This window comes from Sminthopsis crassicaudata, chromosome 4, assembly GCF_048593235.1.
Source record: "Sminthopsis crassicaudata isolate SCR6 chromosome 4, ASM4859323v1, whole genome shotgun sequence".
In the NCBI taxonomy this organism is placed as follows: Eukaryota; Metazoa; Chordata; class Mammalia; order Dasyuromorphia; family Dasyuridae; genus Sminthopsis; species Sminthopsis crassicaudata.
In genome coordinates, this window is record NC_133620.1 from 201391600 (window position 1) to 201535778 (window position 144179).

Consider the following 144179-nt stretch of genomic DNA (forward strand, 5'->3'; position numbering starts at 1 on the left):
TGGTCAAATGAGCAGTAAGAAATTATCATGTATTAAATAAATGTAAAAGATACCTAAATTTGTATGATCAAGAACAATTCAAATTAGCACAATAGGCCTTTGCCAACTAAAGGCTTGAAGAGTCACCTGAATAGAGAGAATAGAATGAAAGGCCATATTTATATATTTTATATCTTCAGAAGATCAGTAGTTGAAGTAAGATAAATCCATAGAAAAGGGCAGTAGACACTTAATTCCAATATTCTTTTGAAAGGAATCATTTAATTACTTTTGTCAAATGCTAGGATCATAATTTCTTCATTTTTTCAGACATTTCAGGGATTCAGATTCTCACAGGATAGAAATTCTCAATACTGAGTATGACTTATGAGTATGATCATGCTTGTGCATTGCTCTGACTAAAAATTTCCTCCATGTTCCCTCATCCTCAACCATAGTATATTAGCTTATACTATGATGACAAATGTACAGTCTGTCTTGAGACTAATACTTGAATCTTTCACATTTTTTTCTAAAATTAACTCCTACTGGGCTCAATGAGTTGGGGGCACGGTACCAACTCCCTTCTTTGTTAAAAGCCCTCTCTACTCAACTGACATATATCAGACTAGGTGCAGTCCTGTGGAAACCTGACTTCTAACAAGATTAGGTTCATTACATCTCCCTTAGTCTGGCCTGTAGAAACATTACATAAAGGTTTTTATTCACATCTAGCATCTCCCCAAAGGAGGAATAAAAAGATACTCAGTGTACAATATGAACCAGGTATGGCACAAACATTTATTTCTTACCTACAAATTCTACAAGACACAAACTCCATGCATTGACAACATTTAGGCAATCTTTAATTTATAACTATTGTCACAATATGCCAGGAAATTGTCATAAGCATTGGGAAATGATGCAATTTGAGGGACCATTCAAAATTTTTCCTAGACTCTGAACTGTTTTTTTTTTTTTTTTTTTTTTCACAGCAAATATCTTATTGTAAACCAGGCCAGGAACCGGGTTCATTTTCCTGCCAGCGATAATCTTTGGGATTCCCAACAATTCCCAAAAATTGTTGGGAATTCTTTCTCCATGTGCCAGGTCTCTAGCCAAATTATCCAGCAACTCCAAGCCTCCCAAATTCACAAAGTTGCCTCCAAGCCTAGAGGATCCATCTTAGGAACCGATACTTATTAATCTAAAATCAGGAGATAGCAAACAAAGAAAAATAAAGGAACATGAAAACCAAGGAACAATATAGAGTGAGGTTTGAAGACATTCTAGAACTACATAATAAAACCTGGAGAGTGGAAAGAAGAAAATAATGGACAGATTTCCTCCTTAAAAAAAAAAATCCATCTAATTACCCACTATTTAGTGGTCAGTAGAGATATCACCTCTTCTCACGGCACCAAACCATTTCAGTTCTGAATCATACACAAATAACTGGTTGTTTGATCTTAGTATTTTAGAATCATTACCTCCATATTGTAGTGAGGCATCAGAGAGAAGGAAAAAAAAAGTTTATGTTATTCACAAAAAAATAGACTTTTTGTTAAGAAAAGTGACACATCTGTGGAACTTTCAAACTTTTACTTTTAAAGAACCAGAGACATTTGAATCAAAAGGTTTCCCTATGAATTTAGAGCATGACCAATTCTAGGCCTAAAGAAATTAGCTGATTTTAATGGGAAACTGGAGACAAAAGGGTAACTGCTTAATAAGGGAGTATAAATGGCCTTCATTCTTAAAGGGGTATTATATACCTGGAAAAGGTAATAGATATTTTATTATGTAACTAGAATCTGGTTTTCCCAGGTTTAAGGGAACTTATGATAGAGGGTTACATTTTTAACCCTAGGGTCAATGCCTTCTTTTTTTTTTTTTAGAAGTGATGGCAAATACCATATATAGCTAATTATCCAGGGCCATAATCAGTCGTCTTGATCTAGATCTTGCCATTGGATCCAGATGGTTCTCCAAGGGGAAAGTGATGCAAGTGACCTTTCACAGTCCAGTCTCACGTAAATATAATTCACTTGCATGTTATGGCATCACCTCCCTAATGTCACGGTCCTCTTTGAGAATGAAGGACAAACAACAGCAACCACCTAAATGTTCTATCTTAAATCTTTCTAAAATGCATTACACATTGTTTTCAAAGTCACTCTGCTTTTCTCTATTTCCTTCTAAGTTATATTTTGTTTTTGTTTTGTGATTGTTATTCTTTCTATGCTTTTTCTGGTTGATTTGTATATTTATAATATTCAAAATGACTTATTCATTCAAAGTTATTTTTAAAACAATATTGGTATTACTATGTACAATGTTCTCTTGGTTCAGGTCATTTCACTCTTTACTATTTCATGCAAGTCTTTCCATGTTTTTCTAAGAACAATCAGTTCCTCATTTCTTACATTACAATAGTATTCCATCATAATCATTTACCAATTGTTCTCAAATTGATATTCCTTCAATTTCCTGTTTTTTGCCACCAGAAAGAGAGCAAATATAGATGCTTGAGAACATGTAAGCTCTTTTCCTTTTTTTTTCCTGATGACACTGAATACCATAATAGTAGTATCGATGGGTCAAAGGGTATATACTGTTTTATAACACTTTGGACATAATTCCAGATTACTCTCCAAAACAGTTGGATCAGTTCACAATTCCACTATTAATGAATTAGTGTCTTGATTTTTCCACATTCTCTTCAACATTTTTTGCTCTCTTTTTTCTAGCAATTATTTTAGCCAATCTGATAGGTGTATAAGATGATAACTCAAAATTGTTTTAATTTTCATTTCTATAATCAACAGTGATTTAGAGCATTTTTTCACATGTCTATATATAATTTTGATTTTTTTCAAAAGCTGCCTGTTCATATTCTTTGAGCATTTATCAACTGGTGAAATGATGTATACTCTTACAAATTTGACAAAGTTGTTTTTACATTTGATATATGAGACCTTTATCTGAGAAACTCTTTTCTTACTGCAAAATTATATTTTATAATATTCATATTCATCTACTCCTCAATTTTTAGACATTTCCGTAGTTTCCAATTCTTCAATTTGTATTACTCAATGTCACATCTTTAAGTAACTACAAATAATATTATCTCTGATAATGTTCCAGTTCAAGTTCATTTTATTTGTTAAATTCTCAAATTTATTTGGGAGTTTTTATTTATAAGATGGGGATTTGACATCTATTATAAAGATGTGGAGCTTGTGATATATAATTATTTTCCCTTAATTGTACCTTTCTTGACTCTTGTTATGTGGTACATGTTTGCAATTTGAAGGGATATATTACATACTTTTTATTATTTATTTGCAAACTTTGCACCAATCATTAACTCTAGACTGTATGAGGAATGACTTGTATAATATTTGGTAGTAATAACCAATTTTGAGGATAGGGGAGACATGGGCATGCTTTTGGCTATCAGAGAAAGAGAAGACAAGAAGAAAATGAAGAGAAATGACAGTAGGAATGATAGGCAAGACAATCTGTTGGAAAAAATACAATGAAATTGAATTGGGTTACTTATGAATATGAGTTGACATTGTTAAGGGGAAAAGCCATCTCAGTTTGTGACACAGAGATGAAGGGGGAGGAGAATAGTAGAAGAAGGCATCTGAGTGATGTGTGATGAGGAGAGTAGAAGAGGTAGCTCTTGATGAATTTAACTCCACCCCTATTAATATAAGGCTAAGTACCTAGCGGGGAGCATAAGAAAGGAGAAGCATGGGAAAATTTGAAGAGGGATGAAAAAGTTCAGAGGAATGGTTGTGATAGATAGGAGAGTGAGCAAATTGAGGGAGTAGAAAAGATTGATTTTTAGCAATTAAGGCTTTGTAACATAAGTTTTTATTGTACATTCATGGCTTTGTGATTTTCTCCAATTTCATTCAGCAGTATATATGTAAGGGTGAAGGAAGCAGATGATATGAGTAATCCAAAGTTTGAATTTTGCAGAGAAAGTAGAGGAATGATAGGAGAGCAAGGGGCTCAAGAAAAGAGCACAGTATAGAGTTGAACTGGTTCAATGAAGAGTTTAAGATGGGGAAAGGAGCAAAATATAGCTAGTGCTAGCATTATGGATAGAAAAGAGTTGGAAGTCATAGTTCTGGAAAAACAGACAAAAAACCAAACAGATTTTGGTTTATAAAACAGAGAGAAGAATTAACAATAGTTTGTGGTCAATTCATGAATCTGGAAGTGGTACATTTGTGGGTGATGATAAAATGAAGGATGTGATCAAGTTTGTATATAGCTGAGATAGGATATAAAAGTAGGGTATGGCAAGTAACTTAGGAATTGAAAAATACATTTAAATTATGTATAAAGAATTTTAAATTTTTTGAAGGAGTCTTTGTAGGATATAGTTTAGATCATTAAGAGATGGTTGTATAGAGAGAGGTTGGAGGTTTTTTTAGGGATTTAAATAGCTCACATGTAGAAACAAGTGCTTAGAGCTGAAAGATTAGTGTTACTTTCCTTCTCCCAAGAAAGGACATCAGACTAGAGGCTTAATGGAATGATCTTTTCCCTGGAAAGAGAATCATGCTGCTCAGTGCAATAGTGTTTCTCCTCATTCAGCAGGTGAACAGGCGTAATAGAATGGTGGAGATCACTTTGTGCTGTGCCAATTGTACACGAGTTGTGCAAGATCCTTTAGCTCTGGAAAAGATTTAAAATCATAGATATCTCCTCAAAGGACAGGTCTACTGAATGTTAGAGAATCTGTCTTAGCGAAAGACTGGTTACACTAGGCAATGGTACTTATTTATTTATTTTGGTCTGTGGAGAGAGTGTCCACACCAATGACACTGAATATCATTGTAATACTGAATAGCTTCTATATGCAAAGATCTATTTCTATAGCTCTTTAAGTTTTGCAAATCACTTTGTATAAAACTATATAAAATTATTTTATCTGGTTCTCAAAATAACCTGTGTGGTAGGTGGTATAATCATCTCTATTTTTGTAGATGAGAAATTTGTTCCCCTTATGATCTTGGGAATGTCACTTAACTGTTGTAATGCTATTTTAGTCATCTGCAAAATGGAGAAGTTTGACTGGTTTGTCTATGTCATATCCCGTGTTAAATCTTTGACTCCTTAAAGCTCAGAGAGACTAGGTGATATTACCTAGATCACACAATTTGTGTTTGTTGCAGGATTCATATAGAGAAATCAGTGCTCTCTCCAAAATATGCCACTGAACTATTTATCTGTATTGGAGTCATTGCTATAGAGATAGATTCTCAATAAAGTTAGCAGAAAACCTGCCTCTTTGATAATAAATTAATTAGTATCCTCACAGTTACTACAGTTTCTAGATCAATAAAATTTGTTGCACTTATGGGTGCAACATACTGTTCCTATAGGAACAGTAATTTTTCATATTTTGAGGGATATTTTATAATAAAACAACATTTAACTAAAGAAGAACTATCATGTTAGTCTGAGTTCAGCTGGTAAAGAGGAGAACTATAGTGTAAAATCCTCGAATTCTGATATTATTTTAAAAGTCCCATATCCAGAGCTCTTCCTTAATGCCCAGCTTACTTCAGTATTTGATACAAAAAATTGACCTTTTGTAGAATAACTACAAGATGTATGCTAAATTAATACTTCAGATATGACCCAGAAGCAGACCTTCTTAATGAGAGACTCCTAATTATGTTCAAAATACATTTCACTGACTTGTGATCTGACAAAAAACTATGTGTAGGCAGAAGTGGGCAAGTGGATGAATGAGGAGGCAAAAGATATTCTAGAAAGAATTGCTACAAAGTTGACACTTTTTGGCAGGATCAGGTACCTGTGTCCAAGAAGAGTAAACTTGGGCAAGATTTTATGTGTGTGTGTGTGTGTGTGTGTGTGTGTGTGTGTGTGTGTGTGTGTGTGTGTATTCTCTCCACCCACCACTGGAGTGCTTTTACTTAAAATATGGGAATGAAAAAACAAACACCCAAACAACCAAAGAGTAGCTTCATCTTGATTATAGATAACTATACTCTTTGAAAAAGTTTATGAGATTCTTATTTTGGAAAAGGATGACCAGTAATGGATTGCTAATAGCCTCTTCCCTTCCTGCTCTCCCAGATTCATCTACCCAAATAATAGTTGCAGATCTCTCAAATGAAATTCTGTCAGAAGTTTCTCTGGTATATTCTTTTCTGATGAGAGGAAAACTTGCTATTTAAGGTTCTTCTACTTTCATAAAGTAATTTCAGGCTTTAAAAGAACTCTGAATTTGATTTGTATATTATATATACATTTATATACATTAATATAATTCAACATTTACATAAGATGCATATATATATATATATATTTAAGCATACTTTACATATATATGATATAAGCACAAATTATATATGTACATGTGGTACAAATAAAACATATACATATATACATACTTATATAATTAGCCAATTATAATAGTTTCAAAATTATAATTAATTTCATAATCAAGTAGTTCCTGGTACATAGTAGATATTTAATAAATGCTTCTGAATTGAGCAGAGAAAGAGGAGACATTAGAATCATTGGAAGTATAGTGTTTGACGCTAGAAAGGGAATTTAACTCTTTACTTTTTTTGTCAATCAGAAGAGGTTAAACTAAATAATTACAAATTATTCTTCTGATTGATTGATGAAAAAAGTATAAGGTCACATAGGTAGTTCATGTCAGAGGAGCATTTGAATCCAGGTCTTCTGACCCTAAATCCTGTGTTCTTTCATTGTATCATATTGCATGATGCCATTCAAATTGCAAAATTAAAAGAAAGTTACCACATTGCATTATTAAACTCAATAGAGGTCTTGGTTCAGAGAAAAACATGCAGAACATAGGAGCCAATGTGATAAGAAATTTTACTGGTGTTACATTCAGTCTACTGGCACTCCAGATTAACATAGCTTTATCTACTTTAAAATAGAGATGATACTTTTTCTCCCAAAAGTATATTCTCCATTTTAAATGGGACTGTGAAATAACAAAAGAGGGCAGTGGAGACCCTTCTACCTTCCCAAGAGGCTTCTCATTAGTTGTAATTATTATAGTATGGATATTTGGCTTGCAAAGATAACATTCTTCATCTTGAAATAGAATTTGCTTTTATGAGTATAAGGCTACTCAAATCAAGATAGAGCATCGTGTGTTGAAACCTATTGCTTCTCGGTACAGACTATTTTATATTGAAGATAAGAGGCTGCAATCTACTTTATGCTCTTCAGAGTTAGGAATCTTGAGCTTTGGCAGCTTGCCAAGGCAGCCCTTATAGATGGAGACAAATTATGGGCAAAAATTATGGGTGCTCTTGACCTCCACTGTGAATAGTGGAATGAGTGAGAATTATTAAACAGTGGCATATTTTTTCATATTAAAAAAAAAACCTTTATAGGAACTTCAAGTCTTCACTATAGATTGTGGTTAAAAAAAATTCTAAAATAATTTAGTCAGATATCTCAACTACATGAATTAGACAAATTTCTTCTACAATGACATAAACTCATTATGATGGAATAGCTTTAAAATACATCTAGATTATTTTAAATATGAAATGGTATTTGTATGTGTGTGTGTGTGTGTGTGTCTATGTGTGTGTGTGTCCGTGTGCATCCTACTTGATACTATATACTGAGGCTTAAATAGTTTGCCTGCTTTGAGGCACTTATATGTTCTCAAATATCTAAAACCTAAATAACTAAACTTAATTTATTCCAATTTTATGGATTCATATAGATATGAATAAAGTGGGTTTCTTTTGCTGATTTTTTTCAAGTGATGTGTTTTTTGTGCATGGAATAAAGATCATTTTCTTAAAGCACAGGTATGGAATTGGCTTGGGAAGACAGAAAGAGCATGGATTAAATCTTAATCAAGTATGTTGGAACAGAGAAGACAGAACAATCAGTGGTGTTAAAATAATACTAGTTTCCAAGAATCAAGAGACCAAGAAAATGAATATATTATTTTACTATATATGGTTATATCATGTTTACATATCTATATGTATATACATATATACATTAATAGATACAAATATATAGTCATAAATATATCCGTATGAAAACAGAAACAAAGTCAGAGACAGAGAAAAGGAAACAGTGAACATTGAAGATATATCCAACTAGGTTGTGAAGGTTTATCTAAATAAGAGATAAGGATCACTATAACTAAACTAAAATTTGATTGTAAAATATTAGAAGCAATGAAGAAAAACAGCTGTTATTTCACTGGTGGTAGACTTATAGGTTATTCTAACATTCCAGAAAATTGTATGTGATTGTCCTCTTTGAAACCACTAAATTATTATTTGATCCAAAGGCTTCAAAGATAGAGAGAAAGGTCCCTTAGGTACAAAAATGTTTATGGCAGCACTTTTTTGTCTGTTCAGCAAGAAGTAAAACAAAGTTTGTACATAGGAATAAGAGAATGATTGTACAATTGTAGTAATTGATTGAACATGCATGATGGAAAATTATGGCATTATATAAAAAAAAGAGTATGAAGATTTCAGGAAAATTTGAGATAACTTGTATGGGTTGAACCAGAATGAAATAAATATAGCTCAGAGGACAATTTTTGTCCACACTCAAATAAGGGAAACAATGTGGAAATGAATTAGAAATATTCTTAATGAAACCACCAGTCTTGATTTTAGATGATTGATGATAAAGTATACCTCTTTCTTTTTAAGAGAGGAATTATACTGTAGATGTGAAAACAAAGCATGCATTTTCAGAAATGATAGACACAGTGACATGATAAATACACAGAAAGAGTGACAGGGATTAAAGTAATTGCAAATCATTAATAAGTTATTAGTTTTAAAAATAATCAATAGATTAAATGGTCACATGGACCAAGAATGAAAACCAGAAATTCATGTCAAGGCCTGTGAATTAAAATTCTGTATGGTTTCAGAAGCAGCAGTTCAATTATCAAGGAAGATATATATGGTCAATAGGAAAGTATAGACAAAAATAGAAGATAGACATGGTGCTTCTTGGCAGTTTGCATCATGCTAAGGCTCACCCGAGGCAGCAGTATTTAATGATCCTAGCAGGCTAAACATCTGTCTCCTCCCTCTTCTTCCTTACCCATTCAATTGAAGGTAATACAGCTTTGAACGTAGACAATGTTGTCTCTTATGTAGAAAATGAAGTGCTAAGTTGATGCCATTACCTGGACCCGTAAGACAATTCAGGAAGAAAAAAAAATGAGTTTACCTAAGTCATGATTATTTTTCCATATTATTTTTCCATATTACCTAGCCTCTCTTAGAATTGCAGAGTTAGAAGAAACATCTGATTGAATTTCTTATAAAAAAATCCTTCTATAATTTACCTGATAAGTATGGTATTCCTCTATTCCTCTTTCATGGAAGGCTATCACTGAAGGAGAGAGGGAAGGAAAGGACCTAATCATCTCCACAAGCAGCTAGCTAGGAAGAACCATATATAATCAATTGAGTTTTTTTGGATGTAATTTAGATATTAGAAAGCCTCTAAATGCTGTCTGAATTGATCAGATTCATCAGATGGAAAATTAAAAATAAGTAAGAGCACAAAGTATATGCAAACAATCAAGTGATAAATCAGTTAATATTGACTGAGAAACTACTATGTGCCAGACACTTTGCTAAGTGCTAAGCACTAAGGAGACAAATGGAAGCAAAACACCTTATTTTCGAATAGGTTACAGTCTAATGGGGGAGATAACATGGGAATATTAAAAAAAAAAACAAACAAAAAAATAAGCAACACATAGGATATATATGAGATGGTTAACAGAAGGACAACTAATTTTAAGAGGGTTTGGGAAACATTTTCTGTAAAATATGGAATTTCAGTTGGGATATAAAGGAAGCCAGAAAATTCAATGGGTGAAATTAAGGAAAAGAGGGTATATGTCAAGATTGGGTGATATTTTCTCAAAAAGGGTGGTGGAATGCTGTATTCATGGAATAGTCTGGACATCAGTGTCACTAAATTGAAATTTATGTGTTAAGAAATAAGATATAAGAAGACTGGAAAGGTAGGAGGAAGCTAAGTTATGAAAAAAAATTTGAGTGCCAGAGAATTTTGTATTTGATATTGGAGGTCAAAGGAAGCTACTGAATTGTTTGAGTAGGGGAATGACAAGATTAAACTTGTGCTTTAAGAAAATCACTCTTTGATGGATGAATAGAAGATGGATTGGAGTGAAGAGAGTCTTGAAGCAGACAGATCCACCACCACCAGCATATTGCAAGCATCTATATAGAAGAAAATAAGAGACAGCACTGGAGTGGTATCAAAGTCAGAGAAGAGAAGGCAAATGTGAGAGAGAAAGATACAGAAGCAGACAGAGACAGACAGACACACACACAAAGAAAGAAATAGAGAGAATGTTACGGAAGTGAAATTGACAGGCCTTGATAACAGATTAAATATAGAAGAGATGAGTGTTAATGAGTCCAGTCTGAAGGAATAAGATGATTTTGCTCTCTAAAGTAATAGGGAAGGTAGGAAGGAGGGAATTAGAAGGATAAGATAATGTGTTTTCTTTTGAATATTTATTTTAATATGTCTACTGGACAGACTGAAGATTAGCAGAAAGATTAGGAAATTTATATATGAGAATCATCAGTATGGATATGATAATTAAATCCATAGGAGCTGATGAGATCATCAAGTGAAGCAATGTGAAAGGAGAAGAGAAGCAGATCTAGGACAGAGCTTGGTGGGATACCTATAATTAGAACGTATGACTTGGAAGAGGATCTATCAAAGAAGAATGAGAACTAGCTGATAGGTAAGAAGAGAACCAGAAGAGAGTGGTGTGCTGAAAATTTCAAAGAAAAGAGAGTATCAGGGAGGAGAGAATGATAACAGTGTCAAAAGCTGCAGAAAAGTCAAGGAGAATGAGAAGTGAAAAAAGATAATTGCATTTGACTACTAAGAGATCATTATTGGAAAAAACAGTTTTTGTGGAATAATAAAGTTGGAGGCTTGATTACTAAGGATTATTAAAAGAGTGAGAGGAGAGAAAGCAGAAGGACCTATTGCAGACAGCCTTTTTGAGGAGTTTAATTACAAAGGTCAGAAGAAATATTTTTAATGAGGATAGAAGGATTAATTGAGAGATTTTTGAGGATAGGGAAAAGATGGGCCCGTTTTTAGACCATAGAGAACACTTCAGTGGACAGGCAAAGGTTGAAAATAAGTGATAGAATAGGAATAACTCAGATTGCAATGTGTTAGAGGAGACTGAATTGAATGGGATCACTTGAACAGGAAGAGCAGTTAGCATTGATAAGGAATAAGGCCACTTCATGATATGAAATGCAGTAAAGAGAAGATAGCAACAGAAGGCATCTATGTGAAAGGAGATGAGCAAGAAGGGACAAGGGCAAGTTCTTGGTAATGATCTCAGGGGGAGGGGGGATCATAGTATATTTGAGGAGAAATGCAAAGAAGCACTGTGAAGAGTGAAGTAATGAATTGATAAGGGGAGCATAAAGAGATAGCTTCACAGCAGTGAAAATACAGTTGAGATTGTGTAACAAGAATCTGTAGTAGATCCCATACTATAGGTTGCATGATCTTTTCCATCTTCATTTAATTACGTGTGTGTAGGGGTGAAGGTGGTCAATGGTAGAATGCAAAGGCTTGACAAGGCATAATGAAGTGTATGACAATGGAGCTAAAATTCTTTTTTTTTTTTTATTTAGAATTTTTTTCCCACAGTATATATGCATGAGTAATTTTTCTATAATATTATCCCTTATATTCATTTTTCCAAATTATCCCCCCCTCTCTCCACTCCCTCCCCCCAATGACAGGCAATCCCATACATTTTACATGTGTTACAATATAGCCTAGATACAATATATGTGTGTAAATACCATTTTCTTGTTGCACATTAAGTATTAGATTCCGAAGGTATAAGTAACCTGGGTAGATAGACAGTAGTGCTAACAATTTACATTCACTTCCCAGTGTTCCTTCTCTGGGTGTAGTTATTTCTGTCCATCATTGATCAACTGGAAGTGAGTTGGATCTTCTTTATGTTGAAGATATCCACTTCTATCAGAATACATCTTCATACAGCATTGAAGTGTACAGCGATCTTCTGGTTCTGTTCATTTCACTCAGCATCAGTTGATGTAAGTCTCTCCAAGCCTCTCTGTATTCCTCCTGCTGGTCATTTCTTACAGAGCAATAATATTCCATAATATTCATATACCATCATTTACCCAACCATTCTCCAATTGATGGATATCAATTCATCTTCCAGTTTCTAGCTACAACAAAAAAGAGCTGCCACAAATATTTTGGCATATACAGGTCTCTTTCCGCTCTTTAGTATTTCTTTGGGATATAAGCCCAATAACAGCAATGCTGGATCAAAGGGTATGCACAGTTTGATAACTTTTTGGGCATAGTTCCAAATTGCTCTCCAGAATGGCTGGATTATTTCACAGCTCCACCAACAATGTATCAGTGTCCCAGTTTTCCCACATCCTCTCCAACATTCATCATTATTTGTTCCTGTCATCTTAGCCAATCTGACAGGTGTGTAATGGTATCTCAGAGTTGTCTTAATTTGCATTTCTCTGATCAGTAGTGATTTGGAACACTCTTTCATATGAGTGGAAATAGTTTCAATTTCATCATCTGAGAACTGTCTTTTCATATCCTTTGACCATTTATCAATTGGAGAATGGTTTGATTTCTTATAAATTAGGGTCAATTCTCTATATATTTTGGAAATGAGACCTTTGTCAGAACCTTTAACTTTAAAAATATTTCCCAATTTGTTACTTCCCTTCTAATCTTGTTTACATTAGTATTGTTTGTACAGAAACTTTTTAGTTTGATGTAATCAAAATCTTCTATTTTGTGATCAATAATGATCTCTAGTTCTCCTCTGGTCATAAATTCCTTCCTCCTCCACAGGTCTGAGAGGTAGACTATTTTCTGTTTCTCTAATCTATTTATTATCTCATTCTTTATGCCTAAATCATGGACCCATTTTGATCTTATCTTGGTATATGGTGTTAAGTGTGGATCCATATCTAATTTCTGCCATACTAATTTCCAGTTTTCCCAACAGTTTTTTCCAAATAATGAATTTTTATCCCTAATGTTGGTATCTTTGGGTTTGTCAAAGATTAGATTGCTATAGATGTACCCTTTTTTGTCCTTTGTATCTAATCTGTTCCACTGATCTACAGGTCTATTTCTTAGCCAATACCTAATGGTTTTGGTGACTGCTGCTATATAATATAGCTTTAGATCAGGTACACTTAGACCACTTTCCTCTGACTTTTTTTTTTCATTAATTCCCTTGCAATTCAATGGAGCTAAAATTTAAAGAGGAAGAGAGGGTAGAGTTGAATTGTTTCATCAATGAGTCTAGATGGGGAATAGAAGAGTTGCTAGTATATAGGAGATAGCTTGGGATAAAGTTGAGGAGTTGGATGAGGAATAGGGTTTTGTAAGGCAAGAGAGAGTAGAAAAGTCAATATGTTATAGTAAGATTAAGGGACTTCAGAATTTTTGAGCACAAAGGTGGTATATTTGTAGGTTATGACAAGATCAGGGTTTGACCATCTTTGTGCATGACTGAAGTAGGGTAGAGGAGTAGATCATTGAAAAGAGAGTATATTGTGAAACTGAGTGGCAAAAAAGTTTGAGGGATACTCATTATGCATTTTGAAGTCTCCAAGAATGAGAGCAAGTGGGCACAAGAGAAAAAAAAAAGTAAACCATGTATTCAAATCATTGAAGAAGGAAGAGGAGTGGCCTGAAGATCTATATACAACAAATATAAGGATTTTGATTGTGTGGCAGATATGAATAGCATGAACTTCAAAGGCAGAGAGATGACTGAGTGATAACTCTTAAGGGAGAGCCTGCAAGTGACAATGAGATCCAAGGAACATTTCTAGAGACTCAAAGTTCAAATTGTGGAGAATCAGGAAAGATTTCAAGTAGGTGCTGACACCTGATATACATTATTAAAAAATACCCAGGAAAATCCAATGTCTGACAATGTGTACAATATTCTGTCCTTGGAGTATGTGACTTTTATGCCATATGGTAAGTTCTGCTCTTTATCCTTTAAAGTTTTGCCTTCTGACTGGGTATCATGAGGGTGAGCCAATGTGATTACAGCTAAAGTCCTTATATGTTCAAAAGGGATCTGGGGTATAAGCTCTTTACAATGCTACTTTCTATCTTTGGTGTCCTTCTAATGCATCTAACTCTCACTTGTAGCTGCAAGGAACTGCAATATGCAGCTTCAGCAGACAGGTTAAACTAGGTTGAGGGTAACAAAGTGATCGCAAATCCTACAATGAGCTACGGAAGTGTCTTCCTCAAGCATGTGAAGATTTGCCCTGATAAAATGGGCAGATAAGAACAATTTGTTTCAATGGCCATGAAGGCAGATGAAAAAGGTACTGTGGAGTGCTTATAGCTTAGTTAGACATCAGAGACACCAAAGGCCTCCATTGCATCTTGAATCATCATCAGTCATCTTGACTCTGTTCTGCCACTGGACAGTGATGATAGTGGAAAAGAAAGTGAAGCTAATGTCTTTGTGAAACTCTGCCTTACTTAAATCCAATTTATGCATGAATCAAAAGATATCACCATATCATTTTTCCCTTCCTACCTATTTCAAAGTTTTGTGGCAAGGGATGAATGACAAAGCAATAGGCACACATACACCAGGAGCTATAGTCATAAACCTACATACAGGAATTCTAAGTCATAGGGCCACCTTCTCACTGGAAGTAGCAGTGTGATTCAGCAGCCCCCTGAGTGTCTGAGCAGCTTTGTAAGGATCATACTGCTCACCTTCAGGTATAGGAAAAAGGCTAGAAAAAAATGATTTAAAAATTGCCTGCTAATCGAATCCTAGCCTGATTACTATGACAGGCAGGGATCCCACTCTAGGGTTGAAATACTTAGAACATGTTCAAAGACTTCTTCTGCAAAGTTCATTCTGCTCACCATCTGTACATGGAATATGTGCACACTTATAGAAAACAAAAAATCCAGTAGACTTGAAAGATGTTCAGCTCTTGTTGCAAGAGAACTCAACAGGTATATCCAATAGCAACCCTGAGTAAAACAAGATTAGCAAATGAAGTCTAGCTTACTAGACTGGATACATGTTTTTCTGGAGTGGTGCAATGTAAGGCATGCAGTGACATGAAGGCAGTGTAGATTTTGCAATTAAAGCTAAGTCAAAGAAAAATTTTATGAAGACCTGGAGACCCTTATCATCAATGTACCATAAAAGGTCAAGCTAATAATTCTGAGTGACTTTAATGCTAAAGTTCATACTACCAGATATGGCAGGGCATCCTTGGGAGTAACGGAATTGGAAACATCATCAGAATGATCACTTACTACTGAAGACTTCTGCATCTCATGATCTTATCTTGAGTTTTCTGTTTACCTAAGTGCAATAAAACTTCATGGATACAGTCTCACAGCAAACATTGGAATTTAATGGCTTTTTATAGGCCAAAAACCTATGGTGCACCTCAACTACTCAATTTGGATAGAATCACATTGATTAGTGATAAGGACATGATCCTAGAGAATATAGGCTGAAAACTTACATAGCATTCTCAACAAATCATCATTAATTAATGTTGAAGCCACTGACTGTTTACTTCAGATTGAATTAATCCCTCCCTAGTTGAAGCTCCAGCTAAAAAAATAAATTTTGAATGGCTTTATGGGCAAAACAGAATAAAATTAGCTCAAAAGAAATATAAGCTGCACAAAATTAGAGAATCCACCCCGCATGTTCATATGAATTATTTGTGCCTGATTTGTGGCAGAATATTCCAAACTTATATTGGTCTGATCAGTCTTTGTGCAACTCTGGACACACTTGGACACACTAGCCCAATTCTAACTAGTGATATAATATAGTGATATAATTCTGGCCCTCTTTGAGAATGAAGGACAACAACTATGTACAAATATATTTAGTAGCAAAAACTGGAAACTAAGAGTAATGTCCATCAATTATGAAATGTCTGACTTCATTTGGTGTAAGTGAAATGGAAAAGTATTGCTCAATAAGGGACAAAACAAACAGACAAACAAAATACCTTAGGAAAACATGCATGAATGGATGAGCTGATGTAGAGTGAGCAGAACTAGAAAAAAATTTGTACTATAACAACAAAATTGTAAAAATGAACTTTGAGACTTAAAATCTTTGATCAACACAATGACCAACTATAATTCTAGACAGATCACACCTCCTCTAAAAGGTGATAGATTAGTTATGTGGAATAATATGCATATATTTGGATAAAGTAAATATGAGAATCTTTTTTTTTTTTTTTTGCTTGACAATACACATGCATTTGTTTTGAGCTTGTTGTTATGTTTTATTTTCTGGTGGGGGAGGGGAGGTAAACTTTCAGTGGGGTAATGACAAAGAGAGGATGGAGGCCCATAGGAAAGCCCTTGATCCAAGCCATCTTCAGCAAAGAGAGGTGTCTTTATTTTAAACCTGAACCACTTAATAAACTTTGTCTCAAGCTTTAAATCTAACTTCACACTATGATAAGAGAGTAGAACACAATTTAAGTGTAATGGTTAATATTGAACTTAATACCCTAGCCTATTATCTGTCCATCAATCTAATTGTCATCTACATATCTTACTTTATGTAATATATAATACTGTGTTCATCTATCTATATATAATATATGTGTAGATACATTTATAAGTAATATATAAGCTTTCTTATAGTTCTAAAGATTATTACTATCCCTTTTTAAGAGAGATTTTAAAAATATTAAGAGAGGTACTTTTTTTTTCTTCTTCAGGGCAACAGATACTTTATTTCATAGTAATTTGTTTATATAAAAGACTGTAGTTGCAAGAGACTAAAATCGGTGCAGAATTTCTATGGTCTAAAGGACTAAAGTATTCATGATTTTGAGCACATAAAAAAGAGACTAACAATGTACTGGCTAGAAGGAATAATCAGCAGGAGGGACTGACCACATCTAAAGCCTTATTATAATCCTGTTTGTAAGTTGTACAACAATGCAATGGTGAATAATTATAAAGATTTTCATGCAATTTTATACAATTTGCATTATGTACCATTTTCTTCATAAAGTGAAGAGATGTCTTAATATCCTATTCACAATTGATTTTAAATAAATAACAAAATAACTGGTAATAGATCTGTGTTTGTAGGTTTCTATAGTTACCTGACACAATTGAAAAAAACCTTTGAAGAAGTAAAGCAATTTCTTTGTATTCCTCTTACTTGATTTGATTTTGCTAGTTAAGTAATTCTATATTATTTGAGTAAAATATTGACTGGATTTTGTCAAAGGGTGTTTTTGTTACAGTTTGTCCTTATAAATGCAGCCTCCTCTAGTGAGGAGGACATTATATAGTTGATATCAAAGAAATATTATTAAACTCTATGTGTGTTTGATATGTCCACAATAGGCAGGTAACATAGAGCATCTCAAATGTGAAAATGGAATGCTTGATATAGAGATTTATTTAAAAATTCAGGGTCTCTGAGGAAGAGGTACCCCAATGTTAAGTTATTTCTTGAGACAGAGGGAGAAGAAAAGAGAAAAGAGAAGAGAAAAAGAAGAAAGTGAAATTCTTGGGAATAGGTGGTTTAGAGGTAAATTCTATTCACTTTACAATTGATTAAAAATACTCAGGGTTACAAGGTCATCAAATTGTAATAATGAATGGAGTTAATAAATTATTTACTAAACTAAGCTTACTTATTTTTCCTTCTTCCCTTTTTTTTCTGACATGGAAATTTGAAAGTCAGTCCATCTGTCTCTGGTCAGATTAGATATGAAAGGGTTAACTAATTCCATTGGGTTCAAGTTCCTTTCTGCCTTCCCCAACATATGATCAATATTCTCTCCCTTGTTAGTATTTTAGTTCCCTATTTTGATTTGAATTTTGGATTATTTATCTCTGACAACTTGAAATATAGCAATGCCCAACAAATATTTCACTTATAGGATATACATAATCAGATGTATATGATCAGATGCATATGATAAAAATGAAAAAGTTGAGCAATGAGGATATGGAGAAATCTCCTCTGATTTGTGTTGTAATTCTGTTCAGGAACCCACTTACCCATTCCTTAAGGCAGAAGTTGTAATAATAATAAGGCAGATTATATTGAGTCCAGAGTGGAATTGCATGACAATACATTGGCTAAAGTTTTACTACCTAGAGGCTCAAGATGAGTCAATGTCAAGGTGACTGTGAGAGGGCAAAAGACATGAAGCCAATAATTAAAAAGAGGGAAGACCTCAGTTTCCTTATCTGTAAAATGAAAGGCCTTCTCAATTCTAGATCTGTTATAGTCAATAAACATTTAAATGCCTATAGTATCAGGGATATAAAAAAGACAAATGTTATTAGAGACAAAATTAAGAAAATTGAGAGAGAAGATAAATAGGAAAAGAAATTCTATAGAAATTCTGTTGACATAGAAGAGAGATTATCTGACCAAGAAATTCTTCTGAATATATGGGCATTTCAAATAATTTTCTGAAAATCTTCAAGATAAGTATTTCTTTATTCCAATCACGTTTTAATAGTTTGTTAAGTTCATATTTCCAAAATATTCAACTGTAGATCCATAACTTAAACACCACTTGGGTTGGAGAGAGAAGCAAATTATGAAATAGAATGAATAAGAATTAACTTTTGTAAACACAGATTAGTAGCATCTTGGTACAGCAAATTATCAATCAAAACAAAAATGGGTACTGAGTCACTGACCTTGTGTTATGGGCCAGAACTTGAAACAAGGTGCTAAGTCAGTGGCATTGTTAAAGACAATAGTTATCTAAATTAGCATGGTGCTTAACAGTTCTCTAGTTTAGTACTTGTACTTAGTACTTACTATAGTTCTATAAGATTCACATCTTTGATAAGAGAGCATATATAAGCTAGGAGCTTCAGCCAGAATTCAGTCAGGGAGATTCAGAAGCCAGAGAAGGCAGGCAGGAGCTCACACTCTCAGGAAGCAAGGCCGGATTGAAAAGCTGCCCAGCCCCAGGAAGGAAATAGTTAAGGATCTGAACTATAAGAAAGCTAATGGGCCACAGGAAAGGAGACAAGACTTGGAAAGAGACAATAAATGATTTGGACCTTAATCCTTGGCTGCACTTGTGGTGATTACTGAACTGAAACTAAGGCTGCTTCCAGAGACTCCAGGAAAATGGCAATAAGAGAAGATTAAATTTTAGAGAGAACATTACAACCTTGCACCTACATTATTGCTAGTGACAATTAGGGGGTTCTGTGTATTCACAAGTCTATCTTTTTGTTAATCAAAATTGAATTAGAGGTGAATAGTCCACATATATTTTCTACTTCGGTGTTGGTGACGGGTATCAACATATGGTTTTTCATTTTTTCAAATACCTTAGCACTCTCAGGGTACTCTTGTAAGTGTTGTCCAAGAAGGTATGAGCTTTGTTTAGGATGTTTAAATAGTTTGCTGCACATCATCAGTCACAGTCACTTTGTTATAGTGAAGGTCACTCATCTGCTATGTGATCTTGAGAATTTTTTGGTGCAGATTCATTTCAGCCAGTGGTGATCAGGTTGGGTCCAGTCTTGCTGCAGAAACTTTTTAAATATAGAATATCAGCCACTGCAAAGACCTGAAAACTGAGTGGATGCCCTTAACTTGGAGAATGGCTGAATAAGTTACAATATATGAATGTAATGGAATATTACCCTATGATAAGATGGTTTCAGAAAGATTCTAGTGAGACTTACATGAACTGATGCTAAGTAAATCAATAGTTGCTGTACATAGTAACAGGATTATGCAAAGATCAATTGTGATGGATGTGGTTCTTTTCAACAATAATATGATTCAGGCTAATTCCAATAGCCTTTAAAGAGAGCCATGTGTATCCAAAAAGAGGATTATGGGGAATGAATATGGTTCACATCTAGTATTTTCAGGTTGTTTTTGTTGTTGTTTACTTGATTTTTGTTTTCTTTCTCAATTTTTTCCCTTTTTGATCTGATTTTTCTTATGTAGCATGGTAATTGTGATAATTTATATAGAAGAATTGCTCATGTTCAGCATATATTGGATTGCTTGCTGTCTAGGGGAAGACTTGGGGAGAAGGAAGGGAGAAAAAAAATTGAAACACAAGGTTTTGCAAGAGTGAAACTATCTTTGTATATATTTTGAGAATAAAAAGCTATTATTAAAAAAAAAGAGAAAGAAAAAGAATATCACTCACTGGCATTGTTGAAACAGCATAAGCCTTGAAAGTATCATCTAGGATTTCATCTTTGTTCTTTTGGAAAGACCCCCCCCCCCACAAAACCCCCTGCCTGTGAATAAAACATCTTCAGCATTAAGATTGTGTTTCCATCTGTAATCTCTACTGTGTTAAGCTAGAGGGGTTTTTAATGCTCCTTTTATCATTTATCAGCTCACCACTCCAGAACAGGAAGGCTGTCTTTTTGCACACCATGACCATATCAGGTAGGCTTTTGTCTGTCAGCAACTCTACCACTTACAGTCTCAGTTTATCCTTGACCACCCTTACATAAAGTTGATGCTTCAGCTTGGCTGGGGAGAAAAATCTTCTAGTTGCCCTTATGGCTCTAGAGCACGTGCTAGTAAAGGAACTCAGGAAATCCCTGAACAACTATGTGATTGATGCAGAGAAAGGTGGAGAGGTAACCAGAATGGCCATGACCTCCAGCAGTGACCAGAGAGACTAGAAATGCAGGCAATGAGTAAGGTTGACCCCGTGGGCAAACTGGCTAATATAATGTTGTACTTTTTGATGTGAAGCAAAAAAGTTTGTGGATTTTTTTATCTATGTTCATCTAAGACAGAATGAAGTTGAGAAAGTTGTTTCTAGCAAAGCTGTTATTTTATGAAGAATTATTAAAAAGTGTATTTTAGAAAATGAGTATGAAAAGTGCCACTGACACTGTGTTAAGTATTAGGGAAAAAAGTCCAAACAAAATAAAACAACAACAAACAAAACAAAAAACCAACCCTTGACTGCAAAGATTTCACATCTAATTGTAAAAATTACCTGTAAAAAGCACTACTAGGAAATATATGCAGTATAAATGGAAGAAGAGAAAGAACTGTCTATTAAGACAGTTCTTGAAAGAAGCTAAAGTTTTCCTGTCATATCTGGAGAAAGAGTGAAACTGAACTGAAAAACAAGATAGAAATATCTTCTTTCTTTAACAAATTTGTAACAGTTTTCAGAGAAAAAAAAAGATTTTTGCAAATTGTCTTCGAACTAAATAGTTAGAAACTATGTTTTCATATGTGAAGTTTTACCTCCCATTAGAGATTTTTTAATGTCTATCTATTATTATTCTTACAGATAAAATATTGCAAATAATAACCTAAATTTTAATTTTGTTATTTATGTAATTTTAATTAAATTTTATTAAATTTGTTTTGCATATGTGTAAGAATTTTTACATTTAATCCTAGGAGATGAAGGAATTTCACATACAGGTAGTATATGAATGAGTACAAATGAGTAAAAAAGTTTTTTTTTCAATTTATTAATTAATTATATATGACAAAATATTGGGAGTCTATGCTTAGTTTGATTAAGTGAAGAAATATTGAAATTTTATTAAAATTATAAGAAAATATACAAAGCCACTCCTGGAGTATTCAAGAATTTGGGATAACAACATTAAATATGGGAATGAATCAAGACTGAGAATTAACCTACAAGTAATTTTGGTAACCTATATAACTTTGTCACTTTATTTTTATTACCTCGCTGTATTTCTTTGTGTCTTTCTGTCTGTCTTTGTTTTTTTCAGACCTCTTCCCTCCCCATATACATGCATAAAAGTCTGCAGGTTTTACATATAAAATTATCAATGAAATTATGTGTGTATCAATAAGTTTAAATGTATTATATAATGTATAAACCTTTTAAAATGTGCTACTGACACTGGGTTAAGTATTAGGGAAAACAGCCCAAACAAAATAAAACAAAAACAAAACAAAACAAAAAACCAACCCTCAAGATCAAAGATTTCACATTTTGATTGTGAAGACTATCTGTAAAAAGTCATACTAGGAAATATATGGAGTATAAATGGAAGATGATTGAAGCAAGGAGGTATTGAGGATAGAGGAAGTGATAATTACTGGCAGTGATCTCCTGTAGAAGATGAATTTAAGCTGACTCTTGAAGGCATTAGAGGTATGAGACTCAGCCTGAAAGAAAGAGTATCATTGGTAAGGAGCAAGAAGAGTGATTAGTTGTGATAATATAGAGTAGGTCAAAGAGATTAAATTGTAAGCAGTCTAGGAACTTTTGAAGGGCTTTGAATTTCAAAGATTTTTATATTTTATTCTTGAGGTAAGAGGGAGCAAATGGAGTTTATTGAACAAAACTGCCCTTTAAGAAAATTATTTCAATAGCTGATTAGAAGATAGGGAAAAGAGATATTGGAATTAGGAAGATCTGTAAGAAATCTACTTTAATAGTCATGAATGAGGGATGAGGGGCCTGCATCAGTGTTGTAGTTATATAAATAGAAAGAATTAGACATATGTAAGAGAAGTTGTGAAATTAGAACCAACAAGATATGGGAAAAATGGTTTATGTTGAATGAGCATAAATTAAGAGTTAAATATACAGTTGTTCAAAGCATGGATAACTGAAAGTATAGAAAATCTGAAGAAAGGAGGATAAGAGATGGTGTTGGGGAAAGAAAATGGGTTCTGTTTTTAACATGTTTCAGATGTATACAAAAACATCATATACATATAAGTTTAAACAACAATATATACATACATATATGAATATGTATTTGCACATACACATACACACACACATATATAGTTATTTATAAATCCCTTTCTGGATCACAACCTTGTTGTGGTGGAGGAGTTTGCAGAGACCAATGAAACTGTGAGCTATGCTATTCAGTGTACCCAAGATGGATAAGTCATAGAAGATATAGTCCACGGAGTCTCAATGAGTCAGATCTAGCTGGATGACTGAGCAACAAAAACATATATTAAAAATATATATTTATATACATGAGTAGATGTATGAATAAATATGCATATTTATACTGTACATGTGTAAAGTATAAATATGTATGTATAGACACATGAATATTATTCATAGAACCTGTTATAGTTAAATTATTTAAGCAAATTAGTCCTATGAATAGCTTCACTGGCAAAAGAAATGACAGAGATGTGTATGTTCTAAATATTTTTTATCTAATATTGATGTTATTCTTAAATGTTACTTTGTAATCAAACAGCAACATTAATTACAAAATAGCCACTGGATGGACTAAAGTAGTTAAAAATACATTTTAAAGGCTCTGTGTCAGGCTGCTTTTAAATGCAAGCAGAACTAATAGTAAATGACAATTTTTCCCATCCAACTGACATTTGCAGTTACAGTTATTGTAAAGGTCCTCTTTTTGCCCCTTAATTACAGGCACAAGATGAGTCCCACACAAAGAGAGCCTTCCTTTGGAAAATGGAGTCATTAATGTGCAATTTTGTAGTTAATATTCTATCATCTCCAAGTAGATTTGTCCAGGTCTCTTTTCCCAAGGCTTTTTGGTTTAGGTATCCATAGCAACCCTGACTTATACTTCAAGAAAAGAGCTCAACTAAGCATCCCTTAGTGACTATCTTGTTGACTTAACAGGCTACAAATCTACCCAACTGAGGACTGGTTCCCTAAAAACAAAATAAACAAACCAAAACAAACAATCTTTTCAGTCAAGGGACACTAGAATATATAAACTCCTATCATAATAGGTAGAACTGAGAATTAAGCCCTCATCTTTTAAAGCAATAGCTATTACAGGTTAGTCATATAAGATAATAGAATTCGAGGAGGGGGACACTTACATGATCAAATTCCCTTAAGTATTAAGGAAAAATCAAATGATTGAAAACTGTTTTTAGTTATATGAAATATACAAATACATATTAAAAGATTTCTATGAAGAAAAAACAAAACAGACTCAAGAGAACATAATAACAATGTAAATGAAAAGATCACAAAAAAGAAATTATACTGAGTAATGGAATAGTCAATATATTCATGGAAATATAGCTTCTACCTTAAAACAGAAAGATGAGGGAAGACCAGGAAGATATTTTTAAAATAAGAAATGGTTTCTCCATCAGATGTTTTAGCTTAATTTGATTGGTTTTTTTTTCCATAATAGAGGAAGGAAGGAAATAACTATTACTGAACATTTCTATATGCCAAGTGATATGCAAAATGCTTTAAAAACATTATCTTATTTAACCCTCATAAAAATTTTTGTCTATAGGTGCCTATTTTACAGTTGAAGAACTTTAGGCCAGGAAAGGTTTAGTGACTTAACTTGGGTCATAGAGCTAATAAATGTTTGAGGTTAGATACGATCTGAGGCCTCCCTGATACTGGGACCATAGTTCTATCCACTCTACTACCTACCTGGAGAATTTCAAAGAGATAGGGAAAAGTGTCAGTGGTGAAATATAATGAAAATAAAGACATTAACAACATATTAAAAAAATACCTCTCTCCATATGTAAAAATTGTTTTTTAAAGTTTGATTAAAAAAAAAACAAACAAACAGGCACTACTTCTAAAAAAAGCTTGAAATTCTATTGAAGTTAGTCTTTGAAATTATCTTTTATGCATAATGCAATAAATGGCACACAGGAGATACTCACTTAATGTTTGTTAATGAACAGTATAAGAAGAATCAATATGATCCTCCCAGGAGCTTAATCTTCATTGTTAGACTGAAAGGGTTAGAAGGGTTTATTTAAATGTCAATAATTTACATGCTTATCTATGCTAAGTAAAGATATGATGCCTCTCAGACTTAGTCATAATTAATATTTACCTACTAGTACATATAACCTAAGACATTCACTATCAAAGCAAATAGAACAAACTTTCTTTTCTTACATTTTCTGTAACAATCTGAAAAAGGTCAGTATCTGTTACCATTACTCATTGCTACATGACATTCTCAATAGAGAAAGAGAAAACTGTGACAATGGCCATATGTTACAGTTGCTTTTATGGTAAATATTTTTTGCCATAGTATTATAGCAGGACTTAGAAACATTTAAGTTTATTTATGTTGCTTATTTTTGATATGTGCAATTGGATATTGAGCATTAGTTTTTTCCTTGTTAAAGCAATCTTAAGATCAAAATATCAGAGATCTAGAGCCAAAAGGACCAACTAAGACAATATCTCATTTTATAGATGAGAAAAATGAGGTTGAAAGGTCAAGTATCATGCTTAATATAACATATTTAGATTCATTATGCCATTTTGAGAGAGAAACAAAATAAAAGGGAGGCAGAGAGAGAAGATAAAAGACACTCAGAAAGAGACAGAAAGGCAGAGCAAGACAGACTCATAATTACACAGATACACACAGAAGGAAAGAAAGAAACAGAGAGGCAGAGACAGAGAGGCAGAAAGAGAGAGAGTGACAGAGAGACACACAGAGAGACAGACAGAGATAGACAGAAATAGATAGACCTCCAGAGAAAGAGGGGAGAAGGGTAAGCATCTCTTTTTGTAATCTAACACATTATTTTGGACACCATGGAAACTCAGTAGATGCGTTCAATTGCTCTGCATATCAAGTTTATGCCAATCCATCATTGTGCCATACAAATGATCTGTCAATGAAACATAAGATTTGGAAAATTTTTAAAAACAGGAAAGGTTTTGAATATGGTTCCAGTGTTAGACTATTTCTTCTCTCCAAGAACAAGTATAAATATGGGAAGTTTCATAGTTAGATGATTCATAAAATGGTGGATTTCCCCCCCTGTATTACTTGCTTTCAATTCTGTAGTGACAGTTACAGGTTAGTGGGAGAAAGGATAGAGGATATTATGAATCATACAATTCTTAAACTACCTATAAATATCATATTTTTATAAGCTTAATGTGGAACCTTTGTCCATTATGTTGGCTTTGTGCCTTTAAATATTGTCAATGATTTGGATTAAGGTATGGTCATGAAATATGCAGGCAACTCAAAAACTGAGATGGATAGATAATACTTTGTATAGCAGTCATAAAGAAAACTATATTGAAAAACTAACATCGGGCTATAGAAATCAACAGAAATAAATCTAAAATATATATATATTTAAAACATTTTCCCCTTTTACTTTTGTAAACATTAGTTGTTAGTCAAAGAGTTTTTTTTTTTTAAACATCTACTATTTATCCTATTTATCAGGCACTGAATCCCCTTCTGAGTGATGAATATTGTTATAACTATTTGTTATGATGAATAAGTTTAGAAGAATTAGCTGGCTAAACTTGGAAAATCTTAACAGGGGCATTTAAGGAAGTCTTTTATTTTTTAACTAAGGAGTTGTCATCTTAAGCATTGCCATAACAACTAATGGACTATTCTTCCCTTGGCTTTTTTTCTCCCTTTAGGTCTGGAGGTATAAAGAAAAGCAAAAAAAAAATGTACCTAATATTAAGAGGTTCAGGATTAAATGTAAATAATAATGTACACATTATGACCTATACAGAATAAATTGATCCAGAAAGAAGGTTATTAAGATTTAGGAAATATTTGCAGAAAATGGATTTAAACTCATACTTGAAAGTAGTCAGGGAAGCTGGAGAGATAGCCAGTAAAAGGACACAGAATTGGGTGGGATATTTTTAGAGAGAAACAACAAAGAGGCCATCTACCACTGGAAGAAAGTGTTTATGGAGGGGAACAAATGTAGGAAATTTTGTATAGTAGTATAGTAATGTTTGATTAAGAGCTAAACAAATGATTTTATTATTTGATCCTGAATGTAATATTTTTATTCTGTTTATTTCTCTTGTTCTATCTCTGTGAAAATTTTTTACATAAGGGGTTTATATTGAATATTCTTTAGTGTCATTATTTAAAACAACATTTGATTTAGCTTGTTTCTGTCATTTCCTAAATATGCTTGTATATATATATATGTATATAGACATAGATGTATATATATATATATATATATACATGTATATAGACATAGATATATAATATCCTTCTCTGTAAAAATCATTTTTATAACAATGAATTTTTAAAAGACTTTTTTTCAGGGACACTGAATATTAGTCAACACTTCAACCACATTGAAAATTACACACTATTCCACATCTGTTTTAGTATTTTGCAGTCATAGTCTCTTACCTCTGCAGTGAAGAAAAGGGGTACATTTTTATATATTTTCTTTGAGCCCAATCTCAGTCACAATTTTACAACATCCAGTTTCACTTGTAATATTGTTGTTCTTTCCAATTACATGACCATGGTCTTAGTGCATATTATTTTTCTTGATTTTAACTATATATAAAAGAACTAGCAAATTATTTATAAATTTGGAATTAATAATTAATTAATACCTGAAATACAGAAATTATTATTTAAATTTAGAAAGAAAAACAAAGGCCTTTAAAACGTTTATGAGACAAATTTGCTCTTAGTACTTGAACCAGGCAAGAACGAAACAAGAAGGGGAACTAAGCACTAATATCATGAATGAATATCAATTTAAAAATTGCAAATAAAACTCTGGGAAAAGCCTATGACAATATTACTATTAGCAAATTGGGTTTCTGAGGGATATATGAGGATGTTTCAGAATGAGTGCCGTACCTCCTTTATTTTACCTTTTCCATTAGATCATGTTTAGCTGGTCTTCTAGTAAAATATAATAAAGTTTAGTTTGAGTTTGTTTCTAGATGTAAATGATGAGAATTATGGATTCTCCCCACTTTGGAGCATGCACAAATATCCTCTATTTCTTATTGACTATACTGACTCAGATTTTACCCTGTCATCACTAAAATTGGTTGGTGAGCCAGAACACTGAATATATACTAAAGGGGAAGGGGAAATCTCTACCCATATAGGCTCTTGTCAGCTCCAAAGTGTGAGAACTATCCATGGGTATTCTGATGTGTTCAGTTGGAAAAAGAAGCTTGTCACCTGGTGACAAGCTGTGAATTCATGGCTTTCCTTGTACCTATGCAAAATATAGGGCTTCCTTCTGCTTATATCTTCTTTCCTTTGGTATATTATGTGAAATCTCAAAAGGCAGCTAGTATTTCCTCTTTCTTTGACATTTTAACAGTAGGATTGTGGCTACTACAGTACTTGCTATAGCAACAACAGAAGAAATACTTTGAAATGGAAAGATTTGCTCACAGAGAAAGTACTGGAAATATAAGAGTCACTTGGTGTTAATCAGATTGTCCTCAAGAAAGGCGAAACATAAAATGGTCAACTAGCAGCCCTTAAATATGGTATATATAAATAGGAATAGAAATACTTGTGAATAACATATTGAGTTATAATATTGATAACTATTCACATCTTAATTTTTCAAATGTAGACAGGCAAGGTGTTGTGCTTACTAGGGAGCAGGGTAGAAAAAGGAGCTAGATTTCATGTGGGAAACTGTAAAATGCTTTTGACGATTTCAAACACAAGCCATTTAAAAAATACAAATATTCTCTTAGTAATTATGTGTGGATAAAAATAGTAGAATATAACAATCTCTGAGTGAGTGAGACTCAAAGGAAAATGGAAAATTGGATGGTGAAAGTGAAGAAAAGATATATAATATATGTATCAGGAAATATATGACTAAAAAAGAAAGTGGGCTAGTTGTATAGCAAGAATTAAAGTTGTATGGTCTGAATATTGCTCTGGTACCTACCTACTTTTAAAAGACAAAGAATACTGTCTCTACCACTGGATATATACACTATGGAGATTTTGTTAGAGGATATGGAAAAGAATTGTCCAAAATGAAAAGTTGCAGATATAAGAAAATTAGCACCCTCTGTGGTAGGTATCACATTGAAAAGATCGTGGATCTATTGAAGTTTTAAAATATTAAGATTAAGATCAATATAGAACTTTATTCCCTAAACTCTATGAAGTAGATAGTTCAAATATTATAATTTTACTTTTATAAAAGAGGAAATGCAATGTCAATGAAGTTGTTACTTGATCAGGTAATATATCTAGTATACACCCTGCAACTAGGTCTTTTAATTAATTAATTAATACTCTTTCTACTATCCTATAAAATATCCATCCTCATTGATATTCCTTGTAGTTAATATTAAGAATATTCTAAGTGGTTTTCTACAACAATATTAAAAAATAATTTTCTATTAAAAGCATAAAATTATATTTAAGACAGAATTATGTGAAATATGGTACATTGGGAAAATCACTAGGGAGTCATAGATTTTTTTTTCAGGTATTTGATCTGGTGCTTACATCATTGTAGCTATCTTCTTTTTTGACATTATAATTTTAGTTTATTTTGGGAAAGACAGATTTAAATTGGCTTCTCTAAGTATCAGACTAGGACAAAAATAGCTTTAAAAAAGTAGTTAATATGCTTAACTTTAAAATTCATTTTTTCAAGATTATTTAAAACAACAAATGCAAACATCAAGATAAATATGTAAAAATAAATGTAAAGAAAGTCCTATTAAAAAACAATAACAACAACAACCAAAAAAAAAAAAAAAAAAAAAAACAACATTAACTCCACTCCATAAAAACCTTTGTTATATTGTCAGTTCCTAATGGTTCTCTTTATTTTTTTTTAAATTTAGATCTATTTATTTATATATTTAACATTTCCCCATTACATTCAAAACAATTTTTTTTTAACATTTACTTTTAAGATTTTTGAGTTCTGGGGCAGCTAGATGGTGCAGTGCATAGAGCACCAGCCTTGAATTCAGGAGGACCAGAGTTCAAATCTGGTCTCAGACACTTAACACTTCCTAGCTGTGTGATCCTGGGCAAGTCACTTAACCCCAGCCTCAGAAAAAAAAGAAAAAAAAAAAAGATTTTTGAGTTCTGAGTTCTCTCCTTTATCCCCAACTACAATTAAGAAACTACAGGTGAAGTTATGTAAAACATTTCCATAAAGTCAAGTTGTGAATGAAAACATAGATCTCCCATCCTAATGAAAATAAAAAACTCTCAAGAAAAATTAAGTTAAAAACAGAACATAGAGAAAAAAAATGCTTCAATCTGTATTCAGACATAATCAACTCCTTCTCTGGGTATGAATTGGATTTTTTTCACCCTAAGTCCTTCAAAGTAGTCATGGATGATTGTATTAATGAGAATAGCAAAGTCTTTTATAGCTGGTCATCCCAGAGCATGGCTATTCCTTTTTACACTACTAGATTTCACTTTGTTTGTGGAAGTTTATGCAGGCTTTTTTTTTTTCCTGAGAGGGTCCTGGTCATCATTTCTCAGAGAACAATAATATTCCATCATAAACATATACCACAGTTTTAACTCTTTCTAGGTTCTCTTTGGTGTCTCTGGGCTGAGTGGTCTGGAAGTCACCAATATTGCCCGGATTTGGGGGTCATGAGTAGGCTGGAGTTGGACTGGTGTGTCTTGCATTGGGACGGCATATTGGACTCCCATCCTGTTGTCACAAATCTTTTTTGCTAGGCTTCTAACTTGCCTTCTGTTGGCAAATGTTCTACTCCCATCTTTTTGGGAGTTCTGATGCTCTAAAATTTTAGCATCATTATTTAAAGGAATTTGGGGAGAGGCTGGGCAAGAACTTGCATCTTGGCTCCATCAATCAATATAACTATCAGTGACTTTGGATAAATATCTGGGCCTACCTCAATTTCCTAATATTTAAAAGGCCAGACTTCCCCTCTCACTGAAGAAATTTTATGAAATCATATCATAGCATTTAAGTAGGGAAAAAATTAAGAGTGAAAATATGTACAATAAATCCCTCATTTCTTAGCTGAGAATATGAGGATCACTGAGGTTAAGGAATATGTTCAAGTTTACAAAGTTAGTTGTGATTAAATATTTCATAAATTTAAAATTTCAAATTTTTAGCATTTAAGAAATTTTAGAAACATTTTCCATAAGGTAAAAATCACAGTGTGTCTTCCTTTAGATTTCAATGTAGTCTAAATCCTCTGTTACTATTTTTAAAGGGTATAAATGAGGCATTTGCTTTAGGTAATATTATTTAGAATGAAATATTCTAAATTACCTTCTAGTCATGATTATAAAAACCATGCTAAGTAATAAAACAGGATTTTTAATTACTTTGCTTTTACCATCTGCCCAGTAATGCTGAGCATAATCTTCCTTCTACATGTAAGATTTAAGAACCCTGACTGAAATTTAAGTTAAGCCACTTTAGGTATTTTAACTTCATCAAATCCAGAAAGCTTCAGGCTCCATGCATGATGAGGAAGCTGCCAATGAGAACTGAAAGGAAAAGGCAAGTTGGAGATTTGAATAATTAAAAACAAAATCAAACCAAAAAACCTTATTCTAAGGTGCCATGATTTCTATTGTTTCCACTAAGACAAAACATTTGTAGCTTGTGATTGCATCCATGCAAAGAAGCGCATATTATGATTATGATTTGTTCTATTTATTGATGAAGTTGCCTAAGCTTAGAAGATTGGTTATGAAACTCAGGGCTACATTTTGTGATGTTGAGTTTTAATTGTTTACTTATGATCTCTGAGTCTAAAAATAATTGTGTATTCTTGGTAGTAAATTAATCCTGTCTTTCTGGAATACTTTAAGTGACATCACTAGTATGATCACTGAAAAAACTTGAAATCATCTTTTGATTCACTTATTTCTATCACAAACATTTAATAATCCTTCTTAGATGGGTATTCAAATATATTTGTATGTCATTTTTTCACTGGGGAGAAAGAAACAAAATAGTCCTGAAAAGAGAACATTTAATTCTTTGAGATGTCAAAATATTTCAAACACAGTAGAGAGCAGGGCATCTAATTAGATTAACTACATAAACATTAACTGGTACTAATAATATTTTAGTAACTTCATACCAATAGCACAATGGAAATAATGTGTCTAGAAATTAAATAGGTCCAGTTTTATAGATCACATAGGGAAAATGTGATGATTAATTAATCAATTTAAGTCAATTAAAATATATTTAGTGCCTACTTGGGTCAAGTATTATGCTAGTTGCCAGAGATAAAATACTAAAGTTGATAGATCAGAGGGAGATCAGTAGACGTATATTATTAAATGTATGCCATGTGTAAGTACTGAAATACAAAAAGAGACAAAAGGATTTTATAATCTAAAGAGGGAGACAATGTGCCCAGAAAAATATACATAAAGCAATATTGCACACGCACACACACACACATAAACCCATACCCATGCACACATACACACATACATGCACACACACACATACATACATATATTTGATCTTGTAGACAGTAGGAAGCCATTCCATTAGTATTAATTGAGTAAGAGGATGAAATGATCAGACAGAAAATAGCTAGCTTTTACATAGTACTTTAAAGTTTCCAAATTGCTCTACATATTTCATCCTCACAATAATGATGTTATTATTATCTCCATTTTTCAGATAAGAAAAACTGAGCTGAGAAAGTTTAAGTGGTTTTCCTAGTTAATAGATATCTATGGTAAGGCTAAAACTCATAGCTATCTGAATTCAAGTGCATCACTCTATTTACTATGTTGACCAACTAAAATAATTGTATCTTATTCCCCAAAAGTGTTTAAATTGTACTTGGAAAATGAACTCTCTATGTAGATTAGTAAATACAAGGTAAATTTAAATAGTAAGAGAACATTAATAACTGAGGGGAATAAGGGAGAACTTGCTTGAGAGAACATGACACCTGAGTTGAATCTTTTACAATGATAGTACTGGGAGGCAAATATGTAAAAATGGTGCAAACTTTTAGGTATGGGAAGCTGCTTGTACAAATACAAAGAGATGAGAAATGAAATACCAAGCCGAGAAACAGCTAGAAGTCTAGGCTAACTGTTTTGTAGTGTGTATAAAGGATACTAATAGAGTGTAAATAGAAAAAGGTAAATCGTATTCTAAAGGTGGCATGCCTTAAAACCTAGGCTTAGATATTTGTAGTTTATCCTAGAGACAATAAGGAGCCATTGACAATCTTTGAGAAATATGGCATATTGGAAAGATTACTACACTTTAAGAATTTATCTTTTTTCCTGTAGAGGATTTTATATATGAACTTACATATTTAGCAGTCATGATATGTAGTTCATTTATCTTTTACATTGCTCTGAGGCTTGTGAGTAGGAAACGTGGTCAAGTAAAATAATTCTACACTTGCTGTCAGGAGGGCTCTGTTTAAGTCTCCAGATCTGGCACTGTATGTAATTCACATGACCTTGAATAAGGCATTTAATCTTTTTGAAATTCATTTTCCTTTTGTGTAAATTAGTGATAATAACTGCTCTGCCCATATGACAAGGTTGTATTGAAGGAAGTGTTTTGTAAATTATAGAGTTATACAGATATATGTACTTATATAATATTCACATATATGGCATATCTACAGCAGCTAGGTGTTGCAGACTTTTGATCCTTGTTGTTACAAGGCTCAGAATTTGTTACATCTTCTTAGTACCTTAGATGAATATGGATCCTTTTTTGGTTAGAAGTATTGCATGTGATTCTTTGGGACTGTTGCGTCTACATTTTTGGAGGCTGGGCTGACCTCATGATATAGTTTCATGTCAGCATAACAAAGTATGACCTACTTCCTGTATGTGTCACAAGCATTCAGGATTCAAATTATGATAACTCCACAACACACAATACCCAAAATAATGTCCGTGCAACATCCCAAAGATTGTAAATTCCTTGAGGATAGAGTGATAGATAAGTATAGGTATATACACACATATACCTATACATTTATGTATATGTATACATGCACATGTGTATACATATATGTATGTATTTAATTTTTACTTTGTATTCCTGTGACTTGGGCAGTACTTTATCCAAAATAGGTATTAAATAAATGTTGGCTAAATTGAGTTGATTTAAACAGTAATAATAATAGCTAGCATTTCATAGGCTTTAGGATCTGCAAAAAAGTTTTGCATTTGTTATATTATTTGAATTGAACTATATTTTTTAAAAATTTTGACCTTAAATTGTTAGGATTATAAGGTGAGAACTCAGGTTGTCTAAACAATTCTCTCGCTCAGAATTCACACCTTTGGTTCAGGCCTTTGAAAGGAGTTCACACCTTTGGACTTCTAGGGAGAGTTTACATGTTTAAAAGAGTTTGCACCTTTAAGAGGAACAAGTTCATTGGTTGAAGTATTTCCACAGGCCCCGTTGAGTTCTCACAGGCCCATTCTCTGGGAGGATAAAAGAGGCAGCATTGAATCTGGAGAGGAGTCTGGCTGGGAGATTGAGTTGAGATGGCGGTCTGGAAGGACAACTTAGTGATGACCAGAACTTTACATTAAATTACAATTATTTTCCTGGTGGCCTGCATTTGTTCTTTGTAAGCACTGAAAAATAAGTTGACCAAGTATCCCTTGAAATTATGTTTCTTATGTCCTTTGGATCCAGAACAAAATTAAATTTTCTTTTGTTTTCCCCTTCTGACAGAAGTTATCTGTGAATCATCCTTTCATTTTAAAGGACATTAATGTTAATGCCCCAGGCACCAACAAATTCCGGAAGTAGAGAAGGCACCTGGAAGGGGAAGCAAAAGCACACTGCTGCAGAAATTCTTTTGGATCTCAAAGAAGACCAAAGTACTTGAAAGTTTGGGACTATCCTACAGGATCAAAATGGTAGTTGGAAAGAAAATAAAGATTTTTTGAAAAATAAAATAGAAAAAAATCTTTACCACATTTATTTAAATGAGAATTTCGTTGTCTACAGTCTGAAGATATAAGGATTAAGGGAGATGCTGCCAAGTATTGCAAAGGAAAGATTTATTATCAGTAAATGTTTGATTTATATACCTATATATTTGAAATAACATAAAAAATTGTTGGGAGAAAAGGAGTTGTAAGTATAAAAAGTTTAAGAAGCTCTTTTAGACTGTTGTTTTCATCATTTCATCATTCTCATTTAAAGAAGATAGTCTTTTACCAAAAAAAAAAAAAAAAAAAAAAAAAAAGCTAGACTATAAGTATAATTTAGTTTCCACAATTTGTAGTAAATGGAGTCTAGAAAACTTGATTCTAATTGTAAAATTTATACTACTATCAATTTCAATGCTTTGCCCTCTGATTTCTGATCTTATCACTAACATAAAACTGCTCTATCCAAAAGTTTGAATTATCTTTTAATTACTAAACCACCAACAATTTTGCAATCCTTACTCTTCTTGACCTCCTCCCCACACTTGCCTTTGCTGACCACTTTCTCCTCTTCTCCCCTTATGTCCTCTGAAGTTTTATGAAACTTTTTTTTCTCTATTCTATATTCTTATGTGTCTTACTGTTCTTTTTCACTTTCCTTTGTTGGATCATCATTATTGCACAACAACTAACTGCAAAATTTCCTTAAAGATCTGTCTTAGATCATCCAATCTTTTTTTTTTTGTACTATTCTACTTGATGACTTCATCACTTCCCTTAGATTCAGTTATTATTTCAATGCAGATGACTCCCAAATCACAATATTCTGTGCTACTGTTTCTGCTGAGCTTCAATTCAATATCAAAAATCACCTATTAAACATTTCAAATTAGATGTCATGTAGACATATCAAATTTAATGTCTCCAAAACATAAGTTGTTATCTTTCTTTCAAACTCCTCTTCCAAAGTTGCTCATTATAGTCATGGATGAATTTCTTATAAAAGCAATAATTTGTTTAATTTTGTGATGGCAGTGGTCATGTGTATATATATATATATATATATATATATATATATATATATATATATATATATATATATATATATATATTTACTGATACTAGGTTGACAGAGATATCAGACTTTCTCCAAATGAAGCAGATTGAGCAACTTTCCCTACTTTTAGTCAATTTATTGAATAAATGGTAGATTTCCTGACATTTGTATATCTTTTCATTGATTTCATTGATCCCTTTAGTTTTGTTTTTAATTCTGTGTGTGTGTGTGTGTGTGTGTGTGTGTGTGTGTGTGTGTGTGTGTGTGTGTTTTAAGGAATACATACTGTTCCAAGGGACCATGCAAACATTATAGAAACTATTTTAATGACCTAGAGACTCAAATTGCAGTGACTGTTAATGTAGAGGGAAGTTAAGCATTTTAGGAATCATTCAAGCCTCTTGGTTTTCAGACATGGGAGAATGCAAGAAAATTACAGTTAATGTTATCTCTCAAATTATACAAGAAACAAGACTTCCTTAATTCAAGAAATAATAGTGGTTAGCTTATTTCCACTGTCTTCAAACTAACTCCTATTTGACACTAATTATCAATTAAACTCTATGTAGTCAGGCAGAATCTGGGGGCAATATTAGGGATGTTGCCTTAATTACTTGAATATTGCAGGATAAACCTAGCTTATCTTCCCTGCTTTTTGACTGAGATAGAGTGAACCTAAGGTGCTGAACAAGTCCTGCTTTACTTTTAATCAATGCAATCTAACATTCATTTATGTTTATACTCTATGCAAGATACTGTGCTAGATTCTGAAAACATAAAGCAAAAAAAATGGAAAATGAAGTAATTTTATGAAATAGTCTTATATGAAATACATCAAAATACATACTTCTATTTTCATTATGTAAAACAGCATATATATTTATGAATATAGTATTACTAATGATCCTATCATCCTTTTTGCTACTCAGCTTTATAGTCTCATTATCTTCATTAACTTCTTAACTGATCAGTTGCCAGATATAGTTATCTGTACAAAATTTCTAAGAGAGACACTTTTCTCCTTTCATGGAACAACCACTCCACCCTGGTTCATGATTTTATCACTACTTACCTGGATTATTAAAATAACCATCTGAATAGTTTTTTTTTTTTTTTCCATTCAAGTCTCTCATTACTTCTATCACTCTGCACCACATAGTTACCAAAGGCTATTTTCCTATGGCTTAGAGTTAAACATATCATGCTGTATAGCCTGTAGTCCCATTCTCTCTCCATAAAATCCAGTGACTCCCTATGACATCGATGATCAAAAACAAACTTCTCTGTGTGGCATTTAAAATTCTTCATAATTAGTTGGCTCCTATTAACTTCCTAGAACATACTGGAACTATGGTCTATCCATATTGGTTTACTTACTGTTCCCTATATGCAATGGTTCATATCTTTGGTCCTTGTTTTTCTTTTTGCTGTGCTCCATGCCAGCAACATTTTCTATCCTCACATGTGACTTCTGGAATCTACATTTTCCTTCAGGATTTAGTGTTATTTCTGAAAAGTTATCTTGTATTTGATTTGTATGAGAATATTCTTCTTGTTTATGATAGATAAATAGGTATATAGGTTGATCTATTTATATATCATTATCTACCTATTTATCCATTAATCAATTTTTCAGGATACATATTTGAATTTTTTTATTTTGATATTTGATTTGTACAAGATTATTTTACTTGATGTTTTATATGTATATATACATGCACACATTATAGAGTATGTATATATATATTCATCTTTAGACACAGACATACAGGTTTACATGCACATATATGAATGCCCACTTACATATGTATCAGTAAAACATTGCTATGCTTGATATGTAATTGATTTACATATATGTATGCCTGTGTGTTTACATATACACATGTGAATGTATGTGTGTCATCTTTCCTACCAGAATAAAAGTTCGCCAAAGGCAGGGAATATTTCCTTTTTTTTTTCTATCTCCAGAACTCAGTGCAGTTCCTGACACAGTAGACATTTAATAAATGTTTGATTGAGTAATTCCAATTCCATATACTTTGTAAGGGAGTTTCCCCAAAATAAAATGAAATGAATAAGTAGGAGAGGAAAGGGAAAGAAGGCAATAAGCAATGTATTTTAGAAATTGCACAGGATTTGAATCCAGAAAATTTAGGATTATTATCTATGTGACAAATCATTAATCTCTTCAAGTCTCAGTGTCCTCTACTTTAAAGTGAAGAAGTTGATCTTGATGCTTGATTATTGATTCCTGATCCCAAAATTTTGCAAGACTCAAGCTATTTAAACAAGGCTGTTTCTTATTTGTCAGTATTAAAAATGGAAGGAAAGTCAATTTATGATATTAGAATTTGGCAAAAAATGGATGAAAGCATATGGGTAGGAGTTCTTTTTCATTAATGATAACAAAGAACAAAAGGGGAAATAATTTTTTAATGTGCTGTTCAGTTTCTTATACTTGAGGAAAGCATTCTATTCTGTAGGGATTTACTCAAGCCGGCCAAACTTTATGAGACTCTAATGAGGATCTTATCTTGTCTAAACTAGACATGTGATTATGTTTTAATGGTAAGGGAGATAGAAAACTAGTTGTCTGTGACCAAATTATTTTACTATCTGACGGCTGTTTAGTGATGTGTTATGAGATGAATTGTGAGTCTCAGTTCCTAGGAGACATTGTATTGAGACCTCTGAGGCTTGAGACCTCTAATGACTATGAATGCATATTGGTGGATAATAATAGTAACATCCTCTTTTTTTCTGTCTAACATGATTGATTTTTTTTCTCATTAAACATATGGCTATGAAAGGGCCATGGAGCAAAATGAGTTTATATACTAAGTGAGTGAAACATTATCACTTTTAACAATTAGATCAAAGGAATGCTGCTTTAAAATTTATCTCTTTTGGATTATCATTTGAAAAAGTCAAAAAAGCAGTTTAAGTATAATTTTTGGATTTTCCTTTGCTTGAAGTGGCACATAGTAGGTATTTAATAAATGCTCATTGAAATTAATTGAATAGAGCAAATATTTCTCTGCTTACTTTCCATAGTTATCCAATTAGGACTGGGAAAATTGTTTGTAATGTAGTTCTCTTTGTTATTTTCACTAGCAAATAAGAGTAGGATCTTGATCACCCTAGAATTATTTATTTGTTTTGGGATTACATATTGATTTTATCCTTAATGCTTTCAATTTAGCCTTCTGATTGTCTCTCTTGGAATATCAATAAACTGTTTATAATCTTTGGGCATATGCCACTCTAGGTAGGAAGTGGCATGTAATATCTCACAAACTAAAAAACAAGTTTCTTGGGGGGAAGTGATATTTCATTTTTGTCTTTTTGTTTTTAGCACTAAGCACATATAGCTTAATATTTAATAAATGTTTGTTAATTGCTGATGGCTTAATGCATTATCAATTGGAATGATAAGAAACCTTGATAGTTATCAATCCATCCTCTTAATTTTGTAGGTAAGGAAACTCCTAGTTAGAGAGATTAGTGATGCCTAAAGTAGCTATTGGGGATGTAAATGGGTTTTCCCATACCATAGTTCTCTTTCCATAGTTTTGTGTTTTGATTCTTGCTCCAAGCCAGAAAAACATGAACATGAGTGAATTTTCCATCCCAAGTGTCAAATGTTTGGAATTTCTTTTTTCATGAGAGTGGTAAGTATTATAACTTATTTTTCTGTTGCTTGCAAAAGACTCCAAATCAATTAAAATGTCAAAATTGAAATATTTGTAGTAGTCAGTTGAAATGTCTTTTGGAGGCCGAAATTAAAACTGATGTCTGGACTGGTGCCAAGAATCATGAAATATGGTGTCTGTAGAATATGATATTTCCTACAACAGTGTTCTTAAAATTTGGTTATAATGGGTGATTCAAATGAGATTTTCAAAAGGTGACAGTCCAGTTGGCCTATGCATATTGTGAATGTGACTTTGCTTTATTTTTCTTAATTTTAGGTAGTAAGGTAGGCACAGAAATTTACTGACGTTATAATACCTTAATTTGCATATAATAAATATTTTTATTTTCTCATTTAAGTATTGTTATGTTAGCTTAATATATGTACCTAAGTTATTAGTGACACAGAAATAAGTTATTACAAGAATTTGAAATGAAATCTGGCTCTTTTAGTGGAAAATAGCATTCATGTTGGTTAACATGGTGAATAGGATTGTGCTAGAAAAGTAAAATATATTAGACTATTATCATTTTTAAAAATCCAAAAATAATAAAGACTTTTGACAATTCTTAAAGAACAAATCCAATTTAATTCTTTTAATAAGCATGATGAATTGAAAATTACATTACAGATCAATGTCATGTCTGACTTTTACTTTAAATCTATTTAATTTTATCACCTGATTTACATTAGTTTTGGAATGTTGATTTGTTTGTTTTTGTAGGAAAGAAAAGATAAAACTATAATATATTGAAAGAAATGGCATTAGGAGCTATTACGAATATTTCAAAATTATTCTTCAGATGACTGACCTCTCCCCCAGAAAGGTCCAAGAATATGAACTTTAGGATTAAAGTCATTGTTCTGAGTTTGCTAAAATGAAGATACACATTTTCTTCAGTCTCACAGACTGTAAGTTTCTTAAAGAAGGAAATTGTTTGTTATTCTTAATTTTGTCTTTTTTATCCCCATAGTGACTACTTCAATGGCTTGGTCAGAGTAAGGGTCAGAGTTGGAAGAAAATATTTAATGATTAGGCAGCAGGAGCTGTTATTTTCCATTATGTGACTAAATCCTATAAGCTAATTTGCTTGATCATTAGCAGATAGCCACCTTTCTTCCCCAAGTAATTGTATCGTAGTAATAGATTATTACTTTAAAATGCAAACCATGAACTAGAAAAAAATAATAACAAAATTCATCAGAAGAACAAAAGATCAAGAACATCAAGGGAATTAATTTAAAAAATTACAAAACCTGGTAGCTTAGAAGTACCAAACCTAAAACTATATTATAAAGAAGCAGTCAGCTAAACTATTTGGTACTGGCTAAGAAATAGACTTGTTGATCAGTGGAATAGATTAGATACACATGACTCAATACTCAAGGCCTATAGTAATCTAATATTTGATAATCCCCCAAACTCCAGCTTTTGAGGTAAGAATTCACTATTTGAGAAACATTTCTGGGAAAATTATAAAATACTATGTCAGAAACTCGGCATATTCCTACATCTCACACCCCATAACAAAATAAGGTCAAAATGGGTACATGATTTGGACATAAAGAATGATACCATAAAGAAATTAGGAGAGCAAGGGAGAATTTACCTATCAGATCTTTAGAGAAAGAAGAACTAGAGAACATTATGACAGACAAAATGGACAACTTTGATTAAATTAATTTAAAAAGGTTTTGCACAAACAAAACCAACAGAGACAAGATAAAAAGAGAAGTACTAGGAAGAAAGTTTTACAGCCAGTGTATCTGATAAAGGTCTCACTTCTAAAATATATAAAGACCTGTGTCAAAATGATAAGAAAACAAGTCATTCATCAATTGATAAATGGTCAAGGGATATGACCAGATAATTTTCAGACTATAAAATTAAAGTATCTATAGTCATATGAAAAATGCTCTATATCACTACTGATTAAAGAAAAGCAAATTAGAACAACTCTGAGGTATTACCTCACACCTCTCAGCTTGGCTAAGAAACAGGAAAAGATAATGATATATGTTGGAGGGGATGTGGGAAAAACTGTGACACTAGTGCATTGTTGGTGGAGTTGTGAAATGGTCCAACCATTCTGGAGAGCAACCTGGGGCTATGTCCAAAGGGCTATAAAACTGTGCATACACTTTGAACCAGAAATGCCACTACTGGGTCTGTATCCCAAGGAAATCATAAAGAAGGGAAAAGGATCCACATGTGCAAAACTTTTTGTAGCAGCTCTTTTTCCAACAACAAGGAACTGGAAAATGAGTAGATGCACATTTATTTGGGAATGGCTGAATAAGTTGTAGTACACGAAGATAATGGAATATTATTGTTCTATTAAAAAAAAACCAATAAGCTGATTTAGAAAGGTCTGGAAATTTTTACACAACTTGATGATGAGCAAAATAAGCAGAACCAGGAATACATTGTATACAATAACATCAAGAATGTATGATGATCAACTATGAAAGACTTGATTCTCCTAAGTGGTCCAGTGATCCAAGTAGATTTTGGACAGAAAATGGCATCTGTATACAGAAAAAGAACTATGGAGTTTGAATGTAAATGAACACATGCTATGTTCACTTATTTTTTTCTGTTTTTTTCCTCTCAAATGGTTTTCCCCTTTTGCTCTGATTTTTCTCTCCCAACATGATTTACAAAACAATGTGTATTAAAATAAATAAATTTTACAAAATAAAAAACATGACAAAATATTGAAAAGAGGAAAATAACGTCATGTTTTACATCAAATTGAAGTTTGTAGCATTTTTAATATCTTATCTTTTATGTCCTTATACAATTTTATTTGGTAATTACAACAGGTATTATTACCCCATTTTACAAATGAGGAAACTAAAGTTTAGATTATGATTGACTATGCCTACACAAATCTGTAAGTATGGAAATTGATCTCAGCTTTTTGCTTGAATCTAAAAGCACTATATTTTTCACTATACAATATTATTTTTCATACTATTTTTAAATCCATGGTATATGATTATGCGCAGGATATATTTGTGTTTTGTTGCACGTCTTTGGACTAGCATGACTTTGGAAACAGACAACAAGTATTGTGAGGAAATGAGTAATCTTAAGTTTTAAGATAAAAATAGATGGCTAGATTTGTTCTGGAATTTATCAAGTTAGACTTCTTTATACCATTAAGTAATAGTTATCTTTCCTACTTAACATGAAATCCTTAATAAAGTGGAACCACTGGACCATGAAATTAGAAGGGTGACTAGTGACTAGAAGAAGTGGAACCATGGTCTTATTTATATTGGAACTGATTGTGGGAAAGTTCTAAGTTTATGAACCTTACTAAAGGATATCTGTGTCCATTTTCCTTCTTATGCTTGAGCATAGAGGTGATGGGAGAAAGACTTATTTCAGGTAATATCCTGCTAAGAGCAAACCACATGCTGAACACTAGGAAGGAATCCATAAGCTTTCTGAGGCTGAAGTCATTGTTTCTTATAAAAGGCTTAACAAGCTCCTCAGATAATTGAAATTAGCAATGAGAGATGCTACAAATATATTTTTTCTGTCTTATAGTACTTTTTGTGGTGCCTATATGTGAATATATGTGTTAATGATTATTTGATATGTTTCCAAGTTATATGCTGTTTACCTTATTTTCACAATTGTGTTACTTGGGTCTCCAATGATCTAAATCTTTGTAGAACTGAAAGGAATATTGTGCTTTGTGTTGTCAATATACTGCTCATAAATTATCTCTCACACCAAGGAAGAACATCAACAGATCCTTTTTTGGGAGGTTAGAGATGAATGATATCTTAAGGGACTGACTTTCCCCAAATTCTATTTATTATCTCTTACAAGAAGATTGAACTAGGGAAAATATAGAGAAAATGCTTCAACAAGTGAAACATGTTCTATTTACATTTTAACTATACTAAAATTTGATAAAAATTGGGTTAACAAGCCCATTCATTTTATAACTGTGGCAATGGCAATTCAAATAAAATTGAATTTCAAAAGTAAAGTAATATAGATATTGGGCAAGTCTCAGTTTTTGAAAAGTGCAGTATTTTGATTGAGAAGGGAAAAATGTCCTGCAGAGTATTAGTGATGAGAAGGTGAAGACTTGCTGAAGATTATGGTTTCTCAGTGAATTCAGTATCTGTTTGAAAGAATAAAGTTGAAGACTTATGATATAAAAATAGAGTAACTTAATCTTAAAAGGCAGATGAATTGGTAGTTCTCAATACTTTAGCATGATAAAAATTAAAAGTTTGTAATGAAATTGCCTGAGCATATGATATGAGCAAATACTTTTTGCAAATGGAGACTCAAATCATCTCTCAAAGATACTTAAACTTTTTCTGTCATGTGTGTCTTTGACAGTCTCGTGAATTCAATGGATCCCTTTCTTCTTGGAATAATGTTTTAAAATACACAAAATAAAATATATAATAATCTTGATATTAAAATAAACAAATTCACAGACCTCATATTAAGAATCCTACTCTACTTAATAAAAACCAAATGGGAATGAATTTGTGTTTGTGTTAAATTATTTTAAAATGACATAGATAGTTATTGGATTCTAAAGATTTGATTAAATATAGTGTCAGGGAAGGACTACACATTAACTATCTCAGGACACATTACCTGTGCCACCTTGGAAAAGCCACTTTTTTTTAAATCTCTGCTTCCTTATATATTAAGGGAAGGGAACAATTTGAGACTTATTAAAATGTCTCTTTTTATTCTAATAACAAACCAAAACAATTTGCAAGTCTCTCAGGAATTTTTTTTCTTATTGATTTTATCCATATTTCCATACCTGTACTAACTAGCTCGTTTAGTAATTGTTTCAGTGCAGTCAGTACATTGCCTTATTAGAATTAAATTCCTTGAAGACAGAGATGATTTTCTGTAGTGGAGGGTGTTGAACCTGTAGTCAGGAAGACATGAATTCAAATCCAGTTTCAGATATATATTATGTGTGTATGATCGAGAGTAAATCATTTAACCTCTATCTTCCTCAGTTTTCTCTTCTGTAAAATGGAATTAATGATAAAAGTTATTCCCCATGGTTTCCATGGGGATAAAATTAGTCAATATTTTAAAATCACTTTGAAAATTCTAAATAATTATGCAAATTAAATAATATTAATTAATTATTATTCTTTATGCCCACAGTACTTGACACATACTGGATACATAATTAGTGCTTGCTGAATGTCATTGAATCACAGTTGAGGCAAGTGGGGCTCACGCAAAGTCTCTAAAAGAATTTTTTCCTCACACTCGATGCTAGATAAAGATCTGAAAAGAATTTAATGTATTTTCTTAATATTAGCTTTGTTGACTAAGAGTAATTTATTTCAGTTATTCAGTGAACTTACATGGTCATTTAGGTTGTGGAAGCCAGAATATTTATTATCTTCTTTATTTTTATTCAGGTTTTAGAAATCTAAAGATGCAGGAGAGATATTTTTTACTGTTTGACAACAAGATCATAAATTCTGTGGAAATATACATGGTTGATTTTTCTGTGTTGTTTAGTTCGAGAAAGTTGAAATTCATTGTATATGGGTGAAATTTTTACTCAGGTAAGGAAAGAAATCTTGGAGTTTGTATGGCTACCTAATTAGCTTTACCTTTCTCAATACTGCCAACTGTGGTTTGACAGGTGGAAACTTCTCACATCTCAGTCAAGAGGGCTGACCTTGAAAAATTGGAGATCTCAGGCTTATACTATCTGTTTCAAAACAAAGAAAGAAAAACAGCACTCCTTCAATATCCTAGAAGAGTAAGAGTCTATTAAAGTAGCCTAGCAGTGAATTGTTATGAACACCAGTCTTTAGGGAAACACAATTTAGATTTGTGAGTAGCTCCAGGCAGATGTGCTCCTTATACATGTTCCTCCTTGGTATGGCTGTTAAAAAATTAGATTTTTATTCATAACTTTTTATATCATTACATTATCTCCTATATACCTCACTTCCCTGAGATCTGTCCCATATAAAAAATGAAAAAGAAATTCAGTAAAGTCAATTAATGAACTGAAAAAAAAAATCTGATAATATATGACAACACCAAGAGTCACAGTCATCAATTGTGTGTTGATCTGAGCACAAATTTTCTCTATACTTGAACCTTCCTAATATGTTTCTATGAGTTTGTACATATTTTCCCTCACATCATTACATATATAAGAGGGATATCAGAGGTTATGTCATGTTATGCTAATTATTACTGATATCATCATTATCATTATTGCTTTTTCTTACACTTAGTGAATGATTCTGATTAGAAGTTAATGGAATTCATCTGACTTATTTGTTAGATGGAAGACACTGATAGACTCATAAATTAAATGGTAGAGTAGTTTGAATATATTTACAGCGCCCCCCCCCCCCCAATTTAGATTAATTCTGGAATCCTGACAAATTTAGTTTTAGCAGTGGTTATCTCTCTGGGAATTTTGTAATTACCATATTGGACTAGAGAGTTAATCCAAAGAGAGAAGAGAATGAAATTAGATATAACTGAATGAGATGTATGTATGGCATGATGTAGGATGCAAATTTTTATTTTTTTTCTCTGCATGGTTTGAGAAAATGAAATTTACACAATCATACAAATCCAGATACGTTATTGAATAAGTATGCAGTGAATCATTAGTACGAATATCTGAGAAAAAAGGATCTTTGAATACTTTCTGGGAGCATCAAAAGTTTATTTTTTAAAGTAATTTAATTGTTTTTTTTACAATTAACTAATGCATTTTATTTCATTCTCACTCCCATTGGGGAAAAATATTTTTCCCAAATGTGTAGTCAAGCAAAACAAGTTTCTACATGGTACATATTCAAAAATATATCTTAAGCTTAATCTTCAGTCCATCATTATTCTGACAGGAGGTGGGTAGCATGCTTTATCAATTGTCACTCAACCTTCAGAGAATGCATTATATATTTCTTCATATTGATCTTTTCTAGGAGATAGGAAGGGGCATTAGGAAAAAAACACAAAAATTCATAAAGTTGAGATAGTTTGAAACTATTGGGCCTAATATTTCACTAAGCATTTTGTTTTTGTCAATGGTCAGATTTGAGTGGCAAACTTCTTTAGCATCTCTCTTCTATCATATTCTTATAAAATAATCCCTATTCAAATGAGGAGCAAGCAAAAGCATAACTGGTGATCTCCCTGAAACATAGCTGCTTGAAATAAACAAGATAATAAAACTCCTCTATCTGGATGTCCCTTCAATGTATGTCTACATATTTCATTTCTAAAATTTATTCCTACTGGAGACCTTCCTTCATCCAAGTCTCTATTCTGGCTCTTAGCAAAGAGAAGTATTAAAGATTTTAAGCTCCTAAACTTGTTTTCTCTCTGGTAAAAATAAGCAAAACATTTGGCATGTTTACTGAACTGTTGATACAGCATGCCAGGAGGGAACAGGATGCATTTGTCAATGGTTGACTGAACTAAAATGCTTAAAAAATAATGACAAATAACATTCCCCATCGTGGCTTGAAATGAACATCAATTTAGAATGATCAGCAACAGGAAAGACAAAAACGTTTTGGTATAAAAGATTCAGAGAAAAAAGAAGAGACAATTCACCAACCACAACTCTTAAACTTTGATCTTAACTAAGCAGACCTCAATAAAATATTTTTCTCATATTTTCACTTAATATGCAATGGAAAAATCTTATTTTTCTTTTTACTCCAAATTCCCTATGGAGTGTATAATAATAATATTAGTAATACTTATAATTGTGTTGAATTTTAAATTTTATGAAGCACTTACAAATATTACCTAACTTTTTCATCACAACAACTTTAAATGGTAGGTGCTATTATTATCTTCATTTTACAGTGGATGAAATAGACTGATAAGTTCAACAACTTTAGCTTAGAGACAGAAAACTAAGAAAACTCTTCTACCTGGTTTGAATTCAGTTTTTATTGACTTTAGATTTAGCCCTGATAGGGTGTTGGGAAGCCTGGAAGAGAAATTTGGACATTTGAATTATTTTATTTAACATTCTGAGTAGCAATTTGGAGCATTATACTTGCCTTTTGATAGCATCTATTTTAAAGAGAGTTGAAAGAAATAATACTGTACTAGTTATGGTAGGATATTAATATCAGAAGTTCCTCCCTTTCTCATGAATAGATGATGCTTCAAAATGTACTTTTTTGTCAATTATTTGGAACCTTAAATATATTTCTTAATAGGAACAATGATATTAATGGTGGCCATCCTTTTTAAGCTCAGCCTAAGTAAGCTTGTTTTACCATGGAATATATAAGTGTATAAATATGGAAACAAGTGTATAAATATGGAAACACAATTAATTTGAGTTCTAGGTGGAAGTCATATCATAATAAAAAGTCATCATAACTATCTTCAATCTCCAAACTCTAGCTATCTATTAGACATTTTGAACTGGATGTAGATATTTGAAACCCAACATTTCCAAAACTGAACTCATATTCTTTCTTCCCAATTCCTCTCTAACATTAAATTCTTTATTACCATCAACAGAACAGCTATCTTGTAGTGTCAAGAAACTGCAAACTGAGTGGAAGTCATCAGTTGGAGAATGGCTGAATAATTTATGCTATATTAATGTTATGGAATATTATTGTTTTACAAGAAATGATCAGCAGCATGATTTTAGAGAGTCCTGGAGAGACTTACATGAACTGATACTAAGTGATAGGAGTAGAACCAGGAAAACATTGTACACAGAAACAATAAGATGATCAATTCTGATAAATATGGCTCTTTTCAACAGTGAGGTTATTCATGCCAGCTTCTGTGGTCTTGTAGTGAAGACAGCAGTCTTCACCCAAAGAGAGGACTATGGGGACTAAGTATGGATCACAACATAATATTTTCATTTTTTTGTTGTTTGCTTACTTTTTGTTTTTTTCTCATTTCTCCCCTTTTGGATCTGATTTTTGTGTATGCGTGCAGGATGATAATTGTGGAAATATGTATAGAAGAAATGCATGTGTTTAACAAATATTGGATTATCTGAGGAGTAAGGGAGAAAGGGAGGGAAAAATTTGAAACACAAGATTTTGCAAGTGTGAATGTTGAAAATTATCTATGTATATGTTTTAAAAATAAAAAGCTTTACTAAAATTAAAAAAAAAAGAAAAAAAAATGAAGGGAAAAAAAGAACATAACTATCTTGTCTTAAGCTTGCACTCTACATGTCCTTCTCTTCTGTTCACTCTGTCTCCTTTCCCCCATCCCAAATCTAATATGCCATCAAGAACTGTCAGTTTTACCTTTGTAACATTACTACAGTGTTTCCTGTTTTTCCCCCAATACTGCAACCATGTTGGGATAGAGACCCTTATCTCCTTACACCTGCATTTTTGAAATAGCTTGTTGTTAGTCTGTCTACTACAAGTCTCTAACCACACCAGACCATTTCCTACTCAGACACTAAAATAATTTTCCTAATTATAGTTCTGGCTATGCCATCCTTCCCAAATCAAAAAAAATACTGTTTTTTATTATATCTAAGATCAAATATGAAATCAAATATAAAATTGGTATTAAAATCCTTCATAACTGAGTCCTTTTCTTCATTTGCTTTTTCCACCTCAACTAATCCCAATCTCTATCACACACTTTCTATTTTTCTTAGACCCAAAAAGTTCCTTCTCCCTTCCCAATTGTTCTTTTTGATCCAATGGCACTGGCCTCCTTGCTGTGCCTTAATTAAGATACTTTATCTACTCCAGAAGGTTCAGTTAATAGAATGCTAGGCCTGATCTCAAGAAGATATAAATCCTAATCTGACCTCAGACACTTAGTTGTATTATTTTGGTTACTCTCTCTTTGCCTGGGAGACAGCTAAAGTAAATGGCATATCACTTCAGAACATTTGCCAAGAAAGAGTTGGAGATGATGGTATGATAACCTAATAAACAATGTGGAGATATCTGACTGTAAATAGAACATCTTTGATTGGTCCCATAACCAGAAAGCACTGCATCTTTAAACTAGTCAGAATGAGATTGTATCTACCTCATTCTTCTTAATATTTTCCTATTGCTTTCAAAGGGTGAAAACAGAAATTTACTCATGTTGTGGGTATTATAAAGTGAATGAGGAGAGGCAATAGTTTCTTCCTCTCTCTTTTAATTTGATTCAAGAAATGGGCCTCAAGAAAAGAGGTATTTGCCTCTGTTCTGTTTCATTTGCTTTCTCAATTTTTAGTTGTCAGTGATGATACTCATGGAACTTGGAAAAAATTCAAATTTGGTAATGGGAGCCAGGATTATAGACTAAATGTTGCCCTAAGAATCCAGAATGGCTATTTCTTAAGCCCAGGGAATGAATTTTGAAAAGAGACTGTGTTTTATAGGAATAGAGTTACACTGTAAATCTAATTCCCTTTCCTTTCTCTGGGACTGAAGTGCTATAGAGTTGGGGATTTAGTCCCACCTATTGTACTTGTCAATATACTGTTGAAATAAATATTCTTTTCTTTTCCAAAACCAATCTAACTTGTTAGTGGAACTGGCATGTAGAGGACCCATTCCATATAGTTGATGAAAACTATTGGAGGAGTTATAGCCATTAGCTATTCCCCAATTTCCCTTAATGCTGCTGGAGAACCCCACGGGAAAGATGAAATATAATATTCCTGACTTTCAGTTGGGAGGGATCAGGGTAGTCACTTGGTGTTTGCTATACTCTTCAAGGACTCTCAGAAGACCAGAGATATTAGTTTAACATGATCTTTCTGTTCATATTCCAACCAATGATATAACTAGTGAAAGATGACTTTTAATATTATTATAATAATTGTGATATGAATTGGGAATGGATAGAAAATGGAGAATCCCTTTATCTCTAGTCATTGCTATTTTTAATTTAATTCTAGCAGTTCAATGATCACTGAGCTGGTTTAATAGAATTTTGAAAGATAAGAGCAATTCCCAAATCTGTGAACATTTCCACACATTCTTTGGTGGACCAAATAATTAGACTGCTTCCCTAAGGTGTGACATTTCTTTAACCATCAAATGAGGTAAGAATCTGTAACCCTGCTCTTCATAGTTATTTTTGGGTTTATTTTAGAAAGGCTGAAAGCAATGATCAAATATTTTTTAAAAATCAGCAAGAATGTCATTTTTGACTTGCAAAAGTTACTGGAAAGATAATTTTAAATTCTCTTTGAACCTTAATCAAAATATACATGAGAAGAAGATCAGCATCAGCATGATTTTTACATCTAAAAGCTCAAGGTTCAAATTCTGGATCTTCCATTTTTTAAAGCTACATGGGGTTGAGCAAGTCACTCAATTTCCCTGGGTTCTGTATGGTCAGAAAGTTAGATTAGATCAATGTTTCCAAAATTCAAATTTAAATGAAGGTTACTAAACCATACACCTATTGATAAGGGGCTCATTTTAAGTTAGGAAACTAAATAATAACATTATCTATTTTTAAAAACTTAAACTATTTTGTTAAGAAACAAATTTGTTAAAACAAATTTGTTAAATTTGTTAAATATTCCCCAATTACATTTTAAACTTTTTTTAGAACATATTGGGGAGTTTGAGGGAGGGAGTGCTGCCTGTTTGACACTTATGGATTAGATTGTAGCGAGCTGTCGTCTCCAGAAGCTGCTGGATCGCTCTCTGGGAAGAGATCTGCTGTGTCTACTCAAATCTCTCAGACAGATTCTTCTTCCTGTAATGAACCGTTGTCTCCAGGCAGTTGCTGTTAACTCTTGTCCAAAGAAGTGACTTCCCTTCCTGCAGAGAGCCCCGTCAGGCCTGATGTAATGCAGAGAGTCTTCTTCTATCTCTGAGAGTCCTCTCTTTTATTCTCCCAGAGAATGGGCGTGGGATAATGCAAGGGCTTCTGGGAAGAACCACCCCAGCCAATGGGCTTGCTCCTTCTATCAAGTCAACCTGAGTTCTCACCTTGTAATTGTCCAGAAAACCTGAATTCTCACCTTGTCACTGTCCAGACAACCTCAGTTCTCACTTAGTAATCCTAACATCTCCCCCTTTCTTTTGATTTAGAACATAGGACAGTCATGACCTTGAAACATAAATCCATCAATATGGGAAGTATTACAGATAATTACATAAATTACATAAGCACATAGTAACATAGTAACATAACACATGCTAGAAGTATATAACATAATCATAATCAAATAATCATAAATTGAAAATTTATAAATGTCCATAAGTCCATTGTCCATTAGTCTCATCTTGTGTGAGGAAGTCCAATGATTCCTGCTGGTTTTTAAAGTTCTTTAACAGTCTTCTTATTATCCATGCTCTTTCAGTGTCAGATGTTTCTTAGATCTTCTCCTTTATTTTGAGGTTTTTCTCTTTTTCTGTCTCTCTCTGATGGACAAGGCGAATATGACTCGTTGGCACCCATCTGATTCCTTCTCCTGCTGAAGAAATACAATGCCTCTCTCCCAGGCAGTTAACCTATCTAATTACCTTCTATTTACCACTTTCTAAATCTCTTCTCATCATCTGGCAATTACATTGGAATTGTTTGCACTGGACACAGCCCTGTTGGTTTAAAAGGCCTGTATTCTCCCCAAGTGTAATCCATTTTTGCAATCTGATTGCCTTTTGGCTCACTTATCAGGTAATCCCTTTCTGCCATGTGATTGCTTTACTGCTGGTTGATTAAATCAGAGTCCGGGCCTTCTAAAGGTTCTTTGGATGTAACATCAGCTGCCATCATGCCCCAAGTCTTTTTTGCCTGGGGCCCTGGACCTGGACCCCTCATCCCATTTCCCTGAATTATTCTACACTCTGATGCCCAATGGAGTCCTCTGTTGCATTTTGGACATGGGGTTTTAGGTCTTCTCTCACCCTGTCTTCTCACTGTATCTCCATACCTACACTGAGCTCTTAGATGTCCAATTTTTCCACATTGAAAACATCGCCGAGTTTCTCTAGAAGGCCCTTGCCAGGAGGGACCCTGTCTTTCCACATTCATCATTGTCCGGGTGTAAAAAGCATTTGTTCCCACTGTAGCACAGCGTCTTATGATCTCCTCTAAAGGAGCATCTTTGTCTAATCCCCATATGATCCTTTTGCAAATCTCGTTGGCATTTTCCTTAGCCAGATGTCTGGTCATTATTTCTGTAGCTGAATTTTCTCCAATAGTTCTTTTGACAGCAGTTTGCAAACGTCCCACAAAATCTGCAAAAGGTTCATTGGGACCTTGCTGTATTTTAGTGAAAGCCTCTCCACGATCTTTCTGTCCAGGAAGGACACCCCAAGCTTTTATTGCAGCCTTAGCAATTTGTTCATATATTGTCATGGTATAATTAATCTGTTCCGAATTCTCTCCATACTGACCTTCACCAGCTAAGTGCTCAAAAGTGAATTGTGTGTTAACTCCTATTTCCAAATTGCATCTGACTTGAATTTTACATAATTCATGAAATTCCGCAAGCCATAATAAATTTTCTCCAGGTTCCAGACATGTCCTTGCTATGGATTTCCAATCATTCGGGGTTAGGACTTCATAAGACAAACCATCTAGTAACATTTTGACATAAGCTGATGTAGCCCCATAAAGGGTACAACCTTTTTTCAAATCCTTAATTTTATTCAAATCTAAAGGTGCATATCTTCTCATTTTATGACCTACAGAATCAATATTTTCAATCACAGGATATGCATGTATAAAATCACTTATATCCTGTCCTTCTCTCTTAGCTTTAACCAATGCTTTTTCTAATCTTGTCATAGGCTTAGGCTGCTTCACAGGCAATTCTGTTTGTGTTTCTGCCTCTTCCTCTCCTCCTTCTTGCTCCACCCATGAAGGGTTAATTGAGGGAGGAGATGGGAGGTGCTCCTGTTGCTGTTGCTCAGAATTGTACTTAACGTCATTGTTATCTGATTCATCCTTTTCACCTAGTTTAGTTGACACCTCCCCATTTTGCTCCTTCATCTCTTCCTTTAGAATAACATTTTTTAAAGCCATTTGGATTAAATTGTAGGTATGAATTGTATCTTTGGAAACTGAGTTTGGTCTGGAACCAAAGGGTAAAATGTCACAAAGGTAATTGTACTGTTCACCTAATTGCTCTCCTACTAATTTCCACTCATCTGGATCCAATTCTTCTTCCAGAGAAAAAGAAGGACATATGACCTTCACAGTTCTTAAAAGTTCAGTAATCTCCTCTAAAATTATAATCAAGCCTTGGCTTTTCATAACCTTGATGATGCTCTCTAAACATTTTCCTTGAACAGAAGGTGTTTGCCCCATTTCAGCTATAAGAGATTCCTGGTTTAGCCCTTAACAAGTTAAGTTCCTCATTTATCTATTAGCACGCTCACTTAATCTTTAACAAAGTTTCCTTGTTACTCACGGTTCTGGGTCAGAGAGACTGAGATCTAGATCAGAAGCTTTTCCACTGGAATCAGGACCGTGTCTGTCCCTGTTCGGGCGCCAAATTGCGATGGTCTGGTCTAGCTCCTCTTGTCAGGATAAGCAAATGTCCTTGCCCCACGTGTGGACGCCAATTGTAGCGAGCTGTTGTCTCTAGAAGCTGCTGGATCGCTCTCTGGGAAGAGATCTGCTGTGTCTACTCAAATCTCTCAGACAGATTCTTCTTCCTGTAATGAACCGTTGTCTCCAGGCAGTTGCTGTTAACTCTTGTCCAAAGAAGTGACTTCCCTTCCTGCAGAGAGCCCCGTCAGGCCTGATGTAATGCAGAGAGTCTTCTTCTATCTCTGAGAGTCCTCTCTTTTATTCTCCCAGAGAATGGGCGTGGGATAATGCAAGGGCTTCTGGGAAGAACCACCCCAGCCAATGGGCTTGCTCCTTCTATCAAGTCAACCTGAGTTCTCACCTTGTAATTGTCCAGAAAACCTGAATTCTCACCTTGTCACTGTCCAGACAACCTCAGTTCTCACTTAGTAATCCTAACATTAGATGACCTTCAAGGTGAGAAAACTTTATTGTATTGTTTACATTTATGTATTGCTTGCATAGTGGGGAAATTGGTTTAATTTTCTTTGTATTTAGAGTCTCTTAACTAAGATCCTAAACTATGCTGAGTAGAAATTGTCAGACCTGAAGACTGATGAAAGAAGTTTTTTTATAATTTCACATCACAAATAACCCATAATGACTTATCTTATCAATTAGTTTATTGTTTCCATATCCCTTTGATTTAATACTGCACATTATTATAAGGTCATGCTAATGAAGAATAGTGCCTAAATCAAGTATTAAATACTACTAAATAGAAATAGAAGTATTAAATAGAAACAGAAATTCAGAAATTAATTGTATATATATATATATATACCTTCTGTATTAGAATGCTTACATTTATTATTTAAATATATATATATATATTTAAATAATAAATGTAAGCATTCTAATACAGAAGGTAATACTTTCAGAAAAGATGGATTAATCAATTTATAGACGAGAATCAAACCCATATCATACCCTCAGGATCTCAAAAAAGGTAAGAGACATTGAAAGCAGTAATAACCTCAAATCATCTGAGTAAATTATGATTGAGTGGGAGCTAAATTAAATACAAACCTAAAAACTGATCTTAAGAATGCTTACACAGGGACAGCACATGGAATGTGCATAGATGACTGTAAGCTATTTTCTATATAGGTTTGGTATACAGGAACTTAGTTTTGCCTCCTTTTATTAGGAAGGGGTAAACCAACTAAAATGACATAATAACAGAAGGATGATTAAGATTCTTATAGAATTTCTTTATTAGAAAATGCTTAAATAACTAAATAATGATAATTTCTATAAGACAATGACGGTAGCCTTGCTTAATGGGTAAAATTATCTTTAAAGCCAGGAAGATCTAGGTCCAACTCTTGTTTCTGAACCCATGTTGGTGCTGTGTCTTGTCCGATTCTTTCAGAACTTCTTTAAGGTTAAAATAGCAGAACTTCTTTTTTATAGATAGTTTTATCATTGGAAATTTCCTAAACTCAGAATATGATTGGTCAGGATAAATTTCCTCTTTTCTCCAATACTTTCGAGTGCTGGGCCTGCAATCAGGGAGATTCCTCTTCCTGGAATCAAATCTAGCGTTCAAAACTTATTAGCTGGGTGATTCTGAGAAAGTCAATTAATCCTGCTGGCCTCAATTTCCTTATCTGAAAAATGATCTGGAGAAGTAAATGGAAAATCACTCCTATTTCCCAATAAAACCTCAAATGGGGTCACAAAAATGAGACATGATTGAAAAATTACAGAAGCTCAAAGCATTGTGAGGCTCAAGTGAGAGAAATTAATTATATGAAATGTTATACAAAAATTAAAGGGCTATATGCATGTCAGTTATTATTGTTGTTTTTGTTGCTACCTCTGTGCCATTTTAACAAATATCATCACAGAGAAGATTGTGTATATATGTATGTATATATGCAGGTGTCTGTCTTTTATCATCTATATTTCTTTGTAGACATTTTGTCATCACTTTTAGGAAGAAAAGAGAAAAAATCCATTAGGAAATGAAGAAACCCATGCAAGTTTGAATGTCAATTCATTGAGATTTATGTATCACAACAAGTATTCTTTGGCACTCTACCAGCTAGGAAGTTGGAAATAGAAGTTGGAAGCTCTTTTTATAATATATGCTTATTAAATCTTTACTTTAGGATCAGCGTCACATACATCAGTCTCAAAACACTTTGGAAGAGACCTTATAAAGGAAAAATAAAAAGCTTTTTCTAATGATTTTTAGCTGTATAGAAAGGAATGGAGAGAGAGCTCATAGAATGGTACATGGCTAGATAGCTAAAACATAGATTAATTAATTACAAAACATTTACTGAGTACAAGACACTAATATGGACTCTGGAAATACAAATATAATGACATAGACCATCCCAGCCTTCAAAGTTTTTATATTCCAATGGAATCAGATGACATAAAGATAAACTAGAAGGGAAAGGGAAATGTGTATAAGAACATAGGAAAGTTAACTTATCAGAACCCGGTATCTAAAAGACAAATAAACAAATAAATATAATAAATCAAGAGGTCAAATTTAAATAGAACTTCTTTTATATCAATTCATAGTTATTTTTATAGGTTAACATCATAGAAGTGTCAAGCAGAAAGTTTTATTGTCTAAGGGAAATTATTAATTGAACATATAGAAATTTGCCTACCTCTTGAATCTTCTCTGTGATGTTCATCCATGAGTCTTCATCATTTACTTCTTTCCCTTTCCCTTTCTTTATTATTATTATTATTTTTTTTTTTCCCTGAGGCTGGGGGTTAAGTGACTTGCCGAGGGTCACTAGGAAGTATTAAGTGTCTGAGACCAGATATGAACTGGGGTCCTCCTGAATTAAGGGCTGGTGCTCTATCCACTGCGCCACCTAGCTGCCACCCTTTCTTTATTAAGCAATCCAGGGTCACCTGAATTATTATCCCTTGTATGTTTGTCTGATTTTTCTAAAACTACTTCCCAGTTGCTGAATACTCATCAGTGTCTGATATTGTAGTCTATTATTAAGTAGAACTCCTGGTTAAACAGAACTCTGTATTGTTCCTAACACTCTTAATTAAGAAATTTGATAAAGATCATTTTACATCTTAGCTTTTTTATTCTTTCATCCTCTGATATAGATAGATAATATTCAGTCTAATTCTGGCTAATGGAATTCAATGCATATGATTGCTTTTATTCCCCTTGGAGGTGAACTGTACTACACTCCTGAAAAATGCCTGTCTCTCTGCAAATCTACTAACATCTCTTAATTCAATAATAAACCTTCTTATGAGAAGCTCTCAGTATGTTTTTTAGGAAAAGGATGGAATTTTAGTTAGGTGCATACTCTCGTATTGAGAATGTCTATTGTTGCTCTGAGAATTTTTTGAGCTCTGTCTCTGAATTTTATTCTTATATCATACATTAATTAAATGTTGCTTCATTCAATGTCAGCTAAATCAGTTGATTTTTAAAAACTACTCAATGCCACATTCTGAAATCAAAGAAGTGATAGATCCATGATTTAAAGAAAATTAGAAAATATTTCACTTTTGAATTAGTTCATTGTCTATTTATCTTTCCAGTGGCAAGGAGGAAAATCATTTACAAGAAAAGCAGGATTGCCTGACATACTATTTCAACAAACTCATTTTTATGACTTAGTTATGTCATTCCCCCAGAGAAAAAGATAATTAGAAATGAACCTTGATTTAAGTTTCTGTTACCTTATAAGATTTCAAGGCAGTTAATAAAATGTAGTTGCCCTGTCAGAAGCCCAGAAAAATGTCAAGTTGAGGTTAACAGCAGTACTCCAGACCCACTGAAATGCCAAATTATAAAAGTGGAAATTATGTACTCAAAATCTGGCTTTGGATCCTTATTTTTATGAGTGAATTTAAATACTTGAAAAGACTTGCAGATGAATTCATTCTTGATTTAATTTCCCCAGAGTAAGCTCATTGAGGGCAGAGACTGTGCATGTTTTATACTTCTTTGTATCCCTCACATAGTTCCTTGAACAAAGTAGAGCTACAAAACCCTTTGCTCATTGACTCATTGGCAATATTCTAAAAAGAATTACCACAATCTCTTAGAATTGAGGCATTTTCTTTCTATGAACTCAACATAGTTTATGATATTTTATTCTGGTGAATCAATAAAGGAAAAACTTTTAACTATTTTCATTTTGTAGTCAAGAAATGAATGAATGAAGTTTATTACTGGCCCAAGAACTGGGGCTAATGATTAAAAAAATAAGAATACTTTCTTTACAGGAGCTTATAGTTATTTGGAATCATTAAAACCTAAAAGACAATTTAGCTGGTGAATGGATGAAATGGCTTTAGAGTCTTTCAAGCACAACTACAGAAAGGTTGGTAAAAGCCAATTATCTTATTGGTAGATCAGGTAACAGTTTGCATTACTGTACATGTAATCTTTATAATCTAAGACAGGAAGACTATAGGGTGAAGGGACAGGATAGGAGCGATTTTTAGACGGAATTCTGCTTATATTAGATCTGGATTACTGGGGCTGATGAAGTCTAATGGCTCTTAGGAATCAATGGTGGACACGTGTTGATCCTCAATCTTTCTGGAAAGAATAGATTTAATAATACCATTCAAATAGACAAGCAATATATAATAGGTTCTGGGATGCTCCAAGGTTGGGGAAGGTCTTTCTGTCTCTTACCCACTTCAGAAAAGATTAAAAAAAAACTTCAAATAATTTTTTCCATAATCACATAGCCAACAAGTAGCACATCACACTTATTTTAGGGGAATGCTCTTAAGAAGGGACAGTATATCCCTACATATATAAAAGCATGTTACTAATAATCAGGAACAGGAAATTATTCTTTAGATTGATGTATCTCTCCTCTCTTTCACCTTGTTAGACCCTAGAAAAAACAGATGATTGCTTATTAAGGCCCAGTTTCTTCTCAGAAGCCTCCCTGTATCTCTGATCCTTTATGCCTTGCCCCAGTTTTCTATTTGAACTAAATCTAAGATTGACTGATAATGCAAAATTATTTTATAAAACATTTTATAAATTCATCACACTTGGCTATTATTTGTTCCCATCTCCCATTATGATTCTTCTCTTCTTTCTAACCTCATGTAAGCCAAAAGTAAAACACGCTTGCTTTAGAGTATAGAATAACTTTGCTATATGAAATCAGAATTTTAAAAGACATTAAAATTCTCAAGTAAGCTGGCAACCTGCCACTTTCTGTAAAGTATGAAATCTCACATCAATTCTAACTTCAAATTTGCCAGAGGAATGAATGTTTCCAGATGTTACTAGCAGAAGAGAGCTAACAGGAATCTATCTTCCCACCACCTGCATCTATACCACATCATAACATAGGAAAATAATATAGTCTCATCACATGAATAGTGACCCCACTATAAACTCTACAAATGCAGCCATAATTTAGTCATCTGTTGCCAGACAAACTGGATCCTGAAGATAACTGGAAATTCCTTTAGAAGTTTCCTATGATTCTATGCTGCTTTATAACTCAGGATCCCATAAACTCATTCTGTTTCTCAGAATGTTTTTCTAGTTGGTTTTGACTTCTCCAGCAGCATGGACACTGCTGACATTGACATTTAGATAACTCCAAAAAATAATGGTACATTGCATCTATGTCTCAGTGAATTCTTTCTGATTTCTATTTATCCATCTCTCTGCTACTTGGTCTCTGTTATGTCATTGAAGACTAGTGCCCACAAGCAGTTTTGATTTTAAATATACTGTTTGATTATCTGACTTTATCTTTTATAGAAAAATAATCATTTCACTGTCAGTTTTATTTCTGCAGGCCAGAAAGGTAAGGAAAAACCTGTATCATGGATATTCATGAGCCACATTCATACTTTTCTTTTTTGGAGGCAATTGGGGTTGGGTAACTTGCCCACAACAGCTTTAATTGCGGGCAGTTTAACTGTGTAACAGTTAAAGCCAGATGTGAATACAGGTCTTGCTGACTTTGCACTGTGTCAACTAACTGCTCTACATTTGAACTTTCAGTGCACTATTTCACCAGGTTGCCAAATGACATGAGATATACTTGAACATTAGTAAATATATACCATAAGCATAAAATTCAAAATATCCAATTATCTCAATATCATTGGAAATTATATCATAACAGTTAATGTCATATATAAAATATAAGTTTTTATAAAAATGAACTGTTTTTGGTTTAAAAGATGGAATGCATCTAGTTTTTATAAATAAGCTTGTGTATGTAGCTCATATAATATCTTACAGTATCTTATAATATCCTACGTATGCTATAATGTTCTATAATATCCTATAATATTCTATAATAACCTATAGTATTCTATAATATCCTATAATATTCTTATAATAATTTATAATTAGTAATATTGAGCAGTAGTTTAAGTGAACTCAAGGTAAGTCTATTACTGTTATATGCATGCTAGTACCTATATCTCCACAGTATAATTATTCTATACTAAAGGCCTATCATCCAGTTTTGGGGTTTGACAGAAGCGATAAAATTTAGTAAGAGGGGTAGGGGGGTTTAGTGGTAAAAAATTATTATAAATTATTCACATAAGCCTATACGCTTACATGCTTGTACATTTGTACATTTACATGCTTACAAGCTTACATACTTACACGCTTTCACGCCTGGGCTAACGATCTGTTTACAAGTTGTGCCAGGGGGCGGGGGGAAGTATAAATGCATAGTCTGTTGAGGTTAATAGTAATAATACATATTTATGTCTAACAATCATTGATTAATATATCTATAAAGAATAAATATTAATTAATTAGCTTAATATCTAAACAATAATATATAATAATTGAAATAAATTAATATTATGTCTTACCATCATTCATTAAATAACCCCATTTGGAAATAATCACGTGCGCTGCAATTATCCTCAATTGATGTCAGGTTGAAACTTTATTGGATCTTTTTATGTAAGTCTGCTGTTTTATTGATATGGTTGAAAATCAGGAAGACTAACCTTTTATTTTAATTATAGCTTTTTATTTGCAAAACATATGAATGGGTAATTTTTCAACATTCACTATAAGGTACAGGCTAGTTCCCTGGAGGGCTTCAGGATCAGCCAAAGTCAGGATAAATCAAAGTCCTTGGTCTTTAGAGGGAGAAGTGAATGAGGCAGGCAAGCTGCCATAAGACTTGCCAAAGATGTATCCTAGATTCTGGAGTCGAGAATCTCCAATCTCTCTCCAACTCATCCTCTGCCAAGTGACTCTGACTTCTCACCCTCCACTCTATAATCCTTGTCTACGATTACCTCAACACCAAACATTTAGCAAGCACCAATGGTGAGGAGAGCCATCACATCACCATCTCATCCAAATATGTATATAGAGTTATTATCTCATATTGAATAGATAAGTAGCCATCAGTTCTTGGTTGTCTGATTCAAACACACCTTTTTGAAGTTTAAGCCCTCTACCCTCCTGCTTTCTTTTGTTTTAGAACACAGGTGGTCATGTCCTCCCTGACTTCTCAGAGAGGTGAGAACCCCAAAAAGGAGGTGATCACATCCCCCCTGACTTCTCAGGAAGGGAGGTGAAAGCACTAAAAAGGAGATAATCACACGCTCCCTGACTTCTCAGGAAGAGAGATGAAAAGCACCAAAGGGAAGTGGGGAGTCAAGCCAGATATTGCTAGTGGGTTTCTGGGCTGAAGGGTCTTATGAGAAACAGATATACACAAACCCATCAGCATGGGAGATATTACACAAGCACATAGCAATAAATCATAGGTTATTAATGATGACTCTCCCCACAGCTAGTGCAGGCTCAATGTAGTGTAACAAACATGAATTATACCTGCAAATAGTGATAGAACAACCAATATAAATCAACATGGTGTTGTAAAGGATTTCCAGAAGTCCTAGAAGGAGGACATAGAAACATCAGTCACACATATGCCTACTTCAACAGCCAAGAGATACTCTAAAACCAATCTATTGTCCATTGCTTCTCATGCCTGGGAATCTAATGATTCCTGCAGATTTTGAAATCCTGAAACAGTCTCATCATGTCTTAGGGATTTCAATGATTCTGAGGGTTTTCAAGTCCTGCATCAGTCTCATTAACACATTTTGATGTCCATGAATCAAATGCCATAACTACCCTGCTCTTTCAGGGGTGGGCACAGTCATCAATGGAACCACCCGATGTTTCTTGAATCTTCTCCTTTGTTTCAAGGGTCCACTCCGGCTCTCTCCAATAGACAAGGCACATACGGCTTGTTGGCATCTATCTGATTCCTTCTCCATCTGTAGAGATACAAGCAAACCCTCTCCCCCAAGCAGTTAACCTATCTGATCCCTTCCATTCACCACTTTCTGGGTCTCTCCACATCACTTGGTGATTATCTAAAGATAGTGGAGTTGCTTGCACTGGACACTGCCTTTCCGGAGGGTTATAACACCTGTCAGGAGGAACCAGTGCACCTTTGTCAAAAATCAAGAAGTTAATAGTATAAAGAGCTAAATTTAGAAGTTCTCTAGGATTACCTGTGTCTCCCCCTTTCTTTTGTTTTTGGAGGAGTGTCTTGATGTCTCTGTTTTTCCATTCTATTATTGCCTGTCTTTGAGGATTAAAGGGTATGCTAGTGGTGTGTAAAATCTTATACTGTGTACAAAAGTGTGCAAAATGTTTAGAAGTATATGCAGGTACATTATCTGTTTTTATTGCTTGTGGCACACCCATAATTGCAAATGTTTGTATAATGAATTCAGTGACCACTCAGGCTGTCTCTTTTGTTTTTGGTATTGCAAAAGTGAATCCTGAAAAGGTACCACAACATGGATAAAAGACAGATAGCCAAAAGATTTATAATGGGTCACATCCATTTGCCAAATTTCATTAGGTCTCAAACCATAAGGGTTCTTCTCTAGAGGGAGCATAGGAGCATGGAAAGGAAGGCAAGCTGTACAGGCTTTTGATATGCTCCTAGCTTCCTCTTTTGTTATCACAAATTGCAAACATAAAGCTTGAGCAGCCTGATATTTAGGATGAGATTCTTGGGCTGCCTGAAATAAAGGCATATTGGCCAATATAATTAGAAGGCTATCTGCCCTTGAATTACCATCAAAATTAGGACCTGGATGTTTACGATGTGAGTGGACAGGCAAGATATACATCTTACCTGGATGCTTTCTCATTTGTTCTTGAAGTTCCTTAAAGCTGATATATAATAGAAGCTACAAATTTTATTTGGGCTGTGGCAATTCTTTATACCACACCTACTGAATAGGCTGAATTAGGTATCATATTTATATCTCCTGGATAATAAGTAAGAGCTAGAATGATTGCAAACATACAGTGGACTGAAAAGAAATTCTGACTACTCTCTTTAGTTGTCATAAGAGTATACAGTTCAAATGTTATGTTTGGATGCATCTGTAAAGATAGTTGGTCCTTTAAGAGGAACTTTAGGAACCTTTTCTTCAAGAATCCATCACCAATTATGTAATAGTCAGTTTATCTTTAATGGAGACCCGTGTGTAAAATTTTGAGCTGTGGCCAATAACATTTGCTACTCTAGGATGGTTTTACAGCATACATTAATTTGTTCATTGGTATAATAGGTGTATATTTTGTCAGGTCATCCCAGATAATTGTATTGCTCGCTTAATGGCCTTTAATAAAAATCTAGGCACAAGCACTCTGTAAGGAGTAAGGCTTTGTTCTGGTTATGCTGGGAGGTTCACCCACTCTATCACATTGTCTCCTTGATGAAGGACTGCTGTGGGTACCTCTTTTGTAGCAAAAACTGATATTTCCAAGGGTTTTTGAGTGACTCTTGCAACCACATTGGATAAAGCCAGATCAACTTCTCTCAAAGCCTCTTGAGCTTTTTTTGTAAGCTGGCATGATGAGTTTAAAGCATTGTCTCCCCTTAAAATATCATATAATGATTGCAATTGATAGGTAGTCAAGCCTAACACTGGATGCATCCATTAGATATCTCCTATCAATTTCTGGAAGTCATTTAAGGTGTTTTGCTTTTCTGTTCTTAAGGAAAGTTTTTGTAATGTAAGCATTAGGGCATATTTAATATCCTAAATATTGAAAAGGAGCATATCTTTGAATTTTTTCTTGAGCTATATGCAATTTGTAGTTCCTTGGTGTTTCTATGGTCTTTTGTAGACATGCTTCTAACATTTGCTCCTCAGGTGCACATCCCAATATATCATCCATGTAATGCAATAGCATAACTTTTGGAAATGTTTTTTCTTATTGGAGTAAGAGCAGCAGCAACATACATTTGACACATAGTATGGATATTTTTCATTCCCTGTGGCAAAATTGTCCATTCATATCTTTTATAAGGCTCAGCTAAGTTAACGCTGGGCACTGAAAAGGCAAATCTTTTCATATCTTCCTTATCTAGAGGGATCCTTAATGTCTATAACCCACAGATGCCATTCTCTAGGTAACTGAGTAGGAGATGCAAGACCAGGTTGAAGAGTTCCCATAGTTTCCATGTGTTCATTTATTTTTCTCAGATGAGTCAACATTCTCCATTTTTCCAGATTTTTTTCTTATAACAAACACAGGGGAATTCCAAACTTAGAATAGGTTGTAAGTGTCCTTGGTAAAGTTGCTCCTGTACAATATCTAATAAGTCATGAATTCATGAATTTTATCACTAGTTAAGGGCCACTGTTCTATACACACTGGTATATTAGTTTTCCATTGAATAGGAACAGGTGAGACTGTTGGCAGGCCTCTAACAACAGCCCTGCCTAAAAAACTGAAGTACTCATTTGTAATCCTAACTGTTGTAAACTATCTCTTCCCCACAGATTGATGGGGATTTTTTCAATTATAAAAGGAGTAAAAACTCCTGTTTCACCTTCAAATGTCCATCTAACTTTAGCTGCTATTGTTCCTCCTCCACCATAAATATAGGTGTCTGCCTTAATCTTTGGCCAGTGACTGAGCCAGTTGGCACCTCTAATGACAATACGATCTGCATATGTGTCTACCAAGCCTTCTAATGGTGTGCCATTTATATAGATAGTGAGCATAGGGTAGTCAGCTGTCTCAGCTGCTGTACAGAATATTCTTGGATTTTGTTGCTTAAAGTCATTATCTGGGAGACTATCACCAGATTGCTTATTAAGAGTCTGTATCAGTTAACCTGATGCTACTACTTCTCCTGGTTGATAAGTCACAAATTGTCCACCTATATTAGTTACTTGGATATTATCTACACATTCCCCAGTTTTCCACATCAGTGTATGGATGGACACTGTTTTGTAAGTACACTCAGGAGGTGAAATGGTCAAGCATACTGTGCCTGGAGGCAAGGGATTCATAGATTGGAGAGGAACAGGGGGTATTTCAGTTGTCCCAGCTATATACAATTCTATTCTATTCTCCCCAATTGTAATCACTTTCTGCCATCAAATTGCTTCCTGGCTGATTGGTCATATCTGGGTACTGAACTTCTAGGCACTCTCTGGGTGTAGCATTGGCTACCATCATGCCCCAAGTATTTTTTGCCTTGGGCCCTGGTACTGGGCCTCTCATCCTGGTTCCCTGAATGACGAGGGGAAGCCTCTGTTGCATTTTGGACATGGGGTTTTGGGTCTTGTTCTCCCACCCTGTTTTTCTCACTCCATCTCAATGCAAACACTGGGCTTTCAGATGCCCTACTTTACCACATTGAAAGCATTGACAAGTCTCTCTGGAAGTCCCTTGCCAAAAGGGAGCCTGTTTTCCCATGCTCGGATCTTGGGAAGTCTGCATCATAGCTTGGCTATAAAAGATATTTGTGCCCACTGTGGCACAGCATCTTGTGATCTTCTCTAAAGGAGCATCCTCATGTAGTCCTAATATAATTCTTCTGCAAACCTCATTAGCATTTTCTTTAGCAAGTTGCCTTATCATAATTCCTGTAGCTACATTTTCTCCAATTACTCATATGACATCCCACAAAATCAACAAAAGGTTCATTTGGATCTTGCTCTATTTTCGTGAAGATTTCTCATCTATCTTGTTTTCCTGGGTGGAAGCCCCATGCTTTAATAGTAGCAGAAGCAATTTGCTCATATGCTGCTATGGAGTAATTAATTTGTACTGATGTGTCTGCATAAGAACCTACACCTGTTAGTTGGTCCCAGGTGATTGCTGTATTAACTCCAGTTTGCCTGTTTTGTTGGGCTTGTATTCTTCAGAGTTCAGTGTTTTCAGAAAGCCACAATAAGTTTTATCCAGGTTCTAAGCATGTCCTTGCTATAGATTTCCAATCACTAAGGGTTAAAATTTCTTAAGCCAAATTCTGCATCTTAACATAAGATGATGTAGCCCCATAAAGACTGCAAGCCTTTTATTATCTTTGAAAATTTATAATTATATATTTGATAATTTATAATTATCTTTGATAATTTCTAGATTAAAAGGAGTGTATCTTCTCCTTTCTTGATCTGAACAGTTAAACTGTTCAATCTCAGGATACATTTCTATTCTCAAATCAGCTGTATTCTGCCCTTCCTCTTTCGCTTTATGTAGTGCCTTTTGCAATGGAGTCATGGGGGTAGTGATTGCTGGGGGGTAGGGGAGAAATGCTGGTGATATCACTGCCCTTCCAATTCCTCCTCCCTCCACCCAGGAAGGTTAAGTTGATGGGGGAGAGCTAATAGCCTGCTCGGGATGCAGGCAGATGTGAAGCTAGGTTGTGAGTCCTTTAAGTTCACTTAACTCTCCATAACTTTTGGCAATTTTTTCATTAACCTCTCCATTCTCTTCCTCTTTCTCCTCATGCTTCCTTGTTTGGCTGTTCTAATTAGAACTTTCTTTTTTCTAGAACTTGCAAGATTCTTGCAAGGGTATTAAGTTGTACATATAGAGTGTTTCCTTAGAAATTGATTCAGAATCATTATCATTGTAATATTCACATAGTTGTTCTACTAGTTTCTAATTATTTACCTCTATTTCTTCTTCCCAAACAGACTCCCAAAAAACTATTTTAATTAGCTAGAAAAAATAACAACAAAATTCATATGGAAGAACAAAAGGTCAAGACTTTCAAGGGAACTAATGAAAGAAAATCAAATGAAGGTTGGCCTAGCTGTACCAGACCATATTATAAAGCAGCAGTTACCAAAACCATTTCGTATTGGCTAAGAAATAAACTAGTTGATCAGTGGAATAGGTTAAACTCAAAGGACAAAATAGTCAATAACTTTAATAATCTAGTGTTTGACAAATTCAAAAACCCAAGCTCTTGGGATAAGAATTCACTGTTTGGCAAAAACTGCTGGGAAAATTGGAAATTAGTATGGCAGAAACTAGGCATGGATCCACACTTAACACCATGCATGAAGATAAGGTCAAAATGGGTTCATGATATATAAAGAGAAATGCAAATTAAGACAACTCTGAGATATCACTACACACCTGTTAGATTGGCTAGGATGATAGGAAAAGATAATACTGAATGTTGGAGGAGATGTGGGAAAACTCAGACATTGATACATTGTTGGTGGGATTGTGAATACATCCTGGAGAGCAATTTGGAACTATGCTCAAAAAAGTTATCAAAGTGTCCATGCCCTTTGATCCAGCAATGTTACTACTGGGCTTACATCCAAAAGAGATCTTAAAAATGGGAAAGGGACTTGTATGTGCAAAAATGTTTGTGGCAGCCCTCTTTGTAGTGGCCAGAAACTAGAAACTGAATGGATGCCCATCAATTGGAGAATGGCTGGATAAATTGTGGTATTTGAATGTTATGGAATATTATGGTTCTATAAGAAATGACCTTTCAGAAAAGCCTGGAGAGACTTATATGAACTGATGCTGAGTAAAATAAGCAGGATCAGGGGATCATCACATACTAAAACAACAATACTATATGATGATCAATTCTGTTCAATGTGGCCCTCTTCAACAATGAGATGAACCAAATAAGTTCCATTTGTTCAATAATGAATAGAACCAGCTACACCCAGCAAAATGACTCTGGGAAATGAGTGTGAACATACAAATACATAGCATTTCTAATCCTTCCATTTTTGTCTGCCTGCCTTTTTGATTTCCTTCACAGGCTAATTGTACATTATTTCAAAGTCTGATTCTTCTTGTGCAGCAAAATAACTGTATGGATATGTATACATATATTATATTTAACATACACTTTAACATATTTAACATGTATTGGTCTACCTGCCATCTGGGGGCAGGGGTGGGGAGAAGGAGGAGAAAAATTGGAACAAAAGGTTTTGCAGTTGTCAATATTGTAAAATTACCTTTGCATATATCTGATAAATAAAAAAAAAACTATAATATAAAAAATTGTACAATTTTTAGTTCAATTAACTTCAAAGGATTTAAAAGAATTCAGGTCACCTACTCTTACTTTACTTATTCTCCTAAATCATATATGCATGAATAAGACTGTTTAGTAGTTATGTAAGAGAAAAAAATGTTCATTTCAAATTTTTAATACTCACAAAATTCTAGAGTGATACCTAGGCCTTGAAGATTAAGTATGGCCAATTATTAAGTATTTCAGTATTACAGAAGCTCTTTGAAAAAAAAAGTACTTATCAACTGACAGCTTCAAATTAGCTTCTTCTATCTCAGTGATCTCAAAATTGGGATTGTCAAATTTCTAGAATTAGCCTAATACTTTCAGGATTCTGTTAATAATAGGGTACTCTGAATAATCTGGATTAAATTCCCATCCCCCTGATATTCACTGAATCTTGCTATCTGATCCACTTTGTTCATCATTAGATGGACAATCATGACTTTCTTTTAGAGAAATGTGGGATTATTCTGATATATACACTAAATATAGATAATTTTTGTCATTCAGGAAAATAAAGGTCAAGGCATTTATCTCAAATGCGCTACATAGGACACACTTCCTGTGGTCACTAGCCTGGAAGACCAGGACTCTTCTGACCCTTATTATTCACTGTCACTTCTGGCTGAGTTCCTATGAGTACAGTAGGGAATGGAATCATAAATAATTGTGAAGGAGGTCAGACTTAATTATTGTAGTTAAAGAGTGACAGGTGTCCTTGACCCCATCCTAATTACAAGAGTTAGAATGATTCCATTTAGCTTCTAAATACTATAATGATTCTCTCTGCTACATTATACTCAGTAAAAGAATCATCTAGTGCATATTTGTGGAAGCCAACCCTGCCATTTAATCTGTACTTTGCTTAGGGAGTTCTGACTTCAGATGCCATGGCAACAGAATTCCTGATCTTTTCTTTTCAAATAGAATGAGTCTGTTTTTGCTTCCCTTTCATAGGTGTGTTTGAATTTCATAAAATATTAGAAGTTTCTTGTCTGCTTTCTTGTGGCTAGGATTTTCTGGAGCTTGTCAAAATTATTTTTTTCCTGAATTAGAGAATATTTTTTTTTGAAACTTGAGTGTTCTTGAACTGATTTTCTGGCCATTGTTTAGAATCCATCTCTTTCTATCCTCTTTATCATTTAGGTACACAACATAGCACTTGGTTGCATTTTATATATTGTTCTGATTTCTCTGGGTTTTCCACTATTAGTTTTGATAGTAAACTGTGATTTAACACATCCCAGATTCAGAGGGTTTCTCTGCAATTTTTGGGTAATATATAGGAACTTAATAAACACTTTTGATAGTGCCCCACTACCCTAACCAAAGTGCCTCTCTGGTCTTTGCTAAAATCATCATATGGTGATGTAAAGATTTGTATTCTTTAGACTGTAAAAGTCTCTAAAATTAGTTTCTTTTAATGCTTCCTGGCATCTTATTAATTTTTCTTTTAATTTAAATACCTGCCAATTGTGTAGTCATTCATTTTCATAACTGATTCAAGCTTCTACTAGGCCCTCCCCAGGGTTTTAATGGTCCCTTTCTAAGAAGACTACTAATTTAGGCCTGTGATTCTTCAGTATTTCAAATATCTTTACCTAATAATATCTATGAATGTAGTGTTTTTCTTTTTTATGTAATTTTTATTATTTTTTATTATAGCTTTTTAATGAGTAATTTTTCCAGCATGTTCTGTTTCAACTTTCCCCCTCCTTCCCCCTCCCTCCTCCCCCAGATGGCAGGTAGACCAATACATATTAAATATGTTAAAGCATATGTTAAATAAAATATATGTATACATATCCATACAGTTATTTTGCTGCAGAAGAAGAATGAGACGTTGGAATAATGCAAAATTAACCTGAGAATGAAATAAAAAATACAAGCTGACAAAAACAGGGATTGAAAATTAATATAGTATCTTTCAAAAAAAAAACTTCTATCATTCTCCACTACTTATTATTCTTTAGACAAATAAATTCCTCTTTTATATAGGGAACTCTGTTTTTAAAAATCTAATTACTATTATGATTAGATTTTATTATAATCAGACATTTTTGAGCAATGAACATTTTTCTGAAATTTTATTTAGTTGTTTTTTCATAAAATCAACTCTTAGTTTTGTTTATTAGTTCGATAGTTTTCTTGCTTTCAATGTTATAAATCTCCCTTTTATTTTAAAATTTAAAATTTTATATTTAATTGGTAGTTTTTAAGTTGTTCTTTTTCTAGGTGTTTTAGTTGCATGCCCAATTCATTGATTCTTTCTCTATTTCATGAAAGCAACCATCTAGAGATATACAATTTCCCCTAATAACTACTTTGACTACATCCCATAAATTTTGGTGTGTTGTCTCATTATTGTTATTCTCTTAGATGAAATTATCAACTGTGTTCATGATTTGTTGTTTCACCATTTGTTGTAGTCGCCCCGCTTTCTTTCCTCTTTCCTCTCCTACTTCCCTATAGGATGAGATAAGTTTTCTTGTAAAGGTAAATATGTCTGATATTCTCTCTTTGAGCCAAATCTGATTAGAGTGAGGTTCATGCAATGCTCATCTTCCTCCTTTCTTTCCGTCAATTGTAATAGGTCTTTTTTTGCCTCTTCATGAGATGTAATTTATCCCATTTTTACCTCCCCTTTTCTCTTCTAGTACAATCCTCTTTCCACCTCTAGTATCTTTTTTATATCATCACATATCATGTTTACATATAGGGATATGAACTTTTTTAACTTTTAAGAGAAACAATTATTTTTTTCTTTCCTTTTTATCTTCTAAGTATTCTCTTAAGTTCTGTATTTGAAGATCAAATTTTCTGTTCAGCTTTGGTCTTTCATCAGAAAAGAATGTATATCTTTTTACCTAAAGGATGATGCTCAATTTTGCTGGATAATTGATTCTTGGCTGCAATCCAAGTTCTTTTGTTCTTCAGAGTTTTTTTTTTTTTGTTTTTGTTTTTTTTTCAAACAGATCTCGTGATTATTTAAAGTGGAATCTGGTAGGTCTGGGGTAATCCTAATTGTGGCTTCTTGATATTTGATTATTTTTTTCTTTCTGACTGCTTGCAATATTTTCTCCTTGATCTGCTAATTCTGAAATTTAGCTATGCTATTCCTTGAAGTTTTCATTTTGGAGTCTCTTTTACAAAGTAATCAGTGAATTCTTTCAATGGCTATTTTGCCCTCTTGTTTTAGGATATCAAGGGCAGTTTTCCTTGATGATTTCCTGAAAGATGTTGTCTAGGATCTTTTTCAATCATGGCTTTCAGGAAGTCCAATAATTCTTAGATTGTCTTTCCTAGCTCTATTTTCTAGGTCAGTTGTTTTACCAATACGATATTTTACATTTTAAAATTTTTTTTCATTTTTTGGTTTTGATTGATTGATTCTTGATGTTTCTTTGAGTTATTCATTTCTATTTATTCAATTCTAATTTTTAGTGAATTATTTCTTTAGTTAGCTTTTTTATCTTCTTTTTCATTTGGCCAATTGAACTTTTAAATAAGTTGTTTTTTTATTTTTATTTTTCCCATTTCACAAATTCTCTTTTTTCAATGAGTTGGTTTCTTTTTGAATTTTATCAAATCTATTTTGGAAGAAGTCATATGCTTTTTCCATTTCTCTAAATCTTTTTAAAGGAATTTTCTTCAGATAATTTTTGTTTCCCTTTTCAAACACTTCTGCAAACTCCTCTTTTCCTTTCCCCATTTCTCTTCTCTCTTTTAAGATCCTTTTTGAATTCTTCCAAGAGAGTCTTGTAATATGGAGACCAACTCATATTACCTTTTTGGGCTTCATCTACAGAAAATTTGTCTTTATTGTTCTCAGTTTTTGAGGTCTGTTCTTCTCTGTTTCCATGAAAGCTATCTATGTTCAGAGTTATTTTTGCTCTTTTTGCTCATTTTAATAAGTGCGTTGCCTTAGAGCAAAGGGATGGTTTTCCCAAGCTTCATCTACAGCTGACAATGACTCCATGTGGCCCTGGGGCCTGTGCTTCTGATTTTCTTCTTGTTATGGGTGGCCATGTCCTGAATTATTCTGGGTTTCAGAGGCTCACTAATTGCCTTTTGTAGTTGTGTTGGATGACTCATAACTATTTGCTGATCCATTGGTTTCTGAACCAGGACAGAGTAGCCAACATTTCTATATTTTGGCTAAGAACCTTCTGCTACATTTCCATGGTATGTGTACACCACAGTGCCCTGTATCCCTGCATTGTGCCTGCCCTTGGCTCCTTCTCCCAATCCCTCCAATGTCCTATTGAAACAGAGCTTTTCTGAAGTCATTCCAAAATATCTTCTGCTGGAAATATCTTCTACTTAAAACATTTGTGAGTTATGTCACTCCAAAACCATTTCAGAGGCTTGATCTGGTGTTGATCTGAAGGAAGCCAAGAAGAGCTTAGACAAAGACCTGCCCCTGAAAATTTAAATATTATAGATTTAGGATGTCAATTTGTTGTGTCCCCATTGAATTTGTTAGTCTTTGCTTCTAATTTCCTCAAATCTTTTATAACTTTGTGTAATGTTTTATAATCTTTTTATTTCAATGCTCATATTCTGCTTTAGAGATTAAAAAGCCCCTCTCATGTTTCTCTCTCCAATAGATTATGCCACTTCTAATGCTTTGAGATTCATTTTGTTAAAATTCTAGTTAAAATAATATCCAGTTAAATAAATAGTAAGAAAGAAAATAATTTGCTTAAAACATGTCATGAAAACAAATATTTAAAAACTATGTCAAGATGACCTATGAAGCATACACAAACAATTAGCATAAGAGAAGCCAGGCAGTAACAATGAATTCAATGCCATGTGAAATTACACACCAGTGTAGCTAATAGCATATAATTTCAATCAGTGTTAATTAACATCAATCTTTACTTTAGGCAAGAACACACTGGCATCACAACTGCACCATTTATTTAGCAATTTAATAGATGCCCTGTGTTGACCAGAAGAGGGATCTTGCATAGGGGGATGAAACAAAGCCTAAACTGAAAATAAAATACTTACAAGGAGAAAAAGTATAGGAAAAAAGCATTAAAATATGTTAAAAATTATATTGTTTCTTTTTTTAAGTGAAATAGGCAAGTATCCTAATAGAAAATACACTTCAACTCTTATTTTGGAAAACAGACAAAAAAATTCCAGTGAAGAAAGGGGAAAAGTGAAAAAGTAAATTTGTCAATGAAATGAAAAAAGAAATCACCTGGGCAAAACCACATGTTGATCTTCCATTTGAAACATTTAGGAAATGATTCCTCACATGCAGAGTTTTAGGTAATTTCACATTTAGTCAAGGATTGTTCAAGTGGGTACCTACAAGTATCTTACCTCTAAACTGAAACACATAGACACACAGACACACACTTCTCCTACTCTTTCTTTCCTGCCCTCCATCAACCACTTAAGGAGGCAAGACAGGTAATGGAGCACTAACATTCAAGTTTTTTCCCAGACTTCCAATTAAACTCTTACTTCAGAGAACCTTGGACTAGATTTTAACAATCTTGGTTTAAAAATTAAAGTCATTATTATGTGATTTTCATATATTTATAATAATTAGCTCATGTTTGCTCTCATTTTTTATTATTTTTTTTCCAAAAATAAAACACAATTGCATTGAAGTTACATTTACTTCTGAAATTAGTTTGTAAAAAAGATATGGAATCAAAACTCTTAAGAATCTGGCAGCAAGCCATTTCTAGTGGGGTCTAAGCTCCCAACTCAGTTTGTAATTTTGCTTTCTTATTCCCAGAGGCCATGTGAAGAGGAGAGTTGTACTGAGCAACCCTCACTAAGTTATTCCCATCTCATATCATAAAAACAAAATGGAGAGATAAGAAACTCACAATATGGTAATTCCACAATTCTTTTAAATGAGGTGATAATTATTTTTCAAACCTCCTAGTTAGCTCTGAAGCCTGAAGAATACATTATTGGTTACTGATTCATTTTAAGCTGCCCCTGTGGTTTAAGGCCCATCAATCCACTATTCATACAGATTCTCACATGGGCTTTTATATGCTTCCAGAATATATAGAATTCTCTAGTTTTGAAATCTATATGGAAAGAGAGGAGATCTCTTGAAGTTTTCATGTAGTTAGCCTACTGCCATCAGTTATGTCTTTGACCTTCCCCGAGTCAGCCACCTAACATCATACCAAAACTTATGCTTTGACAGTTTCCAAAAACATTTCAATTTCTTGGTTTTTAATGTATTGCTCTGTCCAACTTTTTCCCCTTGATAACAGAATCATTTGCCATCCTACTTACATTTAATGCCAAAATTTAACACAAATTAAGAGAAAAAATCTTGTTAATACTAAATTATTCATTTTAAATTTTTAAAAAATCATAGGATGTATTTTACACCAGACTAAGATTTGGAGAAGCAAAAATAATAGTATAAAATTGTGCTTAGATGTCATTGAACTAAATTCCATAATTTATATATGAAAAAAAAAACTGAGGATCAGAGAGATTTAATGAATTTCACAGGATAACACAGTTGGTCAAGTATTTAAGGAAAAGCTGAAATTCTGGTCTTCTTGATCTAAATATAGGATTCTTCACTATACCAATTAATACCTTGAAATTCCAACACTTTTATATTATTGCCACTAGTTCTGTATTTGATTAAAAGGAGACAAATTGAACATGCTTCTTAGACAAAAAATTGTTTCAAAGAGCTTTCTCAAATTTTACCCTAGGATTCTTTGAGGGGCACAGTTTGAAAACTGATTCACAAACTTTATTTATCTCAATCCATTGCATCTGCTTCGGGATTTAAAGGTGTTTTCAGGAAAAAAAAAAAAAAAAAAAAACAGGCAATCCAGTGAAACTAAAAACAGTTGGTTTCCATTGCAATTACATTTAATTTATACAAAGGAAGTTTAGAGACCAGATGACACATAGCAGGCCAAAAAGAAATATGGGTAAAGAAAAATTATATCAAAGAAAAAAGGTATTTGTTTCAGTTACTGAAATTTAAGTCCCTGAGCCTCAGGTACAATAATTTTTAGACCCCAGATTTTGGAGGAGGAAAGTGGTCAATGATTTTGTGAGAAGTCACTCTTGCAGTAATTTAATACACCTAGATTGTATCATACTTTCAATATTTTTCTCAGTCTGACATTTTGACAAGTGAAAGATGAAATGATAATTAACAAATAAAAATACTCACAACTTTTTAAAAGTCATTTCATCTTTTATCTATCTCAGAACCATAACATTATGTTTCAAAGTTTCACACTATGATGATTTGATGGTATAAGAGATAGGCAGGAGTTTTATGAAAAGGGCTGGGAGGTCCCCATACAGAATTATCTATTTGATAATCTGGGTCTGATGCTAAAACTGCCTGAGGCTGGCCAGCGAGCCCCATTTGAGTACAGCTTTGGGTAAAGGCTTAGTAGTAGTATAGCCAGGTTCAAGTATTTAGCTTATACATAGTTAGGAGAATGTTGGTCCTTTGCTTATATTTGTAACTCTCATGTTTATGCTGTGTCTGGGCTTTGGCCATCTTATTTTTCCAATCAACTGAGCTCTCTTTTTCCTAGAAAATATAACTTTGTGAAGATGATAAATATACTCATAAAACAATCCCTAATTACTAATAGCAATTAGTCCATCATAAATATTTATTAAGCTCTACTACATTCCAGGAACCATTTAAATTCTGGTATACAGAGATAGGTAAAAGAAAATCTCTGTTCTCAAGGAGCCCACAGTCTAATGGGGCAGAAAACATTTAACTTTTTGTTCTGGTCTATATTCATAAGTTAACATAATGCAATGGATTGGATTATCAACGATGCATTTATTATTATGTTGGATCATCAAAAGGTCAATTGGATTTAGAGTTAAGAACCTTGCATTTGAAGACTGGATCAACTACTTAGTGGCTGCATGACTCTGGGCATATTATTAGACCTGACTCTCAATTTTTTCATTTTGAAAATTGGTTGAAATTTTGTAGTGTGTGTTTTTCATGGTCATTGTGATGTTCATATGGAATACTGTATTTGAAAATGCTTTGTAATTATACAAAACACTATAAATATAAATTATCATTCACATAATTTTCAGTGGTATTATTGCATATGTTCAATGAGAACAAAAAAAGCACCAGGTCAGGGACCACAGTGATGGTAAATTATTCAACTTGAAACTGCTGCAAGTCAAAACTAAAAGGGAGGAGAGTTTGTGCTTAGCTTTTTGTTCATACATGATTGGCCACTCAATGCAGATTATGAAACTCAGATGAAAACAAAGCATGAATCAGTTCTCTGCTGCTTGTGTTAATTTTGGTCTAACATTTAAGTCCAAGAAAACAAAGATTTTCCACCAGCCTGTAGCATGCCATTTATATGTGGAACAGTCATTTACAGCAAACTCTTTCTTTCTTTCTTTCTTTCTTTCTTTTTTTTTTTTTTTTTTTTTTTTTTGGAGTGTGTTAAATTTATTAGGAAGTCTAGAAATTATCAGTAAAAGAGGTCTTTAGTTCCTGAGCATGTAAAAAAGAACCCTCCAAATGAAGAAAAATATATCATTTTTACAATCAAAAGGAGGAGCATTTAAAAACTAATAGGTAGCAACATAAATGGGGAAAACAATATGATTGACTATAAAACTGGAACATCATGAATGGCAGAACAATATATTGGTTTACATAGTCTGAAGTATCAACAGGTATGAGGAACAATATAATTGGCTGGAAAGTAGGAACTAAGGATTAGCAACAAGCCTTCCTAAGTGGAGAAATTTTCAATGTTGAAGATAAGTTCACTTACCTTGGCAGTATACTTTCCAAGGATGCCCACATAGAGTATGAAGGCAATGCATGTATTGCCAGAGCTAGCTCAGTGTTTGGGAGACTCAGAAGGATAGTACATTGCTTATAAAACTGAAGGTATGCCTGTGAAACCTGGACGTCATACCAAGAAATTGAATTTCATTGATTTCTCTTAGGAAGATTATGAAGATCACCTGGAAAGATAAAATATCAAACACTGAGGTCCTTTCTTGAGCTGAACTACCAAGCATCTAAATTTTACTTCAGACAGCAAAACTCCAGTGTTCTATTCAAACATAATTTGAAAAATATTTTATGGAGAACTCATATAAGACATGAGCTCACATAGAGTCAGAAGAAGCATTACAAGGACACTCTAAAAGTCTCTCTGAAGAACTATGGAATCAATTTTGAGATATGGGAGACAGTGGCATAGAACCATCTAGCATGCTCTTTTCACATTAAAGAAGGGGCTTTTTTCTGAGGCAATTGGGGTTAAGTTATTCGACAAGGGTCACACAATTAGGAAGTGTTAAGTGTCTGAGGCCAGATTTGAACTCAGGTCCTCCTGACTTCAGGGCTGGTGTTCTATCCACTGTGTCATCTAGCTGCCCCAGGGACTGTGTTCTTAAGCAAAGTAAAATTAGTCATTCAAATGAAATGTGTGACACATAAATTTAGAGATACACCCATTCAAAATATTAATATGGACTATTTGTTTTTGACCTGTGATAGAATCTTCTGAGTTTATATTGGTCTAATCAGTCAGTTTGACAAACTGCACCTTGACCCCAGCATAGAGGTGTCATTTTGTTTCTCTTTGAATATGAGGGACAATAATTAGCCATCATTTATATAGTATTTTGTAAAAAGGGTATGAGAATGAATCAATGTGATGGAGAAAAGACAGGGACTCAACTAAACTCTTTCAAATTCCCTTCCAAACAACCTTTAAAAATGCCTCAAAATGAATTCTGGAATGGCAAAATTCACAAAAGAAATGGGTGAAACAATTTTCTAGTCCAACTTAAAATGCTGATAGGATAGCTATGTTACATTAGAGTAGAGGTGGACAGCAGTCTATTTCTGGCAGTAGAGGCCATGCCTCAGCCAACCAATAGCAGACTATTGGGGGGGTATGAAAATGATTGGTGACGGTGGCAGCTTCCAAGTTCCCAGTCCACAAATTGTAAAGGTGTTGACCAATTGGTCAAAAGGAGATTACTTGCACTGCTGTTGCATTTCATATGTACAGATTTGAGTTAGAGTTCTGGGTGATAGTCCCAGGGCAAAACAAAACAAAACAAACAAAAAACAAACAAACAAACAAAAGCACTGGCACACCAGAACTGCACTGGGAACCTTGGTCAGAATTATAGGGCAAAAAAGGGTTTTTTTGTGGTCATTCCCAGACCACAACACAAGTCAAGAGAATTGGAAAACAAACCTCTTAGTTCAGATCACCTGGGAAGAACTGAAAATGTACAGTCCTAAGAACTAGATCTGCAAATACAAGAAACCTGAAATTTGGGAGATTTCTTCCTATATCCTAGAAGCAGAGCCCAACTTTACCGTGAAGTTAAAAATCAAGAAATTGGTTGAAAAGTAACAGACAGCAACAAAAGAAAACATTTTCACAGGAAGATATGATTTTTGACAGGAAATATCAAAACAAAAACTCAGAAAAAAATGACAAAACTGTTGAATCCAAAGCCTCAAAGAAAAATCAGAACTATTCTCAGACCCCAAAATAATTCCTGAAAGAGCTCAAAAACCATTTAAAAATCAAAGAGTTAGAGAAAAATTAGGAAATGAAATGAGAATAATACAAGAAAATTTTGAAAATAGAGTCAAAAGTTTTGCAAAGAATGTACAGAAAAATATTATTTTAAAAAAGTAAGACCTTAAAAGCAGAATAGGTCAAATGATAAAGAGGTACATAGATCTACTGAGAATAAGAACTAGAAAATCAGAATTGGCTCAATGAAAAAAGGTTCAGAAAATTCACTGGTGAGCAAAACTCCTTAAAAATAAAATTGGCCAAATAGGAAAGTAAATACAGAAACTCAGAGAAGAAAATAATTCTTTAAAAATGATAATTGGGCAAGTGGAATATAGTGATTACATATGAAATCAAGAAATTATAAAACACTATTAAAAGAATAAAAAAATAGAAGATATGAAATATATTTTTGAAAAGACAACTGACCTTGAAGATAGATTGAAGAGAAATAATTGAAGAATTATTGGATTATCTGAAAGCTATGATTTTAAAAAGTTTAGATATAATATTTATTAAGTAAGGGAAATCTATTCTGATATTCTAGAACCACAAGGAAAAATAGAAATTGAAAGAATCCACCAAGCATTTCCTGAAAAAAATATCCCAAAACTGAAATTCCCAAGGAATAGTATAGACAAATTCTAGAATTCCTAGATGAAGGAGAAAATATTGTAAGCTGCCAGAAAGAAACAGTCAAATATTGTGAAGTCATAGTCAGAATAACACAAATTTAGCAGCTTCAGCATTACAGAAATAGAGTCTTGAAATGTTATAATGTGGAAAGTAAAGGAGTTAGGATAACAACCCAAACTTACCTACATAGAAAACTTAGTTTAATCCTTCAATGGAAAAGTGAATGTTCAAGTGAAAAAGAGTACTTTCAAGCATGCCTGGTTAAAAACAAACAAACAAACAAACAAACAAACAACAACAACAAAAAAAACCTAACCAGAAATGAATGAAAAATTTAATTTTCAAATAGAACACATAAGGGAAGCATAAAAAGCAGTCTTTCTTACCACGTCATACCTCTTAGATTGGCTAAGATGACAGGAAAAGATGAAGGTAAATATTGGAGGCAGTGTGAGAAAATTGGAACACTAATCCATTGTTGGTTGTAAACTGATCCAACCATTCTGGAGAGCAATTTGGAACTATGCCCAAATAACTATAAGACTGTGCATACTCTTTGATCCAGCAGTGTGTCTACTGAGTCTATATCCCAAAGAGATAAAAAGAGGAAAATAATCCACATGTACAAAAATGTTTGTAGCAACTCTTTTTGTCATAGTAAGAAATTAGAAATTGAGTACATGTCCATCCATTGGGTAATGGCTGAATAAGTGACAGTATATAAATATAATTGAATATTATTTTCTTTTTTAATTTCTTTTTTTATTTTAATAGTTTTTATTTACCAGATAGATGCTGGGTAATTTTAAAACATTGACAGTTCCCAAACCTTTTGTTCTAATTTTTCCCCTCCTTCCCCACCACCCCATGGCAGGTTGACCAATACATATTAAATGTATAAAAGTATAAATTAAATACAATATATGTATACATGTCCAAACAGTTGTTTTGCTGTACAAAAATAATCGAACTTTTAAATAGTGTACAATTAGCCTGTGAAGGAAATCCAAAATGCAGGTGGGCAAAAATAGAGGGATTGGGAATTCTATGTAGTGGTTCATAGTCATCTCCCAGAGTTCTTTCGCTGTGTGTAGCTGGTTCAGTTCATTACTGCTCCATTGGAATTGATTTGGTTCATCTCATTGATGAAAATAGCCACATGAATCAGAATTGATCATCATACAGTATTGCTGTTGAAGTATACAACGATCTTCTGGTCCTGCTCATTTCACTCAGCCACAGTTCATGTAAGTCTCTCCAGGCCTTTCTGAAATCATCCTGTTGGTCATTTCTTATAGAACAGTAATATCCCATAATATTCATATACCACAATTTATTCAGCCAATCTACAATTGATGGACATCCATGTAGTTTCCAGTTTCTGGCTACCACAAGAGGGCTACCACAAACTTTCTTGCACATACAGGTCCCTTTTCCTTCTTTAAGATCTCTTTGGGATATAAGCAAACCCAGTAGTAACACTGCTGGGTCAAAGGTATGCACAGTTTGATAACTTTTTGGACATAGTTCCAAATTGCTCTCCAGAATGGTTGGATTCTTTCACAACTCCACCAACAATGTATCAATGTCCCTGTTTTCCCACATCCCCTCCAACATTCTGCATTATCTTTCCCTGTCATTCTAGCCAATCTGACAGGGTTTAGTGGTATCTCAGAGTTGTCTTAATTTTCATATTACTAGAAATAGTTTCAATTTCATGTGAGAATTGTCTGTTCATATCCTTTGAACATTTTGAATATTATTTTCTATTAGAAATGATGAGCAGGGTGATTTCAGAACAAAATACTTACATGTACTGATGTTGAGGTAAGTGAACAGAAAAAGGAGAATGTCGTACATAGTAGCTACAAGATTATGTGATGATCAAATATGGTGGATTTCTTCTCAGCAATGAAGTGATACATCATAATTCCAATAGACTATGATGGAAAGTGTCATCTGCATTCAGAGAGAGAATTATGGAGAATGAATGTTGATCAAAGCATAGTATTTTCACTTTTGTTTTTGTTGTTTGTTTGCTTGTTGGTTTTCTTTCCATGGCTATTTTCTCCTTTTGATCTGATTTTTCTTGTTCAAAATGATGAATATGGAAATATGTTTAGAAGAATTGCACATATTTGACCCATATTAGATTACTTGCTCTCTTTGGGGAGAGTAGGGGAAGTGGGGAGAAAAATTTGAAATCCAAAGTCTTGCAAAAATGAATGTTGAAAATGACATACAGTTGGATAAATAATATACTCTTGAGAAAAAAAAATTCTACATAAACATCCAACAATATCACTAATAAGTTTGTATTCCAAATAGATTAAAAAATAAAATAAACAAAGACCTATTTGTATAAAATATTTAGAGCAGATCTTTTAATAGCATCAAAAAAGAAAGAAAAATTTGAAGCATTTATGGTGAAAAATGGTATACTTCTTCATAGAAAGAACTGATGGAATCTGCATGCCACTCTTAATGTACTTTTTTTTTTTTTTTACTTTATTTTTCTTGTTTTGATTTGTGGTTTTTTATAATACAACAAATATGGAATATATATATTTTGCATGACTGAGAGTGAATAACATATCAAAGTTCTTGCTTTCTCAACCAGGGGTTAGGGGAAGGAAGCAAGGGGGAATTTGGAATTCAAAATAATTTTAAAATGAATGTTAAAAATGTTTTTTACATGTAATCAGGGGAAATAAGAGCATTAAATCATTGTTTTTAAAGATATAATTTAAGGCATAAGCCTTTCCTTTCATTATTTAAGATCATGCTTACTCCATAATCTTAGTAGTATTGAGCTATCAAGATGAAAAACAAACATGAAACATGAACCAATATGACAAGAAAGCAAATCATCTAGTAATTATTCTTTTGATGATAAATGCTAAAAAAAATTCAAGATTACCCTATGCTGTTCCTAAAATGACAATCATTATTGTGTTTATACTCAAAGCCTTTTTTAGATCTGTCAAGGTTTGTATTTGGCTGGCCTTAGAGAATCCATGAATCTTACCTCTTTGTTGCGATGATGGATTAGCGTAGAACTTTACTAGAGATTGCAGTCTTTAGATTCACTTTAGATTCAATTACCTCTACACTTAAATATATGTATAAAACCCAGCCTTAGTTTTATTTCAATTAAATTATAAATATATTAAATTATAATTATTAATATATTATTATACATATATTAAGTGCTACTATGTGAAAAGTCCTATTCTAGGTACATTCTTGTAGTTTGTTTCTACAGGTACCAAAATAAATGGTTAATGAAGTTGTATTTCAAAACAGCAACAACAACCATATATTGAATTATTTAGTAGTTACTTCATTCATACAGCCATTCAAGGCTGAGTGACTTGTCAAGGGTCATACATAATGAGAGTCTGAGGCTGAAATTGAACTCAGATCCTCTTCACTCTAGGGCTAGTGATCTATTCATGCCATATTGTCCTCATAATTACTTGTTAAACCAGTTTGTAATATATGTTTAGGTGACTGAGTTGATTATATTCTACTTTTCTGTGTTGATAAAAATGTGAGGAATCATTCATATGCTTTTCAAATATTTCTTCTGTAAGTCTTCTGAAGAAATGCAATTATCTTATGTTAAAAATTAAGAGAGATCTTTCTAAAGCAACATTTTCTGTTTCTATTTTTTTTTTCTTTTTGAAAAACGTGTGTGTGTGTGTGTGTGTGTGTGTGTGTGTGTGTGTGTTGGATCCTTTGGAAACCTATTGAAGCCTGTGAAGTCCTTTTCAGAATAATGTTTTTAACTAATAGGAGGAAATTCAAAAATTGAGTTAGAGGTTAGTGAAAATAAAAATGTATTTTTCCAAGCTCATGAACCCCTTGAAAACTTGCCTATGGACCACAGGTTAATAAGATATATCCTAAAGTTTCAATAAATAAGTAAAATCTTATAAAATAAATTATAGTAGTAAACATATTTTAGGATCACAAATTTAGAGCTGGATACAATTCAGGCAGGTCATAGAGTCCAAATTCTCAGACAATAAATAAAGTGAATGAATAGTACTAGAAGTTTTGGATTCAAATCCTGATACTGACATAATCATATTACCTTGGAGTAGTCACAACATTAATTATCCTCAGTTTCTTTATTTGGAAAATAAGAGTTTTTGTCTAAATGACTCTAAAGCTTCTTCCAGCTCTCAAATTATGATTCCTTCATATGGGATTTTCCCAAATTCATACAGGTAGAAAGTAAAGGCCAGAGTAAAGGTTTTTGAATGTGAATGGTCTGACTACAAAATCACACTATGAAGTGGGTGTTTAAACAGTGCAAATAGTTAATACAAGTATGTTTCCCACTAATAGATGGTCCTACTCTTCATTGAAATTTTTAAAATTTCTTTCCATTTTAGATTATTTGTTTTAGTAAATTTCATTTTTAAAAAAGGTTATTACTTAGCTTGAATAACTGAAAATCAAAAATCATAGGAAAGACTTTTTATTCCAAATCATTAAAAATAGAGTTGCAATCGATTGAAATAGTATAAACTTAAATAAAGCTATATGTATATTGAACTGCAAAGGTACCATCAAATGGTTTTGGTTTTATATTCATTAAGCAGGAAATATGCTTTGTTTGATAGTATTACTTCAATAAAATCTTATAAGATGATTAAAAATATGTTTAGTAGTCATTTGGATAACTCTATAAAAATTCCCACTATTATATTCATTGAAAATATGAGAATATTAGTTTGATGAAAGTTATTTCCTTCCTTTTCTTAAATTCTGTACACAATGTTGGGAGAATATATAAATGGAATTGTATTTTAAAATTGAGGAAGGTGGCAAAAACGTCAGTAAGACTTTCCAAGGGAAGGAAATTATGTCATATTTCTTCATAAAACTTTTGCTTGGAAAAAGGTCCATTTTATGGCTGTGAATAAATGATGACAGTGACAGTGCTCATTCAGAGAAGCCCTTGTTTTATGTGCTGTCGTGTTATTTTCGATAGACAGTAAAACCACTTCTTTTAAAATAAGTATGTTTATGAAAGCTTTCCTAGGCAAGCATGAAACTACATAGTGTAAAAGCAGCAAGTCCAAGACTAATGGAGTGGAATTCATGGTCTATTTTCTATCACTCTTAACGGATGTTCTTGAAGACAAGATTTTCTTCTAGGAATTTGTCATTACCATAGCCATAAGCATGCATGCTTCCTACACAGCTGTGTGGGGTGATCTAAGAAATATGTTTGCATTGTAGACTGAAGGTTATGAAAAGATCCCCTGAAATCTGGAGCATTGTTATAACAACTATTCTTTTAAAACACAATTTTGTATGGATAAGACTGAAGCTCAATAACAATAATCATAACTATAAATTTCACTTGCAGTCTAGCTTCTTTTGAATTAGGAAGATTGGTGGGCCTTTTATCAGTTATTTGCCCACAAAATCATAGTGGAAATGTCAAGAGGTCTGAACACTAAACTGTACACAGCCCCACAGCCACCATCATCAAAAAAAAGACCAACTCCCTTTTTTATCATAATTGTAGAATCACAAAATGGTATAGCTAAAGGGACCTCAGGGATCATATACTATTATCAATATGCATCTGATTATTTATTTATTTTTCATTCTACCTCTCCAAATACATGTAAAGATGGTCCTCAATATCCATTTTCACAAGACTCCAAGTTCCAGATTCTTTTATATTCACTCCCTTCTCTCCCCCTCCCCAAGACAACAAGCTATATGAAATAGGCTAATTATGAACTATCTTCCCAAATTAACCAAAAGGGAAAAGCCATGAGAAAGAAAAGGCCAACAAAAAAGGTGAGAATACTATGCTTCAATTTATACTTATTTTCCATAATTCTCTTTCTAAATATTTTCTATACCAATTCTATTGGAATTATCCTGGATCACCGCATTTCTGAGAAGAGCTAAGTCTATCATAGTTGATCACCATATAATTTTGCTGTGATTGTGTACAATGCTCTCCTGGTTCTGCTCAATTTACTCAGCATCAGTTCATATAAATCTTTCCAAGCTTTTGTAAAATCAGCCTGCTCATCACTGTTTTTGGAATAATAATATTCCATTTCATCCATTTACCATAACTTATTCAGTCATTCTTCAATTGATGGACATCCACTCAATTTTTAATTCCTTGCTGCAACACAAAGCTGCTGCGAACATTTTTGTACACGTGGGTCCCTTTCCCTCCTTTATAATGTCTTTGGGATACAGACCCAGTAATGATACTGCCGGATCAAAGGAAATGCACATTTTTATATCCTTTTGGACATAGTTCCAAATTATTTTCTAGAATGTTGGATCAGTTCACAACTCCACCATTAGTGTGACTGATTTTAAATATCTACTCTTCACCATGTATTGTGCAAGCATCTTAGGATACAAAGACAAAAAGTTAATCATCCTTTCCCTGAAGATAATTCTGTTTGAGGAGACATGTATGGATGCATAAAGGAATGGGTTAATGAATGAATGAATGAATGATTTTAAATGATTAATCCTTATTAAGTGCAAAGTACTTTGGTAAGGAGATACAAATAAAAAAAAGCAAGACAGCTTTTACTTTAAAAGCACTCACTTTTTAATTGGAAGAGTGTTAGAATCCTTACTAAGTGTTAAGTTGGTGCTTAACAATTCTCTAGTTCAGAGTTCAGAAACTCCTTTAAAAGGAGTTTACACCTTTAGACTTCTGAAAGGAGTTTACACCTTTGAAGGAATTAACACCTTTAAAGAGGCTACTTCATTGGTTTTGTAAGGAGTTCCCACAAGCCTGTGGAGTACCCTGTGCCCATTCTCTGGGAGGATAAAAGGAGCCAAGAGTCAGAAAGAAGGATTCGAGATTCTACTGTAGTGCTGATTGGGGATCCTTGGAAAGACAGATTCACAAGAACTAAAGGAAAAGCCTGATCATGGAGATTCACAACTAGGATTGACTTCCGAGAAACCCACTATCCCACACTTTGGGAGGCAGAGTCTGATTCATTCCCACATCTACCTTCACTCTGGCTGGAGGCTCCAGAAGCCTCCCAAGAAACCTGCATCCAGAGAAAAGGATTTACAGAAAAGAAACCTCCTCCCAGAAAAGGATTATAATTGAGAGACAACTGAACATTACTTTTTGGTGCCCAATGTGGAACAAGGACTTGTGCTTATCCTGACTCTGGCTGATTCTGAGCCTTTCAAGTTCAAGTGAATAACAACAAAACAAAAAACAAACAAACCCCCCCCCAAAAAAAAACCAAACCTTTAGGCACCTAAGAATGTATTTTGAAAAGGGTGGTAACATTCAGACAATTTTTACCTGTCATTTGTTCAGGTGACAGTTAAAGCCATCTCTAAGGGTTGATTCCTGGAATGATTTCTATTAAGAAGTGGGCTACAATCAGGATTGATAGTTATTACTTCAATGAACAATTGATCAGAAATTGTTGGTGATAGTGATAACAATGGGGAATTTATTATATACATGTGGGGATGTGGGAAGAGTCAACATCATCGGAAGCAACTTAAACTCTTGCCATCCCTTTGTCTGGGGGATATTTGCTCAGAGATTTAAAATGGCATATGGAATTCAACAACTCTACTTTTTCTGAATAGATACGAATCCTTGCAGTCCCCTGGCACTATCATTATTACAACTTAAATTACCTAAATACATCGGGGTCTTGATGTCTTCCCTACCACTATGTTCTTAGAACTTAAAGATCATTCTATCTATCTGTAAGTTGAGCTTTTCTTTATGAATTAGCTCCCTCAATTAGAACATGAGTTTCTTGAAAACAGGGCTTGTCGATTGATTTTTCTATTTGGATCCAGAGTGGTTAGCATAATGCTTGATAAAAGTAAGTGTTTAATAAATAATTTTTTATTCATTCATAAAGGTCGATCTCCAGCTAGGATGAAAGCAGGATTACTCCTTTGAGGGAGACTGCTATCACTGGGGCTCTTGAACTTTAAAGATAATAGTTCAAGAAGAGGTGGTGGTCAAGGTGGTGATAATTTGACTTGCTTGTATAAATCACTTCTTGTTTATTATTCAAGGTACCCTGATACTTTATGTATATACATATATAAGCATATACAAAATAAATAATTTGTCAGTCAAAGACATTGATAGTGAGGCTCTTCTTGAAATATTTGACATTTTATAAGATAATGGACTTTAAAATGTTTTTTTTACCATCTAGCAATTAAAGTTATTACAGAATAGTCAACATAAAAGTCAATTTTAAAATATGAGTTAATCAGACAAGTCTACTAAAAGAAAGGGCTTTCTTTCATATATTTATAATGTGATCAAAGATGTGAAATCAATGTAGTATGGTGTTAGAAAACATGCATTTCTAATCAAAAAGATTTGATTTTGAGACATTTCTCTATATTCTCTTTGTATGTCTCAACAAGGATGAAATGTTAGTCTTTTGTCAAATTTAATGATGATGATGTGACCATGTTTGTTAGTTTTGAGTTTTGAGTAAGTCCATTAAAAACAAAAACAAAAAAAAAAACAAACAAACTAGTCTTATGTAAGACAAAGCTTAAGTCTGTTGTTAGTCTCAACAAGGATGATGTAGAGTTCATATATGCTTACTTTTATATGAGAGCAGCTGTCACAGCTGCCAATATAGTGGGAAAAAGCCCTCACTTGACAGTCCTGTTTTAAGCTATCATATCACTTCTTCTTTCAGAGTCAAACTCTTAGAAAAAAGAAAACACAGCTGTTTACTTTCAAGGTTCCCACTTTTCTTCCTCTCACTTATTTCTTATCTTCTTGCAATCTGTCTTCCAAGCTCATTAGTTAATTAAAACTACTCTCTTCAAAGTAACCAATTATCTTTTAAATTCCCAAAGTGGAGTTCTAGACTTCCAAGTATTTAAGTCACAACTTTCTTCTAGTTATACAGATTTGTAATCTTGAAATAATCCTTTTCTGTTCATTATCTCTCACACTCCATGTCTAATTAGTTTTCAAGTCCTTGTTGATCATACTTTTACCATTCTCAGATCTATCTCTTTCTAAGTTAAAATAGATATTAACATCATTCAAGCCCTCATTTCTCTTGCTTGAAATTTTGAATCCTAATTGGTAATTCTCTCTATTCTCAAATCTATTAATCATATAGCAGGCAAAGTGATATTTGTAAAACACAAATCTGACCATATGATTCATTTAATGAACTCTAGTAGCTACCTACTGACTTTAAGATTAGGTACATATTTCTATATTTGGCATTTGAAATCCTTCACAATGTGGCTCATCGCAGAAATTTTATTATATATTTTTATATGTTTTGACTACAAGATGGAATCTCCACCTGCCAAGATAATTAGGCCAGTGTTGGGTAAACAGACAATTTTAGGGTGTCTTTGACTAGGGTTGGACAGGGCTAGACATCTCTTATTTTCTATACCATGTCTTGTGGAATACAGAAAGAAAAGATTGAATTGAGAACCTCTCACCTGGAAGTGAAACATATAGTCCTTTAAAAGCTGCTCCAAAGGGGCTGCCAATCCCACTGCTGTTTCCAGTGAGAAGAGAAGTTTATGGCCTGGGATGCCTCTGTACATGGAATTTATACACACTTCTAGACAACACAAAATTCAGTAGACATGAAAGATGAACACGTCTTCTTGCAAGAGAACTCAGCAGGTATCATATCCAAATAGTAGCTCTGAGTGAAGCAAGTTTGATAAATAAAGGTCAGTTTATTGATGGCAGAACATTTAATTCTAACAAAAGTAAAATACAGGAGAAGTACAGAGAGATACAGGATACTTGGCTCAGTGGGAAGTTAGAAGAAATTCAGTTTTATGCTTATAGCAACAATCCAAAGGGCTTTTATGATGCCCTGAAGGTTATTTTTGGATTATAGACTTATAGTGCATCTTAGTTATTCAGTGCTGATAGAGCCACATGATTGGTGATAAGGATGTGGTCTTGGAGAGATGGTTGAACACTTTCATAGTATCTTGATACTCATTTATCAATGCTGAAACCATTTACTATTACCTCTTATTGAAGTCAATTCCTCCTTTGGTGAAGTAAACTGAATAAAATGTTTTGAATGCCCTTAAGCCTTTTTCATTTGACAAAACACCCTATGCTGATTATATTCCAGTTGAGATTTACAAGGTGAGGAGTTCATTACTCAAACAAAATTTCCAGATTATATGGCAAAAGAAGGTCATTCCCCAGGAATTTAAAGATACCTCCCTTGACCATCTCTATAAAGGTAAAGGGAATAGATTGTCCTGTGACAATAACAGGGGATGTTTCTCTCTTAGTCATTGCTGGCAAGATTCTTGCCAGAATCCTCCTTAATAGGCTGGCCCTTCACCTGGAACATAGTAATCTAACTGAGAGTTAATGTGGCTTCCAAAAGGGCCAAGGAACAATCAATATTTTGTTTGCTGTCCAATAATTGCAAGGAGGAATGTCAGGGAGCAAGGAAATGCCAAGAGCAGAACAGATGAGTGTACACAATATTTGTAGATCTGACCAAGACCTTTTATACTGTCAGTCATAAGGGCTTAATGTAAGATTATGTCAAATTTTGGTTGCTCAGAGTTCATCAGTATTGTTCATCAATTTCATGATGGTATGATGTTCTTGTGCTTTCCCAGTCACCAATGAAGTCAAACAAAGCTATATACTTGTTCCCATGCTTTTTAGCATGTTGTTTTCAGATTTTGTAAGATGCTTTCAGTGAGGATAAACATGGCATTTGTGTCAGCAACTGCATTGATGGTAAATTCATCCACTTGAAAAAGCTAAGACTAAAGTGGAGGGAGTATTGGTGCATGACTTTTTTTTTCAGATGATTTGCACCCCCTACAGACTTTGAAGCTGAGATACAACAGATTCTCTGCTATTGGTGCTAATTTGGCTTATCAATCAACAATTAAAACCAAGAAAACCCAGTTTTGGTGAAGTTTTAAATGCTGTGCATAAGTTAACTTATCTTGGCAGTATACTTTCCAGGGATGACCATATTGATAAGGAAGCTCACACATGAATTAACAAAGCTAGCTCAGTGTTTGGGAGGCTCTGAAGAAAAGTGTGGGAGAGAAGTGGAATTAGACTGACTACGAAACTCAAGGTCTTCAGAGCTGTTGCACTCATTTCATTATTGCATATTTGTGAAATCTATACCTAAAGCAGAATTGAAGTAACTAAAAAGAAACATGAGATATATAAATTTAGAAAATCGAATTAAAGTGTTCATATGAACTAATTGTGCTTGACCTGCGGTGGCTCATATTCTGAGCTCCTATTGGTCTGATTTGCCATTGTCTGGCACACTACATATGCTTTTGGTCCTCTTGGGGAGCAAATGACAACATTTTCAGCTCAACCTATATTCTACCTATTAGATCATGTCCTGTGGTTCTTTGCCTCTGATATTAATTTTCTTCATTAAAATGTCAGTCTTTGATCAGGGCTAGAACTAACACTCTTGATATCTGCTCTTATTTCCTATACCATGGCTTGGGCAATACAGAATGAAAAGGTTGGGTCAAGAGAACCCTTTACCTGAGAGTAAGGTTTCAATCCTTTGCTTCTATCTGATACCATGCTGTGACAATGGGCCTGCCCTGAATCTTGTGCCACTTGTGGTCTTACCATTGGCAACATAAGTGGCACATGATGACTGTCATTTTCTTGTGCTTCACTTTGGAATTCTGACCTACATTCAAACAACATTAAGACACCTTTGAAGCATTGCTCAAATGACACCTCTACATACATCTTTACCTGATTAATATTCTCAAACACTAGTGATTCCCCCCCACAAATTGCCTTGTATTGTAAAAATATTTTTAATATATGATTTATTTGTGTGTGTCTGTATGATTTCATCAAATAGAATATAAGCTTCCCAAGGATAAAACTATTTACTTTTGCTCAGTACGTTAGCTTCAAGTTTAGTTATTCACACATAGTGGGTACTTAATTATTTTTTGTTTGTTTGTTTGTTTTGCTTAATAAAATTTTGTTGATGGATATGCACCTAGTATGTAATAGAACTTGAATTTAAACTTGAGCTGTTTGACTTTATCAGGAATTCTTTTGATTGTTCTGTACTATCTCTAAAAAAAATCAGAAATGTTAGTTTTTACCATCATATCTTTGTTATTTCCCTCTGAACATTGTTTCTTATGGTTCCTTGCAATTCTTATAATGCATCATTATGGGGGAGTTTCCTTATTCCTCAGAATTTTTTATTGCTTACTTTGTCATGAGTGAACTCTTTTCTGTCTATTATTATTTAGAATAAAGGAAAGGTTAGTTTGCTGAGGTATAGACTCAAGTTCTGTCCAGATAGTCTATATAAACTAGTAGAAAAGAGATGGTGTCTTGTTACTTCCATCCTTGGATTCCATACTTTTGTGTAACAGTTCAAGTACTACTTCCTACTTGTTCTGATCATCCCAATTGTTGGTATCTCTCATCCTTCTCTTATTTTAAATATATTCTTCTTTACTTATCTTTGTATATGCTGCAGAATGTAAGCTTCTTCACTATAGATATTATTATTTCTTTCCTCTTTCCTTTCTCTCTCCCTTTCTTTCTCTTTCCCCTTCTTTTCTTCCCTGCCCCCATGATGAGATCTTTAATGCATAGAATATTATTGTCATTTAATGACTGTTGAATCAAAATGAATGATTAGTATGAAGGAGAAGGGAATAAGATTTTTGTTGGGAGTGAGATGATTCAATGAGGTAAAGGGGTGGTGAGTACAAACTGAATAATTGGGAGTATTTCTCTATTCACCAATAGGATCCAATAACCAAGAGAAATTCACTGAAACTACAATCTCTTCCATGAAGCAGAGTTTTTGTTTGTTTACTCAATAAATATTTGAACAGATAACTGTTTTTCAAGCCTGCCTTGCCTATGAAGCACTGATGAGCATCAGGGAGCACTAACATGATCCTTTAATGGTGGTATCCTTCTTAATAATACTTGCTGAATTGAATCCAATAGAACAAACTCGAGTGTTATTAATATTCCAAAGATTATTAATATTCATGTGATTTATTCATCATACTTATCAAAGTAAGAAAAAAACTACTAATACCACTGATTCATATCTGGCTATTTTCTTTTTATCTAAAGTACCTATTAATTGTAAATGCCTTGACATAGAAAACTGTGTTTTAAAAAGTTGGAGAACAAAAGACAACATTCTCAGCTCAACCTATATTCTGCCTGTTAGATAATATCTATTTCAGTTTCCATTTGTTAAATTTTCAAAACCAACTGAGTGACCCCTTGATGTGGAATTTTCTAGATTGACTCATTTTCCCCAGATAAATGAGTTTTCAGTGGCTCCTGTGATACTGAGGGACTTAAAGATTTTAGTGATTCTGTCCAATTTCTTCAAGATCTACTGGCAAAATGTCAAAGCAAAAAATAAAGGAAAATGGTTCTTTAGTTGTTGCTCAATTTTTAAAAGCATGGGAGTACGTAGAACATGTTGGTCTATTAAGCTATGCAAATTTTGATAACTTAAAGTTTTTAACTTTTCTAGTGTTTCTCATTAGAGGAATTTTTCTCTTTCTCAAATATTTTGGGAATTCATTTCTATCTTAGCAGTATCCATATTCTTTATATAAATTATTTATTGTTCCATGTAATTAAAAAAACATACTCAATAGAAAACCCATTTATTCCCCCTAATACTTTGCTGTTGTCCCCTTAATTTATATCAATGTGTTAGGATGGCTCATCACATTTATTGTTCAAATGCTCACTTATTTAAAGGAGTATTGAGATATTTGAAACATATTACTGATGAATTTGGATGATCATTTGGGAATAGAATGAGACAAAAGAAACTTCTGAAATTTCATGCTATGCTGCTAGGCTGGCCAACTCAAGGGCAAGTCACAGTGTGAAGAAACTCATACTGGTCCTCAGTTCCTCTATCTCTGCTATCACACATTCTCACAATTCTTTCCCCTACTTTTCTTACCCACCATCAACAATTGGGCTCCAATTGCCTTAGATAATATGATGCCTTAATTCAATGAATGGTATGATGGCAAGAGTGGTATGATTATACTAACACAGATTTTAAAATGTTGAAAATATAAAACTCTCATGCAAGGAAATATGAAGCTCATAATAAAACAGAAACACAAGTTAGTTTTACTGAAGGGAGATACAAAATGTATGGTTGTCAGGGAGAATGATAGATAAAAGCAATTTTTCTAGGCTTCCAGTTAGAAGTGGGAATACTACTGAGACCCCAGAGGGAATAGGATACATCATACCAAATCAATAAAGTTTGATGTTTATGTTGGGTTCTAATCTGAATCTAGCAGGATTAAGTACTAAGAGAAAACAAATAATGAACCTGGACCTGAGGACTAGAGTTTATTCATGCTAATGGAGCAAGGAAAGACTATGAGAGAATTTAGAAGGTAGTTAATAATATTCAAACTCCCAGCCACCCAATAATGATCTTTTAGCCATTATTACTTGTCTTATTTTGGCAGGATGACTTGGGGGATGCCCATCAGGAGACTTTGAATTTCCCAAGGATTTTTGTTTAGTGGGGTGTCCCTGATACTACTAGGATCAATAGAGTATTATTCCAGGCATCCAGAATCCAAACATAATAATCATCTTCATATCTTCTCTTTCTCATTATCTACCCTCCCTGATATACATGCCTAATCAGTTAGGGAGAATTTCACTGAAGGTTATAGATCTTCATCAGAAAGAAACTTTATTAGTTATCTAAAACCCTCTCATTTTTCACAGGAGGAAACCTTTGTCCAGAGATATCAACTGATTTACAAAACATCTCAGAGAATGTAAATAGTATCAAATATTTGAATTAAGTGTTTCTGATGCAAAATCCAGCACTTTCTACTATATCATATTGAGTCATTAAAATTTCCTGGAACTATCGCCTTTCTATTGCTATTCTAACTATCTTAGTCCAGATTCTAATTATCTTTAGTCTAGACTATGATAATTGTTTCCAAATGAATTTCTACCTTCAGTTTACCCCTTTTCCAAATATTGTTCACCTAGTTGTCATATTATCAGTATCATCCTCTTGCTCATCTTGTCATCCCCCTGTTCCGAAGCCTTCAGAGATTCCTTATTATCTACCAATAAATTCCAAACTTTTAGGGAAGATAAGTGGGACGAGAATAAAGTGCTAAATCTGGAGTCAAGAGGATCTGAGTTCAAAGCTGATCTCAGATATTTACTATCTGTGTTACACTGGGCAAGTCACTTAACACTGCTTAGTTTCATCATCTGTAATTGATCTAGAGAAGGAAATGACAAACCACTTCAGTATCTTTGTCAAAAAACAAAAATCAAAAAAAAAAAAAAAGAAAAAAAAAACTTCAAATATTATCAGATGAGTTGGATGTGACTAATCAACCAAAAAAGTTAATAAATTTTAGCCTTATATACAAGGGCCTCTATGATTTAACTCTTTGCAGAGCTGTATCAGGACAATATTCTTGAGTTTTCTCAATTTATCATTCTTATTTTCCAACCCAAATCTTTATTCACAGTATCCCTTGTTTGAAATATGTTTTGTTTCCCCTAAAGTGATGATGATGATGATGAAGATGATCATGATAAATTCATATCTACATGTCATGGTAATTTCAAGCAGAAGCAAATTCTTCCTTCTCTGATATTTTCTAATATCTGTTAAGATAAACTACTAGCTTTCTTCTTTAAAAAATTACCATACCTTTGATTTCTTTGGTGTAAGAAACTCCCAATGATGAAAGCATTTTCTAGGGCATATAAACACCTATTCTTGAAGCTATAATCTCATAATTCTGCAATACAACATTATTATTATCACATATTTGGACTAATTCCTCTATTACTTCATTCAATATTTCTTACAGTATGGTAAGTGGTTTCTCTTTTTAATAAATACTTGTTGGATTGACTTAAATTGAAATTTCTTATTAATTCCATTCCCCTGCATAAATGTTGCAAAATGTTTCTTTAAAAATAAATTCATCTAGGCGTCATATCTCATGCTTGCAATCTGTCCTACTGAGGAAGGTAAGACTTGAAGATCACTTGAATTTCAGGATTATAAACTATATCAGAGCAAAAATCCTTTACATATTTAGCACCAGTATGATGAACAGTGGGGAATGGGGGCATCAACTAGGCTGTCCACAGGGAGGCAAACAGGCCCACATTAGAACGGAGCATGTCAAAGCATCTGGGCTGGTCAGCATTTAGGTTAAATCTACAGATGACTGCTGTATTTTTATCTCTGGTGACACAGAGAGACCCAATGTCAAAAAAATGAAGGAAGGAATGAAGGAAGGAATGTAGGAATGAAGGAAGGAATGAAGGAAGGAATGTAGAAAGGAAGGAAGGAAGGAAGAAAGGAAGGAAGGAAGGAAGGAAGGAAGGAAGGAAGGAAGGAAGAAAGAAAGAAAGAAAGGAAGAAAGGAAGGAAGGAAGGAAGGAAGAAAGAAAGAAAAAAAGAAAGAAAGAAAGAAAGAAAGAAAGAAAGAAAGAAAGAGAAGAAAGAAAGAAAGAAAGAAAGAAAGAAAGAAAAAAGAAAAGTTAATTCAAATAATGTAGAAACTGAAATATAAGTGCTGAGCAGAATTTCATCCACTTGAGCTGGTTTTGGAGCAGAGAAGGCAGTCCATCCACAAACATCCACAAACATATCTCCACAAATCCTTAATAGTTCAGCGTAGGGTTCAATGTAGGAAGGAAAAAAAAAATTAGAAACTTTTGCTCTTTCTGTGAACACCAAGTGGATGTAATCTAATGGCCTGCTTCTTGAGGTCAGTAACTTGCTTTTATTAAAAGTGAAAACATTTTTTTCATTTGGAAGGCAATTAGTGATAGCAGCTGATATTTGTATAGTCCTTTGTCTAAATTATCTCATTTGATGCTTTCAATAACATAAAGAGTATGTTATCCCCCTTTTTCAAATGAGGAAACAGTTCATGAGAAGAGGCGTTACTTGCTAGGAAGAATGGAAAGCAAAGTAAGGAAGGAAAGTAGGAAAGGGGAAAGGAAGAAAGGTAGGAAGGAAGAAGTGAAGGATATAAGGAAGAATTTGCTTCAAGTTTCAACTGTTTTAATTAATCTTGCTGGAATCTAGGAGGTATGTTAATCTCCATTATTCCCATAACACCAATCAATCTATGAATCACCTAGAATTTATTAAGCACCTAAGTGCTGAGATTACAAAGAAAAATAAGTCTCTTTTCAGAAGGAATTCACATTCTGATGAAGGAGAAGATTTGCAAACAATTATTTACAAATGAGATATACACAGAATAAATTGGATCTAATCACAGAGGGAAGACATGAAGTTGAGTACCAAGAAAGACTTCCTATAAAATGTGAAACTTGAGCTGATATTTGAAGAAATCTAATAAATCTGAAGGAGAAAATGAGGAGGTGAATGTTTCAGGAATGAGACATTACAGTGAAACTGTTTGAAATTGAGAGATCGTGTATTTTGTGTGATGAAGAGCAAAGCCAATGCCAGTGGATGACAGAGCAATTGGAGGGTAATAAAGTATAAGACTGGAAATATAGGAAAAGGTCAGGTTATGAAAGTCTTTATAATTCAAACAATAGTGGTAGTGAGGGGGAAATGTTAGATTTGAAATTTTAAAAAGATCATTTTGACAACAGATTGGAGTTAGAGCAGGAAGAGATTTAAGGCAGAAAGACCAACCATGAAGGAAACTGGGATGCAGAACCGGAGTTAACTATAACATGTGGATTGCTCTGAGACTTAGTGGTATAATCTTTGGGTAAAAACAGCACATTAGTTTGTTGAGACTTTATCTGGGAGCTCCTGAGACCCCACGGCATGTTTTTGCTAGCTTTTTTCTGCCCTTCTTGACATAAATTTTTATTTTTTCTTATTTCACAATTTCTCTTAATCTCTCTTGAAAACTGCTTCTACTTGAGGGTACTAGACTGTGACATTAGTTCAAAGATTATGTGTCTGAATCTTTGGTTCTAAATAATCCATTGTGCCAGTTCTAGTAACTCCAACAGGATACATTTAGAAGACTGCAACTGAAGAACACATTATAAATTCAGTCTCTCAATTTGTTTGCAAATATTACATCTAAGCTACCCCAAGTAATAATCCTTTAATTAAATTTTATTCAATCTTTAACAAAATTTTGTAACAAAAGAGGGAAAAAAGATTTAGTGGTTATAGAGTGATTCTCAGAGCTAAGAAAACCTCGATGCAAATATTATCTCTGACACATATTGACTGGCTGACCCTGGAAAAGTCACATACTGACTCACTCTTCAGGCAGCTCTCTAAGAACAAAAAATATATAGCAAATGTCAAATTATATTGGTTGAAGGGAGCTCCTTATCAACAGTTCTCACATTATTTAAATCATAGCTCACATTTTAACAAAAATCATAATGAAAGTGAAAAGTGAAGGTGGCTTATTATAAACCACTAATCCAAAGACTAATCATCTCAATCAGGCTATATCTTGTTTTATTTTATTTTATTTTTCTCTTTACATGCAAAAACATGTTCCTCCTTTTTATCCCCCCCATTGAAAATGCAAGAAGTTTAATATAGGTTGTACAAGTATAGACATGTAAAACATTTCCATAATAGTCACATTAAAAAATAGACAAAAAAATCTCAAGAAAAATAGAGATAGTAAAAATTGTATGCTTCAATATGCATTCAGATACTATCAATTCTTTCTTTTAGGTATGGATAGCATTTTTCATCATATCTCCTTCAGAAGTGTCTTGGATGTTTGTATTGCTGAAAAAAAGTTATATCATTAACAACTGATCATCTTATAATATTCCTGTTAGTTTGCACACATTACTCTTTGGATCAACTCATTGAATTCTGCTTGCTCATCATCTCTCATCATACAATAGTATTCCGTCATAATCACATTCCACAATTTACTCAGTCATTCCCTAATTGATGGACATCCCCTCAATTTCCAATTTTTGCCCTCAGAAAAGAGCTGCAACAAATATTTTTGTCCTTTATCTTTTTGGTTTTTTTAATCTCTTTTGGATTGCAGACCTAATTGCAGTATTTCTAGGTTAAAGGGAATGCCTGATTTTACATCCCTTTGAGCATAGTCCCAAATGGCTCTACAGAATGATTGAATCGGTTCATACCTCCATCAATAATGCATCATTGTTTCATTTTCCCCACATCTCCTTCAACATTCATTTTCTTTTTCTGTCCTCTTAGCCAATCTAATAAGTATGTGGTAGTACTTGATAATTATTTTAATTTGCAGTTCTCTCATCAATAATGAATTAAAACATTTTATCATATGGTAATGGGCAGCTGGGATTACTTCATCTGAACACTGTTGATGTATTTTGATCATTTATAAATTGAGGAATGGCTTTTATTTTTATAAATTTAGCTGAATTCTCTATGTACTTGAGAATTGACCTTTATCAGAGAAACTTCTATTTTTTATTATATTTTTTTATTGACAGAACATATACATGGACACTTTTCCAACACTGACTCTTGCAAACACTTCTGTTCCAACTTTTCCCTTCCTTCCCTCTACCCCATCCCTTAAATGGCAGGCAGTTTCATACACGTTAAACATGTTGAAGTATATCTTAAATACAATATATGGGTACATATTTATACAGTTCTCTTGTTGCACAAGAAAAATTGCATTTAAAAAGGTAAAAATAAGCTGGGAAGAAATATAGAAATTTGAGCAGCCCACATTCATTTCCCAGTGCTCTTTTGCTGGTGTGGCTGCTTCTGTTCATTACTGATCAATTGGAATTGATTTGGATCTTCTCATTGTTGAAGATAGCCACTTCCATCAGAACTGATCCTCATATAGTACTGTTGTTGAAGTATATAATGACCTTCTGGTTCTGCTCATTTCACTTAGCATTAGTTCATGTAAGTCTCTCCATGGCTCTCTGCGTTCATCTTGCTGGTCATTTCTTACAGAACAATAATATTCTATAACATTCATATACCATAATTTACTCAGCCATTCTCCAAATGATGGGCATCCACTCTGTTTCCAGTTTCTAGCCACTATGTAAAGGGCTGCCACAAATATGTTTGCACATATCCCTTTCCGTTCTTTAAGATCTCTTTGGGAAATAAGCCCCGTAGTGACACTGTTGGATCAAAGGGTATGCACAGTTTGATAACTTTTTGGGCATAATTCCAGATTGCTCTCCAGAATGGTTGGATTCATTCACAACTCCACCAACAATGCATCAGTGTCCCAGTTTTCCTGCATCCCTCTGTCCAACATTCATCATTGTGTTTTGCTGTCATCTTAGCCAATCTGAGAGGTGTGTAGAGGCATCTCAGAGTTGTCTTAATTTGCATTTTTTCTGATCAATCATGATTTGGAATACCTTTTCATATGAGTAGAAATAGTTTCAATTTCATCAACTGAAAATTGTCTGTTCATATCCTCTGACCATTTATCAGTTGGAGAATGGCTTGATTTCTTATAAATTAGAATCAATTCTTTATATATTTTAGAAGTGAGGCTTTTATCAGAATCTTTAATTGTAAAAATGTTTTCCCAATTTGTTGCTTCCCTTCTAATCTTGTTTGCATTAGTTTTGTTTGTGCAAAAGCTTTTTAATTTGATGTAATCAAAATTTTCTATTTTGTGATCAATAATGATCTCTAGTTCTTCTTTGGACATAAATTCCTTCCTCCTCCACAAGTCTGAGAGGTAAACTATCCTATGTTCCTCTAATTTATTTATGATCTCGTTCTTTATGCCTAAATCTTGGACCCATTTTGATCTTATCTTAGTATGTGTTGTTAAATGTGGGTCCATGCCTAGTTTATGCCATACTAATTTCCAGTTTTCCCAGCAGTTTTTGTCAAATAATGAATTCTTATCCCAAAATTTGGGATCTTTGGGATTGTCAAACACTAGATTGCTATTTTTATTCACTATCTTGCGCTGTGAACCTAACCTATTCCACTGATGGGCTATAAATTTCTAAGATCTTTCATTTGGGAATATTTTTCAGGAGGTTATTAGTTAGATTATTGTTTTTATTTTGCCCTCTAGTTCTAGAATACTAGGGAAGTTTTCTTTGAAAATTTCTTAAAAGGTAATGTTTAGGCTCTTTTTATTGATCATGACTTCTATGATTCAATTATTTGAAATTCTTTTTCCAGGATCTACTTTTCAGGTCAGTAGTTTTTTCAATGACTTATTTCACATTGTCTTCTGTTTTTTTTTTTTTTTTTTTTTTTTTTTTTTTTTTTTAATTTTATTGTTTCTTGGTTGCTCATTAAGTTATTAGTTTTTATTTGCTCAATTCTAATTTTAGGGAATTATTTCCTCCAGTTAACTTTTGAACCTCTTTTTTCCATTTGCCCAATTCTCCTTTTAAAGGAACTTTTTATTCCTTTAGTAAATTTTTGTGCCTCTCTTTTCATTTGGCATGTTCTGTTTTTTGAAGGCATTCTTCTCATTGGCTTTTTTGTACTCTCTCAACCATTTTGAACTTCCTCGACCATGGTTTTTAAAGTGCTGTTTTCTGTTTTTAATGATTTTCTTGCACCACTTTAATTTCTCTTCCCATTTTTTCTTCTATCTCTCTTACTTGATTTTCAAAATTCTTTTTGGGCTCCTCTGTGGCCTGAGACAAATTCGCATATTTTTTGGAGGGTCTAGATATAGGAGCTTTGACTGTTGTCTTCTCAGTGTGTTTTGATCTTTCTTGCCACCACAGTAACTTTTTTATGATCAAAATCTTTTTTCTGATATTGCTCATTTTCCTAGTCAATTACTTGTCTTTTAACTCTTTGTGAAAGTAGAGCTCTGATTTAAGGGTGGAAGGTCCCTAGGGTACAGTCCCTAACTTCAGGGGTTTTGTGCAGCTGTTTTCAGAGTTAGGTCTGGGAGGGGTCTATAAGTTTTCAGTGCTTCCAAAATATTGTGATTTAGGTAGAGTTGTTCTTTCTGCTCTCCTGTTTTGTAATCTGGTCTTTATCCAGGAAGGGTCTCTGCTTCTCTGCACAAGGGATAGTATTCTTCTTATCCCTGGAACTGTGACCAGATATCCTGCTCTCTTGCATCCATAACAACTCCTCTTTGCCTTGGAAGTATGATAAGGGTCCCTGCTCTCCTATAGCCACAAGTGGTAGTGTTTCTCTTTGCCTTGGAATTATTACTAGATCCTCTGCTCACTTATAATTGATCATATGTGCTCCTCTTCTCCTATAAGCATGGTTAAAAACTGGAACCCACAATTGCATATGGGTAATATGGTTGCCAGACAGTGTCAGATCCTGTTCCCAGTGACAGCAAAGAGTACTTTGTAATCTTTCTGATTGATTCTGGATTGAGAGCTCCCAAAGCATTTGCTATTGCTGCCATAGCCACACACACATATATATATATATCTATATCTATATATATATATATATATATATATATATATATATATATCACTCTGACCTTTTGTTGTCTTTGCTGCTTTGAATTATTATTACAAATTTATATGAAGTGGGAAGTTGGAAGATTTTAGCTGGGTTTCTGCCTCTCCTTTGCCATCTTGGCTATGTCTCAAGCTAAGAATGTTTTTTAAATACAGTTAGTGTTTATTTTTGTGTGTATATCTTTGAATTCATGTTTTTTATTATAATTTTTGTTGACAGAACTTATGCCTGGGTAATTTTTTAAACAATATCCCTTGCAATCACTTCTGTTTGGACTTTTCCCTTCCCTCCCTCCACCTCTTCTCCTAGATGGCAAGCAGTCTGATACATGTTAAATATGGTATAGTGTATCCTAGATACAACATATGTGTGCAGAATCAGCCAGTTTTATTGTTGCCTAGGGAGAATTGGATTCAGAAGGTAAAAATAACCTGGGAAGAAAAACAAAAATGCAAACAGTTTATATTCATTTCCCAGTGTTCCTTCTCTGGTTGTAGCTGATTCTGTTCATCACTGAGCAATTGGAAGTGAATTAGATCTTCTTTTTGTTGAAAATATCCACTTCCATCAGAATACATCCTCATACAGTATTGTTGTTAAAGTGTATAATGATCTCCTGGTTCTGCTTATTTCACTTAGCATCAGTTCATGTAAGTCTCTCCAAGCCTCTCTGTATTCATCTTGCTAGTCATTTCTTACAGAACATTCCATAACATTCATATACCACAATTTACCCAACCATTCTCCAATTGATGGGCATTGATTCATTTTCCAGTTTGTAGTAACTACAAAAAGCCATATGGGGGAAAGGAGAAGTTAACAATTTCATTATCTGAAAATTGTCTGTTCATATCCTTTGACCATTTATTAATTGGATAATGGCTTGATTTCTTATTAATTAGAGTCAATTATCTATGAAATGAAGCTTTTATCAGAATCTTTAACTGTAAAAATGTTTTCACAGTTTGTTGCTTCCTTTCTAATTTTCTTTGCATTAGTTTTATTTGTAAAAAGGCTTTTTAATTTTATGTAATCAAAATTTTCTATTTTGTGGTAAATAATGATCTCTAGTTTTTGTTTGGTCACAAATTCCTTCCTCCTCCACAAGTCTGAGAGGTAAACTATCCTATGTTCCTCTAATTTATTTATGATCTCGTTCTTTATGCCTAAATCATGGACCCATTTTGATATTATCGTGGTGTATAGTGTTAAGTGTGGGTCCATGCCCTTTGGAATATCATATTCCAGGCCCTTCAATCCTTTAATGTGGATGCTGCTAAATCCTGGGTAATCCTTTTTGTGGCTCCTCTATATTTGACTTGATTTTTTCTAGAAGCTTGCAGTATTTTTTCCTTTGTCTGATGGTTCTAGAATTTGGCCACTACATTTCTTGGTGTTTTGATTTTAGGGTCCCTTTTAGTAGGTGATTGATGAATTCTTTCAATTTGTATTTTACCCTCTGTTTCTATAACATCTGGACAGCTGTCTTTGATAATTTCCTGGAAAATAGTGTTCAAGCTCTTTTTTATCATATTTTTCAGGGAGTCCAGTAATTCTCAGATTGTCTCTCCTAGATCTATTTTCCAGCTCTTTTGTTTTCCTAAGAAGGTATTTGACATTTATTTCCATTGTTTCTTTTCTTTCTTTCTTTCTTTTTTTTTTTTTTGGTTTTGTTTGACTGATTCTTGGTGTCTCCTCGAGTTATTCAATTTTATTTGTTCAATTCAGATTTTCAATGAAGTATTTTCTTCACTCACTTTTTAAATGTCTTTTTCTAATTGACCAATTGAGTTTTAAGTGAGTTGTTTTGTTCTACGGAATTTTTTTCCATTTCACCAATTTTATTTTTTAGAGAGCTATTTTCTTTTTCCAACTCACTAATTCTGTTTTTCAAGTATTTGATTTCTTTATGTACTCTATCTTTAAATGAATGGGATGACTTTTCCAGACTCTCTTGCCAAGCTTCCCTTTCCTTTTCCCATTTTTCTTCTAGCTCTCTTGTGAGAACTTTTTAAATTTCTTCTAAGAGAGTCTTGTGTGTTGAGGACCTTATGATATCCCCCTTTAGGGATTCATCTGGAGACAGTCTGTTTTTAGTCTCCTCAGGATTTAAAGTCTGCTCTCTATCCATATAGAAGACATCAATAGTTAGAGTGCACTTTTTGTTCACTTTGTCAAAGAAGAGTCAAAGAAAACAAAGTAACAAGAAAAACAAATGGTCTGTTTTTTTTCTTTTTGGGGGGAGGGGGTGGTGGTGGTGGATGGTATTACCGAGCTTCTTCTACAGGCTGCAGGGGGGCAGAAGGGAGGCACTAGTAGGACAGCGATGGCTATACTGTGCTTTACAACTCTGAGAGTGTGCTGAGACACTGTGGGTTGGTGTGGCCAGGTCCCAAGAGATGCTGAGTTGTTGGGGTTAAAGTCTTCACCCCCTGTGTTTTTAGCTTCTCTTCTTGTCTACTGGTTTGTTGCCAGGGCAAAGTAGCTAATGCTGTCTTAGAGCTCTCTCCACAGAAACGGCTAGGATCACACCCCACCCGCCTCGGGTCTGCTCAGCTGTGAGCTGCCTGCCTTACTCTGTCTGCTGTGCTGCAGCTGCCTGCCTTCAGTCTGCGCCAGATTTAACTGTCCCCACCCATGAACAAAAACATATCTTTTCTGGCAGATTTTGAGGATATTTTCTCTTGGTAATTATTTGTGGCTTTTTTTTTTTTTTCAGTTAAGCACTAATTCCAACGCTTATCATGAAATAAATTATTCTGAGAGAAAACACGGAGCTTAAGTAGATGTGTGCGCTCTCCAACACCTTGGCCGGAAGTCTCAAGTTAAGAATTCTAAGAGGAAAATGTGATGTGGGTGTGCGTTCATAACATTTGACACATCCTATTTACCCTGCATTGAAAATAGGGAACAACATGTAGATAAATGTGAGGGTAATAGGAAATTGTATGACCAAGAATAATATGAAATAGATCTGGAAAATTTGAGCCATATGGGAGAAAGGAGAAGTTACCTTTTATCCTACAGACAATCAGGTGGTTCTAGAAAAGAAATGGATAAATTTGAATCTCTATTGAAACTATATTTGAGGTCAGGTGATACTAGGGTAAAGTCAGGGTTGATAAAATTATAAAACTGCCAGCTTTTGTTTGTGTCATAAGCAGCAGGAATAGTAGCAGTGCTGATTGTGTACACTTTGGAAAAGGAGCAAACTCAGCTTCTACTTGCACATTAGAAGGTGAATAATTAATCACTTAATGATGAAATGAAGACAGCAACCTAAAAATCCTTGCTACTCAGAGACTGGATCCATCAATCAATAGACAAAAGGTGAACAACTAAATATAAACAAGAAAACTGGCTATTGGTATCTGAAAAAATGAGGCATCAAGGTCACTGTGACCTAGGATTCCTTTTCTTTTTTAGTTTTTTTGGCCTTCTTGGTTTATTCTGAGAGTACGAACAATGAGACTATGTTGATTCTTATATTCTCTTCTGATTGAAGCTTGTGGTTTATGGCATCTGAACGCTGCCTAGTGATGAGTTATGTGATTTATAGGCATGACAAATTGTTGCCAATCTAATACTTCCTTCCACTTGGGAACAATTGTGTGACCTAGGTGATAGAATATGGATCTTAGACTTTGGGATACTTGTTTTGTTGGAGTGGGGCATTCTGCAAAATTTGGTTACAGTTTTGATTCACTACTCTATAGTTTCTTTCTTTTAGTGTGAATCATTTCCCAAGTTGGCCAGTTCAAGAATCATATTCTAAATTATAGGAAGAAATATTTTCTGTTACTCAATAAAATATAAAGGAAAGTGGTACTACTGGAGAATTTCAGTCATGAGTCTTTTACTATTTCAATTGCAGCATCAAATAGTCATATTTTAAATTGCTACTCTGGTTTTCTCAAAGCAGCTAATCAGGCCCCAGTCTCATTCCTCAATCCTTTGACCTAAAATCTATTTGTTAACTCTGTAGTAACTTTCTTAGTTCCATAACTACATTCTTATAAACTCTTAAGAAAAAATATTTTATTCTTTTAGCTATTATGAATAATAATGAGATAGTGAATCCAATATATGGGACGGTATTCTCACATTTCTCAAGGCATTAAAGATTTGTATTCTATATACATTCTTGATATTGTTCTTTGCAGTCATTGCTCAACAATTTCTCCTTGGCTTTCAAAAGAATGTCTGATTGTTTTGAGTGTATTCTCCTAGTTTTCTCTTATGAGAGGGTAAGATGGTTTATAATAAAATTACTTCTTCTCTCTATTATTTTTATCAAGTCAGTTATATTGAAAAACTATTGTTTTGAATATTGAATATTTTTCAAGTAAACAAATGAAGAAGAAATGCTACTCTTCCAATAATTATTGGCTTTCTTTCTTGTTTCACCTACTGAAATATTCTGTATTGTTAGGATGAATGTCCCCTAATTATTTCACACTTTAATTTATAGCATATCTTAAAATCATTGATTGCCTCACTCTCTTATTAAGTAGATGACAATTCCTATCTCAATTCTGTAGACAGAAGAGAAGCACTGATCAAAAGTACTTCCTGAATTTATCATATTCTTGGCACTCAAGTTACAATCAGCCTTTTTTAGGTGTCTGAGATTGTCTTTCATAAGTATGCCTAATGATTAAAAGATACTTTTAAGTGAACACTAGCTGGCCCCACAAATGGTGATAGTATGGCTGTTTTAATTTCATGACCATGTCATGGAGAGGCAGTATTCATATCTGTGTTAATGTTTTTGATGAATCAGTCAGCCTACTAACAAGGATTTATTAAGTGTATACTGTGTGCCAGCCACTCTAATAATTATCTGGCATTAAAAAAAACAAAACAAAACAAAAAACAATTCCATACCTTTAAGGAGGAGACAAGTACATCAAAGACACATATAGAGTATGTGGAAGATAATCTAAGAAGAAAACTATTAGCAGCTGATTAAATCAGGAAAGACCTTCTGCCAATGTTGAAATTCGATCACAATCCTAAGAAAACAGGAAAACTAAGAAGCAAGATAAGTTAGAAAAGCATTTCAGTCCTATAAAGTACCTAGTGAAAAGCTCCAGAAATGGGATATGACTTATCATATTCAAGGAACTACAATGTCCCTCTGTAATAGAATATGTGGAGTGAAGTAAAGTCTAAGAAGCCCAGAAAGGTAGGAAAGTGCCAGGTACTGAAATATCTCCAATGATAAACAGATTTTTCATAAGATGTGGAAGGAAATAGGGATTCAGTGGAGCTCAGAAAACAGCTGAATGACGTGTTTAGACCTACCATTTTGAAAAACGTCCTTTGGCTGCTAAGTAGAGATTGTATTGGAGAGGATCAAGAAACTTGAAGTGGAAAGACTAATTAGAAGACTACAGAATAAGAGACAAGACTAGAATCTCAAATAGAGCTGTAGCTGTGTGAGTGGAGAAAAAAAATGTATGAGAGAATTTGTGAAGGTTTTTATTATTATTCAATCATTTCAGTTATGTCTGATTGTGTGACTCCATTCATTAATGGGTTTCTTGGCAAAGATACTGGAGAGATTTGCAATTTTCTTCTCTGTAATGTCCAAGTTAGCTCTCTGGAGGACCTTGATATCAGTCCAAGTCCTTGGTCTTTAGGTGGAGAAGTGAAGAATGCAGGAGAGCTACTACATGGCTGGTCAAAGATGGAGTTTGGAATCTGGAGTCTGGTGCCTGAAGTCTTCTCTGTGTCTGTGGCTGAGAGAGACTTCTGTGTCTGAGACTCCCTTAAAAACCTCAGTATAATTACATCACTGCAACACACTGAGCAAGAGCAACCATTACATCACCATAAGCACCATGCTGTCCTAGATTCAAGTATACCTTTTCAGAATTCCATCCCTCTACACTTCTCCAACTCATTTTACAAATGTGGAAACTGAGGCCAACAGTGGTAAGTGACTTGTCCAGGATCGCACAAACTTCTGAAGACAGATTTAAATTCAGTAAAAGGAGTTTTCTTGACTCTATCCTTGTCACTCCATCCACTGAGCCACCTAGCTGCTTGATTGTGGAGACAGTGGAAAAAAAAAGATTTAAGAGAAATAATATAGGAGATGAAGTGTTTAAAAGAGATTAAAATGAATCAATGTGGTGAAAAGGCTTGGCAATTAAGAGATTATTGATATTTTTAATGAGGCCAGGTACAGTTGAATAATGAGAACACAAATCAAAATACAGTGGAGACAGAGTATAGTTGACTTAAAAAGTTTAGGTTCAATGGGGATTAGATGTAAAGGACAATAGTAAGTAAGGATGATAAAAATGAGAAAGGATTTTTTAGTGATGGGAGAGAAGTATCATATTTTTAGTCAGCAGAAAGGGAAACAGTCAACAGGGAGATATTCAAGATAAGCTAGTCAATCTGGAAGATTGTAGATACAAATAACTAAAGTAATTAGAGAAATGGGACCAATGATCCATGTAAAGGTTTTGCCTTGGCTAGGAAAAGGGCTGGTCTCAACTATTTTTAATTAAATATCTTATGAAATTCTCAGATAAATTGTTAGGGAAAAGTGGTGATAAAGAGGAAGCTTAGACCAATTTCTGCCTTGTTGCAGTAAGAACTCAAGGAAGTGAGATAATATAAGTAAAGTTGGCTTAGTAAGCATAGTATTGTGATTTCTTCCACATCTGTTCAGCAACATGAAAATAGTAACCAAAAAGTCAGATGGTGAAAATTGTTCATGAATTTAGATTGCCAGGACATGATTAATGAAAAGCAATGTATTTAAAGGTAGAGGGAAGGGTAAAGTTGTATTGGTTCACAAAAAGAGATAGAAGAGAATATCTTCATTACAGCAGTAATAACCTAAAAAAGAACTGAAGTAAAGGGAAGAGAAATGACAGTGAGGGCAGAAACAAAGATATAGATCATAAAATTTAGGACAAGATGAAATTATGAAAGATTATATTAAAAAGTTTCGGTTAAAAAAAAGAAACATGATTGATAGAAAGTTCAATGCTATTACTAGTGTGGTGTGTAGCTGAAGTAGAAGAGAGTAGGTTATAGAAAACTGAAAAAAAAAACAACTCTTGTAAAAACATAAATTTCTTCAGAAATGATGATTGTGGATTTTTAGAAATTCATTAATTAGGAATTGTAGAGGAGCCAACATATATTTACATTAAGTTTTAATTAGATAATGTATTCAGATAATTCTATTACTTGAAATAACTGCAGAAACTGATAAATAAATGGGAAAAATTACTCCTCAAGTTTCTGCGTGAGTTGGAATATTCTTTAGATAAAGTGGTTGTTATCTATATATGAAAATAGTTGATGATATAGTGATATGCTTAGAGAATTCTCGAGAATCAGCTAAAAACATTCCAGAAACAATCTACAATTTTAGCAAAACATATAAAATAAAAACACATAAACGACTAGCAATTCTATATGTTACCAATAAAGTCTAGCACCAAGCAATAGAAAGAGAAATTCCATTTAAAATAAGTAACTGTAGATCAAATAGAATATTTGAGAATCTACCTTCCAAGACAAAGTCAAGAACTATATGAAGACAATTACAAAATACTTTCCAACACAAATAAATTAGATGTAAACAATTCAAAGAATATCATAATGGATAGGCCAGGATAATATAATAAAAATGACAATTCCATCTAAATTAGCCTACTTATTCAGTGCCATGCCAATCAAACTGCCAAAAATTACTTTATAGAGCTAGAAAAAAATGACAAAATTCATCTGGAAGAAAATAAAAAGTCAAGAATTTTAAGGGAATTAATGAAAAAAAAATGGAAATGAAGATTTCCTTGCTGTACCAGATCTGAAATTATATTATAAAGTAGTTGGCATTAAAACCATTTGGTACTGACTGAGAAATATAGTAGTTAATAAGTGAAATAGATTAGGTTCATAGACACAATAGTCAATGACAATAGTAATCTAGTGTATGGTAGATCCAAAGACCTAGCTTCTGGGATAACTCATTTGACAAAAATTGCTGGAAAAATTGGAAAATAGAATGGCAGAAACTAGGCACTGACCAACATCTAATACCTTATACCAAGATAAGTTTGAAATGGATTCATGGTTTAGACATAAAGCAAATTTGGAGGACAAGGGATAGTTTTCCTCTCAGATCTGTGTAGAAGGAAGAAATTTATGGCCAAAGGGGGGAAAAACAAACAAACAGAGAACATTAGCACATGCAAAATGGATAATTTTGATTATATTAAATTAAAACTATTTTTTGTACAAACAAAACCAATGCAATTAAGATTAGAAGGGAAGTAGAAAACTGAGAAAACATTTTTACATCCAAGGGTTCTGATAAAAGCCTCATTTTTAAAATATATAGAGAATTGACTAAAATTATAAGAATATAAGCCATTCTCCAATTGTTAAATGGTCAAAGGATGTGAACAAGCAATTTTCTTTTTTTTTAAATTAATTTTATAATTATATATTTTTGACAGTATATATGCATGAGTAATTTTTTATAACATTATCCCTTGTATTCATTTTTCTAGATTTTCCCCTCCCTCCCTTTACTCCCTCCCCTAGATGACAGGCAATCTCATACATTTTACATGTGTTACAGTATAACCTAGATATAATATATGTGTGTAAATCCAATTTTCTTGTTGCACGTTAAGTATTGGATTCCGAAGGTATAAGTAACCTGAGTAGATAGACAGTAGTGCTAACAATTTACATTCAATTCCCAGTGTTCCTTCTCTGGGTGTAGCTGTTTCTGTCCATCATTGATCAGCTGGAAGTGAGTTGGATCTGCTTTATGTTGAAGATATCCACTTCCATCAGAATACATCTTCATACAGTATTGTTGTTGATGTGTATAGTAATCTTCTGGTTCTGCTCATTTCACTCAGCATCAGTTCATGCAAGTCTTTCCAAGCCTTTCTGAATTCATCCTGCTGGTCATTTCTTACATAGCAATAATATTCCATAGCCTTCATATACCATAATTTACTCAACCATTCTCCAATTGATGGATATCCATTCATCTTCCAGTTTCTAGCCACTATGAAAAGAGCTGCTACAAACATTTTGGCACACACAGGCCCCTTTCCCCTCTTTAGTATTTCTTTGGGATATAAGCCCAGTAGTAGCACTGCTGGATCAAAGGGTATATGCACAGTTTGATAACTTTTTGGCCATAGTTCTAGATTGCTCTCCAAAATGGCCGGATTCTTTTACAACTCCACCAACAATGTATTAGTGTCTCAGTTTTCCCACATCCCCTCCAACATTCATCATTATTTGTTCCTGTCATCTTAGCCAATCTGACAGGGAACAGGCAATTTTCAGACAAGGAAATTAAAGCCATTTCTAGTCTAGAAAGAATGCTCTAAATCACTATTGATTAGAGAAATGCTAATTAAGATAACTGAGCTACCACTACATACCTCTCCAATTGGCTGATATGAAAGGAAAAAATAATGATAAATGTTAAGGGGGATATGGGAAAAGTGAGAAACTAATATATTGTTAGTGGCAGTGTGAACTGATTCAACAATTCTGGACGGCAATTTGGAACTATGCCCAAAGACCTAACAAACTGTGCATACTCTTTGATATAGTAGTGTCTCTACTGGGTCTATATCCCAAAAAGATCATAAAAAAGGGCAAATGTGCATAAATGTTTGTAACTGCCCTTTTTGTCGTGGCCAGGAACTGGGAACTGACTGGATGTCCATCACTTGGGGAATAGTTGAATAAATTATGGTTTATGAAGGTAAAGGAGTATTATTTTTTTATAAGAAATGATCAGTAGGCTGTTTTAAAAAAAAGGTTTGGAGAGACTTACATAATATGATGTTAAGTGAAGTGAGTAGAACCAAGACAAGAACACTGCACACAACAATGACAAAATGATGTAATGATCAATTGTGATTAACTTGTCTCTTTTCAAAAGAATGAGGTGATTCAAACCAATTCCAATAGACTTCTGAGGGAGAAAGCAATCTGCATTCAGAAAGAGACTATGGGAAATGAATATGGATCACAACATAGTATCACAATCTTTTTGGATTTTTGCTTGTTTTTTTTTTTTCTTCCAAATTTTCCCTCTTTTTGATCTGATTTTCTTGTGCTGCATGATAAGTATAGAAATGTTATTAGAGAAATTGCACATGTTTAACCTATATTGGATTATTTGCTGCCAGGGGAGGAGATGGGGAGAAGATAGAAAAATTTGTAAAACATGTTTTTGCAAGGGTGAATGTTGAAAGGCATTTTTGTATTATTTTGAAAATAAAAAGCTATTTTCAATAATAAAAAAACAAAATAATAGTAAATTAACATTTCTAGCATTTTACACTTGTTTTTGTTTTTTGATGAAGAACATATTCTATAGCTGGACAACTAAAGAATTAGTTTTTTTCCCCCACTGGCACAAACATATCAACCTGATAGATGTTAAGGGACAAGTCAATTCTCTGAGAGCCTCCATAACTGTGAATCATAACATCTGAAGGAGTTACAAGGCACCCTTTGCTGATACAGGTGTTGTGGAGTAGGAATGAGATAAATTGGAGGTAGAGGGAAGAGGAGAGAAGTCAGATAATGCAATGGCCCCTCCATCAGAGAGGTCAGAGAAAAGCAACTGCTTCTCAGTCTCCTTGTATAATCCTTTCACACAAGGAGATCCATTCTGCAGGACTGGGTTGGATCTCCAGGAACCACTGTCAGGTGGCTACAACAGATAGAAACCATATTAGCCATGCCTTTTAATTTTTGCATGGCAAATAAGTACAGAACCATTTTAAATTTTGGGATTCCTCTTAGTTTTTTAATCATCCAAAAATATTTTAGTAAATTTGTTAGGTTAATAGGATATCCTTAATCTTTGTCTTGGTGCTTTTTAAGATCAATTTTTATCATAATTACATGGTCTTCGATATCTGCAATATCATACCTCATCTGGGTTTAGACAATTTTTCATTAATAATTAATTTTATGATTTATTGACTTCCCAGATAACAGGTGACTAAATTCCTGTCCTTTAATATATTTAATAATTTTAATTTTGCTGTCTTTAGGACAAACTATTCAACAGCTGTGACAAAAAGGATTTACAATTTCTGACATCAAAATTATTTTTAAAAAATAGCTTTCCACTGAAGAAATTAGAATCCTTAGAAAAGAGTAGTTTTATCAGGGAGGAATGAAATGGATGATAGCTTTATGGAAGAAAAACATATTTTGAAGAAAGGAAATCAAATGAGATAACTGTCAAGCTATAGCTACTAGATTAATATGAAATGATAATAAATGACAAAATAATACTGAATGATATATTCTATTGTTAAAACTTATTCACTAATTTTAATTTAGGAAATAAAGCAAGCATTTCCATGTCATAATATAATATAATAAAAAGATGATTGCATATTAAACTGCAAATTTAGTGTGGGTTAAACTTGTTATTCCTTTTAAATATATACTCAAGCTATTGTGCAATTTTCCCCTTTTTCTTTTTTTTTTATATGCTATGGTCTATTAATGTACACTGTTTAATTAAATTCCTACATGAATTACTTCTTATCTAGTCTTTCTCTACCTTATATTTGTGAACTGATTTGAGCCGTACTTTTAATATTTTACATTGATCCCTATTAAATGTCAACTTTTTTTGCTTCCATTCTGGCTTTTTTAGGTCTGAAAGGAATAATGATATCCCTCTGATCTTTGTGTTATCCATAAATTCAATGAATGGATATTTCAAGATTTCCTAAGTACATATAAAGCCAAATAAGTACTCATTGGGAAAAAAAAAAACAAATAGTTTTGACTGGAACAGTTTTATATTCAAATTTCAACTAGATAAAAAGTTATTTTATACTTGACAACCTAGTTAACCTCTTTTCTCATGGGATTATTTAGATGATTAATTAAGAAAAATAGCATTATTAATTGAAAATATTTTCCCTTCTTCCTCATTTCTAATACTGTACTTTGAATACCCATGAGTAAAGAGCAAATTTCAAAAATTTGTCCTTTGTATGGTGGACTGTTCATCAGAATAGTAGAGGAAGTAAAGCGTAATCAATTATACAAAAGGATGTACATGTTGCTTACTTCCTTTTATGATGAATCTCCTCCTTTAACTAGAAATTCATTTCTTCCTTGCAATATAAAGTCTTGGTAGAGGCAGACAATTAATCTCTACAGAGATTTATCTTTGTCTAGAAAGACAAACATTTGTGAACAAAGAGTCCTTACATATTTAAGTGGAAAATGGCTGATGTTTTTTAAGTTAGGAAAGTATGTCTGGAGATAGTATGTTAGGAGCCAGTATAGAGGGGAATAGTGAAGGCATATGTGAATATGTGTTTATGTATATACAAAATGTTTGTATGTTCCATGTAAAGGCAATACTTTATCTTGTTTGAACTTCACAATAAACAAATCAGATAAGTGCAATGAGTATTTTTATATCCAGCTTATAGATAGGGAAGTTGGATACAAGTAAAATGCCTGGCCTGTAAACAGATGATTACTAATCAGTAAAGGCAGTATGTGAACCCGGGTGTTCTTAACTTAAAGTTCAGTACTGTATAAAATTGAAATAGAATAAAAATTTAGAAATATCTAGTTATAATTTTCACAAGAAATGTGGTAAGTTGCCAGAAAAATATAATTTATAAATCTTTGTTCAGTATGAAATTTCTTAGAAATAAATACTCATATTTTCTGATGTGTAAAAAAACATGATCAAGGGAAAATTGAAAAACTTAATAAATAAACAGTTCTTCATGACATTTTTCTTTTTATATTACATAGCACCATGTCTCCTGATTGACTGAGGTTTTTCATTTAATTGTCTGCTTGTGTTCACATTGTATAGATACAATTGTACAAAAGGTTTAGTTAAATGAATCAGAATCTACATGCAAAATATGTGATGCCAAGTTAACTAATGCCTGCCTTTTTGTTTGTCTAACTCCCTTTACTGAACCCTATAATTTGAGTGTGATTTGCTGGGGTAGCTTTTAGAAAAAACAAAAGCTTCAGGAGAAATGGAATTTTCCCAGTCATTGCTCTGGCTATATAAATTTCAGAATTAGAAGTGTCAGATTCTGAGATAAATGATAAGTTGATATTAGTGTTGAATATGCAAAACACTTAGCTATGCAAGCAGTATTTGTTTATGAAATAGCCACCTTAAATAAAAAAGTCTGATATTCTAGGCACAGGATCTTCAAAATAAGATAATAAGCCCTTTAAGTACTTTCTAAGGCTGGAGAATTGTTGTCATTGTTTATGCCTGTGTGAAATAATTGCAGGGTCAAAACATTTCTGATGATGGAGAAGAGGCTGATTTATCATCCTAAGTTAATTCATTAGACACTTGAGAAATCATTTAATAAATGATCACCCAAAGAGCTGTGGATGCAAATGGAAAGAGAATAACAGTCAAAACCACAGGAAGATATTTCTGTTCACAAGGTTTATTATTTTCTGATCTGAGTTCTTCTTGGTTAATTGTTGGTGTGTCCTATGTGATTCACATGTGCATAAATTGTCAATATGGTTTTATGATTTTTTTGTCTATACATATTTTAAATCTGATTGTTTTGTGTTATTTAAGAATGCCTGTCATTTTACAGTACTCAATGAACACCCCCTACAGAAGCTTTTCTTAGGAATGGCCAGTGACTACTTTTTGAATGTGGGAAAAAACAGAATTTTTATAAGATTTTACTAAAAATTTATTTCAGAAAAAAGTAGAACTCTAAGGGAAGGTTCACTGATGTTTGTCATAAAAATAGGATGAAAGGACCAAGGGAGTGATTTAGTTGTCTTACATGGGAATGTACTTCCTTAGCTACCATATTTTGAATGTGATCACAGATAGAACTGAGACTAAAACTCCCAATCTCCTTCAAATGGATACTGACAATTATGCCCCTGGTATATACTGTTTATCTCCCCTTCATCCAGTATAAAAGGCACATCTGTCAGGAAATATGGACTTTTATGGAATCATTCATTGATTTATGACCCCATGGCAACCATAGAAATAGAAAAAAAGGCAGAGTAAAACATGGTTACATTGTAAAGTTTGAGTACTGTCTAGAGATAATGGGAAAATTCATGATAACAATGAAAATGGAAAAATGTTCCTATCTTGGGGCCATATTCAACCTTGAAGTTAATAGGAATTTTTGCTATGAAGGAATATTGTGCCCATTATAATTATTTAATATTTATTGTGCACCCAGCATCTGTGACTACATCTGCAGTATGCCAAAGAAACAGTAGAAACAGAGAAAAAAAGTCAATGACAATTCTGGAATTTTTAATCGCATAATAAAACAATAAGCATTTGGGAACATCTGGGTGAATGACCACATTTTCCCTTTCTGCCTAAACATTTGGCTCAATATCAGTGTTGCCTGTGTTACTATGACTAAATTCTGGGAGAAATGTCCTGAATCCAAATGAATAACAACTCACCTAAACTGCAGTTTTGAGTTGAGTAGGTTAAGACTCAGGCTTTGTATTTACTTGCACAGATCTACTTGCATTCATTGCATGACTTGACAATTAAGCATAAAAAAAGAAGGAAAAGAAAAGAAAATAATTAAAAAAAAACAGTTTTCAAAATTCAATTTTGCTTTGAGGGATGCTCTGTTTTTAAAAGGGATCTTGCAAAGCCAAATTTTAACTAATATTATATAGCATTTTAAAGTTTAGATAATTCTTTGCATAATACATTAGAATTTATTTCTGATTCTTCCTTCACTTCAAACAACTCTACCAGACATCATTTTCTGGATAAGGATATAGTATCTCAGAGAACTTAAATGACTGCTCATACTCAGAAGATGACTAGGACAGGATTTGAAACCATATCTTCTTGATTACAAATGTCACTCTATATTTACTATATCATAATGTAAAATAAATAATTCTTTAACATAACGATCAGCTCTAATTTATTAATTTTGATCTCTACATATAAAAAATATGTGTTAATCAAAACCATATGATACTGGCTAAGAAATAAGAGTGGTGGATCAGTAGAATAGATTAGATACATGTGACATGATAATTAAAACCTATAACAATCCTATATTTGATAAACCCCCAATCTTCAACTTCTGGAATAAGAATTCACTATTTAACAAAAATTGCTGGGAAAACTGGAAAATAATATGTCAGAAACTTGGCATAGATCTACATCTCACCCCCCATACCAGAATAAAATCAAAGTGGATAAATGATTTGGGCACAAAAGATGATACAATAAACAAATTAGGAGAAAAATGGATAATTTTCCAATTAGACCTTTGGAGAAAGGAAGAATTTATGACCAAAGAATAACTACGGAAAATATGAAAGGCAAAAGGGGACAATTTTGATTACATTAAATTGAAAAGGTTTTGCACAAACAAAGACAACCAAAACAAGACTTAAAAGGGATTACAAAGCTGGGAAAAAATCTTTACAGGCAGTATTTCTGATAAAAGTCTCATTTCTAAAATAAATAAAGAACCATGTCAAAACTTTATAAGAACTTACGTCATTCCCCAATTAATAAATGGTCAAAAGATATGAACTTCTGAAAAGTAATCTGGAACTATGCCCAAAGGGCTATAGAACTGTTCATACCCTTTGAGACAGCATTGCCATTTTTGGGTCTGTATCCCAAGGAAATCATCAAGATGGGAGAAAAACTCACATATGCAAAAAGGTTTGTAGCAACTCTTTTTGTTGTAGCAAAGAATTGGAAAAGGAGTGGATGCCCATCAGTTGGGAAATGGCTGAACAAGTTGTGGTGCATGAAGATAATGGAATATAATTATTGTATAAAAAAGGATGAACACGCTGATTAGGGTGAAACCTGGAAAGATTTTCACGAATTGATGCTGAGCAAAACAAGCAGATTCAGGAATACATAATATACAATAAGCAAGAATGTGTGATGATCAACTATGAAAGGCTGGATTCTTCTCAATGTTTCAGTGATCCAAAGCAATCCCAACAGACTGGAAAGAATATGCCATTTCTATGCAGAAAAAGAACTAAGGAGACTGAATGTAAATCAACACATGCTATGCCCACTTCTTTTTTCTGTTTGTTTGGTTATTTTTTTGGTCTCTCCTTTGATTTTTCTCTTTTGCTCTAACTTTTCTCTCCCAACATGATTCATAAAACAATAAATATTAAAATAAATAAACTTGCTACAATAAGATAAACTTATTATAATAAAAAAGTATGGTGTAATATAAAAAGCATGGGATATGGAATAAGAGGCATAGGGTAAGGTCTCAGAGATTTGGCCTGTGACAAGTCACTTTTCTCAGCATCAATTTCACTTTGCTCATGGTAGAAAGTCATTGCATAACCTCATGGGTATAAAGTGAAAAAATGTACATAGAATCCTCTGTAAAAGATTACAAAGAATCTTTTGTAAAATTACTGCCTAAAAGCCAGCTGTCATTGTAACATATATGATAAGTTGTTCAAGGAATCCCCACTAGACTTGCAACATTTATTTGGCTTCTGAAGTTGACTAATTTATCACAAAGAACCTGAGATTTTGAGAAAATTGAATTTATCTCATAATATTTCATTTCCATAGGGCTTCCACTTTGGCAATTTATTTTCCTTGAGTATCCCCCCACCTTGCTCTCCACATGCCCACTTCTGTTTTATCTTTTTAAGAAATTTTGAGATGTAAAAAACATACTTTCTTTCATATGTAGAAAATAATTTTTGGTCGGAAAATTGAAATCTATGGTAGGAGCTTTAAAATTATTCAATTTATTTCAATTCACTTCAACATATTTTTTTTCTCCATCCCTATTCTGAGCAAAATTCTTATACAAATTAAAATAAGAAGTTAATAAATCATGATTCCTACTTTCCTTCCATAATCAATAAACATTAGCATCAATTTTAGAATAAAATTTAAATCTAGCAAAGGACCTACAGTAGACAACTAAGTGATTCAGTAGGTAATATCCTTGGATTTAGAAAACAGGAATTCAAATCCTGGCTAAGACATTTATTGGTCATGTGATTCTAGACAATCACTTGACCTCTTTTGGTTTCCTAATACATAAAGTGGAGATAATAATAGGACTTACTTCACAGAGCTCTTGTCAGGATCAAATAACACATAGCATACATAACATTTAGCAGATTGTAGTGTACAACATCAATGCTAAATATTACCAATATTTTTAGTTATAAGAATAACTGATTTATAATTCTCAATAAGTGAAATGTTTAATTGAAAATATGATTTTTTTCTTTAATAGCTCACATTGAAAAAATTCTATAACTGGTCCTTAAATTCTTTTTCCATAAATTTTTCACAATAGATTTACTCTACACTCCATGGATATATAGGTGTCTTAACATTCCATATGTTCCAAAACAGCACACAGGCTATCAATCTGTTAACCATCACTTTCTCCATGTAAATAAGTCTACCTTCTTTACTCCTTATGCACCTTGTTTATATAATTTTTTATGACTATCTTAAATTAATCTTCAATCTTAAAATTAAATTGTTAAAGTTAAAACATAATTTTTAAATAAAGTAAAATATGCAATATTACAGGATAGTTTTGTATTTCTCAGGTAGTTCTTACTTAACTTCATGTCAACTTCAAGTTTAATTTTACTCTGTAACTTTTAATTAAAGACCATTATCCTAAGGTTTTTATAGTTATGAAATAAGTAAAATATCAAGTTTGTGCAGAATTCTTACAAGAAGCTATTATTAAACTAAAATCCATTTGGCTATTTTAAATAATTGGTGTCACACCAAAATGTTATGGTTATGAAATTATATATATAAATATATATATATATATGTGTGTGTGTGTGTGTGTGTGTGTGTTTCTGTGTATGTGTGTGTGTGTGTGATTTAGCAAAATAAAATTTTAAATGTTGACTTAATATATGTGAAATGTGAATTCAGTATCCAGTATCTAGTATAATTAGATCAAATATATGACAAGTATAAGACCTAAGTGTTATACAAAGGAAACATAATTTTCTTGTTAGAAAACAAAAAAAAAAACTATTCAGATTTTAAAAACCAAATAATGTAACCATTATCTTGAAAGTTTTATTTTGTAAAATATATATATATATATATATATATATATATATATATATGTAAAAGATGACTCTAGAGGTTTCTAATGAAGAGGAAAACCAAAATCAAAATCATTTCAGGGTGACTCTACTTGAAATTTAATTTAATTTAAAATATAAACAGCTTAATATCACTTATTCAATCTGAATTCATGGGTTTTTGAAGACAGGCATTAGTACTTTTAAGTTTCCTATTTTACAAAAAAGCCAATTAGATTCTTCCTGGGAACAGCCTCACCAATTTTTTCAATCAGATTTTTCCATGGTAGATAGATATGAGTTCAACCTCTAGAGTCTAGATGCTTCTGGTAAAGACCTAGGAATCAAAGGGTCTCTGAGCGGTAAAATTAGAGATCTGGAGATTTCTACAAGTTCTCATGGGATCTGAGCCTAATGTTCATTTGGATCTTAGTCAAATCACTGTCTCTTTATTTTTCTTATTTTTTGGAGCTATTTAACAGTATAAACTAGTATTAAAGGAAAGATTTGTGTATCAATCCCTGGTTGTCATTTGTTAGTTTCACATGTTAATTTCAGCATTCCAGATATTTTGTCATTTACAGTTGAAACATATCAATTCACCAAGCATTTAATAAGTTGGACTTAATCTGAATTATCATTACTGACTATATATAAAACATTTTCTTTCAAAGATTTGTGATGAAATTTTTAAGAGGTAATAACTCTTTAAAATATTTTAAATTATTAATATGCCTTTAAAGTATGGCTTTCATTAATTTTATAGAGTAGTTCATTCTTTATTTCTTTTGTTTACTCATAAACTTTTTCAAAATTTTAATATAAGCTTCTGGGAGATAATGATGCTCTCTCTGATGATACTTAAGAAAACTGCCTGTTTGCTGTTTAGCTCAGGAAGGCAAATGAGGGAAATGTGGAGGTTAAAGCACTGGATAGCTTCCTTATGTTGATATAAGACCATAAAAACTCTGATTTATAAAGTAGAAAATTGGATTCACTCTTAACCAGACAGTGGAATAAGTACAATGAGTACGTATTTATATTGGAACCCCAATGTTTAAATCTGACCTCTGTCATGTAGTAGCTGTGTGACCTGAGGAAAGTCATTTAACCTGTCTGTGACCTAGCTTTCTCTTCTCTCATTAGACAGTTCCATTATATAGACTTTAAAGTTCTTTCATCCTATAAATCTATGAGCTTATTTCCCTATAATCTCTGAAACATAGAAAGTAGGTACAATCAGGAGGTCATGTGATGAGAATTAAATATATTAGCTGGACAATGCAAGCATGGCGATGGTACCCATGAAATGTTGAAGAATGAAGCAAGGTTTTCAATAAATAAGCAATGGAAGTTTTAAAGAAAAAAAAGAATAAGAATTCCAGATATTATTGAATGTGAAGTCATCTGTGAGTGTGGGATGTGGGCAATTGTCCCTACCCCATTTTGTATTTATAATTCCATTGTTGAAGTATGTTCTGTTGTTCGGATTACAAGGTGAGAACTCAAGTTGTCTGGACAGTTCTCTGATGTTAGGTGAGAACTCAGGTTGTCTGGACAGTTCTCTGATGTTAGGTGAGAACTCAAGTTGTCTAGACAGTTCTCTGGCTCAGAATTTACCCCTTTGGTTCTGGCCTTTGAAGGGAGTTTACACCTTTGATCTTCTGAGGTAGAGTTTACATATTTAAAAGAAGTTTGCACCTTTAAGAAGCCTGAATTAAAGAAGCTTTTAAGCCCCTGAGTTCTCACATGCCCCTTTAAAAGGAGCAAGTTCATTGGTTGAAGTATTTTATCACAAGCCCCGTTGAGTTCTCACTACAATCTCTGTGAGGATAAAAGAAGACAACATTGGGCACGGAGAAGTCTACTCTAGGTCAAAGTTGGGACGGCTCTCTACAGGAAGAAGAGTCTGGCTGGGAGATTGAGTTGAGACAGCAGATGTCCTCCCAGAGAGCGATTGGCAGTTTCTGGAGACAACAGAACATTACATTCTGTAACTGCTATTAAAATGTGAAAGAGGTATAAGTTTAAAGATTTTTATTAACATTATTTGTAATTGTTGGGAAAAATTCTAAAAGTAATTTAAAAGTCTAACAAGAGGGGGATATTGTTATATTATAATTCAAGAAAAATGCAATTCAATTTGGATAAACAAATAATAAGATTATAAAGAAGTATGGAAATAATTCTTTGATCATTATATAAAATCCAATAGTTCCTCTCAACTTCTATTAACTTTGTAGTATACTGCCCTTCAAAATTGTCTGGGATGTCATGGTTCTTGGCATCATTTTAATTAACAGCATATCTGCAAAACTGATCCACAAAACACACAATTCCACCACAATTTTTCTTTAACTCAGTGTAGGAAGAATGAGAGGAAGATAAACTAATGTTTATTCAATGTGATGAGGGGAAACCATAAAAAGGAAAATGAAGTTGAGAAACAACTTGTTTTGACCCAAGCAGGACTTTCTTTGTTTTCATAACCAGTTTTTTTTCTTTATGTTTAATTCTCTTTTAGATAACCTTTTTATAGGCCACATAGCAGATGGCTATTTTCTCTTTTGTTGGTTTTCTTTTTGAAATCTAGATTCTGTCCTTGAGAGGAACATGTTATTTTTTCCTCTCTACTTGTCCTCACCAAAAATCATGAATTCATGAAATTTAGAGTGACTTTATTGTTCAAAAATAGATAATGGATAAATGTTGGTAGAAGTTGAATCTTGAATAAAATTAGAATAGGGAACTTTAAATTATAACATTAAAATTTCAGGTCATAATACCACCAATTTCTAGAAATGCTCAGATTATGATTTTTGTATAAATAGTACAAAATTGAACTAGATTCTAATAGTAAAAAAAAAGCTTTAAATGATAACATAATTCTTTTTGAAAATGATTTCATTTTGTCCAGATAGGTACCCACTTTTTACAGAAGAGGAAACTGAAACAAATAGATGTTATGTGATATGCCTGGGATTATATAGCTAGTTTGCACTTAGCAAACATACAAAAAAAAAAACAACCTATATAAATGCTACTTCTTCTTCTTCTTCTTCTTCTTCTTCTTCTTCTTCTTATTATTATTATTATTATTATTATTATTATTATTATTACTATTTTGTATACTGTGGCGATCATGCTAGCACTCTGGATATCTTAGAATCAGCTGGAGTCAGGATAAGCAAAAGTCTTTATTCTAGGTCTATTGGCCGTAGAAGTGAAGAGAGTGGACAGATAGGATCTCTTCAACCTCATCTCTTCATCTCTCTTGCTGAAGTGACCCTGACTAGACTCACAATTTACCTTTACAATTTACAATTTACCTCAGGAACAATGTGAATAAATAATTACTTTCCAAAATCACAGTGAGGATGGATAAGCAATATAGACTGATTTTTCTGCATTGACTTGAGTTGAGTAGTCCAGATGGTTTAAACTACCAGCCTGACTTGGAATTTTCATAAACTTTTTGAACCAAGTCAACTCAATAGGGTAGCCCATGCCCAGTGGATAGACAACAGAAAGAAGGAATGAGTATAGCTTTAGGGACAGTCCAAGCTTCTCTCAACAGATTATAGAAACATAAATTACAGATTTAGGTTTTAGAGCACATTTTGGAGAAAAGAATGGAACCTAATTTGCACACTTTCCATGACAGCTTATACACTTCTCTCCTATTGTCTCTTATCCCCAAACACATGTCTTGGATATAAGGCTATTCTTTCATTAAAGCACTTGCTTCAATCTTGTTCAATTCAAACTCACTTACTTCAATTTTGTTTAATCTTGCTAACCAAATTAAAGCTCAGTAATATGGATACTGTGTAAAAAAAGACTTCTCTCATTGACATTCCCAGTGTATGTCTACTTAAAAAATTTCTCAGTTAACTTCTGATTTGTTCTTTAAACCAAAAATAACATTCAGAAGTATTTAGTGTTCATTAATAAGGTACAATGGAAGGCATTACATCCTATATAGAAAGGTGTTGTGTACTAAATTTAGATGTGTACTTAAAGAAAAAAATATAATTGATGTCTGATTAATTATTTCTACATACTGTTTCTTTATAGATTTTAGAAGTAGCTCCTGTGGTACAGATATAGGTGAAAAGAACAATTTATTATATAAGCTCATAAGGAACACTTGCAATACTGTCAGGAAATGATTACTTGACAATTAGGAGATTTATTTCAATGGCAAATATTTCCCTGTCCAAACCAGCTTATGAGTATTTAAAAAAAATGTCGGCAGCATGAATATTTTATGTATGTTTTATGTGTACTTTGTATTCTTGTCACCATAAAAATATACATAAAGGAAGACTATTATATCTGTTTCTCTTGTAAAGACTGCTGAGCTTAATGGACCAGAAAACAGGTGAATAATCTCAGGAAAAATCCAAACCAAAACAAACAAAAAACAATGTACTGCCACTGAGCAGTACCAAAGTTGTGCAAAAGCATAATATTATTTTCCCATTATCTTATCATTTCCCAGTATGTCTACACTGTTTATGTAGAAGTCATATTTTAAATGTCAGTATAAGAATATTTTATTGATAATGAATTAAATCATTGAAATGATGCAATTCTCATCTCTATATGATTTATTTGAAAATACAGTGTCCATTTAAAACAATATTATGTGATATGGTTGACAAAGAGATTCTAGGACAATTATGCTCTCTCACTGAAGTTGGTTGTGCAAAGATATTATATTTGAGGGAATAGACTCTGATGCTTTTATCTATTAACAGTTCTATCGTCTTTGGGTATGTTTGTTTTAAACAAAACAATTTCCAATTAAGATCACACACACACACACACACACACACACACACACACACACACACACACACACATGCTCAGAAATGCAGCCCCTTCAGGCTTTCTTTATCTTTTCTATATATTTTGAGCAAAAAAACAATGAATTTTATGATTAACAGTATCATTATTTTGGTATTTGATTTGATATTAGGCTACCCTATCAGTCGCTAAGAAGCTGCATTTTTAGGAAATATTATAATCATACTGAATATGATCATGTTTGATTTGTTAATTTTAAGACAATGTGCTAAATAGCCATATGCTAAACACATAAATCAATCTCATTTTTAAATTCTTGACCTTATTTTCAGTAGATTAATGTAGATATTTTCATTCACATTCTCAGAGTAAGTACTCCTCTAGTGCTGACATTATTGCAGTATGATTGGGTGGGACAATAATTTTACATTAATGTACTTTTCCCTGTCTTTTCAAGATTTTCTGTTTATACATTAGGTACTACTCACTTCTATTACCTTGTGGGCTAGTTAAGCAAAGTAAATTGGCCATCTGAAATCCAGTCATATGTAATAATCAGGCTCTAAATTATATTTTTCTTTCAAAAATTTTTGGTAGATTTTGATTCATAAGAAGTGTCCTTAAATAAATTTTAATTTACCTATATCATTTTAAAACATTAATAATAATGCATTGTCATATGTTAAAACTTACTGACCTATGATGTTATGATATAGGAACTGATGATTTTATGACATATAATAAAATTAGAAGCAACAAATATTATTCCAAAGAAAGAGTCTAAGATTCACTGGAATAGTTGAAGCATATTAGAGTGACTGTGTTTTACATCTGATATACCCTTCATAATAAGTTAACTATGCCCATCCTCAATCTCCTACTCTTTATTGTGTTCTTAAATATCTCTGCTATTCAGTTGACCTGAGACAGAGGGCAGGTGGAATCTACAGGTAATGGCTAATAAAAAATAACTGAATTGTTTAAAAAAATTAAGTCATGCTAATCAGATAAAAAAAGGGAGGCCTTTCACATAATAATATAAAAACAAAAAAATCAGCTGGTAGAATATTTTTTTTTAAAAAAATCAACTTATTACACTTTTAGAAGATAGCATCTGGATTCAAAGGTGAACTACTTTGCAAATCATATTTATAATATCGACTCATTTATATTTATTATTATATTATATATTTATACATTACATATAATATATTATATAAATATATTTGTATATCATATATTTATATTTCTCATATTTATAGTCAAATATTTAAATGGATCTATGATCTCATGAATTCATAGTCTTCTTTCAAATATGAAGATCAACTGTTATTCTTGTTTGTCTATGCAATATTTATCTATGTTCTCTCTTAAATTCACCACAAGGGTGGGATGGCACCCAATATGTTAGTGGTGTTCTTCACTTTATTTTTTTATAATATTGGAAGTTGTCAGAAAAGCATTTAAGCTGTCCACTTGTCCTCTCTTAGCCATGTGACAACAAAGTTCTCTTCCTATCATGTGTTTTTCTGATCCCATATTTTGGGGCTATTATTCCTGCATTGTTTATTTTTCTACTTTTCATATATAAATCATGGCTCTCTATTGCCATCTTGGTGAGAATCATTTTCAGTTTTTGAGAGACTGTTGTGTTCCATATATCATAGTCATGGCAATATACTAGTTGAATTCTTATATTAAAATGGAAATAGTCATAATTAATATAGAACTTAAGCCTTAGATATATTTCAGCTATTCTATAGAGAATCAGGGAAAAAGAATGATATTGAGGCACCAAAATGGAAACCTATGGCTTTTGGCTGGTAATAACACACTGTGTTGTAGTATTTTCTTTGTATAAATCCTTTGATCTACATAATTGGATAGGTTGTCAGAACTTTACTATGTGGCACTTTGAGATTTACATGAAAAATTATCTTTTTTCTTCCTCTCACTACTTTGATCTACTTCTTTTAGTGAAAGTTTGGAGAGGTTATTTCAGAAGTAGCTACAACTAGATTTTTATAGGGAAATTTTCAATATATTTTCAAGTATGAATGGAGACCAGATAATTTTGTACTATAAATATTTATTTAGGTATAGTGTTATTGAAAGGCTGGGCTAGTATTTTTAGGTAATTATTATGAGATTTTATGAAGATGCCATCAGTCATTCTAGATACAAAAGCCAGAGGGCACTGAAATTCCACTTGATGAATGTTGGACTGAACCAATTGTAAACATTCTATCTTGTGATTAATTAATAATAGTATAATCTAGATAAAATATATCTCCTAGAAAATATACCCTATCAACATAATGACTAATTTATTATTTGAAGATATGATTGGCAAATAGGAGAAACTGACTGATTTATTTTTTATTTCTTTTCTGTCAGAATAGTATTTGATCATTGATAAATTATGTTTCTAATTGTTGCTAGACAAAATGGCTTCTTACTTTAGGACTGATAAGCATTAAATATTGTGGAGAACAAAAAAGTACAATTCCTTACTACTCAGGTTTTTTCATTTAATTAATGTGTTTGATATATTCAAAAAGCTTAATGATTTTTAAAAGAAAAAAAAAAGTTTCTTTCCGCCAAGATGACAGAAAGAACATAAGTTTCTTTCTGAATTTCTCCAATAACCCCAACTAATTAGAAAATTCATTCTCTGAATTAGTTCTGGACTGCCAGAATCCATGAATATTGGGAGTGCAGCAAATTACCAGCAGAAGATAATTTTAAAGATTCCCAGAAAAGATTTGTTTCAGTGGAGTGCTTGGGGAGGTGGCCAGGCACAGGCAGGCAGGCAGAACACGGGAGCCAGTGCACACTGTGCAGACCTGGGATGGTGTGCGGTCTCTGTGGGAAGGGGGCAGACTCCACAAGGCAGAGAATCTATAAGGAGGAATCTACAACAGTGTTGGCCACTCTACCCTGATTGCAAGGCATCAGCAGAGAAGTTTTAAAACATCCAATACAAACACAAAAGGTAAATAGTGAATCCCAAAATGCAGGAGTCTCATGGGACCTGGCCATGCCCACCATGTGAGTCATCAAGATCACAGTGCAGCTGTGGTCACTTTGCTGCTTGTAGAAGCTTGAAAAACCTCTCTTGACTTAACAGCAGATCCTAACTTAAAAAAATGAATAAAAAGGCAAAGAGAACTCTAACCACAGATAGTTTTTATGGTGAAAGAGAACAGATTTCAAACCCTGAGAAGATTAAAAGCAGATTGTCTCCATATGAAGCCCCAAAAGGTGGTATAACCTGTCCCCACCACACAAGGTTCTCCTAGAAGAAATTAAAAAGTATCTTAAAAGATATCTAGAAGAAAAAAATGGGGAAAGGAAAGGAAAACTTTGCAAGAGGGTTTGGAAAAGGTATATAAGTCATTAAAAGATAAGTTTCACAAAATGGAAAAAAGAAAACAACTCCCTGAAAAGCAGAATTTGTGAAGTGGAAAAGGTAAATAACTTCCAGGAAAAGAAAATTTCTGAAATGGAAAAAAACATTTCATAGGACAAAATAATTCATTTAAAAATTCAATTGGACAAATACAAAAAGAAGTAAGAAAAGTAAATGAGGAAAATAATTCACTAAAAATCATAATTGAATGGAATGGAATTGAATAGAAATGGATAACACAATGAGACACCAAGAATCAGTCAAGCAAAACCAAAAAAATGAAAAAAAAAATGAAAAAAATGTAAAATATCTAATTGGGAAAACAACTGATCTAGAAAATATATCTAGGAGAGACGATTTAAGGATTATTAGATTATTGGATTCCCTGAAAACCACTATGAAAAAAAAGTGTAGACATTATTTTTCAGGAAATTAACAAAGAGAACTTCTCTGATGTCATAGAATGAGAAAAAAATAACCATTGAAAGAATTCACTGAACACCTCCTGAAAGAGACCCCAAAATTAAAAATCCAAGGAAATCTGTGGCTAAATTTCAGAACTAGTGGAACAAGGGGAAAAAATATTACAAGCAGCCAGAAAAAACAATTCAAATAATGAGGAGCCACAATAAGCATTACACAGGATCTAGTAGCTTTCACCTTAAAGGATGAAAGGGCCTTCTGAAAGTCAAAGAACCCTTGGAATGCAGCCAAGAATCCAGGGAAGAAAATGGGTATTCAATGAAATCAGGTGAATTCAATTTGTTTCCAATGAAAAGACCAGAGCTAAACAACAACAACAACAAAAATTAACCTCCAAATATAGGACTCAAGAGAAACATAAAAAGGTAAAAAGAACTTTTGAGAATTATATTGCTGATGGCAGAAATTAGATATGGATCCACACTTAACACCATATACCAAGATAAGATCAAAATGGGTCCATGATTTAGGCATAAAGAATGAGATCATAAATAGATTAGAGGAACAGAGAATAGTCTATCTCTCAGACCTGTGGAGGAGGAAGGAATTTATGACCAGAGGAGAACTAGAGATCATTATCGATCACAAAATAGAAGATATTGATTACATCAAATTAAAACGTTTCTGTACAAACAATACTAATGCAAAAAAGATTAGAAGGGAAGTAACAAATTGGGAAAATATTTTTACAGTTAAAAGTTCTGATAAAGGTCTCATTTCCAAAATATATAGAGAACTGACCCCAATTTATAAGAAATCAAACCATTCTCCAATTGATAAATGGTCAAAGGATATGAACAGACAATTCTCAGATAATGAAATTGAAATTATATCCACTCATATGAAAGTGTTCCAAATCACTACTGATCAGAGAAATGCAAATTAAGACAACTCTGAGATGCCACTACACACCTGTCAGATTGGCTAAGATGACAGGAACAAATAATGATGAATGTTGGAGGGGATGTGGGAAAACTGGGATATTAATACATTGTTGGTGGACCTGTGAAAGAATCCGGACATTCTGGAGAGCAATTTGGAACTATGCCCAAAAAGTTATCAAACTGTGCATACCCTTTGATCCAGCATTGCTGCTATTGGACTTATGTCCCAAAGAAATACTAAAGAGGGGAAAGAAACCTGTATATGCCAAAATGTTTGTGGCAGCCCTTTTCATAGTGGCTAGAAACTGGAAGATGAATGGATGTCCATCAATTGGAGAATGGTTGGGTAAATTATGGAATATGAAAGTTATGGAATATTATTGCTCTGTAAGAAATGACCAGCAGGATGAATTCAGAAAGGTTTGGAGAGGCTTAATGAACTAATGCTGAGTGAAACGAACAGAACCAGAAGATCACTATACACGTCAACAACAAATGCTGTACGAAGATGTATTCTGATGGCAGTGAATATCTTCAACATAAAGAAGATACAACTCACTTCCAGTTGATCAATGATGGATAGAAACAACTATACCCAGAGAAGGAACACTGGGAAGTGAATGTAAATTGTTAGCACTACTGTCTATCTACCCAGGTTACTTATACCTTCGGAATCCAATACTTAACGTGCAACAAGAAAATTGGATTTATACACATATATTGTATCTAGGTTATACTTTAACACATGTAAAATGTATGGGAATGCCTGTCATCTAGGGGAGGGAGTAGAAGGAGAGAAGGGAAAATTTGGAAAAATGAATACAAGGTATAATGTTATAAAAAAATTACTCATGCATATATACTGTCAAAAATTTTATAATTATAAAATTAAAAAATTAAAATTAAAAAATAGAATTTCTACCATTACTGGGGAAGATTTTTGTGGAGTAAGTGCTGGGCTTTCTCTTTGAGTTTCATCTTCTTCACAAGTAAAATGGAGATAATACTATCCACATCACAGGCTTGTTTTGAAGAAAGTCCTTTGTGAAGACCATTACAATTGTGAATTCATCATTATTCTCTTGAGAGCCAATCTGCTTATAAATAAATAAATACCTTTTTTTTGAAAAAAAAGAGAGAGAGAATTATATTTCTGTAATGAGTATACATAGAGAGTGCATGTGTAATTTGATTTTACTGTTAAAATATAAAAAAGGAACTAGAGGTGGAAAGGAGATTGTACCAGAAAAAGGAAAAAAAAAAGTAGAGGTAAAAAGAGGAAAACTACATCTCATGAAGAGGCAAAGGAAACATATTACATTTGAGGTAAAGAAGGGAGGGGGATGAACATTTTGTGAATTTTCCTTTCATCAGATTTGACTCAAAGAAAAAATATTAGACATATTTGATTTGCAGAGAAACTTCTCTCACCTTATTGAAAAGTGGGAGGAGAACAGTGGAAAAAGGTAAGGGGTAGGCTCAATAGAAGGGAATATAGAAATGGTAGGGGAAAGGTATAAGAAAGTGGGAGGGATTCTAAAGGGAGAGGTCTGCTTGAGGCAAATGGTCCTCAAAAGTTAAATACTGTCTTCAGAGAAAATTAAATGGAGACAGAAATGAGTATACTTTCTTCTTGGCAGTTCATGGAACCTATACAAACATTGACAATATATTAGGACATAAAGACCTCAAAATCAAATGCAGAAAGGCAGAAAATAGTAAATGCATTTTTTTCAGATCACAATGCAATAAAAATTACATTCAACAAAAAACCAGGGGGAAATAGACCAAAAATAATTAGAAACTAAATAATCTCATTCTAAAGAATGAATGGCTGAAACAGCAAATCATAGGCACAATTAATCATTTCATCCAACAGAATGACAATAATGAACAACATACAAAAATGTGTGGGATGCAGCCAAACCATATTAAGGAGAAATTTTATATCTCTAGAGGTTTACTTTACTTACTCTATTTACTTAAAATAGAGAAAGAGAAAATCAATAAAAAAGCTAGAAAAACAGCAAATTAAAACCCCCCACTCAAATAATGTAGTGTTCTATGATTTGGTTTCCTTTGGGGTCTCTGGGCAGTCTTCTTTTCTGTTCAAGTAATCACCACAAGGGTAGCCAGGGGTTAAAGTCCAAATCATCTATTATCTCTTTGAAAGTCTTGTCTCCTTTCCTGGGGCCCGCTTGTTTATAATCCAGATTCTTTATAATTTCCTTCCTAGGGCTGGGCAGCTTTCTAGAGAGCCATTCAGACAGGCCTTGGTCTCAGTGGAGAGCCTGCCACCAGTGGCCTGATGAAAATCCAATGAATGTCTGTCCTTGCTCCTGAGATCTTGAGCTTCTGCATGACTTCTCTGCCCTCTGAAAGCTTCTCCTCTGTGGATTTCAATCCCTGCTTATGTGTTCCACACTGAGTATAAACCAATCATTATATCTCTAGGAAACCATTATTTGTTGTAAAATTAAATCAATCATCCTGAACTTAAGGTACCATGCTAAACTAGATAATCATTGTCTTTATCCATTCCACTGACTTAGCATTTCAAAAGAAGTTCAGAGTTCTGGCCCATAACAAAATTCTAAAAATAAAAGGAGAGATTAATAAAATTGAAATGAAAAAAAATACTATTGAATTAATAAATAAAAACAAGAGTTGGTTTTATGAAAAAACCAACACAATATCTAAACCTTTAGTAAATTTAGTTAGCAAAAGGAAAGAGGAAAATCAAATTGTTAGTTTCAAAAATGAAAAAGGAGAACATTACACTAATGAAGAGGAAATTAGAGCAATAATTAGGAGTTACTTTGCCCAATAAATTTGATAACATAAGTGAAATAGTGGAATTCCTATTAAAGAATATAGGTTGCCCAGATTAACAGGGGAGGAAGTAAATTGCTTAAATAGTCCTATTTTAGAAAAAGAAATAGAACAAGCTAACAAATTGTTAGTCTTAAAAATGAAAAGGGAGAACTTGCAACTAATGAAGGGGAAATTAGAGCAATAATTAGAAATTACTTTGCCCAACTTTATGCCAATGAATTCAATAATTTAAATGAAATGGAAGAATACCTTCAAAAATATAGCTTTCCCAGATTAACAGAGGAAGAAGTAAATAGTCTAAACAGTCCCATCTTAGAAAAAGAAATAGAACAAGCTATTAATCAACTCCCTAAGAAAAAATGCCCAGGACCAGATGGATTTACATGTGAATTCTACTTAACATTTAAATAACAAAGCATTTAATAAAAGCTAACACTCGTTTCTATTAAAAACATTAGAGAATATAGGAATAAATGAACTTTTCTTTATATAAATAGTAGCATCTATTTAAATCATCAGTTGTAGAGGGTAGGAACTATGAAGAGGTGTACTCTCCTCCACAGACACAAGAGAAGATGCCAGACTCCATCTTTGACCAGCCTTGTGGTAGCTCTCCTGCCTCCTTACTCCTGCACTAAGAGGAAGGATTTTGGCTGCTCCTGAGGTCTACCAGAGAGTTAGCTTGGACATTACATTTTGATGCCCAAACGTAGGGCTCTAGATGAATTTCATTGTTGACCACATCAGAAGCATGAAACAATGTACTTTTTTAAAAATAAACTTATTTTCTATCTTTCAATGTTGCTAATCCGATGGTGTTTTTTATTTGTTTGCTTCCCCAAAAGTGAAAAGTAATTTATATTGCCATTAGCCAGAAATTTGCACAATGAGTGTAACATCCAAATAACATTTATGTGTTTCATGAATAATTGTCAGATTTTTACAGTAGCCCACCTAGTAAAGTGGGAGAAACTGGACCCATAATTTTATTGGTATAGAGAACATCAAGAGAATATATCTTTAAATGGAGTTCAGTATTTGCTATAGAATTGAACAGTCTTAGTTCCCAGACAGAGATAGAAAGATTAATTAATGTTTTCATAGCTATGTAATCAATCTCTCTCAGAGACTGGCTTCAAACCTATGTCTTTTTGATTCCATGATTAATTCACTATACAATTCACATAATTCACTATACATTGTGCTATCTTCTTTTCATGGCATTAAAATTATGGACATGAAATTATGGGTCTCCATTTTGCAGATGAGAAAATAGATTCATTGACACTAAGTAATTTACCTAGGTTAACCTAGTTATCAACTGTCAGGAACAATTTGAACCCAATTTCTATGTCATTCTAAGTCAGTCATTCTTATTATACTTGGAATTCTGTCTTGCTTACTTTCTGAGAACAAATACTATTCAGTGGGTCTAACAGGAAGTAGGTGTTTATGGAAACCCTTTTCTACAGTATATTCCTTCCAATGAAGTGATTTTCAGTTCTCTCTTTCTCTAAGAAAGGGATAGGGAAACAGGAGTAGAATGACTTTCCATTTGTATTCCTCTTACATGCTCTAGACACTGAGAAATCTAATATTCAAACCCAAACTATGTGTGTATTATTTTCCACATTTATGATGTAAGCTCTACAAAGATAATTACTGGTTTGGAATTTCCTTTGAATCTTTAGGATTTAGTTCTGTGCTTGGCATATAGTAAATATTTAATCATCTTTTATTCATTCACATTCACTTATTCTTCCTTTCATTGTTCTCTTAAAGAGATAGTTTCTATAAATAGCTTCCATTCACTGAGGGAAGATAAGTAAAAAAATTTGTTTCTAGGTTGTCTTATTAGTCTGTACCTGATTTAATAATGGCTTGAATAGGTAGATCCATCTCTACAGCCCTTAGTAGTCCTGTTTATCTTGTGATCAGAGTTTTATTGTTATTGTTGTTTTTAGTTAATAAAATAAAATTAATTTTCCTGAAATTCTTATGGTTCTATATTTAGTCTACTCAGTGGCTGACTGTCTCATTTGGCATTGGCAATATCCTGAAAAATTAATGATCCATGCAGATTTTCCCTCTAATTTTTCCTCAATTTTTCTTATTTGATTTTTGAATTCTTTTTTAACTTTCTCCAAAAGTTTTGTTGTTGTTGTTGTTGTTGGTAGTGGTGGTGGTGGTGTTGGGTTTTGTTGTTGTTGTTGTTGTTGTTGTTGTTTGTTTTTTTGTTTTGTGACCATATAATGTTAGTAATTATTTCAGGAGCTATCTCTGACTGACAGAGAGAATATGTTGCAGTCTTTTATTGCTTAGACCATACCTCACATTGTTATGATTCTTACAAGGTACTTAGTGAATTGAAAGAGACAATAATTATCTAATTTAGCATGGTTCAATATGATTGATCTGATCCTACAAGGAGATGTTATGGGCCAGAACTTGAAACAAAGTACTAAGTGGAATTGAGGAGACAATGGTTAAATTTAATTTAGCACTGATTTAATCCTACAATAAATAATGGTTTCCTAGTGATGCAATGATTGGAGTATACTCAGTGTACAGCATATAAGCAAGAAGCTCTCAGGGCCAAACCCACAAACCCACTGTTGGAGGCTGAGGCAGATTCATTCCATTTTCCACCTTTGTGCTGGCAGGAGGCTTTAGATTCAGGAGGAGCTAGAGGCAGAAGCTGGAAAAGACAAAGGACTAGTGGCAAGAGCTCTTGCAACCAAGGAGAGAGATAGGCCTCTAAGAAAACTAACAGGGCTATTTTGAGGAGACAATAAAGGATCTGAACTTTTAGCTCCTGGCTGCATTTGAGGTGATTATTGAACTGAACTGAAACTAAGGTTGCCTCCAGAAGTTCCCCCCAGAAACCTGCTCCTAGAGAATAATATATTTTAGATAACTTTTCATCAGAGTTGGTTGCTTATCATGCCACAGAGCCATCACCTTGATGTCAAACTCTGTTGCTCAGTAGTTTCAGCTAAATACAACAATAGCAATGACAATAACAATAACCACAGTAATAACAAGTAGAGTTACAATGTTCTACTTTAATATTTACACAGTGCTTTACATAATTCTGTATAGCAAGGAGACTATGCTAATCATTTTTAGAAAGCATTGCTTATCTAGAAAGTATTGCTGATGATAGGATAGTTCTTCATTACAGGTTCATCATGGTTTCAATAATTTTTTGAAAACCCCAAGCTCTTGCATGGTGTGAAGGGACCAAATCGCTTCATCACTATTTATTACCTAGTAGTCCAAATTGAAACCTGAATGAGCTCTTGCAATTTCTTATTAATTGTTTTTCCACTAAATGCTAGAAAGACACTTGGGTTTATTCTACAAGATGTAAATAGGGTAAAGCCATTTTCTTTAAAATGCAGTTCCACCTAGGTGATTTTATAGATTTCCTAGAGAAAAGAACAAAATAAAACATAGCATGGAATACAGTGGCAGCTCATTTTCTACTGGAGAAGCAAAAACAAATTTCTCTGCAAGATTTTTGTTTTATTCTGATGGGAGAGGAACTTTATATTACATATTTGTTCTACATGCCCTGTAAATATGAAAGCAGGAAAAATAAGGATATATTGTCAAGCAAGCAAGCATGCATTTATTTATGCTCATCATGTACAGTGAAGGGAAGGAATGCAATGCAGTCAGTGGGAACACAGACGCTCTCCTTTACTCCTTGAGCAAAACATTTAATTTATCTATGCCTCTGATAGAACATTTAAATTCTATATGTTTATTATTAAATAAGTCAATTGGAATAGATACCCTCTGAAGTTCCCAATGACTCAAATGATTATATGAAACTTGATTCTTAGGGAGCCCACTTTCCTACAACCAAAGCAGATTGTATGTATACTTATAAAAGGTATTTTGGCTTATCAGCCTATCATTATTATAACAATAAAAAAACTTGACATAGAAAAAGCTGTGGATATATGATTGATGAATGTAGAATTTATAAGCCAGAAAAGAGAGAAGCTTTTAAACGAGAGGAAATGGTAGTTTATATAGGAAGCAAACATGCATTCATGTTATTGAGTTTATGTGATTTTTAGCTTGGGTATAGGGCTGAGAGAGAGTACATTATGACAATAGCATATCAAACTTACTATTAAGTCCCTACAATTTCCTACTACAAGAGAGGACTATAATAATTCTACCTCTCCAGCAAAAATGACATAAAGATATCCTTCTGGGCTCTTTTCTATATTTTATCCATTGAACCAGATTTTTTTTTCTTCTGATACTGTGGAATTTCTGCTGCAAACACTCCGGTATAGCTTCTGGCAGAAGAACTGGGTAAGGTTTTTATATTACTATCCTTATTTTCACCCCCTTGCCAGGAATTTCATGAGAAGCTACTGTATGAGTCCATAAGTGCTATTCAGAGTATAATTTCAGTCACCACTCTTCCATGTTCTTGTCATACCTCCACATAGTGGTATGGAAACATGGATAAAATAGTCCACATACAATATAAAGCTATTATTCATTACAAGATAAAATAGAGATAATTCTTTATCTATATCATCATATCTGGCCAACATCCTGCATAAATCAGTTAAAAAAAAGAGATAAATGTCAGAGCAACTAAGTGGTGCAGTGAATAGAGAACCAGCCCTGAAGTCAGGAGGAACTGAGTTCAAATCTGACCTTAGACTTTTAAAAAGTCTTAGCTGTGTGACCCTGGGAAGATCACTTAACCCCGATTGTCTCAGGAAAAAAAAAAAGACAAATGTCATAACACAACATTAAATATAGAAAAACAGGACTTCCAACCAAGATGGCAGCGTGGAGGCAGACAGCTGCTTGAGCAACTCGTTTTCTCTCAGAACTTACTTCATGACAAGCCTCAGACTTAATGCTTGACCCAGAAAGAAATTCACAAATAATCACTAAGAGAAGACATCCTTGAAAGTCGCCAGAAAAGGTCTGTGTTTGCTCGGGGGAGGGTGGAACAGACTGGGCGCAGACTGAGGGCAGGCAAGCCAGAGAGAGACAGACAGCTCACACAGCTCAGACCAGAGGGGGGAGGGGTACGAACTCTGCCGTTTCTGTGAAAAGACTTTTTCCCCAATGTGGATACTCCGAATTGGCAGCAAGCCAGGAGCATAGGAGAGGGTGTAAACACCAGGGTGAGGATTAAAACCCCAGAAAGCCAGCATCTCTCAGAACCGGGCCACACCCAACCCCCACCTGGGCTGACTCAGAGAGAAATTAAGAGAGCTGCAAGAGGAAATAGATAGCAAAACTATAATAGTGGGAGATCTCAACCTTGCACTCTCAGAATTAGATAAATCAAACCACAAAATAAATAAGAAAGAAGTCAAAGAGGTAAATAGAATACTAAAAAAGTTTGATATGATAGATCTTTGGCGAAAGCTAAATGGAGACAGGAAGGAATATACTTTCTTCTCAGCAGTTCATGGAACCTATACAAAAACTGATCATATACTAGGGCATAAAAACCTCAAAATCAAATGCAGTAAGGCAGAAATAGTAAATGCATCCTTTTCAGACCATAATGCAATCAAAATTACATTTAATAAAAAGCCAGGGGAAAATAGAACAAAAAAGAATTGGAAACTAAATAATCTTATATTAAAGAATGATTGGGTAAAACAACAAATCATAGACATATTAATAACTTCACCCAAGAAAATGACAATAATGAGACATCATACCAAAATGTGTGGGATACAGCCAAAGCAGTAATAAGGGGAAGTTTTATATCTCTACAGGCCTACTTGCATAAAATAGAGAAAGAGAGGGCCAACGAATTGGGCTTACAACTAAAATTGCTAGAAAAGGAACAAATTAAAACCCCCCAAACAAACACAAAACTTGAAATTCAAAAAATAAAAGGTGAGATTAATAAAATTGAAAGTAAAAAAAAAAAAAACTATTGAATTAATTAATAAAACTAAGAGTTGGTTCTATGAAAAAACCAACAAAATAGACAAACCCTTAGTAAACCTGATTATTTTTTAAAATAATTTTTATTATATATATTTTTTATAATATTATCCCTTGTATTCATTTTTCCAAATTAACCCCCCCTCCCTCTACTCCCTCCCCCCGATGACAGGCAATCCCATACATTTACTTGTGTTACAATATAACCTAGATACAACACATGTGTGTAAATACCATTTTCTTGTTGCACAATAAGCATTAGATTCCGAAGGTACATGTAACCTAAGCAGACAGATATTATTGCTAAAAATTTACATTCATTTCCCAGTGTTTCTTCTCTGGATGTAGCTACCTCTGTCCATCATTGATCAGCTGGAAGTCAGTTGGCTCTTCTTTATGTTGAAGATTTCCACTTCCCTCAGAATACATCCTCATACAGTATTGTTGTTGAAAGTGTACAATCTTCTTGTTCTGCTCATTTCACTCAGCATCAGTTGATGTAAGTCTCTCCAAGCCTCTCTGTATTCCTCCTGCTGGTCATTTCTTACAGAGCAATAATATTCCATAGCCTTCATATACCATAATTTACCCAACCATTCTCCAACTGATGGACATCCATTCATCTTCCAGTTTCTAGCTACAACAAAAAGAGCTGCCACAAACATTTTGGCACATACAGGTCTCTTTCTGCTCTTTAGTATTTCTTTGGGATATAAGCCCAGTAGTAGCACTGCTGGGTCAAAGGGTATGCACAGTTTGATAACTTTTTGGGCATAGTTCCAAATTGCTCTCCAGAATGGCGGGATTATTTCACAACTCCACCAGCAATGTATTAGTGTCCCAGTTTTCCCACATCCTCTCCAACATTCATCATTATTTGTTCCTGTCATCTTAGCCAATCTGACAGGTGTGTAGTGGTATCTCAGAGTTGTCTTAATTTGCATTTCTCTAATCAGTAGTGATTTGGAACACTCTTTCATGTGAGTGGATATAGTTTCAATTTCTTCATCTGAGAATTGGAGAATGGTTCGGTTTCTTATAAATTAGGGTCAGTTCTCTATATATTTTGGAAATGAGACCTTTGTCAGAACCTTTGCTTTTAAAAATATTTTCCCAATTTGTTACTTCCCTTCTAATCTTGTTTGCATTAGTATTATTTGAACAGAAACTTTTTAGTTTGATGTAATCGAAATCTTCTATTTTGTGATCAATAGTGATCTCTAGTTCTCCTCTGGTCATGAATTCCTTCCTCCTCCACAGGTCTGAGAGATAGACTATTCTCTGTTCCTCTAATCTATTTAATTTCTCTTTGTATCTCTTGCTGTTGCAATTTGTTGGTGATATATAAGAATGCTGAGGATTTATGTGGATTTATTTTGTATCCTGCCACTTTGCTAAAATTCTGAATTATTCTTAATAGCTTTTTAGCAGAGTCTTTGGGGTTCTCTAAGTATACCATCATGTCATCTGCAAAAAGTGATAGTTTGATTTCCTCATTTCCTACTCTAATTCCTTGAATCTCTTTCTCGGCTCTTATTGCCGAGGGTAGCGTTTCTAGTACTATATTGAATAGTAATGGTGATAGTGGGCAAACTTGTTCCACTCCTGATCTTACTGGGAAAGGTTGTAGTTTATTTCTATTGCATATTATGATTACTAACGGTCTTAAATATATGCTCCTGATTATTCTAAGGAATAGTCCATTTATTCCTATACTCTCAAGAGTTTTTAGTAGGAATGGATGTTGGATTTTGTCAAATGCTTTTTCTGCATCTATTGAGATGATCATATGGTTCTTATTAATTTGATTATTAATATGGTCAATTATACTAATAGTTTTCCTAATATTAAACCAGCCCTGCATTCCTGGTATAAATCCCACTTTGTCATAGTGTATTATCCTGGAGATGATTTTCTGAAGTCTTTTTGCTAATATCTTATTTAAGATTTTAGCATCAATATTCATTAAGGAAATTGGTCTATAATTTTCTTTCTCAGTTTTCGATCGACCTGGTTTAGGTATCAGTACCATGTCTGTGTCATAAAAGGAGTTTGGTAGGACTCCTTCATTCCCTATTTTTTCAAATAATTTATATAATATTGGGGCTAATTGTTCTTTAAATGTTTGGTAGAATTCACATGTGAATCCATCTGGTCCTGGGGATTTTTTCCTGGGGAGTTGATTAATAGCTTGTTCTATTTCTTTTTCTGAAATGGGACTATTTAAGCAATTTATTTCCTCCTCTGTTAATCTAGGAAGCCTATATTTTTGGAGGAAGTCATCCATTTCACTTAAGTTATCAAATTTATTGGCATAAAGTTGGGCAAAGTAACTCCTTATTATTTCTCTAATTTCCTCTTCATTGGTGGAAAGATCCCCCTTTTCATTTGTAAGACTAACAATTTGATTTTCCTCTTTCTTTTTTCTGATCAGATTTACCAAAGGTTTATCTATTTTATTGGCTTTTTCATAAAACCAACTCTTGGTTTTATTTATTAATTCAATAGTCTTTTTACTTTCAATATTATTGTTTTTCCTTTTAATTTTTTTATTTCAAGTTTAATATTTGGTTGGGGAGTAAACCTGATTAAAAAAAGGAAAGAGAAAAAGCAAATTGTTAGTCTTGAAAATGAAAAGGGTGAACTCACCACTAATGAAGAGGAAATTAGAACAATAGTTAGGAGCTACATTGCTCAACTTTATGCCGAGAAATTCGATAACTTAAATGAAATGGAAGAATACATTCAAAAATATAGCTTGCCCACATTAACAGAGGAAGAAGTAAGTAGTGTAAATAGTCCCATCTCAGAAAAAGAAATAGACCAAGCTATTAACCAACTTCCTAAGAAAGAGTCCCCAGGACCAGATGGATTTACATGTGAATTCTATCAAACATTTAAAGAACAATTAGCCCCAATGCTATATAAACTATTTGAAAAAAAATAGGGATTGAAGGAGTCCTACCAAATTCCTTTTATGACACAGACATGGTACTAATACCTAAACCAGGTAGATTGAAAACTGAGAAAGAAAACTATAGACCAATTTCCTTAATGAATATTGATGCTAAAATCTTAAATAAGATATTAGCAAATAGACTTCAGAAAATCATCCCCAGGATAATACACTATGACCAAGTGGGATTTATACCAGGAATGCAGGGCTGGTTTAATATTAGGAAAACTATTAGTATAATTGACCATATTAATAATCAAATTAATAAAAACCATATGATCATCTCAATAGATGCATAAAAAGCATTTGATAAAATCCAACATCCATTCTTACTAAAAACGCTTGAGAGTATAGGAATAAATGGACTATTCCTTAAAATAATAAGGAGCATATATTTAAAACCTTCAGTAAACATCATATGTAATGGTGATAAACTAGAACCTTTCCCTATAAGATCAGGAGTGAAACAAGGTTGCCCACTATCACCATTACTTTTCAATATAGTACTAGAAACTCTAGCCTTGGCAATAAGAGCTGAGAAAGAGATTCAAGGAAGTAGAGTAGGAAATGAGGAAATCAAACTATCACTCTTTGCAGATGACATGATGGTATACTTAGAGAACCCCAAAGACTCTGCTAAAAAGCTATTAGAAATAATTCAGAATTTTAGCAAAGTGGCAGGATACAAAATAAATCCACATAAATCCTCAGCATTTTTATACATTACCAACACAATCCAACAGCAAGAGATACAAAGAGAAATTCCATTCAAAATAACAGTCGATAGTATAAAATATTTGGGAATATATCTATCAAAGGAGAGTCAGGAATTATATGAGCAAAATTACAAAACACTTGCCACAAAAATAAAGTCAGATTTAAATAATTGGAAAGACATTCAATGTTCTTGGATAGGCCGAGCGAATATAATAAAGATGACAATACTCCCCAAACTAATCTATTTATTTAGTGCTATACCAATCAGACTCCCAAGAAACTATTTTAATGACCTAGAAAAAATAACAACAAAATTCATATGGAAGAATAAAAGGTCGAGAATTGCAAGGGAACTAATGAAAAAAAAGTCAGAGGAAGGTGGTCTAAGTGTACCTGATTTAAAGCAATATTATAAAGCAACAGTCACCAAAACCATTTGGTATTGGCTAAGAAATAGACTAGTTGATCAGTGGCATAGGTTAGGTTCACAGAACAAGATAGTGAATAAAAATAGCAATCTAATCTTTGACAAACCCAAAGATCCCAAATTTTGGGATAAGAATTCATTATTTGACAAAAACTGCTGGGAAAACTGGAAATTAGTATGGCAGAAACTAGGCATGGACCCACATTTAACACCACATACTAAGATTAGATCAAAATGGGTCCAAGATTTAGGCATAAAGAACGAAATCATAAATAAATTGGAGGAACATGGGATGGTTTACCTCTCAGACTTGTGGAGGAGGAAGGAATTTGTGTCCAAGGGAGAACTAGAGACCATTATTGATCACAAAATAGAACATTTTGATTACACCAAATTAAAAAGTTTCTGCACAAACAAAACTAATGCAAACAAGATTAGAAGGGAAGTAACAAATTGGGAAAAAAATTTTACAGTTAAAGGTTCTGATAAAGGCTTCATCTCCAAAATATACAGAGAATTGACTTTAATTTATAAGAAATCACGCCATTCTCCAATTGATAAATGGTCAAAGGATATGAACAGACAATTTTCAGATGATGAAATTAAAACTATTTCCACTCATATGAAAGAGTGTTCCAAATCACTATTGATCAGAGAAATGCAAATTAAGACAACTCTGAGGTATCATTACACACCTGTCAGATTGTCTAAGATGACAGGAACAAATAACGATGAATGTTGGAGGGGCTGTGGGAAAACTGGGACACTGATGAATTGTTGGTGGAGTTGTGAAAGAATCCAACCATTCTGGAGAGCAATCTGGAATTATGCCCAAAAAGTTATCAAAATGTGCATACCCTTTGACCCAGCCATACTACTACTGGGCTTATACCCCAAGGAACTACTAGAGAAGGGAAAGCGTCCTGTATGTGCCAAAATGTTTGTGGCAGCCCTTTTCATAGTGGCTAGAAGCTGGAAGATGAATGGATGTCCATCAATTGGAGAATGGTTGGGTAAACTATGGTATATGAATGTTATGGAATATTATTGTTCTATAAGAAATGACCAACAGGAGAAATACAGAGAGGCTTGGAGAGACTTACATCAACTGATGCTGAGTGAAACGAGCAGAACCAGAAGATCATTATACACTTCAACAATGATACTGTACGAGGATGTATGCTGATGGAAGTGGATTTCTTCAACATAGAGAAGAACTAATCCAATTCCAATTGATTAATGATGGACAGAACCAGCTACATCCAGAAAAGGAACACTGGGAAATGAGTGTAAACTGTTATTTTTACCTTCTGAATCCAATTCTTCCTGTGCAACAAAAAATTCGGTTCTATACACATATATTGTATCTAAATTATACTGTAATATATTTAACATATATAAGACTGCTTGCCATCTGGGGGAGGGGGTTGGGGGAGGAAGGGAAAAAATCTGAATAGAAGTAAGTGCAAG

The 144179-nt window shown here is 33.4% G+C and overlaps 1 pseudogene; it reads right to left on the reverse strand.

Moving 5' to 3' along the window:
* Nucleotides 1-19356: 19356 nt before the first annotated feature.
* On the reverse strand, nucleotides 19357-91385 carry LOC141540697 (N(G),N(G)-dimethylarginine dimethylaminohydrolase 1 pseudogene; annotated as a pseudogene).
* Between the last annotated feature and the right edge of the window lie 52794 nt (nucleotides 91386-144179).